This window comes from Vidua chalybeata, chromosome 1 (genome assembly GCF_026979565.1).
Source record: "Vidua chalybeata isolate OUT-0048 chromosome 1, bVidCha1 merged haplotype, whole genome shotgun sequence".
NCBI lineage: Eukaryota > Metazoa > Chordata > Aves > Passeriformes > Viduidae > Vidua > Vidua chalybeata.
The window spans coordinates 121,234,413-121,356,895 of NC_071530.1; the positions used below are offsets into that span (position 1 = coordinate 121,234,413).

The 122,483-nt window shown below is 40.4% G+C and overlaps 3 protein-coding genes across 5 annotated transcripts in view; 1 reads left to right on the top strand and 2 right to left on the bottom strand.

The window, feature by feature from the left end:
* Positions 1–12,197: 12,197 nt before the first annotated feature.
* RPL7 (ribosomal protein L7) lies at positions 12,198–19,419 on the bottom strand. The gene is made up of 7 exons (XM_053938121.1): positions 19,316–19,419; positions 18,098–18,200; positions 17,635–17,801; positions 16,856–16,993; positions 16,382–16,491; positions 15,065–15,275; positions 12,198–12,278 (listed from the first exon to the last, which is right to left on the bottom strand). The coding sequence occupies exons 1-6, from the start codon at positions 19,327–19,329 to the stop codon at positions 15,067–15,069; spliced, it is 741 nt and encodes a 246-aa protein (XP_053794096.1). The 5' UTR covers positions 19,330–19,419; the 3' UTR covers positions 12,198–12,278; positions 15,065–15,066.
* An 841-nt stretch (positions 19,420–20,260) lies between these two features.
* RDH10 (retinol dehydrogenase 10) lies at positions 20,261–47,403 on the top strand. Its single transcript, XM_053938108.1, has 6 exons — positions 20,261–22,391; positions 22,861–23,099; positions 42,099–42,197; positions 43,509–43,654; positions 43,961–44,092; positions 45,978–47,403. Exons 1-6 carry the CDS (start codon positions 22,100–22,102, stop codon positions 46,099–46,101), a joined length of 1,032 nt encoding a protein of 343 aa, XP_053794083.1. The 5' UTR covers positions 20,261–22,099; the 3' UTR covers positions 46,102–47,403.
* A 36,933-nt stretch (positions 47,404–84,336) lies between these two features.
* The window catches only part of STAU2 (staufen double-stranded RNA binding protein 2), a 170,080-nt gene continuing 131,933 nt past the window's right edge, over positions 84,337–122,483 (bottom strand). For all 3 annotated transcript variants that reach the window (XM_053948299.1, XM_053948308.1, XM_053948293.1), the window contains 2 exons: positions 86,296–86,384; positions 84,337–85,449 (listed from right to left, as the gene is read on the bottom strand). In XM_053948299.1, the coding sequence (XP_053804274.1) occupies positions 85,356–85,449; positions 86,296–86,384 (183 nt within the window). In that variant the 3' untranslated portion in view covers positions 84,337–85,355. The remainder of the gene's footprint in view (positions 85,450–86,295; positions 86,385–122,483) is intronic.

The following is a 122,483-nucleotide window of genomic DNA, read 5'->3' on the forward strand; positions in this document are numbered from 1 at the left end:
CTCAAGGCTTTTGCAAGTAATAGTCTGAGATGTTCAGGCAGGTACGTGGAAAATTAGGAAACAAGCAGTTGCAATCATTAAATGCAGTGGAATTCAATTCTTCATGGTAGTATGAACTGAGGCATTTTTTTCTCCCAGAATCCCTGTCTGTTACACACTGTCTTTAGATATCAGCAGTAAAACACAGGAATTCTGAAAGCAGTGGCCTTGCCTCCACAAACTCTGTTTGTGCCTAGAGACAAGAGCTACAAACAGATTAGAGGGCTGAGAAGACATGGGGAAAAGGAGCAGGAATGTCACAGTGCAGAATTCTGAGGTCCCTTTGACACACAATGGCAAGCCAATGCATGCAGTCGTGTTATAAGGACCAACACAATTCAAAACAGGAGGCAACAGAGCTATGGGTGTGAGGTGACTGTCTGCAGTCGTGTGCTTCACATGTTCCGGCACTGTCAGCTGCTGGAAGTCACGAGGTGAGCAAGAAGTTGAAGGAACAACAGAGGAGCTGAGCATACAGTAGCATCAGACAGGATGAACAGAAGATAGGACCTTTGTAAAGAGAGAAAAGATCCCAAGCCCCACATTGTGGATGGAGGAATAATAGGTCCAGTTGTCCTTGGGGTACTCAGCCCTCTGAGCAGGAAGACAGGAAAGGGGAGCAGAAAGATGCCTCCATAATCCAAGGGAAAATGGTCAGCAACCTGCTATATCACACACACAGGTCTATGGGGCTGAATGGGATCTGTGTAGGAAAGGCAGGTCCTGCTTGACCTCCTGCTGTGACCAAGCGGTGACCCACTTAGTGGGCGAAGAAAAGGATGAATGTTGTGTGTCTATTAAAAAGATGTGATTCCTGATGGACTGTTGTATTGTGTTTTTTCTATTTGTACCTATTCTGTAATAGTTTGCTCCTTTACCCCCATTTTTCCGATAATGGTTTTACCCTAAGTGTTCCCACCTTCTCCCTTGATGCCCATCACCCCAAAAGTGCTTAGTCATTCCCCTGTCCCCTCTCTGGTACCTTGTCCATCACTCGACTCCCCATCCCACCTATCCAGAACCTTCCACCAAGGGCATCGAGTGATTGGGCGAGGGCCAGGGGTCCCTCCTCCCTGCCCTCCCCACTGGGGACTGTGTCTGTCTGTCTCCCCACCTACCACTCCCCCAAATCCCCCTACTGGTTGGTGGGTGATCCCCTTTCCCCTCCCATGTTTATAACATGTTGCACAGCCCTGCTCGAGTGCTCTCGGCTGTTGGATTCCCTGAGGTGCAGAGCTCCCAGGAGCCCCGTAATAAACCTTGGACTGTTACCCCAGCCCTGAGTCGGCCTCTTCTTGTCCTCCACGGACGTCGCCTCTCCTCCGTCCCAGGGCGGGTGACCGTCCTAGCTGCTCCCCGAGCCTCCCCGAGGGACAGGGGAGTGTCCCCTGCAGTTGACAGTGCCAAAGCTGGTCGGGTGAAGTCAAGCAGACTTCAGGTGGGCACGGCAGCAATGGACGTGAGCCCCTGCAACAATGAAGGCTGACCGCACACTGGCCAGTATTAGTCAGAGCATGGCAAGTAGGCTGAAGGAAGAGGTTATTTCCCTTTACCTAGCACTGATGAAGCTACATCTGGAGTATACTGTGCCCAGTTTTGGACCTTACAGTAGATATGCCAGCACAAAAGGAAATCTAGAGGACTACTAAGGTAATTCAGGAAGCTGGAACATAGTATCATAGAAGCCTAGAATTACAGAATGGTTTGGACTCAAAAGAACCTTAAAGATCATCTAGTTCCAACCTGCATGCCATGGGCATAAATTACCAGACACTGAAGGAACAGGTCTGTTCAGCTCGTGGAAAACACTAAAGGGAAAAGAAAGATAATTGCACACTCAAGGTACTTAAAAAGAGCTTAGAGAATGGACACAGACTCCATAATCACAGCACAGCAAAGAAGAGGCAGCTGCCATATTGCAAGAGGGAAAATTAGTGATGTGAGAATAATTGGGTATCATGTAGAAGGGTTGTATCATTTCCATCCCAGGAGAATTTCAAAACTCAGTGCAGCTTGATCTAACTTTGAAGTTACTGTACTTTAAGCAGATGATTGACTTCAAGAGCTTCCTTCCAAACTATTTTTTTTCATTATTCATCTCTATTAGTTATCCAAGTTCTCATTTACTTTAAAGTTAGCTCCTTGTCACTACAGAGTACACTCTTCTGTTCACATAAATCACATTTCATTGTTGCTTTGAGATGAAAGTTCTACTCTTTGACGTTTCACTGTGAATGTTTATCTGGCTCTTAGTGCTTTACCAGGGATCATAGAGGAATGCCACTGTAGAAATAGAGTTGCCATATCACCTAGTATAGCTTCCATATTCAACAGCAGAAAATGGCAAAGCCACTCTCTGCATATGTTAACCAGATCTGCCTCATTCTCACTTTGCATGTCACTATGATAGGAATAAATCACTGCAACAGACTGTGGGTTTATTACCTTGACAAAGGTCCCATAATTTTGTGTCTAATGGACACTTTTCATCAGTGACACATTGAGTAAAGGCAGTTACTGCCCTGAAACTGAATCTGCAAAGAGATGGACATGCTTGCAGTTCTTCTAACAGTCAGTCCCATGATATGAGCAAAGATCCTCCACTATAAGGGGCAAAAAGTTTCTGGGTCACTCAGCATGTAATACTGTCTGAAAAGAGGAGTTATCTTGTGCAGTGAAGTCAGAAATAAAATGATGTGTGCAGGACTTTTGACTGAGCAACTAAGTGTTAGGTACTTGAATCTTCCAAGGATTAGTGCGAGATGGATTCCATGCAAGACAAAGCTCATGGTTCTGAATTTGCTTCTCTGGGTATTCTGCAGCACCTGTGAGCACAGTAACTGCTGGGATCTTATCTCTTTGCAAAGGAAGAAAGCAACAGTGAGTCTGCAATTATCTCATGAACCTAAGATCATGCAGCCTAAGCAGTTTTTCACAGACACTGCAAAAAGCTATATATTTAAGAGCTGGAGTTATCTCTTAATTTAATCTTCCATGTGGACCAAACTGACAATGTCCCATAGCTCAGCTACCTTTAGTTCCAGTGAGACAGCAGGATAGAGGAGGCTCTGTGCCACAAAGGACCTACCAAGCTGGTTTTAATTTGGTCAGTTTTAACATAAGTGCTTTCCTACCCTTCCACATACATCAGTTACCACTTTGAGCCTGTGAAATCACACATTTTTATGAAGTTGTATAAGGGAAAAATGAAAGGAAACACAACTGTAAAGAGTTTCTTTATTATTATATGGTCTACATTATGAAAATAGTCAAGAATAAAATACAAAACCAGCTAGGGGTTATTTTCCCTCAATGTTATATTTGCAGTCTGCAATTTCCTTTCTCAAGGAAAAGAGGGTTTTAAGCATTGTTCTGTCCTAACCTATCAATAGATACCACAGACAAGAACAGTGTTGAGATTCTTGAGCCTGCACATATAACAAAGCTGGTAAGTTCTTTTCTAAAACAGTGGGCTAGTAAATGACAGGCAAAACAGATGTCACACCATAAACACAGCACCAAAAGGGAATATGTGTGACTAGTGCTTATCAAATCTGACAATTCAGAAAATCATTAATGTGCAGGCAAATTTTACAGGATGCATCACAAGATTTTCCTACTGATTTTGTGTATGTAATGGATGCACAGGTGAAGACTGACTGTGAGATAAGGGATTCTGGCATTACATTAGCCATTAATATGTCGTAAAATGTACTGATATACAATTTTTTTACACTACTAGCACTGCAATTTGTTAGGCTTTAAGCCCTAAAAAAAAAAAATCAGTAACGAACTTCAGTAATTTACATGTGGATACAAAGATTTGGTATAGAATTGAATGCTTTCTCATAGCTGCAAAAACCTTCAGTAGAAAAAAATCATTTCTCTGTCTGCAACACTCAGGCATGAGATCTGTTTTGGCTCCATCTAGAGATTCATTTACAAACTGACTGTGGTACAGTCACCTGCCATGTCCCTACAGGCTTTGTGTAAGCGACACAAAGGTATGTGGTGTTGAGTACCTACAACTATTTTTAATGCTTAGGTTATTATTTTCTTCTAAATTATGTGCCCTGCCATTCCTAGAATGCAGACCCCACAAAAGAGCCATGTTTTTCCTAAGTGAGCTTTCAGAAAGTGACCAAACCTTTGTCAGAGGTTATAGCTTGACATGTGCTCTGATACTTCATATTCATCAGCACCCAAAACATGAATTGATTACAGGGTCTGTACTTCACTTGTGAAGCCTCCAGATGGATAATGGGCAGCTTTTGGGCTGGGGGCTATTTTCTCTTCCCAGCTGAGGCCTGCTCTGAATGCAATTCTAATGAAATTTCATGTAACAAATAGCAGTATTGTTGGACTCCAGTTTAAGCACAATTGCTTAAAACAAAACGGTTTCAACACACTAGAGCAATAGCCCTCAGCTATGTGTAACTTTGTACAAGGGTGTTACCAGGAGGAACATTTCCACAGCATGTTACTGCAGGAGCCTTTCTGTCTGATAGAGCTGTCACCACCGACAACTTTTGCATCTTGATAGGGTCCTGAAGGTCTTAAAGACCCAGAAACAACTCATAGCACTTCTGCACTACAAACACACAGGTTTAAGTTCAGCACTTCAAGAGCAGACATTGCAGATGTCTAAGTAACAGGAGTCCTTGGGGAAAATAATCCTTGGAGGGAGAATTTAATTATCCTGACTCCCAGACAGAGAAATGACCTACTTTTCTTCAGGGATACATGGACTTTGCCTACAAATTTCTGTCCATTTCCCATGTAGGACAACTGTTACCCACTCACCTTTATCTATACTGTCTAAAAAAATCACATGAAAAACAAGGAAGAAAAACTAAGTATATTTATTTGGTTTATTTCAGAAGTAACAGCTTACCATTAAAAAAATTATATATATTCACTTCAAAAGTTCAGCTTCTGAGCAAAAGTTAGGAGAAGTTCATTCCCATTGTAAAAATTTGGTTCAGGAAGACTCAGATTGAAAACATGAGTAGAAACTAAACACAAGAATCAAAATTTGCATTCCGAAAAAGTATAACTGAGGCAGAAATAGCCTATTTTGCTCAATCATGCATGCTTTGTGAAAGCAAAAAAGAAAGTGACAAGGGAGTGAACAAAACCAGTAGTAATCAAGGCATTTAGCAAAAAGGGGATTTAAATCTAACTGCATATCAATGTTTTTAATGTAACATGATTCACTATTTTAAAGATCACGTGTATGTGCTATCACTTGATTTACAAGTTCTGCTTATTTTAGTTTATAGATTCTTCAGTACAACAAGTCTTCCAGAAAGTGCTAGTACAGCATCCTGAACAAAAGCTCTGCAAATTTATCTTAGGTCTTTGCTTGTTACTCTGACAAAACAAATTGTTAATCTGTATTACTTGTATAGTGAAGAATCAATGGGGTTGGTTTAAAACAATATGTCAAGGGAAGAGATAGAAATTAAAGTGTTATTTCATTTTCATACCCTGTTTTTTTCATAGCTTTTCACAAAACACAAGGATAGAACCTGTAGGAAATTAAGCCAAATTAAGTTTAAAAAATCAGGTAGTGAGTGATGGTCAAAAGAGGCTCTTGTTCATTTGAACAAATGAAAAAGAGTAGAGCTAAGAGGGAGTAGTCCAGTAATATTTCCCATCTGCTGATTCAGACCAACTCTCAATCCAGCTGAAAACCCCTGGCTCTGACCTGGACACAACTCCCCTTGCAGATAGGTACCCAAACTCGTACTTAAAGTATTACTACAAGCTCAGTCCTGCAAGACTACAGAAGCCAAAATTGTCTCCTACAATTCTCTTACTGTGCCTGTCCAGAGTAAAGCACATTTTGGCAGGGCAAGGAATCTCTGTATTTAGATCAAGTCTAAATTTATTTAACATCCATGATAGATGTCTATAGACCAAAAGATACTCAAGCCAGTAGGATAATTCAAACCATATGTAATGCTGACTTCAAAAGAAAGCATACCCATTACTCAGAAAAAAACTCAATTTGTCAGAAGTGTGGGTAATTTTTGCTGAAGAATTATACGTGTGAATTTGAACCCATCTCAGTCACAGAAAATTATTGAATATACACAGACAACCTCACTGCAGTTACAACTCCCTCATGAGGGAGGAGGGGCAGACCCAAGGGAATGGCCTGAAACTGTGTCAGGGGAGGTTTAGGTTGGATATTAGAAAAGGTTCTTCATCCAGAGGGTGGTTGGACACTGGAAGAGGCTCCCCAGGGAAGTGGTCACAGCAGCAGCCTGGCAGAGTTCAGGAATGTTTGGGCAGTGCTCTCAGGCACATGGTGATTCTGGGGGATGGTGCTATGCAGGACTAGGAGTCAGACTTAGTGATCCTTGCTGTTCCCTTCCAATTCAGGATACTATTCTATGATTTGGTGATTATGCACTTTCAGTTCTGATGGCTGCTCCCACAAAGCATGTGTGTAAGTGTATATTAGGAGACCATTGGTATACAGAAAAGCCTCACCTACTGTATTTCAGAACTAGGAGGGAAAAAAGAGTTAAGATTAAAAAAGAAGTTCAGGTTAAAAAAATAGTACTTAAAATTAGAAAATTAGAATTGACACAAAAAAGGCCAGTATTACTAGTTAAACATGTTCTCTACAGTTCAGTTGTTAAATAATACCTAGCACAAGAAGATAAAGTCTATCTGTTTTTCAAACTTAAACCAAGTATGCCTAGAGCCTTCCTTGAATCCCATTTTCCTACTTGTCTTGCTTCATTGTTTCTTATTTCTTTTTATCTTGGAGGCCTTGTTATAATGACATGTGAAATACAGTATTAGTAACAAAAAATTAAACAAGCATAGTGCTGAAATGATGAGGTACTACTGTGTTATTCTATTCATGAGATACTTGGAATGATCAGGACTTGAAATCTTCAACTGGATTTTATAGTGCAATAAAGAGCATAATATTGTGGATAACAGCTGCCATCAGATATGTCAGTGAGGTAATCCTTGCACAGCTCCTAACAAAGTGCAGAAAGAGGGGAAATGTGCCATGGGTAGAGCTCCATGGCAGCACTGCAGGGCCTGGGCAGCACACACTCATCAGGAGACATCCAACACCCCAGGCAGACTCCAAGGAGTGGTTAAGTTGTACAACATGCCTCTGACTGCCAGAGCAACTCAGGATAGGAAGCATGTAAAGCATGTGGCATGTTGGCTAGTTAAACTGGATTTACAGCCCCTCTGGACTGCCAAAACAGTGCTAAACAAGTGAAGAGTTACACTGCTGCTTACACCTCCCTCTGCTCCCTTTTCCTCCTCTACCATAGACTTAACTTTATGTGACTTCCTCCCCATATACACCCCATGGCCCTATGATTGCACATGCCCTTATTTTTCATTGTTTTCCTCCAAGTACCTACTTATTTCATTGTGAAAGATTTTCTGCAATTAATATTTTATATGAAGAAATACTTAGCAGTATTCAAACTGCAAAAACATGCAAAAGCAGATTTTTTTATCTTTAGAAAAATAAATCAGGGAATATTGTTTACAGCTCGGGACTTCAAAAATTTGCTCTTATTTGCAAGATGGCCAAGATCACAAGTACTTAGTATTCACCACTTAGGCTAGAAATGGCTGGTGTGATCATCTACAGACTGACTAAAAAACTACATGTAGAAAATTGTTTCTGAACATCCTAGTTCTTAGCACTTGCACTTCATGAGCTCAGTACTTTTTCAGGCTTTTCACTCATGAAGAACTGCAACATGTAAAAACTTACTTACATCTAAACCTGCTTGTTTTAGGGATCTAAAATGCCTGGAATGGTCTGGTGTAGTACAAATGCTTTTAGAAAGAATCAAGTATGCCAAGAATGGGAACATTATAGAAGAGACCTGGACATAATCATACAAAAGATCCAGGAAGACAAAGAAATTCTCACTACAATTTAGACCTGACAAAACTAGTTAAGCAGAACATTTTGCCTGGGATTTGGGAGATTAAGATTTTGTTCCATTCTAAACTTGACTGTTTTCAGATCCATACCTGTCTGCTCTGCAGTTTCCTAATCTAAACTAAAATTTTGGTCTTCTGCCTGCCTTAGATTTTTGGTGCAGCTTCAATAAGGAGCAACATGCTGAGATTTTCTCACCTACAGTTCTGTGGAAAGGACAATCTTCTGGAAGATGGGACATGGGAGGAATGGTTTGAACAAACCCATTGCTTAAGTATAAGCAAACCAGCAAACCTGTTGGATGAAGCAGGAACACCATTCTGCTTGCTGAGGACTCAACATGGACAGTAAGCGCTACTCAATTCTCAAAACAGTGCATGGGTTCCAGTTCTTAGGAGAGAGCTGTCAGATCTGGATTCCAAACAGACAGAAGCAGCAAAGCCCATAGAGGTATATAAGTCCTACCATCTCTCTCCTGCGCCCTGCTTATGCTGAGGTTTAGGTGATTCACCCCTTTGTGCACTACGCTTGGACTATGTAGTCCAAGTTCCCTTATGAAGCATGTAACACTCACCATCACCATTCTGAATGTCACTCTGGGTGGCCAGACACCTTAAAACAAGGCTCTAACTTGTATCTCTCAAGTACCCAAAGGGCCTGCATTTAGTAACTTCTGCTGAGCAAGAGGCACCAGGACTGCCCTCAACAAATCTCTTAGAAATATAGCATATGCTTTAACGAAAGAAAAACTGAAAGCTTCTATTTAGAAATGACCACTGGCAAAGAATCTGGCACACCACTGGTTAAGTGTTCCAGTGTCTAATTATGTTCCATTAAAATTGTTTGCTTAAAGCCCAACATTTATCTGGATTCAATTTCAAGACATTTCATCCTATTATAGCTTTGTTAGATCAAAGAATTCTCTATTATCAAACTACTTTTCTTCATGGAGGCAATTATAGGTAGATACTCATTTTGTAACCATGTCTGCCTTTAAAGTAAGGGCTGCGAGTATTACAAGGCATGTGCTTGATTTTTGGCACAAGAACTGGAGACTGCATTTGGCACTAGTGTAAGCACTACTGGAACAAAAGTAGAATTGCCTCCCCCATACCATTTGATATTCTCTTTCTAATGCATCCAAGAATTGCATTTGGCCAAGTGGGGGCTTACGTCCAGCTGACTATCCATCATGTCTCCAAACTTTCTCTCGAAACACTGATCCTTGGGATGGGCTCCCATTCCGTTTCCAGATGTATGACTTTACACTTGGTGATAGTGAAAACAGGCTGTATGAGCTGGACACCAGCAAAGAAAGGCGTATCAATTAACTGTAAAGCGTATAAACCTTAGCATGCCTGAAAAATTTGTGACTTGTTAGCATTTCAGTCTCCTGTTGCTTCTCCAATAGCTATTAGGTAAAGCTTCTGGCTTCAGTTCTGAGGAACTAACAGGAAGATGTTGGTCATTCTGAAAGGGGAGAGGAGTCCACAGAAACTTTATTTCAGAACGTGTCAGCAGCTGGCAGTTATGGACAGTGAACGAGTAACAATGTGTTTCCAAGAACCTGAACTTTATCATAGAATGTTGACAAAGAATCTGAATTAATTTTTGTTTAGGGATTGTCTTTGTCTGCTACATTTTAAACTTAAATTGCCTCATAAATGCTCCAAAATGTATGCATTAAGTAGACTGTACCACATTTCTAGTGCAAATTCTGACCTTAGCTATCAGATTGTGAGCTGTTTCTGTAAACACCTACTATGAAACATGCCTGAAAACCAGCACCAAAAATCCTGAAAGCTATCCCATAAAAGGTGACCAATTACACCAAATTACTGCCTCAAACACAGCTACACTTTAGTATTAATTTCCACACTATGTACTAATGTTTTGCAGCTGTTACCTGAAAGAGGATTTCAGAGGCAGGCAAGAAAAATGAGTTGCTTAAGTACCCTGAAAACCAAATTAACTTTCTCCTCACTAATGCTTTACAATGTACTCCTTTAAACAAAATCTGGGACCTATAGGGCACTCTTATCAGACAAGCAAGGTCCTACAGAACTGATTAATTTAATGAGCTCATATTTTCTGCTCTATACCTATCATACAATGTCTGTGATCCATTTGTATGGCTTTATTATGCTTGCAAAATGTGCAAAATGAGTTAAGAAACTAGAACGCGTGTGTGAGTCAGAGGAAAATAAGTGAAAATGCCGTAGGGAAGTAGTGAACACACTACCAACTGAAACAAATGAACAGGGATACCAAGGTCAACTGACTTTTCTTGGGTACATCCCTCCCAACACGCAAAATTCATTGCTTGTTGGTGCAATTCTAAACTGAAGACTGTACTCTTACAAAATCAATTCCATTAATTATGCAATGTGATTATTGTAATTTTCACCATAATATTTTCCCTTCATCCAGCAACTTTACAAAAATGCTTTTCTTCCTTGTAAAACAGCTTATCACTCACTTTATGAAAATGCCTAATGAAATACTTTTAGGGTTTCCAACTCATTGACTCATTAAACCTCTTCAAGCATGTAGTCCCATTACTTGCACTGAATAGCTGTAATGAAATGCTTAATTTTTCTGATTTAGTGCAGTTAGCTTAAATGGACTAAGGTGTTGGTACTTTTGTATTTAGACACACAAGCAGCTGCGTTACTACATTTGGGAGCTTGGCTCACAATGGGGGAATTATTAGTTCTGGTTTTAGAACTCTCTTGTTCAAGTAGCAGGAAACACTGACCCAGTGACTGACACTCAGCTCTTTTGCCAATGTCCAAATGAATTCACAAACAAAAGCACCCAACTATTTTTAGTTAAGCTGCCATCATAAATTTCCATGCTATTTAAAAACTAGCTTCTGAGAAACTTTAATAAACTACCATTGTTAAGTTTACTTTAAACTGAAATGCAGAAATAAGCTCTTGCAGAAATTGTCACAAAAATCAATGTCAATGAATTTTATATGGAGTTCCTTCACTGGCAGTTTTAATATAGCTTGCCTGTACCTGACCTGAAAAAAGTATGTCAGAGCAGACACAACTTGTTGATCTGTTGCACCAAATGCCTCAGCAAGCTAAGACTCCTCCAGTAAAGTGCTTGCAAGATGAGAAATCAGTCTGAATGCAGTTACGTGTTTTACCACTGGCTTTCTAATCTGTTCTCTACTACACCTACACATTTATCAGCAACTCATCATATGCTCATGAATACTGTGCTCTTCCACTTTATAGTATCTGCAGTCTAACACTGCAAACACATTATGTCATTAAACTGAGTGATTACATTGAATGTGAAAAAAAAATATTATTTTGTTAAGTATTTTATGCTTCCTTGGTAAAAAATACCTGAAGATGTTTCAAAGCTGGAATTATCCAGCTCAGAGGTCCCCAGCACTGCAAGGACATCAACCAATTGAACAAAGTACAGAGGAGGGTCATTAGGAAGACTAGGGGGATGGAGCACCTCTCCCATGAGGACAGGCTGAAAGAATCAGAATTATTCAGCCTGGGCAAGAGAAGACTTCAGGGCGACCTAATTGTGGCCTTCCAGTACCTGAAGGGAGCCTACAATAAAGATGGAGAGGGACGTTTTAACCAGGGTGTGTAGGGACAGGACAAGGGGCAATGGCTTCAAATTGAGAGTAGATTTTAGGAAGAAATTCTTTACTGTGAGGATGGTGAGGCACTGGAACAGGTCAGCCAGAGAAGCTGTGGATGCCCCATTCCTGAAAGTGCTCAAGGCCAGGTTGGATGGAGCTCTGAACAACCTGGTTTAGTGAAAGGTGTTCATGGTAGGGGGATTGAAATTAATTTTTTCTTCAAGATCCCTTCCAACATAGGCCACTGTATGATTCTCTGATCTTAAGATGTTAAGAACAGATTTACACTTGCTGCTTCTTTACATAAAAAGATTTTCACACAGCTCTCTGGTGCACTACAACTAAGCAGGAACCCTGCCCACTCAACAACAGCACACAGATCAGTTTGCCATCTATTGTTGCAACTCAAAACCTCATCTGTTACCTGCACAAATCTGTCCAAATTTTCCTCCTCCAAATGAAGGTTAAGCAGTATCTACATACATACATCTACTGCTAATTCAAACTATGGCTCTTTGAAACACATGACTCCAAACTGAATCTGACAAACGCTGCCACTTCAGAAGAGGATCATAAGAGACCAATTGAGACAACAGACTGTTTTGTGCAAGATTGTTTTATTAATAGACCAGACCTTGATATATTGCAGATGGGCATCTTTGAAATATTGCAGCTGGGCACCTGCAAGGCAAAGAAGAAAAAGGTATCATTAGGCACGTGTAGATCTGAAACAACTCTAGCCACATGAAAAAGTAATACATTATTTAAGACTGCAGTAGTCTCACACACAGTAACTAATTTCTACATTAACAACTCTTCACTGAAAATAGATTTTGAATACCAGACCTAACAGGATAAACATTTCTGCCTTGAACCAATAATACGTATACTTGATATTTAAAGACATGCCAAGACATTGTGCATATTCTAACTTTTGCTTCACTTTTTGGCACATTTCAGAGACTGTTCACATACAAAAATGAAAGCAAAAAAGCTGACTTGGGTCCAGTTTCTGTAAAGTTTGCTTGAAAAACTGATGAAATTCAGTATGTTGCCAAGACTGATTGTCAACATTTGCTTTCAAGTACTATGCTCTTTCCTCCCAGTCTGTATGAATAAATCAGTACTGGAAGTCTATTTTTTTCATTCACTTGAGACTATCACTTAAGAAATAAGTGACAAATAGAATAAGAAATAAAGACAAACAGCAGGAAACTAACTACTTGTAGGAAAGAGGAATACTCTTCTTTAGATACACAGCCTTTCATAATGACATTACCCAGAGAGTACTGTCAGTATGGCACCTGAACCTACTACTCTAGTTTGCCTTCAGCAGAATCTACAACCTCAGCAGAAACTACAACATTCTTCTATTTTCTACATCTAGGCTACTTGCATTTTAAACATGTGCTCTATTCACAGCAGCAAAAAATTGAAGAGACAAGAACAATCAGTTATCTTAGATTTCGTTTACAGGAAAACCATAACAACTGCTTATAAGCATAAAATAAGAAACTGCAAGGTCATTTTCTAAATTAAAAGATGAAGTAAAGCTCTAATGTATGCCACTTATATGGGATGCTGAGCTACAAGTCCAGTGAAACACATGAGCAATTAGATGAATGAATATCCCTTGTTTCTGCCAGTACACCAACCCTCCCAGGCATTTACAGCAACTGCAATAGTGAACTAGAAGCTTCCCATCTCTAGGAAGGCTCCTGAAAACAACACTACCAGTATACATCTGTCTTTCCTTTACCAGGGAAGATAGAGGAGAAAGGATCTACACTGACAGAAAAGCTGCAGTGTTTCCATTAAAAACAGAATCATGCTCAGAAATCAAGACAGGAGCACACAGTCCTCCTCAGCCTTGGCTATGCACCAACTTCAAGGACACATTTGCCAGTACTGAACTTCAAGTTTCTGCTACCAGCAGCAAAATTTCTACAAGAATAGTACTGGGAGTAACTTAGCATCACCCCAGGCACCAAACGTTACAGCAATTCTGCTCCTCAGTTACCAACATCTTTCCATAGTTGAGCTAAAAGGCTTTTCAAGAACACTGTCCCTGTAAGGAACTATTTTCCTGAAGTTGCAATTTCCACATGCCATGTCAGTGGTGCTTTAAAACTCTGCTGACTTCACACAGGGGAGATAACAGCACAACATGCAAGGAGCTTTAACTGAGGAAATCAGCAGCCTACAAAAAAGCTTCAAGAATTAACACTGTCAATCAAATGGAAAGTATCTCCTAGATCTCCTTTAGCTCCTTGGACAGAAAGCAGACTCCAATGAGCTCAATTTGCTGTAAAAGTATTTTTAAAAGACTTGAGGGAAAAACAAAACAAAACAACATAAAATTTCCTTCCCTTCAGAAACTTTAATTTCTGAATTTTAGCAAATTTCTGAATCATCCAAATGCAACTGCACCTGTTTTAAACTGTAAAGTTACAACACTACCCATTTTTATGAACCAATCCTCTGAAGCTAGAAATTCGTAAGTAAACTGCATATCTGATCTAAAAGAAAAACCAGAACCTTACAAAAAACAACCAAACAAAAACCCTAAGCCAAACAAATCCCAACAAACCAAGCAAAATAACCATTTTGACTTTGGAGGAATAAGTTTGGGGAAAATTAGGTTTTTGTTTGATATCCTTTCCAAATATCCTAAGACAATGAAATTTTCTTAAATTCCAGCATACCTGTCAAACCAAAAAGATAATTGATGGAAACTAAGATATGGGCAACACTTAGTGTTAGTAGTTTAGTGTCTAAAAAGCAAAGCGAAGTACAAGAACTCTGCAAAAGTGTTGGCTTTGAATGGCAGAGACTTCTCACCAAAGCAGGAACAGCAGAGTGACAACAACAAATAAGACATTGTTTGGAGTAGGTCTTACCTTTAGGACACAGCTGTCACTGTTAAATCACTCTAAGTGTTAATAAACCTTCTCATTTTTAAAGGACAGACTACTCAAATGGGCAAATCATTCTTTCAAAATTACTAACTCGGTCACTATACATGAAAGCTTTAAATGAATAATTGTGAAGCTTGAACAAGCTGAAATTTTAGACCACTCCTAATCAGGCTTTTCTAGAAAACCTGAAAAAAACATGGTACTTGCAATCACAAGGCTTCAATACTATTAACAGATTATTAATGAGGCTTGAAAGTTTTAGCCAAGATCTCAAGGCTTCCCAACACAAAACCAAACAAGGCTTTAAAACAAGTTATTGGTAATGTTTGTATTTCCTAAACATATCAGTGACACTGACAATTTAACTTCCCAAACAATTAAGCTTTAGTAGGACTTCCAAAATAAAACCAGAACACTATGTTGTGCAAGTAGCTTTATACTGTAGGTACCACCCAAGAATGAGCGAGCATCTATTAAATGTGAATGTCTGACAAATAATGACAGCAGCCTGCAGAGCTGAACAGTTGATTGCCTTGGGCAGTATCTCACCATTAGTTCATTCTCCTTATGAGTCTGTTGATCTGGTCTTCTCTGTTACCAGCATCCCCACCTTCCACAAAGTGGATTGTTTTCTTCTTCATTCCACCCCGAGGAGAGGATAACTTGAAGGGCCAAAGGAAGTTGTTCACAACTTTGAAGTTCTTGCCAACAGTGTAAATTTCATGGATCACATCTTCCATGCAGATGATGCCAAGCTTTCCTAAAATTCAGACACAGTTTTCAGAAAGACTTCAGAGGCACTGGTCAATAACAAACTAAAAATTATCACATTGTTACTGTCGTGCCTACTTATTTTGATAAACTTCAGGAAGTCAGAAACCACTCACTTTGTTGTGAAACTGAATGACTGACTTTTCCAATTAAAATGGATTAGCTGCAGCCAAGTCAACATTTAGATGGCATACTTGGCAAGAGGCATCAGTTTCAACTGTTAAATATTTGCTGCCAGCAGTGAGAAACAATAAAAAACAACCCGCACTTACTGAATCTTAGGAAAACTGTTCTTTGGAGAAAAGCTAGATTAAATACACCTAAACCACTGCAATGTGTAACTCAGGGAAACTCACTAGCTATTAAATTAGAATGCTGAATAAATGCTACAGCATGTTTCCTTAATGCTTTTCCAGAGTCTTCAGCAGTATGTTACAAGTTAACTCTTGTAAAACACAGTGCTAAAAAGAGATTACAGCAGAATACATGTATCTTTAAGATATTTATCCACAGCACAGGAAAAGAAATACCCAGGACACAGCCTAATCTGAAGGAAAATGCAAATCAAGTGCCAAAAAATGGGAGAGACTTGAGTGGTCACTTTCACTCATTCTGGCATAACTGCAAGAGAAGGGATCTTCCCAGAGCAGCCTATATCCCAACTGTTCATCATGCTTTGCTCTTACTGAATACACTGATCACTACGTAGTTCTTTCAACAAGTTTAAAAAGTCTGTTTACCAGATCACAAAAGTCAAAAACAAAATATCTAATATTAAAGTCTGAAAGTTCAAAGCTGTGATGACTTTTTCATGCCACAGCACCTTTTCTTTACTCAAAGACATACTGACCCCACAAAGGTCAAAGAGGTTACATTTAACATTAAAAAGGCTAAAATTTGATTCTTTACACCTGTTTTCAATACTTTATGATGGAAGTTGCTTCCAGTTCACTTTGTATTAAACAACTTGGACAGAAGTAGAGATCCTAACTAAACACCAGTGTACTCCAGTGACATGTAAGGACAGTTGCCCAGCTCAGCACTGATCACCCCAAGGGGAGCAGCTGGCTTCCCGTTTTGCTCAGTAGAATTTACCAAGGCGTTTCTGGATCAGGCGGTTGTCTGTCAGAGCAATGCGCTGCTTGTTGATCTTGCCGTAACCTCGCTTGTAGATCAGCTCATGCACAGACTTCAGGTTGGGGTAACTGAAACAAAACAGTCACGTTCAAAAAAAGAATTTTAAGTCTTTGCCAGCTACATTTCAGGGCAATGTTAACATCCCTGATCTGGACTTCCACACCAAACAACTAAAGATCATTTCAGCATGTAAACACAAAAGCAAGAGAGAAGCAGATCTCACACCAACTTCCCAAGAACACCAGTATGAGAGTGCAATCATACCTAGCAGCCATTACCTTTAAAGCACTGCCTTAACCATGTTTTCAATTCAAAGACAGGCAAGCACACAAAAGATAAAAAAACCCTGCAAGTCCAGAATAGCAAAATGCAAAACCTGCTCAACACTTGCACCCTGATTAGGTACAACTGGGCCTTGGGCCTTTCACTCACCCCCAGGCAATGTAGGGTTCAACAATCCGCAACATGTTGATAGAGGCTTTGTTGAGTTTTACAAAGGTGCCGTTAAAAATCTGCCGCAGGCGAAGAAGCTGCAGAACCTTGCGAACCTTAGGGCTGACACCATTGGTACTGGAGAAGAAAGTGAAACAGTCTGAATTATCAACATCCCAGGTAGCTACGTATCAGGTTAAAAAACAACCCCTAAACACAAAAGCACTGTTCCCATACGAAAACACATTTCATGAATTACACAAAGCAAGCTTAGTAAATTAACTTACTACTGCTATACATTTCAGTATGAAGTTAAAACATCCATTTCCATGAAAATAACTAAGTATTATACTGAAACAATTTAGAACTAGCCTTGCGCTACCCTGAACATAATTCTTCCAGTCACACCTATTTTTTAGTTTTCTGTAACACTTTACCAGAGTAGAACAAAACAAACACTTGAAGAACAGCTCAGCAGAATGTTTGGGAATAGAGCATGTAATTTTACCAAGTTAAAGGTGAGAAAGAATAATTGTCTGCATGTATTTTCAGCATTGTCTTCTTAAAAATCAGGGATTCCTGAGAACAGTAGGCAGCAAAATGATTTAGCCCTTAAACACTCCTCAAGGGCATGTACAGTATCTACCAACAACTTCTCAAGCCACTGGTAGAAAGCTTATCTTGTTGATGTATTTAAGTCCTCAAAACAGAGAGGCAACACGAAAGCCAACTTCAGTACTTTTGAACATAAAATTGCCTATATCTGTACACAACCTTACCCTCTTATCCTGATCACAAATGCCAGTTTTGGCTCAGCTGGGACGTAGTAATTGCCAGCTTTCCGGGCCATCCTGGCCATACGGATCTCCTGCCTGTACATGTGCCTGTACTCCTTGTGGTAAGCCTGGGCTCTTGCATAGATGAGCTTCCTTTGTGCCTTGCGGTACTGCAATAAATTGGAAATGGCTTAAAGTTACAAAATGCCTTTTAACACATGAAAATCACCTTCAAGTAACATGCCACGTTCTAGAACTTCCCCCAAGTAATGCAGATCAGTATCATACAACTCAGAACAACCCTCAGTGATGCCCAGAACTTTGTTATCACCCACTAAAAGCCAATTTTAGTACAAAACTTAAAGAAAATATCAACATACTGTGAATTTCTGTACTGCATCAGAGTAGCAGCAGCTGCTACTGCAGCATATAAGCAATCTAGGTCAAGGGATCAGAGGACAGTCACCTTTTTTATAGCCAAAATCTTCTTCTGACGTTTGGCTTTCATGACCGCGTAGGCCTGCCGCTTCTTCAGCAGGCTCTCGGGCACAGAGGGCACCTTCTTTACTCTAAATGAAAATAGAAATAAAAGCTTTTAGCTGGTAGAAAGAAACTCAGTGACAGTACATATGACAAATATCAAAGCTCTCAAACATAACATGTGTGCAGGCCTTGCTACCTTGAGCCATTTCACTGCATCTTCCTCATCCTCACTGTTCCCAGGCCTGGAAGAGCATCCCAGGACAGCTCCCTGGGACTGAACTGGGTGATTTTCTGGTTCAGAACTTAGACCATTCACATTTTGTACCAGACAAGAAACCCTGACAGACCAACCAGAGCTGCACACAACTGTAACTACAAAGACTGTCCTCCCTTGCTACAACTGCTAAGAAAACAAAGTCATTTCAAGATAACTTCTCTCTGATCGATATACATTTCAACAGGTGCTTGAACAGGAAAAGCTTATTTGGAAGTACTGTGGAATTTATTTGACAGGACCCTCAACTTGCTCAGACTATGACAGAGTGGGTGATGTTGGAAGGGACCATAGTGGGTCATCTGGTCCCAGCTCCCTGCTCAAGCAGGATCGTCCCAGAGCACATGGCACAGGTTGCATCCGGACGGTTCTGAGCACCCCCAGCGAGGGAGACTCCATAACCCCTCTGGACAACCTGTTCCAGTGCGTGGTCACCCGTACGGAAAAGAAGCTCCTCCTCAACTTCAGGCAGAGCTTCCTAAACATCACTCTGTGCCCCATTCCCTCTTCTCCCGGAGACTTTAAACTCTTAGACACGACAAAACTTGTCAGAGCAGCGTTTATAGAGCCACAATCACCCTGACGAGCGCCTACACCGGCCCGACGGACAATCGCTCCCAGCTCCAGGCCCAACACAGCCCTGCCCGCTCGCCCACTCGAGAGGAACTCGCCGCCCCGGCCCCACATTCCCCGGCCACGACGGCGCTCGGGGCCCGCTCTCCCTCCCCACTCCGCCAAGGGCCGGCGGCCGCAGCCGCCGCCTGCGGAAGGGCCGGGCCGGCTCCATCTCCGCCGCGCCGGTCCCTCCCCTCCCACCGCTCCCAGCCCCGGCGGAGGCGCGGCGGCCCCGGGGGCGGCGCGGGCAGGGCTCGGGCGGCGCGGCGGCCGCGGATGGCGGCGGATGACGGCGGGCGGGACGGGACTCACTCCTTGTCCGCCATGGTCAGCGCCGGAAGAGAGGGGCGTGCGCATGCGCGGCGCGCTCTTAGCTCATTCGCCCGCGCAAGCGAGGCCCTGCCCGCCGGCAGGACCCCGGGTTTGGACGTCCGCCGTTGTGCCTGACCGCCGTGCGAGCGCCGGGGTGTCCGGCGATTGCCTGAGGTAAAAGTGTCTGGGAACTGCTTCCGCCCAGCAGGGCTGGAGCCGGCTGCGTCCCGGGATCGGCTGTATCCCGGGATCGGCTGTATCCCGGGCACGGGCTGTGTCCCGGGATCCGGCTGTGTCCCGGGATCGGGCTGTGTCCCGGGCACGGGCTGTGTCCCGGGATCGGCTGCGTCCCGGGATCGGCTGTGTCCCGGGATCGGCTGTGTCCCGGGATCGGTCTGTGTCCCGGGATCTGGCTGCGTCCCGGGATCGGCTGCGTCCCGGGATCGGTCTGTGTCCCGGGATCGGCTGTGTCCCGGGATCGGCTGTGTCCCGGGCACGGGCTGTGTCCCGGGATCCGGCTGTGTCCCGGGATCGGTCTGTGTCCCGGGATCGGCTGTGTCACGGGCATGGGCTGTGTCCTGGGATCCGGCTGTGTCCCGGGATCGGTCTGTGTCCCGGGATCGGCTGTGTCACGGGCATGGGCTGTGTCCCTGGCACGGGCTGTGTCCCGGGATCGGCGGTGTCCCGGGAGCGGCTGTTTTTCGAGCACCGGCAGTGTCCCGAGCACGGGCTGTGTCCTAAACACTGACTGTGTCCCGAGCACCGGCTGTGTCCCGGATCGGCTGTGTCCCGAGCACGGGCTGCATCCGCTCCGCCACCAGACCCGGCCTTCCCTGCAGGAGGCTGAGAACGAGCTCCGGGTGGTGGGGCTGCCAGCCGTCTTGTATGAGGCCGGATTTCCCCTATGTCAGCCTTAAACCGCGTCCCTAATGCCTGCGCGACGCCACCTCCCGCCCGCGCTCAGTACGGCGGCGGGAATGGAGGCTGAGGGCGGAATGCTGCCCGCAGGATCGTTCACCGGGACGCACGGGCAAACGGGAACCACGGGCTCGCTCCGTTTCTGCCGGGATGGGTTTTCGTCAGGCTGGACATCTTTTCGGTTCGCCATAGGGAATCAATAACTGCACTGTGGAGAAGGGAGGACGGCCCGGGAAGCAACGCTGCCCAGCACGGCAGCTTGGAAGGCTGCTTAAGGTTGTGGCTCGTAAGTCTCATCCTGTGCGCGCCTACCCGTGCGCCTAAAATCACCCAGCGAGACACCGGCACATCATTACACACACACGGGAAGAAGAGAAATTAGTGGAACTCTTAGCAGCAAAGGACTGTCCGGTGTAAAAAAAAAAAAAAACCATGTAGACAGCAGGGCGGGGGATAAGGAATGCCGAGCTCTGCGTTTACTGACTTTATTTGTTGCCAATTAACAGCACGCAGAGCTGTCGCACAGTACTAACGCCTGATAACGTTATTGAGAGTGCTTTGGATCCTAGTTACAGGTGTATCATTTTTTTACTACATGTTCATTTTTTTACTACAGTGTTATTTTGTGCTAATACAGACGTTTGTATCACTTGATCTTATTAGCAATAGTATAAGGGAGGGGTTAAAATCAGCACGCAAAACCACCTGCAATATTTACTGAAGAAAGAAGTTGTCTGCACTTTCTTCTGAAACTTTTGAACTCGAATTTCTGCTCAATCCGAGAGGCAGAGTTCGCAAAGTTCCAACAACTTTTCTGACAACTGGCGGCTACACAGCGAAGAAAGCGCAGCGTCGTGCACTTAAGGGACACGGGTGCAGGCGAGCAGAGGCAGTGGGATGAGTCCTGCACACCCAAGGGCACGGTCTGGTCCTCATCCTCTGGAACTGGCAAATGGAGGAGCGGGATGATGCTCCGGCGCCGGGTGGCCGCAGGGTGCCCACATACACGGAGCGGCCGCTGTTATCGCACAGAAGAAAATACTTTCCGTGTGCTGGCACCTGTGAGCTCCTATTTCAGTCAGTGGCGGGTGAGAGATCAGTGACCTCTGTACTTGGCTGACGGACCAAGAAGTCATGGGGGTTTTCCTCAGCGGTTTCTCACAGCTCAGCAGAGGATCCCCAGGCTCGCGGGCATCGTGCATCCTGCGGTGACCCAGTGATTCCTGTGGGCTTCCAGCTTCCCTGTGTCTCTAGCCCCGAGCACGAACCTTTAGCGCCCGTGCGCGTTCCTCTAACTCGCACTGCGGCACCGCACCCGAGATGGCGCTCCGGCGGGGCGCGGCGCGGCGCACCCCGGGACTTGTAGTCCGGGGGCGGGCTGGGGCGGGCTGGAGCCGCCGGGACGGCCGCCCCCAGCAGCGCAAAGCACCGGCTGTCCCGTCCCCATTCCCGTCGGGGACCTCCCCCGGCGGCGGGGCGGAGCGGGACGGGGGCGGGGGGTCCCGGGAATGCGGGGCGGGATGGGCCGGCCCGGGGGAGGGGCTCGGCCTCCCTGTCCGCCCTATATAGAGGGGCCGAGCGAGCAAGATGTTCACTGCCAGTAGCGGGGCCGCGAGCTGGACGGGGCAGGATAGGCAGGCGGAGGGCAGGCAGACAGCGCCGTGTCCGGGCTCCGTCCTCGGCGTGTGTGACTGAGGCGGGGCGTGGGGCCGCGAGCGGCACGGAGCGGGGGAGCTCGGCGGCGGGACCCCCGTGAGCGGAGCCTCCCTCGGTGCCCGCGGCGGGCGGTCCCGGGCAGCGGCGGCTGCAGGTCGGGAAGCCGGGCGGTGAGGAGGCTCCGTGCCGCCGGCCCCGTGGTCCGGCAGCATGAACATCCTGCTGGAGTTCTTCGTGGTGACTTTCCGAGTGCTGTGGGCGTTCGTGCTGGCCGCGGCCAAGTGGCTGGTGCGGCCCAAAGAGAAAAGTGTGGCGGGGCAGGTGTGCCTGATCACCGGGGCGGGCAGCGGCCTGGGCCGCCTCTTCGCCCTGGAGTTCGCCCGGCGCCGGGCGCTTTTGGTGCTGTGGGACATCAACACGCAGAGCAACGAGGAGACGGCGGGCATGGTGCGGCACATCTACCGGGAGATGGCCGAGGAGGCGGCCGCCGCCGCCGCCGGAGGTAAGCGGCGGGGCTCCCCCATCTGTCCCCGCCGCTCACCTGCCCGGCCCGGGGCAGAGGGAGCCGGGGCTGCGCGCCCGGCGGGTGCAGCCCGGAGCAGCGCTCACCTGCGGTGGGCCCTGAGAACGGCTCTGGGCTGGCGACCGCCGGGCGCAGAGTATCAGACGCCCCGACGGTGCTTTTGCCAGCCAGAGCCGGCCCTGTGCCGGCAGCGGTGAGCGCAGACCTGCTTCGCGGAGTCTCGGACTCCAGCAGCGGCTTAAAAACCTGCAGCTTTTCCTAAAACACGTAGCAGCGATAGTAAATAGCTGAGTCCTGGTGTACTGCAATGACACCAAAGTAAATAGAAGTTTTGGTGGTTTGAAATTGTGTTTGCTATTTCTGCTTGAACTACTTCTTTGAATGTCAAAATATGAGCAAGAACCTTATTGCCCCCCACCCCTTCTGTTCTTTTGTCTGTGTTCTTTAGTGGCTGGAGATGGAGAGAAAGATGTGCTGCCCCATTGCAACTTGCAGGTTTACACGTACACTTGTGATGTGGGCAAAAGAGAGAATGTCTACTTGACAGCTGAGAGGGTCCGTAAGGAGGTTGGCGAGGTGTCTGTCCTGGTTAACAATGCTGGTGTGGTCTCCGGGCACCATCTTCTGGAGTGTCCTGATGAGCTTATTGAAAGGACCATGATGGTTAACTGTCACGCACACTTCTGGGTAACTATAAACTTCTTTCTGCTGCCCTTGTTGGTAATTAATTTTGGGAAATGAACTGCTGTTGCAGAACTCCTGTCTCCTTGAGGTTTGTACTTGTTCTTTTTCGCTTGTAGGATCACTGCTTTGGGTATTTCTTGTTTTGAGTTGACTGTTCTGTTTAACAGGAATGCTGGTATTTAGATTGTTAACAAATAGTTTTTAATCAGCTGTATCCTCCTAGAATCCAGAGTTCTAAGTCTTGTGGCCATTTCTGTAGCTTTGGATATTAAATCCTTTACAAACAATCTCTGAATCTGTTTAAAGGTTGTTACTGTTAATGAATGGCTTCTTTTCTCACATACTCTTCTGCCAGCACATTAGCAGCTTTACTATACTGTTTTAATGATTATTACAATAGCAAACTTGCACATTTCTGGAAATCTTTAAAACCCCTGCTGAAAATGTTGTTTGAATTGCCTTGGAGGCAAATTGTTCCTTTTGAAGGCTTGGAGGAAAGGCAAAAAAGATTTCTCAAGAAATCAAGCCAGGAACACTTTTTCAGGAACCCTGTCTATTTATCCTCATGGCTTTCTCTGGAGGCTGCCTGTAGAAGTAAGAAAATCTTAACAATGGTTTCTGGGATGGTATTGTCTCCACAACTAGCAGGTGCCAATTAAGGAGAACAAGTATGTGGTCTTACTCTTTTTGTCCATCTAAACCTTGTTTTCCCGTGTGGTTTATTTTTAGACCCATAGTGGTGTGGAGTTACATAAATTGGAGTGTTGAAGGAGGGCATGATGCACACTTGGGTTAGCCGTAGCTGTCAGACTGAGACCATTGTTAGTATTAGAACTGTTCTTTGATTCCTCAAGTAAGCTTATGAAATATACTTGCATAACAATGAAAAGATTAAGCAATCTGAAATATACTTCAACTTAAACCTTCTTTGACTGATCTTACCTTTTCATAATACAATTTTATAAGGTGCCTCATCTTCTGAACTTAGAAGGCCCTCCCAAGCCAACTTTTTAACATGGAAATGAAATGCTGTTTCATAACCCTAAAGGAGCCCCTTCAAATCTGCACTGTGAAACACTTAATGGCAGAGCAGTCTCTTTCCAATGTATTGTAAAGCTTGCAGAGAGTACACAGGAGATAGTATGTTTAGGAGTTCTTTTAAAGTCTCAAAGTACATATTTTAAAGTAATCTGAGAGGTTCTGAGAATGCTTATTGACTTCTTATAATTAGGAGTTATGTGTTCCCCTTAATAAAAGCTAAACTGGTGCTTAAGCCAGTAGAGATGTGTAGTAGATTTAGTGACTGTTATTGATGTGGCTTAAATGTTGAATTGACAGTTTCCAAGAACTCTAAATTATGACATCACCATGAGTTAAAATATGGGAGGATCCTAAATTCTCCAGCTGTTCTTCCTTCAGGCCTAAGTCATACACTTATTTATAACAGTTTCAGAGACCTTTTTAAAGCACTCTGTGTGTTCTGAGTCTCTTACAGTAATAGTAAACTAAACTAAGAGTCTAGTATTGCTATGATTGGGTTTCCATAACAATTCCATTCATCTATCTCTAAACATTAGTGTGAAGTGGCTTTAAAAAAAAAAAAATTACTCCAAGAAGGTATAACTGTGTCTGGACCATGGAACTTGAGATTTTGGCTTAAGTTTTAAAGGAGTAGTCAACACCCTTTAGATTTAATGGAGGATCTGTTCATATGTAAACTTCCTGTAGATTCTGTGTCCTGCTTTGCTTTTCCTTTTATTTTTTTTTTTTTTTTTTTTTTTTTTTTTTTTTTTTTTTTTTTGCTGTTGGCACAGCTCTTTTCCTTGTGTTCCCCTTCATGGTCCCAGAAAAGATTGGCTTGACCAATAGTGGGTGGACTTCTGTTGAAAGTAATACTACTTAATTCATAAGATATCATCTGAATCAGCTGATTTGAAGCCAACTTTTTTGATGCAAGTCAATGCTGACTTAAATAGAACAATGTGTCTAGATGTGTGAAGTTTTATACAGCTAGTCTTTTCCGTGTCAGCTAAACTGGTGGTCCAAAAGCAAAGCTAATACTCTGGAGCATTATGTAGGCTTTTAAGTATTCTTGGAGGGCGTTTAGTCCAAAAAACTGTAAATGGATTTTGTAAAGACATGGATGTTACATGTAATACTGCTTCGGTAGTTAAGTGTCTGTACTTTCTGGGGTTTTGGTGTGTTTTTTAATGTGGTTCGGGGGAAATTATTTTTTATCCCTTAATCATTAATCAAGCCTTGATGTGTTTCTATATAAAATCTAAAAATAAGGCTCCAGTACTGTCCTTTGAAACATTTGACATCATATTAGTTGCCTGTTCTCCATGCAGAATGAAGGTGATCTGATCTTGCTTTTATGTTAGCAGCTAACATCGGAAGGCTGCCCAACTTCTGCAGTAGGCAGTGACATGAAAATCTGTCACCATTTTGCTGTTGTGACTGCAACTGGGCTGTATACCATATCACAAACTGGGAGTCAAGAGCGCCTTAGCAGCATGCAACAACCTAAACAGATGCTTTCCATTTTGCTGACATGCATGATTTGTGTAATCCTTCCTATGAGCGTTCTATATAAAAATGTCACCACTGCATCATGTAGCAATTTCCACAGCGTAAAATCCACTGCAGTATTAAAAACCTGTTATTTCATGCTGTGATAACTTGAATGCTTCTGATATTGAAAAGATAGGGACAAAATCCATTCCTGGTTTGAAATAAGCCAGTTCTGGTTTACTATAATTTGCAGATGCATAAAATTATAGCAGGGGTGTAACACTATCTTTCCTGCCAGCCTGTTGCAAGAAAAATTACTTACTTGGCTGCACTTGTCAATTATTAGAACTGAATTTCTACAGACTAGGAAATTTTCTATGATGTGTCAGGACTCAAATTTCAAAAATGTTGTCATAATATAACTTAAAGCTGTTGCTAAATCAGATTTTAGTAAATACAGGAATTGGAGTTTTTCTTGTAGCTTTACAATAAAGCTTAAGTATCAAAATACTGTGATTTAGAAAATGGCACCATATTGAATAGAACTACAAACTCTTAATTTTGGGACAATTTCAGAATCTTGTACCTACTCTAGCACTTTCTTGAAGAATAGTCTATTGGTGAATAAGTAGATATTAATATTGGACATTGCTATAATACCTGAGCAATCCTTCTTTTTTGGCTGCTGGGGAAGGGGCCAGGACAGGGCGATGAGCAGGTTCTGAAATTCTGTGACATGAAGATCCTTCTGTACAACAGGTCTTCAGTATTCAGCTCTAAGAGATCAGTGATCTGTTTTTCCTTCTCATGTGGATACTCCAAATATTTTGTCTTAAAGCTTTCCTCCTAGAGTTCTCTTCAACTTACCATAAGGGGGAAGCAAAAGCATTCTGCTCCAGCTCTGTCATATTAAAAAAAAAAAATCCATATAGAGAGAGACTAGGACCCAGAGTTTAAAAATTTGTGTACTGCTTTCTTAGCCTGGGTAGGTTTTTTTTTTATTTATTTACAGCTGCTTGATTTTTTTTAAGATATGCTGGCATCTCTGTAGGAATTGAAGTAATTTTTAGATGGCCTGACATTGGTAGGGGGGAGATAAATACTGATTGGAGAGAGAAACAGTACTCAGTTACTTAGGGCATTCATGAAAACCTCTAAAATTTAAATATACCTTGGGAAAATGGTTAATACAGAGTTACTAAATGAAATACCCATTGATGCAGCTGCTGTACTTATCAGTCTCATTAGACTGACAGGATTGCTAAAGCCTTGGAGGGGCTATAGTTAGCTAAAATGTATCAGTATTTATGTATTGTTTTCTCTTTCAGCTCCCTGGTGTTAAATAAAGCTCACTTATGCCTATAGTTTGTTTAGTTCAAATACAGAAGTATTACGCAGAGTGTGCACATGGAATCTTCTATGGAAGAAAATGCAGCTTATGAGATTTGAAACTATACCCTGCTAAGTCTTTTAGCCTGTTGGCATAATTTTCAATTTTTTAATCAAATTTAGGATTATAGCATCGATAATCAAATATAGACACAATAGTCTATTAACAGGCCACCCAGCTATATTAGTATTTCAGATGAGTGAAGTTAGCTTTGTTTTTTTTCTTTTCTTCTTTATAATTTCATGATGATGTACCTCAAGATGCACAAGTTCACTTACAAAGTTTAATCTATGTGTTCTTGACTTGTTTCTTTGAAAAATTAGTCGGATCAAGTTCAAGCAAAACATTTGTATGTGATCCAAAATATATCATCAAAACTAGCTCTTGCCTTGCTCAATTATTCCAACTCCATGCCACCAGTAAATTACCCTGGACAGCACATGTGTTTCAAATACTGCGGTAGCATGCTGGGTAGTGAGTATGAAGGAAAAAGCAATCATACTGCTAGCTATGGAAATAGTCATATTAGTCATACTTAAAACTTATAAGTAAGCTTTGGTATGGTTCTGCTGTTCATATGTTTCTGGGTTCATTTCTCAAAAAAACAGAGGGAATCTATCAAATGAGAAAATACTACTTTCCAGATGCATGCCCTAGAAAACTGCACTTCCCCATTTTATAAAGCAGTGTACTTAGCACAAGTTTTGGAAAATAAAGGGGTGGATATATATTTCTGGGGTTAAAATGGGCACAATGCTACTGGTTCAGAGCTTTCCTCATGGGTTTACTTTATGGTCTATGAGGAGTAGCATTGTGTCAAGCACAGTTATCAGTCATGCAGTCTTTAATTTTATAGCTTGTATCTTGCAATTTGTGTATATCTGTATCTTAGCTTTGTAATAATGTTTTAGTTATAGTGATAATTTAAAAAACATTCTTTTTTTTTTTTAAGTTTTTCTTTTTTGATGCTGACACCAGCCCAGACCCTTTAATTAGGTGCCTGTATGTCTGAGCTTTGACCATAGCACCAATCTTACAGCAGTTTCAGAATGGCAATGGAAGATGATAAAAATGAATCTTTTGGCAATGTACTCATTGTGTTGACATGCATAACTGAGCGTGAAGGGATGGGGTGCTAGGTAGGTCTTAGTCTTATGCAAAACGCCTCTTCATTTGCCTTGTGTGGGAATCATGAGTTTGAGCATCTATAATTGGGATTCCACAGTGCTGCCCACCAAACTGTAGTTGTTCCACGTGTTTCTCAGCTCTAGCCCCTAAGGGCTATTGAGTCTGTTCTGTCCTGGTTCTTCATTGTCTGCTGTATCTTGATGATAAAAAGTAGTTACATATCAAAGAGTGTGAGCAGAATAAATTACAGCACTCTTGACTAGTTAGCAACACTCAAGGCTGTGGGAAAATCATATTGAAGATTCTTTGAATGTGTTACAACACCAGCCTTCCTACATATACGTTCTGTTCTAGAGCATCTTCCTTGCATGATGAAGAATGCTGACTTTTGTTCAAATGACAGCTGAATTTGTGCATTTCCCTTCCCTCTCACTGATGATGTAAAGTATTTGATTATCATTCCAGTCAGTTAACAGCTCTAAAATGACTTTCCATAATGTTTTCCTTGAACTGCTTCAGTTACACCTAAGCCTTTGTGACAGCTTCTCTCAGACATGCTTTGGGATTTAATTTGCCACACCATTTGAAAGGTGCATGGATCTTAGAGTCTAAAGGAACAGAAAACAGAGATTTGCAGATTGTGACTCATAGATCATTTGTTGCCTGTAGACTGGTGTCCAAGGTGGTAGCACAAGGTGTGATCAGCCATTTACTCCCACTCACTAAACTGTATTAAGCTTGAAGAATTTAGGTGAAAACCATAATGTTTCACAGAAAAGCATTGTGAAAGTTCACTTAAGGAAAGGGAAAATGGTCCTGAAGAGATCATGCCAAGACTATTTCAAACATATCTGAAGTATTAATTAAGTGGCTTGGAATTCGACATCCATCTAAAATGAAGCTGGAGTCGCAGTATAGCTTACAGAGGTAAGGCACTTGGGGTAATCTCACTCTTTAGTCTCCTGTGACTTTTTCTGAGGCTTGGAGACTTGTCAGCAAACTGTCTGAATGTTTTCAGGATTGTTGATCTTATTTGAAGGCATGGTCCTGGATGAGTGATCAGTGTGATGGTTATATTCCTCCTCCTTATGGAACGCAGTAGGTCAGCTGAATAAGAAAAACGTCTGACCTGGCTTTGGTCTGCAATTATGCAGTTACTTGTGAAGGATGTGGGGGGACAGGAAAACCTTGAATGTGACGACGGTCTTTGCCAGCACGGTGCCTAACCTTGCTACAGGTGGAGAGAGCAGCTCTTCAATGTTTCAATGAAATACTCATCTAAAAGAGCATGTGTATGCCTTTCTTGTCCTGTCGCGGTTAGAAGGGCAATGGATTTTAAAGTTCTAGATTCTTCCATCTACAGGTAACATCCACCTTTATTTTATGAAAACTAGGTTAATGTTACTTCATTATGTTCTTAACTTTCTGTAATAACCAAGTGACTGTAGCAGAATTGGAGAAGACAGCTGTGTTCGTGTGCTCAGTGGTGGAGAAAAGCAATCCTAATTATGATGCAGCCAAGTGTCCTGCTAACCCAGTGTTTGCAACACTGCCTAAGACCTTTCTTAACTGATCTGTGTGGGTAAGCAATCCTTTTTCATAGCTCTCAGTGTCATCAATTACTCTCACTAGACAGGCTGAGGAAAGATGAATGTTATGTTTTGTAGCACCATCTCTGTCATTTTAGCACTGCACTTCTTAAATCTTTTCTACTTTTATCCTTATCAGCTGTGAACTATTATTCTCTCCCAATGCTTCTCATGCTTTGATTCCTCTTCCTGGGTTTTTCTGTGGGGAGGAAAGGATTTTGTTATGTACTCTAGTACTAAATCTTTCCACAAATCTCTGTACGTAAAAGCCAGTGCATCACTCACTTGATAAGCCTTGCTCCCTTTGACCTTTGAGGTTTCTGGCTATTGACACTGATGGTAATACTGAGTTACTGATACCTCTCCGTCTTTTGTGAAAAATGGCAGATGTCTTTCTGCAAAAGCAAACTGAAGCTGATTTGCATGTGATGTTGTGTGTTTTTACCTGTGATCTTAGACTTCTTCATCTGCTAAAAATCAGAGTCTTTCAGTCTTTCAAAATGCAGTTACAATATAGGTGAGTAGGCATAGACTTTGAGATTAATAGAATCTTGGGGGTTGAGGGTTTAGTTTGAAAGCAGATATGTCACAAATGGGGGGAGATTTACATCTGTGCTTACACTTTTGAATGAACACTGTTCTTGTAAATAATTATATTAGTAAAATGATTTATATGTCAGTCAAATTAACACTTGACATGAGTGAGTTATCACAACTGGGATGGGAGCGCATGGTAGGCCAAGAAATGCTGGAACAGCTGCAGAGCTGAGGTGGCTGACTTAGTGTGAGCCTTTTGAAATTCAAGTTTGTTTGGCTGTTGAATTCTGCACCTAAATGTGCCCTGGTGCTTGTTGCTTCTGCCATCTGTTTGAACTTGTGTGACAGCTTCTTGAGTACTCCTCTTTTCAGTGTTTTTTTGAAAAAGCTCACGAGTGTTTGTTTAAAAGTAACTTGTCCAAAATGCCTGTTGATCTAGGATGAAACTACAAGGCAGATTAGTGGTGGCAGTCGGTCTTGTGGGACCATCCCTTGAATGTGTATCTTACCTTGCACTAGTTTTTATATTCAGCTGATGTTAGGGTGAGCTAGTTCAGCTCGCTAACTTGTCTGCAGGGCAGGGAGGAAAGCTGCTAATTTTCTTGCCCAAGTTGATTCATTTTTCTGTTTGGAGGCTAGAATCACCACATCAGCATTTCAGATTTGATGTACCCAATGTGTGGGGGAAAAGGTGAAGAGGAGTAGGATAAAACCACAAAGCTGAACAGGGCCTCTATGATTATCCTAGTGAAACCTCATTCTTGGGCCTTTGTTTTTATTGAGTAGGATTTATGTCCTCTAAATAATTAAGTAGTCATAAATGATTCCAGGCCATAACAAATCCTCCACTGGCATAACAGTCTGAATATAACAACTTAACTTCAAAAGAGATGGCAGTATTTTAATTACAACTGTTAAAAACCCTTAGATAAAGGTAAGCTAGTTTTCTGTACACATCAAGTAATGTTGTTTTACAGCTTTAGCTTATTTACCTTGAATCAATACTATGATTGCTGTGATCTCTGTGCCTACTGCACTGTTTGACTTCTCTGGAAATCAGTTTTACTAATGCAGAATGTGGAAAAAAAACCAGGCTGGAGCCATGTTTGAGCTTGTGGGAAATAAGCATAGTTTCCACAGACAAATAAAGGAAGTATTACTCTCTCTGACAACTCACCCCCTAAGAAAGTGAGGAGTTTGCTGATGTTTGTTTAAAATGCCTGTGCAAGCAGAATCTTTGAAAATTGCATTAGTTGCTGGTTTAGTCACTGTGTTAGCTGGAGTCTTTTGATAATTTTATCCTTTGTTGGCTTATGAAGCAAAAAATTACCTGCTAAGACTATTTATTTTCTGTACACCCTTTGTGGAAGGGTGAGAAGTATGGAACATAAACACCTGGGTTTTTAAAAACCTAAAAGCTTCATGCATTTTAAAAATGTTACTTCTCATTCAGTGAGTTACTTCACAGGAAGTCATAGTCTTTTAGGGTCTTACTGTTTGCTAAAGAAATACTGAAGTTAAATCTCTATTCAGCTGTATCATCTTCCCTAGATTTCTGCTTCCATAAGTAAGACTGCTATGTGGAAAGGGAAGCTTCCCTTCTAGTCTTGTTCCTCTTGTGAGATACTCAGTTGTAGCATAATCACTTTCCTTGTTATGAAGGAAATGATTCAAAACAATGACTTGGGAACAGAGTTGGGCAGGATGAGTAAAGTGACTCAGCTCTCATCTGCCTGCAAGTACTCTAGGAATTGCATTGTTCAGAGGTACTGGCCTTAAGGTATCTATAAAATATGGCAGTCACTTTCTGTTTAGCTACTTCTTAAAAAGCCTGCTACATAAATCATAAAACATCAATAATGACTTCATATTTTCTGTAAGTGGTTCTGACAGTACTGTTCTCTAGTAATGTTTTGGAAACCTGTAGACTAAAATACCAAGTTTTACTAAATAGTCCAGAAGATGACTAAGCTTATGGCAAGCTGAAGAAAAACGTGTATTTAAAAGTTGGATTCTGTTCTTGGTCACTGAAAAAATATTCTGAGCTCTTATCTAATAGTTTTTTCTTAAATGAATTTGTTATGTGGATTTTTTTGTAGATTCATAGAGGCATGTTTTCATTTTTGTCAAAATTATCAAATAGCTGGTAATAAATAACTGCTCTCCAAATGGTTGGACATTTGCTGCAAACTTGTGCTAATGAAGGTGAGGGACTAATGTGTTACTTACAGTAATGTCAACATAGCTCTGAAACGCTACAAATCCTTTGACGCAGCCATTTGTCAGTATATAAACAAAGTAGAATTTCTAGTCACTTGACTTCAGCAGGGCTTAAACCACCTTTTGTGGAATGGAGTAGGCAAGTGTTAACTTCCTGTTTTACTTGAGTAGAAAACTCTAAAGTAATTTCAAATTTGACATTTGAATAGACCTATTTTTAGGTCATCTTTACTGATAGATTTGCCTGTTGAAGAATACAAGGTTGGTGTTGCTACCTATTTAGAGTGTCATTTAAATTCCTGAATTTGCAGGAGTATATCTGTGCTGTCACAGCCACATTGGAGCTCTGTTAGTCGTGGCTATATAGAAAGCTCAAATACTGACCTGGTAGATATGAGTGGAAGATTAATTTTCTAAGATACATCTTACTTTTCAGTGGCTGCCAACTGTGTAATACTTCATTTAAGTGAATAGTAATTGTGTTTGGATAGCTATGATAGTCTGGGAGTAGAATGAGATTGATATTTACAGAGAATAAATATTAGCTTGTCTAATAAAATGCCTTTGACCAGGAGGGAAGAGGTCAGCTTTTTGCAAGCAAGTACTTTGGAACCTTTGGTTTTCTTGCTTAGATATGTACTAAATTTGTGCTGTCTGGAGAACTCTGCAGGTATACCTTTGTTTCGCTTTGGTCTAGACTTGCTTGTTTTATGTGTAAGGCGGATTAAACACATAGCTGGGCCTCCAACAGCCCTCTTACTATGCTATCTTACCTCTGTTATTCAGTCTCATCTTTTAGATTGCTTTGGCATTTACAACAAATATCATAGGCAATCTATCTTATGCACTTTTATATGACTTTAGGCAGAGATACTCTTTTTCCCTGTTCATTGCTAGCTGTCAAGAATCCAGTATGTTCGGATTGCTCTGACCAAGCTTTAAAACCATTACAATTCAAAGTGTGAAAAATTGTTTGTGAGGGCTTAGAATGTCCTAAAGAAGCTGGCACAGTACTGTAGTTACTGGAGGTCTTCTGATAGCCAGGGGGACATAGTTTTTGAAAACAGTATGGTACATGTATGTGCTGAACTTGGCTGAAAATATGTTAATTCCACAAGAAATTCATCTGGGTGCTCTGCACTGCTTCATTGGGCCCTCCTTCCAGCAGAAGGGGCTTGAGGTCAAAGGAGAAGGAGAAATGGAAGTAGAACAGACACTGTTTCAGAGCAGGATAATTTATTGCAGGCAAGAGCTCCTGTCAGAGAGATACAGGAGAGATGTAGCAGAGGAGTTGGCATCCTTTCCAGTTAGTTAAGATTCTGTGTTGATAAACTTGCAGTTTACACAGTGATGAAGACTGCAAGGTCTCAGCTGGCTTATGAACTTCTTCCTCTGTGAGAGGAAGAGGGACTGGGCTGTTGAGCAGGGAATTGGTGTACTTAAGTGGAGAATCACAGAATGGCTGAGGTGGGAAGTGGCCTTTGAGGGTCATCATGTCCACCTCCATTTGCTGGTATAGTGATAACAAGGGTAGTTCAGCTCAAATACCTGAATTTCTTCATGCCCAGAAACTTTATATAGTAGTGACTCCTAAACAGAAGTGAAAAGTGTTCTTTAGGAGAAATCAGGGCTACCATTGCCTGTGTTCTGTGTATCTAAACCCCTGCTCTAGGTTATGGTGCACACAAAATCTAGTTTGATACAGTAGTGGGGGATGCAGAAGAGCTTTACTGAAGAGACCTTGAAGTCTGATTAGCTGTAGAGTGCTACTTTTCCACCTTGATGCTCAAGAGGCAAGTTTCTGAAGTCAGAATTGTATTACTTAGGTAGTGTTCTTGAGTACTTAACCTACACTTTAGATGAGAGGGAGAGCAAAGCTGTTTTCTGCCCCAGTGTAGAGAAAGATCACAGGAAATTAAGTCCTTATAAGGAAGGAGGGGGAGACAATGTAGTGATGTGATAAGGCAACAGTAATAAAAGTTTCTGTTGCCATGTCCTTTCGTAAGCATTTTTCATATCCCTCACTCTGTAAACACAGCCTTTTTCAACTAAGCCTTATTAACAAACTATACAAAAGGCAATTTAGTCAGGCAATGTTCAGTTGCCCTAGGCATAGCATAATTAGTTGCAGTAGTTAAGAGTGGAAATCAATGATTAATGTTTGAAAGATAACTAGTGGTATTGGTTTCCTGTGTGCTTTTTTTTGTTGTTTAATAGCATTACTTATCTTATCTTTACTGTCTACCCATTGTAAACAGCTTTGTGGCACTAAGTTAAGTTAATTAATTCAGTTTCAGCTTTTGTCTGAAAAACTCAACATGAGTTTTTCATGTAAAAGAGGAACCACTATGATAACTAAACTCTTCATAGGAAAAGTGGTGACTATTGGGTTTGAAAACTGGAGAAATTCTGGAACTGAACCTTAAACAATACAAATACCAAACAATGTAGTAATGTAAATGTGGGCTGTAGCATACATGTTCTTCAGCAAATGGTGTGACAGATGCTTATTGCTACCAGCAAACCCACTTACAAATAAATAGGATATAGCCTTGTAGGATATAACTTCCATAAATAGGATTTAGCCTTGTTTTGTACAACTTTGGTGCTTCTCAGCTGATTTGATATGTCTGTTGAGAAGCGGGGGATTTTATGTATGTACATTGGTCATGAGGGTAGAGAAAATTACTTCCATAAATTAATAATAAATTTTAAACCAAGTGAATCATATAATAGCTTATGTTTTTACTAATCTAAGGCTTCATGTACTTCAATGCAGTATTTCATGCGGAGTTGGGAGAGAAAAAAAGTATGCCTATGTATTAAATTAAATACAGTTTAAAATTAACTGATGTTTCTTTTCATTTGTTACTTAACATCTTGAGAAATTCTGGAACTGAACCTTAAACAAGGTATTGGGGAGTGTATGTGGCTTTGCTTCTGTGTTACTCATCATCATTATAGAATTTTGTTTAAGTCTGTCATGTTCTTTCATGGGCTCCTGGTTGCATGGCGGTTGTAGCATTATTAACTGTGCATGCATGTTAAGCATTAACTGCTGGTGCAGTTCAATATTAAAAGAATCCCTGTAGCCCCAAAACAGTGGGGTTTTACGTGAAGGACAAATAAACCTTCAGTGGGAACTTAATGGTTGCGTTGCCTACCAGGAGATAAATAACAAAGGGACTTCTTTTGAGATGAAATTTTGGAAGGTCTGTCTTTTTTTGTTCTGAATGCAGGGCCTGTGCAAGGCACACTTGAGGAGAATCTGTTAATAGTTTCCTATATTGCTTTAACACAAAACTCCTAATCCTTTTTGCTTCAAAAGGGTCTGGGTAGTTCTATTTAAAAATTTCAGAAAAATGTGACTTTATTTTTTAATTAATTACTCTAGAAAGACTGTGTAATTCTGACCTAAAGTTCATTATCATTTCTTGAGAATAGAAACGAAAGATCAAAAATAGTTCTAATTTCCACAGCTATTCAAATATTTACTTAGACAGTGGCTAATTATCCAGAAGGGGCCCAGCAGTACTTGAAAACAGTCAGTAGAGACATCTGAGGTCCTTTAAAGTACAGCTTTGGTCCCTTGTGTTAGCAAGGTCAACAGTAGTTGTAGACTTCTGTCTGCCTGCTGTATTCAGCCTGTTACTGTCAGAGCCACATCCTTTGTATTGTGTAGTCTCCCCAGTCTTCAACTTAGTACTTGGTATTTTCATGTAGTCATAGTGCAGTTAATGTTCCCACCTTAAGGTAACATTTCAGAGATACTTGTAGAAGGGAGTTCAGGAAGAATGTGGAGGCTATATGGGAAAAGTAATTGAAATGATTGTTCAAATGGCAAGTAATTATTCTCAGTTCTCTTTGGAACCAAATAAAAAAGCTAGAAGGAAAGTAAATGCTTAAATGCAGGCTGGCAGCTTCATACTTTGGTGGGTGAGAAGGCATTTTGGATATTACATTGCCTAACTTGGATAAATCCTCCTGTGAAAGAGTTCTAGGGAGTATTTTCAAGGCCTTTTCTTAAATCATTTGGTGATGATTTCCTCTGTAATCCTGTAAGTGAGGTTTTAACCTGTGTTTATAAGCTGTATGTAAAGTGTCTGTCTTTTGCATTAAGTTGGGCTATATGACTGTAGCTGAAAATAACTTCAGTGTGTTTACTGATAAGCTTGCCATAGGGGTTTTCTGCCTCTCAGGCACCTTCCTTTCCCTTTCAACATCTATAGTGGTGCATTAGTGCAATACCACATAGTTTGGACAAACCTACTACAAGTAAGACTGCAGAAAAGTTAGGGGTGCTCTTTTGTCAGATCTTGGTGCATTTCTTCTCAATTACTGGAATGGAGCAAGAAACTGGGACATGTGGAACTCTGGTTCTGTGGTGGAGTGGCCGCATGCTGTTCTGCACAGGAGTAAGAGAACTTGCAGTGTGCTGTGCTGTAGGCTGTGAAGAAGAATGGGAAGAAGAGTGTATGTCCATGCTAAAGGAGAAGGAGGATATAGCATGTATTTTAGATTCAAAACTTTTCTTGTCACTGTTAAACTAACAAATTAGCAAATGTGTGGCAGCAGGCTGCTATGGTCTCTGGTACCTTAGCTCCCAGAGATGTCTGGATGTGAGTCCTTGCCTAACCACACCAATTTTGCTGCTTGGATTTGCGTGAATAGTTTTTAACACAAAGATGAAGCAATACATTTACCCAAAAGTGCACTCCTTTGTGCTGTTAGGCAGTTGCTCTGGCCGTCAGGAATAGCTGTTGCTTGGAAGAAAATGTTTTTTGCTATACCAGTACACCACTGTTGTGTATAACAAGTAATGTAAAAACTCATCTCTTTTGATAAAAAAATAACCATGCTCCTTACCTGAAGGAGCTGTATGGAAAATGAGCTTTGGCATATACTTTGGCATAAAGGTACTTCAGCCTTACAGTAATACTGTAATATTACTTATACTTAATACTTATTTAAGCCATTAAAATAGTTTAGAACGGCTGTTGACAGAAGGGAGAAAGTATGAAGAAATTTATTGTATTGAAAAAGAGGAACTTAAAGGACCTTATGTGTTGGTACCTGTTTATTTCTTTCTTTGCTATAAAGGCAACTCTCTAAACATGAGGTAGCACATACTTTTCTACTTCGGTGTGTTTTCTGCATTCAGTATCCATTGTTTTGAGCTGCATACAGCTAACATTGTTTTCCATGGATGCTTGCTTTCTTCTTTAAAAATAATTAATCTAAAATTTAATTTAAAAAATCACTTTCCCAAACACAGTATTTCTTCATATTCTCATTTGCTGTATTTAGACTAATTTGTCTTGACATTGCAGCTGTGCTGCTCTTTGTGTTGCACAATCTTTGGAGTTTTGTTTCATTAAGAATGGAACTAAAGAATTTGGGGAAGGGGAGGGAAGAAGTGCTAGACTGTTAGAAGTTAATTTGCCGTAAACCAAAATGTTGAGAACAGATTATGAAAGCTATGAAGTGACATGTAAATGCTTGTTCAGTTTCACACTTGTGAGAAATAAGTCATTTAAGCTGTGTGCACATGAAATAGAAGTTTGGTTACAGCTACTGGGAATAGTTTGGCCTTATTGGTATATTCGAAAGGATAGAGGGAAATGCTCAGATTAAAAATTGATCTGTAGGTTCCAAAAAACTTAAAGGATGAACTAGTTTGAAAAACTAGCTCTATTCTATTCACAACAGCTTTATATGTTCTGTCTCTCCTACCTAATTTCTATCTATCTAAAGTATACTGCAGGTTATGTTCTTACTATGCTTTTGGGGTTTGCTTTTTGATTTTGGCTTTTGTTGTTTTTTTTTTTCCTTTAAAAAAAGAAAAAGAGCTCATTTTGGGTGAAGAAGATGCTTAACTTGCATTTCTTGATGTTGAAAACTGCATAACTTCCCTGACTGCCATGATGCATCACAATTCCTTTTATCCTCTATATTCTACTTACTGGTTTCTTCTCAGTGTGGAAAACCGTGGTGTGTTTGTCATGAATAAATTACCCAGCTCTGACTTTAAATACTTCTATGTTTTGGTTAAATGTCTTCCTGTGCAGCTGTGAGAGGTAAAACTGAAGCTTCAAGGATCAAACCAGAAGGCAAATAGTTCAATTAAACCACTTGACTAGATTTGAATTATTTTGGGGGCCTGGTTCATGACCTCTAATGCCATGGACAAAACCCATCTTTTGCTTGGTGTCTTCTAATTTTTTGTTTTTTAAATGGAGGATTAGCATGTCCATGCATCACCTCAGAAGACTAATGTGGTCTGTGTACCTGTTCAGACAAACTGCAGATGGGAAGGCCACCCAGGAGGCATCTTGCCTCAAACCAGTCAAACTCTTAACTAGTTTGTCAGCAGCACAACAAGCACACAGAAGACTTCAGGTCTGGTAGGCAGATGTAGTTGAAGCTGAAAGAAACTAGAAACAAGAAACTAGGTTGATCTGGTTTATGTAACGGGTAGAAAAACTGAGAACCAGAGTATGGAGGAAGCTGCTTTGATCAAGGACGTGTGCGGTGCCAGAAGCTCAGTAAGAACACTGATTTATTTGGGGATTGCTTATGCCACGAAAGAATAACTTCACTTTGGGATTGTTTTTCCCAGCGAGAGGAGGCTGGGAGGAGCAGTGGGCAAGCATTTACTCTGAGCCTGGAAATGCATCCCCCGGTAGGGTGTGTCTGCCTCTGACAGTGCTTGTTTTCAAGTGCTGACTCCCAGCTGCTGCAGATGGCTGGAGGATGGCAGCAATCAAGATGACTTTCTTTGACATCCATTTAGTGGAGATGTTGATAACTGACTGCTAGGTTTTCTACATATGATTGTTATGCTATCTTTATAGGCTACCTCAGCTTCAGATTTTAAGTGGATTTTTGGGGTAATGTGCCATGACAGAGTATAGAGGCTTGCTCTGAACAGGCTGTCTTGGAATACTGAGGTCTCGTGCAAAAATTTCCATGAATTTCTAATTGTCTTTAAAGTAGAGGAGCTGTGGTTTTTTTTTTTTTTTTTCCAATTTAGCCATAAATGGCTTTTAAGAGATGACTTACATGAAATGACTGTAGTTCTGCTGCTGGGAGTTGTTAAAGTCTGCCCTTGAGATGCTGAAGACGTCACCCAAAAGTGTCCTCAACAAGCTGTATTTGTCATGTGCCAATTTCATCTGGTTGAAAATGGGTAACTTTAGCCACAAGCTCTGAAAACTCAGTTTTTATAATCTTTATGCTTTGAAATAGTATAGCATAGTTGAATGGGCTTTCTGAAATTTACTAGTCTGGTTATGTTGCATATATATATAGGACTTTGAAAATTCTCTTCCTTGGCTGAGCTAAACATAGCCACTTATAGACACATAGTTATAGTTCACCATATTAAAAAAAAAAAAACAAAAGAGGAAAAAAAGCAGTGTCATAGCAAAGATAATAGCTCGGTGCACTTGCCTGTTCATCTCTTGGAAGACAATACTGACTCATGCCTTGAAAGTGGTAGGAAAAAAATCTGTCACTACTTCTTTCCCTTCTTTCTCTCTGCCAAGACAAACGTCAAGGCTCCTTTCATTGTAGTTGCTGTGGTTTGCAGCCAGAGCTTCAGTCTGCATTATCAAGCTTTCTGGCAATGTGAGGTGGCAATCAGTCATTCCAATGTGATGTGGACAGATAGCTGAGATGTAAGTGGAAACTGCTGATGGAGCTGACAAATGTTCGGGAGTGGAGTAAATCGTTTAGCAGGACAGAGTTGGGAGCAAGGATGTCATACAGGGATAGCACGAAGGATCAGGGTTAGCATACACGCCATTGGTGTTGCAGTGCTGCAAATAAAGAACACTCTGTAAAACTTCAGTGCTGTCCAAGCGAAGCCTCTTTTTCGGGTGGCTGTGCCCGATGATGACTGGGCTTTGTTGCCATGCAACATGGGAAGAGAGGCTGAAACTTTGTGTGCCTGGCACAGATTAGTTTAACAGTAAAATGAATTCTTGTCTGAGGCTCTGTGTAAGAGGTTTAGAGATCCCTGCCATGAGGAAAGAAACAACTGCAAGGCAGCTTGCTCTCAGATTATCTTTTATAATTAGCTTTGTTACATAGTTATGACAGAATCTAGGAGTTGTATGAATTAACAGTAGAAAAGGCAAGGAGTCAGGAGGTCTGTTAATCTTCTATCATCTGCCAGCTGTCCAGTGAAAACACTCTTTTGTGTGGTGTTAGGAGGTCTGGATTAGTCATTTAACACCTGCAGGCAAAAATGTTGTACAAGAACATGTGAAAATCATTAGAGTAAAACTGTCCTGACGTCTGTGATTGGAAAATGCAGACAGCATAAGAATGGAATTAGATGGATTCAGCTGTAGTTTGCATGTCTTTTTAAGAATGCAGCTGACAAGACTCAGACCAACAATTAAGCAAGTAGAAAATATTTAAGGGGCATTTGCATGCTCAGAGTTTGGATACAAATTACATGGAAAGAGTAGGTTTTTGGGAGGATAAAGCATTCATGGTACTGAGTGAGTTGGAATAGATTAGTAGTTCTGTCACTAATAGATTAACATATTGACTAGGCATGTTTGTCATTAAAACACATTGTCTGAAGTTCTTGGGCAATTTAGAAGTGATCTCATATAGTACAATGACAACCTAAAAGCTGAAGTACATCATAACTACACATACCATTTTAAAACTTCATTGATTTGTGTTGTAAATATGGTGCTCTGCTTAATACTTATTTAAAAATGGGGAAGTCTTAAGTCAGCTTCAGAAGAGAGATGACAAAGATAGGTATTCTGGTAGGGGTGATCTTCTAGCAAGTTCCTTCATTGTGTGTTGCTTAATTTTTTAAAGTTTTTTAAATGGAAACAAACTTTGTTATAATGAAAACATAAACATTGGAGGTTAAAATTAAAGTTTCATCTTGAGACTTGCTTTGAGTTTATTTTGTTTTATTTTTAAACTTGTAGGGAATTAGGAACAGAAATGTATATCATGTCTTTTTAGCTGTAGCAGTGCTATGGATTGATGGGAAGTAATTTAAACTAGCAGATGTTGGCTCTATTGTAGGTAAAAAGTAACAACAGCAAAAACTCCACCTGTAGTATTTCTTTTAATATAAAATTCTTAAGGCGATAAGTTACTTGGATAAAATTAGCAATATCTAACTTAAAAAACGCTGTCAATAATTAGAACTGTTCATTTGTACTGATCTCAACAGAGATGTGCTGGATGGTGTAATTAAACACTTTGCATTTTGTTTTCTATCTTTAAAAAATGTGACTTCCATTTTAAGGTCAAATTATCTCCTGATAACTAGTCTCTTCTGGAAAAATAAACATGTCTGAGCTCAACTGATCCTTTAACCTTAGGATTTCTGCAGATATAATCCTTGCTGCCTTGCTATCTGGATTCACAAACAAGCTGTAGGTTTTCTGTTAGCATTTTTGACAAACTCAAGTTCAAAACCTGTAAAATGATTGTATTTCTATATTCTTGTTAATAAACTAAGAGGTTGTGAGAACTCATTACAATTGTAACTTGTTCATGAAGTGATTTTTTTGTTTATGTTGCTTACGTGTACTTTGTTGTTTTTTTGGTTTTTTGTTTGTTTTTTTTTTTTTTACTTTGTAGACCACTAAAGCATTCCTTCCCAAGATGCTGGAAATGAACCATGGACACATTGTGACAGTTGCAAGTTCCCTGGGGTTATTCAGTACTGCTGGAGTGGAGGTTTGTTAGACTATAATGAACAAAAAATTTATCACTTTTTGCCAAAGATAAGGTGTTTTTAATATTATCAGCTAGAGGAAATAAGGTCAAATCTTCAAAGATATTTGGAGGTTATGGTGTTGAGTACAATATCAACACATGGCTCCCTGTGAGTGGGAGCCACAGGACTTGGGCAGGCATTGCATTCATTTACTTGGATGGTGGAGCTGGCACTTAGAGCAAAAACTGAGGATGGCTGGGGTTTTCAGAATGCCAGGTGATCTTTGAGTTGCCTGATAAATTTAGGAACTTGAAAGGTGCTATTCAGCCTATTTCTGTCAAGATCTTCAGTGCTAAGCTTGAAGCCAAAGCAAGGGCTTTCAAAAGTAATGTTTCTTGTTTCTATGAAGAACTGGCTGCAAACCTTCTAGAATATATGGCTTGTCTGCTTCATTTGCAGCTGTTTGAGAACTCCAGTTTGTGAGACTTGTCTGGTGCATAAAAATATGTTAGGATTAGAGCTTGTTGTTTCTTGAGTAACTAATACAAATGCAAGTGTGAACAAAAAACATTCAGTTAGTGGAAATTAATTAAGGTGTCTAAAATAATAATGGTCATATTACCCCACAAGCAGAGGCTTCTTTGTGTATAGGTAAGGCTCAATCCAGGGCCTTAAACTGCAGTGTTTCATAACATAAATGAATGAAGATGGTGTAACTTAGGGCTTTTTAGGGTGTTTACTGTCTTGAGAAAGCTACAAGGAATTTCTTAGACTGGGTGTGACCACCAACAGAGACGTATACATCCAACTGAAAGCACACTAAATTCAGCACCAATAAAAAGTAATTGCATAGACAGTAGTAGTGTTTGAGTTATTTGTGCATCTCTTAGAAGAACTCAAATCTTGGTTGTGTCTTCTGTTGAAACTAACCTTAAAAATAACACTTTTAAGATTTTTACACCTATGCCCTGCCAACTCTTCAAGGTTTTTCAAATCTGATCCAAGGTAGTATTAGGTATCTCAGTCCTTTGTTGCACCATTTATTATAAGCAAACTGGTAATTGGAGTAACTTGTCATGTGAGCCTGCCTGATTCAAAGACTTGAATCCAAGGTAATATCCTCCTACATTCAGCTTTCCTGCTTTCATGATTCTGTGCTAATTACCTCAAAAGTGAAGTGATAAATGAGTTGATGTGATGCTCTATTCAGTGGGCGTCTTTTGTTGTTGCTTTGAAAATCTGTGCAGAATCACCTCAGGTATGCTGGCTTTGAACATCATTTGTATCTGTCCCTTTTTTCTTTTTTTCTGCTTCGTTCATTGCCAACACAGGATTATTGTGCCAGCAAATTTGGAGCTGTAGGCTTCCATGAGTCTCTGAGCCATGAATTGAAGGCTGCTGAAAAGGATGGAATCAAAACTACTTTAGTCTGCCCTTACCTTGTAGATACAGGAATGTTTAGAGGGTGCAGGATCAGGTGAGTAGAATTCTCCTTCTCCTCAGTGCTTGTAGTGTCATAAAAGTATTTAAAGGTAACTCAAGTGTTACCATAAAAATATTAAATATATGCTTTAGTATATGTTAGTGTTAGACTCAAAAAGAGACTTCCTGAATTCACAGTCTTCTGTCCTTTTGTACACAGGCAATGCAAGTTTTGAGCTATAGTCTTTGTAACTTAACAGTGAATATAGAAAAGTTCCAAAGAAATTGAGTTAATGAACTGTTCACTGGGGTCTCTGGTCCTTTGGGTATCATATTAATCTGTCTTAATCAAATGTTCCAGAAAAGAAATTGAGCCTTTCCTTCCACCCTTAAAACCTGAATACTGTGTGAAACAGGCTATGAGAGCCATCCTTACAGACCAGCCAATGATCTGCACACCTCGCCTCATGTATATGGTCACCTTCATGAAAAGGTAAGAACTGAAGTGCCAGTTATTTGGCAATGCAATCCCCAAAATACATGAGCATCTCCAGTTTCTGGATACAAACACCCTCCCCCTCACACAGGCTATAGGTGCCATTTTGCTAGAGTTCCCAAGTCTCTTGGCTTGCGTGCTTGTCGGTTGCTTGCTTGAGAAGCTTAATTTTAACTGAGGTCCTGTGTATCTATGCATCTTTGTTTTAACCTTCTTGTATCTTCTATTCACCTTGGATTCCTATTTTCTTTTTAACAGTTATCAGCAGAGGGATCTCTAGCTGATTGTTTCTAGAACAAGTGTGTGAGAAGGCCCTTCCTACGTGCAGATTCTTCAGAACTTGCACAGATATGATAGATAAACTGAAAATTGGTACTTTCACAACTAATTTTTAGAGTCTAAGATTGGCAAAATGTCTATTTAAAGGAATTACTTCTTTCATTCTAACACACTGCAGTTTTAGAATGAAAAGTTTTAATCTGTAACCAGGCTGACATCTCAGTGATGCAGGATAATGTGGGAGCTGCTTTAATTCCTGTGATATAACATCACTTGAATTCTAGTTTATGGAGAAGCTTCACAGGCACCTGTGTTTTGTTTTAAATCTGTTGTGTGTAGGAGGAACTTATAAAATATAGCATTGTATTATTTTCTTTCTGCAAGGTATGGTTGAAATTGAGCACCTTGGTGTTTTTTATTCCACTCACAAGGTTGTTATTCTCCTCTGGCTCAAGTGTCTCTTGGTGGACAGGCTCACCAAAAAATAGAGGTATATTTATGCTCACCTCTTTCCTGGAAGAGAGATGTGTCTATTCTGACACCAAATGAAGGCTACTGTCAGTATATTTAAGAACTAACTCCTTCACCCAGAAGCTCAGAGGGTGCTTCAGCGCTTCCTGCACAAGCGGTGCCTTACGCAGCAAAAGCCACATCAAAAGCCCTTTGGGTTTTCTTGGTTCAACACTTCAGCTTCCAACAGGGAGATCAAAGCTTCTGCATAATCTGTGCCCCAGGCAGCAGCCTTTAGATCAAAGGCCCTCCAGTCACTGCACAAGCAGTACTACTGGCACAGGAGACACCTGTACCAGTGACATCTACTTCTTGGTGCTTCAGTTGTCATTACTCCTAAGGGCTGGAATTGTACTGCTTGCCACTGAACAAGTGCCTGCTGCTATTCCCAGCGCTGAGGAATCCCATTTTATTCCTTCACTAGAGCTCCTGAGTATTACACTTGAAATAAAAAAAATATTTTGTTCCTGTGAGAGCAAGAGGAGGATCTGTAGCCAGGTATCCATCACGTAATCACCTCTTGGAATTTTATCTGGAGAGGGGGAAGGAAATTGCTGTCTTTACTTTGGACCTTTCTTCTTGAGGATGCATGATTGAGTTTAGAATATAAATCAAGGTTGTTAAGACATCTGGTGATCAAAGAATGGCATTAACTAACACTAATCCCACATTAAAGAATATCTGAAATGTCTGATGACCTCTGCTGATGTGGCTTTTAGCAGATGCTTTGCTTTTACTAGGCCTTCTGTGATGCCCTTGCCCCCCATCCCCCCTGCCCCTCTTCTTTAAAACAGGCTATCATACTGCTTGTGAAAAACAGAAAATCTGGTCTAAGATGGAAGCATGTGAATAAACAGCTTGTTTCTCCTTTCTGCTTTTTTCCTTTCTGCTTGCCTGTATGGTTGGGACTCTAGAATTTCAATTCTCTGAAAGTAGCCCTGTGAAATAAAAATCCCTTAAGTCTTTTAAGAAGACTCTACAATAGGTATTATATTGTTTTTAAGGAGATCAAGTACATGTACTTACAAGTGCATGTAAGCAGAATTTTTGTTTTATGCTGTCTTCTAACAAATCTATAACCTCTTTTTCCCAGTATTCTGCCATTTGAAGCAGTGGTATGCATGTATCGATTTTTGGGAGCGGACAAGTGTATGTATCCTTTCATCGCTCAACGGAAACAGGCTACAAACAACAATGAAGCAAAAAATGGAATTTAACAGTTTTGGATGGACTAACATTTATATGTGAATGCAATAATGTTACATGACTGAATTGCAAAGTGCACTTGCATCTAACAGATGCAAATGTCGATATCTTACTGTGGCATTCTCTTGGGTCCTAAACCTGTGTATTGAACGCTAAAAATCAATGGATTTTTATATACTGTAAATAAAACTGACTAGAGTACTTGGGAAATGTGATAGGTAACTCAAATGAATTTACAATGTAGCTGCCACCATTGTCCTTTAGAATATCACTGTATGTACAGTAAATTAGTCATACTACTTGTTGTAGGGATGCACTGTGTGATCTCTCTTCCTTAGTCTGCTAAGGCTTCTAAGAGCTGTCTCCAAACAGAAGATGGAATGTTTCAGAAATGGTTTGACTCTCCTTACATTACTTAGGAAGGGAGGGAAATCTTGCAATTTAAGCTACTGCTCATGATCTTATAGCAAATTCAAGGACAGTTTCTGAATGCATCTCTTTACTCGTTCACCCAAGTTCTCTAAAGGACACATGGCCAAATTGTGGTGTAATTCTCTTTTGTTGCAACTGTGTGTGTTCTATTTAAACAAAGATGAAAAGAAATTTGTAAATCTCTGCCAATTCAAAGGCAAGTGAATGTCTTACATACTGTCAAAGCAAACTTGTAGTGGGCATCTGTTTTTTTTTTTTTAGGAATGCAGTCAGTGATTTAATTTGACTTTTTTTCCAAGTTTGACTTGATTTGAAATATCCTCTGTTCCATTTCCCTCTATATGTCAGAGTCCAATTTACTATTATGGACTACATGTTTCATTTCTTCTTCCTCATTCTTACTTCTGACAGAGTTCTCCCACCCCCCCCCTGCCCCCCCCAGGAAACTGTTTAATTCTGTCTCGAATTCTCCAACTGGACTTGTGCCTAAAAGACAAAGCAACTCAGCTGAGATACAAACTGTTTATGTAAGTGCTGGTCATATGCCAATTATTAGCAAAGGAAAAATAGAATAATGCCTGATGCAACTCTACATTCAGAATATGAAAGGGTGTAAAGATTTTTTTTTGAGTTGTACTCACATTGTAGGACAGCAAATGAAATTTTTACAGTATTTTTTGTAAAGAGAACAATTTTGTGCCTTGAATTTGGTAATTTGTATTAGTGAAGCATTGTAAAAGTGAAATTCTACCTCTGTATCTTAATGTATACCATCCACTTGTAAACTACTATCAGAAAAATTGTGATTACTTTTTTAGAATGTCTTGTTAAATAGTGACCAATGCCTGTGGTTATTAAAGTGAGCCACCTTTTCATTAAAATGGTGATTGGAATATTTCCTTTAAAGGCTGAACTAACACAAACTACTTGTTCCACAACTCTTTGGTGTCAACACAGATCAAATATTTATGGCTCAACTCCTGTGTCCACTTTGTCAGCTACATGGTTTACAGTGTAATCTCTGAAGGATATCAGTAGGTACTGTGAAATTGGGTTTTAGAAGCTTACAGTTTTGTCTTCTAAACTCACTAATGAAGTAGGTGGTCAGAGAGGTTATGAAGAGTATTAATTTTGGTGTTCTATAAAGCTGCATTCAGGTCTTTGAAAAAATGTTCTGGTGTGGATGCAGTTTCAGTGAGTTAAAAAGTAAATGTAGTTTCAGTACAGTTGTAGTTATTACTGCATATACATAGCACACATATAAAATAAAAATTTGGTATCTGTGTCAAGAACAGTGCTGTTAACTAACTCTGTTTAGAAACTAATTGAAAGTAGAAGAAAATGTTTACATTAATCCTTACTCCAAATTCCATGCTCTTTAGAAAAAAGTCATTAGAAGATTTCCCCAGGGCCAAATTACCTCCCATGTTCTTACAGCAAAGTCACTAAAAGCAAGTACAACAAATTTATTCTACTGCATAGCATCATTGTATTGCACTCTTGTTTTCTAAGATGTCTCAACCTCTGCTGCTGTGTCAGACTAAGAAGCAACTCTTAAAGTCTGATGTATTGATACTTGACACTAACTAGCCTGTCAGAAAAGGAAGAAGCTGACCACCAATACCAAGATATTCTATAAAGCATTCTGCCAATTTACAATGCTTACTTAAAAAAACAAGTTTCAAGGCTTGCAGAGTTTTAGTTTATTATTGGATATGTGATCATCCTGGTTTCTCTAAATTTATTACCTTTTCTCAGTTCTTCAGCTGTGTGGCTGGGGGATGGCTTGTGGTTGTTGCACTCTGTGAGCATGTTTCTAAAACTCATTCTCTTAACTTTTCATCTTCTATTCAAAAGTCACTGATACACATAGAGAAAGGGAATACCAGATGCCTTGTAGATCTAATGAGAGTTGCTTGGGGGAAGGTTCTTTGAGGCTGCACAGTGCTTGTCTTCCAGAATGGGTGACTGAGCCTAGATTCAATTCAAGCCTCCAAAAGAATTCAGCTTGTTAGTATTTCTGATACACATGAGCTATTTTGGAAACAATCCCAAAACTCCTGTCACCTCTAGTCACACCTTTTTAAAAAAATAAAGAAGTCAATCTCACCTTTCCATTAAGGTTTTCTGTTGACTGCATGACTTCCCAGTTGCATGGGTGATTCCTATTCAGCAGGAAGAGATTTGTGACAGGATGGAGTGGGAAACAGGGTATCCCTTGTTTCTATTGCCCTAAATTGCTGCAAATACCATGTGATGGCAAGAGTTTTCCTTTAATGCTACTATCAAAAACTATGAGAATTGTGTCTCTTTATGTCTTTGACTGGTAGACTGTGCTAATTCACATAAAGCCAGCTTAGTTTAAGTGGCTCATGTAAAAGTTTTAGTTTAATACTTTAGAGTAGTAGCTTAATGTAGGAACACTTTCCTTCATTCTGTAGGACAATGCCATGAAAGTTTATTGTTAAACCCAGATGAGCTGACTTGGGTGCACTTCTTGGTATTTTTTGTCTTGCTGTAACAACCTGATGGGATATGCAGCTGATGAGAGTTTTCTCAGAGAGCTCCTATCATAATAGTGCTAAGCTTATAGCCATGTAAACAAGGTGTTTGAAGATCATTCTGCAGCAGACTAATTCCCAGTGAGCAGAACAATTTGCATCACTGGTTCATCTGTAGGAGGCTTCTAGGGCTTCTCCTCTATTTCCTAGTCTTTAAAAAGAATCTGGGGTTGCCAGATCTTTAAACTTGGTGTACCCACTGAGTCACTGGAATGAGATAGACAAGTTTAGGCTTCAAGTATCCTTACTTTTGGTGTCACTAGCTTCCTGTATCATGTGCTAGTAGGTTATTTTATGTAGTTGCAGCCTGGAGCACATAATCTGGATGCCCATTGTTGTACAAATTGTTCTTCCCCCCACCCCGTTAGGCCTGTCTGTGTATGTAGAGTTGGTAACACATGATAAATGTATATTTACCTTACATCATAAGGACTTGTGCAGAAGCCCTAAGTGAGTTGAGCTAATCAGGAACAATACCCTTTAGCTTTATAATGAATAAATAATTCAGTAGCAACCATTATTCTTAACATTCAAACACCATCATAATCTGTCCTAACTTTTGTGTATAGACAAACCCTTATGAGTCTTGTCTTCAGGAGCAACTTGGGAAAATTCAGAGGGCTGTGTAATGAATGCACATAAAGGAGTAAGTTATGGGCCACTGTGGTTCTGAAAGTGTGTGGCTGCTCAAGAATTTGATGCATATAAAATCATTAACATAACTTCTGAATTCGATTCCTAATTTTTTGGTGTCTCTGGGTAGATAAGTTCTCTGTTCAACAAAAGGTGATAATCATAATGCAAATCATAATTGGGTAAGTATTTAACCTCAGGAGTTTGTTTCTTTCCATTAAAACACAGGTTTTCCAAGTACAGAAGCTTTGAGGCTCTGCTCAATTTTCCATTGCAGCCAAGTTCATAGCCCACAAACAGGAAATAAAACTATCACTGAGATGAAGTTTTCTAACAGTCCCCGAAACAGCAGATCAGGCAGAATGGTTGATGAGGGCACCTATTTAAGTGTTACTTTGTTCTGAGGTTCCTAAGCCTAAATTCCAGGTGTTTAGTCACACACCTTGCAAAAAAAGGCTGGAGAGTCTGAGGACAATACCCAACAAAGTCAAAAATGTAATTACAGAAACCTCAGCCTCCTGGTATTCTACTTAGCCTGACATGGTTTTTCCCTGACCATTAAATGCTGATGTATCTAGTGACAGAAAGTGTGGCTTTATAATAGCTTCAGTGAAATGAAGAAATTCATTGTAGCTTTATTTAAACATAGCTTAAGTAGACAACCCAAATATTTAAAATAACTTTAGAAATAACATTCCAGCTTACATACTTATCTATCTGCTTAGTGCTGACAATACACAAACAATTAATTTCTTTCACAAAATTTAAAAAAAAAAAGCTTTTGAGCTAAATGATGGATGTTCAGAAGTCAGGATCAAGTGTTTGTGTGTGTTTGTGCCTAAGTTAAATTAGCAGGATGTTTGGTTCCCTCTTCCTAAGCAGGGCAATTGTAGCACTTAGTTAAAGGAGCCACAATGTATTTGGAAAAAAATCAAACCTTTAAACACATCCCTGTCTGTAGAGGCTGACCAAACTGCCTTTAAAATGTTATCTCTTCTGATTGAAAACATTTTGGCAAACAATGTGCCTGGGCCAGTGCCTATGGCACTGGGATGACTGGAACTTTTCTCTCCTAATCCAATTATCAATAAAAGCTGCTGTGGCTGTAAGATATGGGGAATAGCTAATGCTGAAACATTTGGAAAGCTAGTAGCTGTAAGCAGGGACAGGTTCTTAGTGGGAAAGGAAGAATGGGGTGCTAAGATGGCTCTAGGGATTTCCCCTTTGTACCTGCTGTAGCAGCTCCTGTTGCAGGGTGTGTGCATGCACAGTGTCTGCTCCTGCTGACATCCGGCCCTCCCTTCCCATGGCAGCTGCAGGCAGCCACAGTCCTGAGTTCATCCACAACGCTGTTCTACACACAGCCCTGCACAGGGGTTATTCTGAAATAGCTGCACTGTGTGTGTGTGCTACTTTTATATTTTGCAGTAATCATAAACTGTTTCAGCCCAACTTAAACAAGGATACTCTGGAGTAAGAAGTTCTGCACTCTGGGATTTGGGACTAGCCAGGGCCTTTAGAATGCCTGTCACATTCCCATTTCCATCAACCATCACATCAAAACAAGCCCTTAGAAGATAATTACAAACTTTCATTCAGATGCAACCACTTAAGATACAGATAAGCAAAGTTAGCTTAAACTTGTTCTATTTTCTTAACAGGCAAGTGCATTTGGATCCATGTTTAGAACAAATGTTAATACAAGTTTGGTCTCTACACAGATGAGTAGTTAATGAGCAAATGGAAGCATCCCACAGTGATTAAGGATGTTAAGTTATCCTGCCATGCTGAGAGCCAGGAATATTGACCTCTGCACTATTTTAAAAGAGCTTCTGCCTAGTTAAACCTTCGGCATGTAAGTTAAGGAGTTACATGACAACAGTAGGATTGGAGCAGAGAGTGGAATTAAGGTCTCCCAAATATCTCCATATTTAGCTAGTGTCAGTGCTCTTCATTTTATTGGTGTCTTCAGAGGACTCACCACCAGGTCTTGTCTCATGGCTCCTATTCATTCACTATGGTAGCAGCAGTGGGAGCCCTCATGCAGATACAGCTCCAAGGGCCCATTGTCTCCTCAAGACAGGGCTTGCCTGTGAGTTGCAGGGCTTGAAATGCTGAGGGTTGCCAGCTTCTTGTCAAGCAAGTCCTCACTGTGGTGGAGAATAAGCATGAGGCAGATGGGACCAAGGCTTCCATTGGAGACATCATGAACTAGAATAGTCTAGCAAAAGTATTGACATGTGGATTTCCTCATCTCTTGTATCCACAACCCAAACAATCTGATTAAAAATGCCAGCTTTTCTCTGCTTGCAGTGACTCTAAACAAAAATAATTTAAACAATTGTCTTCTGTATTTTATTTTTGAATTACAGAAGTGATCACTTGTTCAGTTCTTTAAAAATTTTGACATTTGAAACTAACATATGACTCACGTAATACATCATCTGTTAGCATGTACAAAATAAGGCACTCCATTAGTTCTAGGACTAACCTGGGAATTTTGAAGGAATACTAGAGTGGTTCTGAAAATCCAGGTTGTTCAAGCAGTCATTCAGTCTCCTTTACATCTTTATTTTGTGTAGCAAATTAGAAAAAATGAATCAATTTGAAGATGTGTAATTGTTCTTACTAGATGGGAAAACAAGCTAAGTAACAACAGGCCTATGAAAAGCTTATAAGCTTTGGGGGTATGTTTTAAAAATAATTTTAACTATATTTTAATATGGAATCCTTATTTATAGGCAGAGCATTTCTGAGCCACAGCTGTTGGAAGATGGTGTTTTCTCAAGGAAATAATTCATTTCTCCTTTGCTTGAAGGGAACAGTAGTAACTTTCACCAAGCCATAGTCCAGGCCAGGTTTGGGCTGGGACTGAGACGGGGACAAGGACAGAAGATAATTTGTCCCCAAGTTCTTCATACCGGGAAAAGATGCTAACTTTTAGCTGAAATAAGTGGCTACAATAGACTTGGAGGTAATTGTTCCCAGAGTCTCCAACAAGCAGCTTTTACCTTTCTCTGTCTTTTTGGTATTATAAATATTTGCTGTCCCCTGTGGAAGTTGTCCTCTGAAGACCTAGAGCACCTAATAAGAGCAGTCAGGTCAGCCAAGGTAACCCCTTTTTACTTAAGGGACAAAACTGCACATGAAATTCCAAAACCCTTGAGCTTGTGGGACCCAAGTTTCTTGTTTTCTAAAAAAAAACTGTATATTTTAATTTTTTTTCCTTCCCCCGATGCTTGAATGATCAGATGTGGAGATCCTATCGGTGTTCCTGGGATTCACCTTGGGAAGTTAAGCCTTTGTTACTAAATATTTGGAAACTGACCTAAAATTATACTCTCACTGGGGACTCATAACACAATCTGCTGCCTTGAAAATTCTTACACGAAACAGCTTGTGGGACTGGGATGGCTGGGAAGCGGAGAAACTAATACGGCACTCTGGGCCAGAGGGAGCAAGGCAGAGCAAAAGCTAAAGCCCCACTGGGAAATTCATTAACCGCAGCTCCTACAGCTGCTGTAACTTCCTGCTCTGTCACTGTCTGGAGCTTTTCCTTGAGTCTCACTCCCTGAAGACAATTCCAGTGTCATGGTCAGGATTCTGAGCTTTCTCACCTGCCGAGGTGCTGCATCCTGGCCTCCTCTTCCTGCCGGGGCTGCCAGGTCTGGTCCCAGGGGAAACAGGAACCCAATTGCATGGGCAGTGCGAGCTCCCCATCTGTCATGTAATTTTCACAAGGGGAAAGGGGAAGTTTTTTACCATCATCTTTGTGATTTTGCTTCTCTCCCAGCCTACACTGGGAAGTTTCAAATGCCTTCAACAAAGCAGGAGAGAGAGCTACCACTTGCAGTCTAGTCCATGCATGGAGGTGATTTTTTGGGCCCAGCCTTCTAAACTAGGGAAGTTGTCCCTCAAGCTTCTGTGTTGCACTGGCCACCTACAGCCCTATGAAAATATCTTTAGTTCTGGAAAAGTCAAACGTGAGGACATAGGCAAAGAGCACATATCTGCAGGGAGCTCCAGTGCCCATGGGCAATCATTTTCTGTCAAGCACATTTGACTTCTTCCCAGGGAGGAGCTTGTTGCAATTCATCTCTATCAAACAGAAAGGAACTACACATGGGAGAATCTCACCCATTAAAGAGGACCAAGCAATGCATTAGTTGCTGAAACTTGGTAACAAGTCCTTCCTAGCTTCACCAGTACCCTGGTCTGTGAATGGCATGTCATGCCCAGTTGTGCCATCAGCCATGTGAGGTGGTACCCTTGAGGAATGGTTCCAGATCAAATTGAGTCTTTCCACACAGGAAGTGTGGTTGAACTGCTTTCACCCATCAAGGCTATTAGGCTAGAACTGGCATTTGAAGCCATCCAGGCAGGGTCCCATTAAAATCAGCAGGACTCACTGGAGCTGGACACTTTCTCTGATGAAGCAGCCACTGCTTGTGTGCCAGCAGCAGAACTAACTGGAAGGATTTCTCTTGTGCTCTATAAATATCCATCTTCTCATTAAGCAGCCTGGCATCTGTCTGGACTAGATAAATTGTTGACTTTCCACCTGGTGTCCTGTGAAGGGTTCCTACTGCTGTAGTGTCATATAGCTTTGACTCTCCTGTGCCAGTGCTGAATTCCCTGACTCATGGAAACCCAGCCATGAGTACTGGCTGCAGCTCCCCAGCTGAGCAGGAGAGCTGGTGAAGGACAACTAAGATGCAGAGGGAAGAAAAGCATAAAGGCTTGTAGGAGACTCTCCTCAAACAGAGCTGTGTAGTAGCAGTACTGTGACATTAAATCACTGTCTACTGTTCCTTTGAGTGTTCCACTGGTTTGTTCCAGCTACAGATTCCTGGCAAAATTTCTTATTTGTTTTCACACAATACTTAAAAAATTATTTGCATCTTAACTACATCATCATCTTTTTTTTGTGTGTGTGTGCAAATCCTTGTTGCATGAGTACCTCTGCCCTCTTCCTTAGACAGTCATACTGGGTTAGGTCAAACCACAGATTTTCAAACCAATCTGTCTTTGAGTTTGTAGCTTGACTCACTTGGACACTCCATTTAACTTTTAAATCTGCTTCACATGATTCTGTGTATCTCTAAGCAGTGAGTGTGCTTGCAAAGAGCAGTGATTATTAGCAAGCATACACGCAAAGCAAGCTAGCATTTGAAAACAAAGCTTGAGCACAGAGAAACAGAATTTTATAGCTGTCTACAATGCATGAAAAGCAGATCCAGCAAACAAATATCCCCCTAGTTCTTAAATCTGTATTTTGAACTGACTTTCAACCAGGTGTTTCCACTTTAATTTGATCCCAGGCATTCCTAGAGGTGATGTAAGATCCAGATCCACAAAGTAATAATGAAGTCAAGAGTTGAAAAATTATCAAGGCCTAATCTGGCAATTTAGTCCATTGTAAATCATTGTGGTTAGTTATTGCAGAGCCCTTCTTACCAACCAAGTTCTCTTGAGAGTTTGCGTTAACTTCACCACCTGTTTGACTGTCAAAGAGATAAATTTCCTTGAAGGGAATCTTCCACTCCTGACTTTATTTATGTCAGGAGTGGGGGGGAGAGGATAGATTGACTGGGAAACTTCAGCGACAAGGGTCTACATGTGCTGAATCAGGGACTGATGCAATTCACTTACTCTGATATTAACATAAGGTCCCAAAATGAAACGTAGAATTAAGAAGTTCATCTGGCCTCTTTGCTGGACGAAAAACTCTAATGAAATATAGACAATTGATGCTTTTTCTTATTTTTCTCTTTTTTTTTTTTTTTTTAACAATCAGATGCAAAAGCCAAAAGATCACATGAGTTATTCTGTAACCCAATACTTCATGTTTTTCAGAGCACCTGTGCATTCAGCATCTCAGTAGCTAATACCCAAAAAGTCCATCAATGAGTTTGGAAAAGATCTGCTGGGAAATAAACAAAAAAACAGGATAATAAAAATAGATCAGTGGGATGGAACCTTCAGCTAACTCTCTGGGTTGCTGGAGCAAACCATGAGTTAACTTGTAATCTCTGACATGTGTTAATGAACTGAGTAGCCTGTGTCTCGAATCAAAGATAAAGCAAAATACTTTCACGAGTTCAAGCTAGAGACTGTTACATAAAGTATAAGCTCAAATTGCTGCTTAGGCTTTTTTTTTTTTTCCTTCTTTTAAGAAAGTCCTTTGAAACAACTGAAACTTGAGTGGACTAGAAATAAAGAATGAAAAAGATATTTTAGGTTTTAAATCTGTTATTTCCTCACAGAGCGGTTGCTTATGGCTGTATTTTCTAGTTTCATCTGTTTGAAATGGTACAGCTTCTAGTTTGGGCTTTGTAGTGAGGGGTTTTGGGTATGGACACACACACATCTGTGCCATGGCTCTCATCTTTGCCTCCTGTCTTTCAGCACCCCCAGTCTGCATCCAGAATCCATGGCTTATTCTGTGTAAAATCTGCCCAGTGGCAAGCAGTTTGCTACTGATCACAGCAGTTTTCCATACATGTCTCATAAGTTCATAAGTGACACTGTATTAAACCCAGTCTATTGAGGCTGCCTCTGCTGAACAGCAAGAAAACAACTTCCACTCCTTCCCTACCCATCAGCGTTCCCAACCACACAAAGCAAGTAGTGTGAAAAAGCCTTTTACCTGAATTTAGACAGTGTCACATTTCCTTGGCTCTTTAGGGGTGGTTTTGGTTTTTTTTTTTTTTGGTTTTTTTTTTTTTTTTTTTTTTGTTTTGTTTTGTTTTGTTTTGTTTTGTTTTGTTTTTTTGTTATTCTGTACTCTTGGAGACTGCTGGCAGCAGTGGAACGGAGGCTGTACCTCCACTGGCATGAGGGTGGAGAGCTCCTTGTTCCTCCAGGCTGGTTTACCTGCCAAGGCAGTGAGAGCAACCAACAAGCTGCTCTTTATCAACAGGGCTTTTCAAAGATTTATGAGAATATGTAGGGTTGGGAGGGGGTAGAGGGACATCCTTTCAGCCACAGACAAGATCTGTATTGAGAGATGTAAACTAAGGAACTGCTCAATGGAGGTAAACCTACAGGGCTCTGGAAGATGCCATGAATAAAGCTGGGAATAAAAATGCATCTTAGGAAACTAGAAAAAGTAAGTAAAATGGTATAGAGTTTAGGGAATACTCAGGATATGATTCAGAGATTTTTTTTTTTCCCCAGAGTGAGAATCCTATATGTTCTTTATGATCAGCTGTATAGTGAGCAATGCCAGGACTGTGGTCTTCAGCACTCTTTGTCCTGTTCTCCCCAGGGGAGAGGGACAGAGCCAGAACTGAAACCCTAAAACACAACTTTTGAGGGCACTGGAAATGTCTCCATGTGGATAAAAGCCTTTCTAGCTCACTGGGAACATAGTGTCAATTAAGCTGTCATTGAAGGTATCCTAAATGCCCACTGGCATTTTTGGAAAAGACTGACAAGTTTTAGGTCCCAAATCCCAACAGTCCACAGCCCAAAAGACCTTGGGCTGTATACAAATCATTCACTGAGTTAAATCCATTACATTACTTTGATTATATTAATGTTACCCTTTTTTTTGACCCAAACTTTAGCCAAGTATGTGGAGCTGCAGGTGTTGCATGGGAAACAGAAGATGGAGTCAGCTGTCTCTCTGAGACAATCCTGTTTACTTACAAAGAAATTCAGAAACTATCCTTTCTCTGGAGGTCTCAAGCTGCAGGTGACAGTCCTTTTGCTCCCTGTTTCACATTGCTGTCAGCCAGTACTCCATTTGGGATACTGCCTCTCCCCAGGCTTTTCTGAGAATCACATGTCTGGACAAATTTAGCAATGCAGGAACCACCCAGGCAACATAGGAAGTGGTATGACACTTAGCCTGTTTTTGGGGAGTCTCGGAAATGCATTTTTTAAACTGTCTTGTCACTGAGTTAAAAATGAAAATATTGAATAAACAACCAAAATTCAGCTGCTTTCCAGGCAAGTCCCAGAACATTCAGCTGTGGGGCCATGGTCCAGTCCATGCTGCCTCATTTGCTTTTGGTTCAGCTTCAGCTAAGGGAGGTTCTGAGGAGCTATGTGGTGGGAAAGGTCCTATTGCAGACAGGGGTGGCACAGCTTTGGCTAGTGCTTCCTTCTTCACTCAGAACATTTCAGGTTTGTTTCCTAGAAGAAAGACCTATTCTTTGTCAGGGATTCCCAGTTTTCTTCTTTCTGTTTCTGGCCTAAGGGCCAAATGAACATTCAAAGCAAGCTGAGATGGGACATTTTTATGCCCAAGGAAAAAAGTGGGTGGATAGAAGGGTTTGCAGTTTTGATTTCTTGTTCTTTGCAAAAGTCAGACCTGTAAGCCTTTTCTTTTGTGTGACTAGAGATCTTCCAATTTCCAAATGTAGGGCAGCTCAGGCAACCAGATGTGCACAACTCCCTGACAAATTGCTGACTGCAGCAGCAGTTAAACAGTCAGGTCTGTGTGGTCATAGGTTGTCCTGTGTCCAGGCTGCTTAGCTCAAGCAAATGTGGGTTGGCTTTAAACTCTCATCTTTAAACTCTCATCCTGTCTTTAGTCCCTACATCCTTCCTTTGCCTTCATCAGCAAACTGGAATTAGCTGTATCCTCTACTGACTTGGGCAGGTGGCAGGTGAAGTGTGTGGGAGACTTGTTGATAGACGGTGTATTTGTGTGTGTGAAAAATAATCACCTGATCTACAGCCAATTTCTCTCCACTGTGATGTGCCAGCTTTCAGTGAGAGCCACACTTTCAGCAGGAAGCTGGGAGATTACTCTGGCTTTTGTGGGCCAAGGGCTTAGGAGACACCTGGAAAAACAGGTAAGATGGATGAGAGGCTGGGATGTGATGATCACTTTGGATGACTGGCCTGACTGCCAAGGTGACAATGACCCAGGAAGACACAGCGGACAGAGGGATATGATAAGGGCAAGTGCCAGAGTGAATGTGCACTGACCCTAAGTGGAAGCCATCTCCTTGGACCTAAGTGTAAGAAAAGTGAACAGACTTGTGCAAGCAATTTTACTCTGGCATTTCTTAACTGTTGAGTCCTTGGATCATTTCTATCACTGTATAGATAAGAACATATAAAATATACACATGCTTAAGATATATTAAAATGAAAAAAAATACCCCAGTACTTCAAAAATAACTTATAGAAAACTAATTAATATTTTCCCAATCCCTCTTTCTAACTGTCATCTTTCTGAAAAATGATCAAGAAACTCTGTAAAAGATAAAGCTGAAAAAGAAAGAGCCAATGTAATCAGAGTTGCACAGAAATTTGGGGTTAAGTCCCACTGGCTATTTTTAAAATATAACCCTATAGGGAGAAGATTTTGTGTGTTCAAAGGTATGAATTAAGACCATGTGAGACCAAACTCTGAATTTCCTGGCTCATGTCAGCCTAACCCATTATAAAAAAGTATGTATAGAGGTGTGGGCACTTACGATTCATGCCTTTCGGCTATCTGGGATACGCTTTTGTTTTATTCATATATGAAATTTAACAAAGAACTTGGAAGAATAAAGCCTGAAGCCGTAAATCTTCAATTATAATTTGAATACACACACTTAGTTATGAGAAAACAGCCAAATCAACCAGTAATTTTCCAAACATGTGAGTTTAAGATGATTTACTGGCACTTGGGTGTGCGCACATGTACACACACACAGAGTTACTTGCATCCAGCTGTACAAGAAATCTCGGAAAATATCCCAGTCTGCTTTACAGAATTACGGTAAGAAGAATGTGACACCCTTTGCCATTATGTTTGCTGCCAGTGATTCAGGCGGGGGTGGAGGGGGAAGGGGAAAGCTTTTGGCAGAACAGCTCAGGGTCCCCCTACACTTGAACTTTGAATAAGCAGTGACTGTATCTTCAGGAGAACTGTGGGTGTTAGAGCAGGACAGTGAGATAGAGGGAGAGTAAAAATACCTCAGCAGGGGTTTTCCTTCTGCTTTATGGAAAATGATGCAAACCCATTCGTGAGTTCCTTGTAATGGGAGTGAAAAGGGACACAGGATTATTTTTTTTTGATTAAGGCAGACAGTGGTCATCATTCTTAGTCACAGCTATCTCACAGCGGCTGAGCAGCTCTTCTGTCTTCACCTGGCTTCATTGCTCATCCAGTGTTCTGGGAGACTACTCCCAACCAGATTTGAGAGGGCTGTTTGGATGAGAGGAGCTTTGAAAAACAAAGTCTACTTCCTTGTGATTAATCCCTTTCTGATTTCTGGAGCCATCTCCAGCCAAAAGTGTGGCTGATTCTGCATCTACTGATACTGCATCCATCTATCTATCTATCTATCTGTCTATCTGTCTATCTATCATCTATCTATCTATCTATCTATCTATCTGTCTATCATCCATCTATCTATCTATCTATCTATCTTGCTGATTTGTCTTTGCCCTAGAGGAACAGCTCAAGAAATGTCTGAGAGAGTTGGAGCCTTTCCCATCATCTTCACATATGCAGGACTAACTGAAAGTGAGGGTTAAAGGGCAGCACTGTCCCAGTACAATTTCAGGATCCCAACCTTTGCTGAATCTGTGGGGCTGAGAGACTAAACCCAGCCCTCCTGGGGCTTTGCTGGGGCAGAGCTTCCTGCCCATCCCCACAGTGAGGGGCTTCACTGCAGCTGGGCTCCTCAGCAGTGTTTTCCCCCAAACAGGCTCCTGGGAGGAGGTGCTGAGCAGCAGAACCCCATCCTGCACTGGCATCATACTTGCCTCCATATGTGCTTGGGTCACTGAGAACACCCTGCTATTGCAGTCCCTGGAGTGTTTGAAATGAGGGTTGATGAACCCCTGTGTAAAAGAAGAAACATTCAGATCTTAAAAAAAAAAAACAACTGCTTCACAGACTACAGCCTGTGAGAAATGAAGGTTGCCTAGTGCAAAAACAAATGCATTTACCCGGGCACTCCCAAGGACTCCTTGTTTAGACAATCAGCACCCACTGGGTTTTTCTGTTCTTCCTGAATTTAACTCAAAATATAAACTTATTTTCCACATAGACTTTGTTAAAGATATGGGCAATTCAGGTGTATCTATCTCATGTTTTATGACTAAAATTCACATTAGATCAGCTCATATAGCCAGTTGAAGTTTTTCCTCTGCCTTTACTGGTTGAGACCCACAGTTAGTATCTAAGAGCTTCCTGACTGTTTATAATTAAACTGTATCCCTGAAAATATTACTAAATCCTATCAAATTCTTCTCATATTTCCTTCCAAATCAACTCTACCCTTATGAGCTGAGAATTACGTATTATGCCTCATGGCAGGTTTTCAAATAACATACCAGAACTGTGTTTGCCACTTGCTAGCCCTAGTAAATTTGATATTTACTCTGTCATCAGCTAAAGTGTGTTTGGCTCCTGTTGTGTGACTTTGGGGATTTGCTGGGTTTTCTATAAAACACAGGCCAGCTGCAACAGTGAAGGCAGTTCACTTTAATAAGCTAATAAATACATTTAATGACCCTCATTATGTCTCACAGTGATATCTGGTATTAAAGTGCAAGTGTTAGCCCGAGAAGAATGTAAAATAGAAAGTCCCCTGCTGAAATGGTGAAGTCTGTGTGTGTGCATGTGTGTATACATAAACACACACACATATGCATATAAACCCATTGGAAGGTTCCTAGGGAAGATTGCTATGGCATTTCTTTTTCATTAATTCTTGAGAGATTTCAACTGTCTTTGCAGATCGAAAGAAGAAAATATTTTAAGCTCTAGGAGAGCATGGTAGATTGGAGTCTTAGGATAGACCTGCCCTAACAGGAAGGTAAGTGTTTGCTTGCTGGCCAGCAGGCACACTGCACCCAGGCTGTGCCACTGGTGGGTAGCCAAAATAATTCCCCATGGGGCATTCTGTGCTTTCTACTAGATTGGGGGAGGAGGGTCTGAAATCCCCACAACTTTGAACTGCAGTGGTAAAATTGGTCACCAAGTCTGCGCTGGGTGTGTGCACCAAAAGACTCCTTTTGGGGCTGACATATTGGAAAATAAACCAGTTACCTTAATTTACACTAGTTGGAGATAACACCAGCAGCGCAGGCATCGAGTTTCCTCCACCCTGTGGAGCTGTTGGCTTTCTGGGCACTCTCCTAAAAGGATGCCACAGATAATCCTCCAGGCCAACATCCTGGGGTGATCCTCCAACCACCTGTGAGACTGTTGTGCCTTGATATGAGGGAGGGGGACACCCTAAGGAGCACAGAGAAACTGGAGGTCCATGTATCCTCTTTCTTAGTCAAACGTACCTGCAGCAAGAAGAAGCCAAGGAGGAGCTATGACTGTGAAGAAGGGCAAAAGCCTGTGTGTGCCTGCACATTGTATGGTGATCACACGGAGGACACAGCATCAGCAGGTACCCAAGACAGCTGCAATGAATCTCCTCCAGGGCTGGAACTGGCCAGGTCAAAACAGCACAGCCTCAGGAGGGACACCATTATCCCCAAGGGATGTCTCCCCTGCTCAGACTGCTACGGACTCAAGCACAGCACCAAGACTGCTGTTGGAAGGGCAGGGAGGTTTGGCACTTCAGGCTAAGTGGAGGCTATAAGAGGTTTTAAAAAATCCACTCCCTGATCAGGTTTGTGAGATTGGATGGACAAAATGAAAGGGAGATGCTATATGGGGAAAACATTTGAAGTAATTAAATCAAAAAAGAACAAATTTTTATTTCAAAACAAATCTTCTGGTAATGTATTCAGCATTGGGTTGATGAATCAAAATATGCCAATCACTAGATCATATGTGCCCAAATGTCAACATGTGCTCTAGGCATAGACATATCTTTTTTATGTACAGTATAAACTCATGAATTAACAGGCTAGAATGAATTGGAGTGCCACAGAAAGCAGAGGAGAAAGGCTTGAGCTTTTTCTATTGTCACCAGAAAAGCAAGATTATCTTAGAATTCCAAATATGTCCAATCTTTATTTTTAGTTAATATGATAATCCGCTTAACAAAGTCTCCCTCTCTTGAAATGCCCCTCTGCTTTCCTGCTTGTGGGAGAGAAAATGATCTTGATTATGAAAGAATCCACTCAGGCCTTGTTTTTGGTCATTTTTCCATAAACACAGAAACTTTTCTGTGTTAGTCAGGCAATGTACTTGCACTGTGATTTTCCAAGGCGGGCCACATTCTTGCACACTGTAAGTGGATGGGAGGGAGCTCTAAGTGTGTGCCCATATGCACTCTCTGCTCTGGGCCCTTTGCAGAGGGTCCAGAAATGCCACAGTGAGCTCTGTGTTCCTTCTCTCTCCATGCACAACCAGTGTTTTCACCCCTTAGGGGCCCCAGATAACCGTCTAGCCTCAGCCAAGCCTTCTTCTGGGGCAGTGTGCATCTAATCATGATTACAATTTGCCTGGCTGCTGAGAAAATGGGTGCTCACATCAGATACACCTTGTGGGATTCTCTGATAGTGGCAAGTACAACGAGCCACATTTTTGCTTTGATCAACGACTCTCATCAGGAACAAACTGATGAATGATAGCTTTTGGAAGGAGATTTTGTAGCAGGTCAGGAAGATGTTGGACAGGCTGTAAAGCACTGGACCACAGGGTTTCAGGGACAAAGGAAGTGTTTGGACAACAGGCTGCAAGCAGGGAGAGCCAGAGATGAGGCTGGGACCTGCAAAACAAGCTGGTCACCCAGCAGCAGAAAGATTGTTCTTCTCAGAGTTCACTAACACTGTTAGTCACCAAGAAAATACTGAAAATGTAAACTATGAACTTCTCATGGACCAGAAAGCTAAGCTGACTCCCAGAGCATCCCCTCTGAACAGGCGACAGGAACAGTATACAACTGCTCTGGAGTCAGCCACCCATGTTCAGTGACATGGCCTGAGTTTTTATGTCCTCAGGCAGAGTCGGGGGGTTAGAGGTGACTATCTCTAACCAGCACTGCTGTGTTTTCCTTTGCATGGCCACATGTTGTGACTCATCCTAGGAGATTCCATACTCTTTTTCCTAGAAGCCTTGCCTCAAGAGAAGCTGTGAGAAGCACAAGCTGTGGAGGACCACAGCCCCCAAAGGCACAAAGGAAGAGACCAGTCTTATGATAATAGTTTAAATCTCAGGTTTGTGGGCTTTGAAGTGAGATTTTGTGAGCCTCACAATGGCAGTAAGCTCACCAGCCCTGTTGCTTGCTCCCATAGTGCACTCTTCTTTAGATGGACATGGATATTACAGCTATTTTCTCATTTGCAAATGTGTGTACGCCCTCGCAGCAAGGCTGGTACAGAGGCTGCTCTTTGGCAGGCTGTCGGGTGACATGCCAGGACACAAACCTTGGAAACAAGGGCAGCCAGGGCGCCACACCTCCCAGGTAGATTTTTCCTGTCACGTGTTACCAGGTAATGTTCCAAAAGCTTGCAGACTGCACAACAATACTGTCAATTCCCAACTGATTTAGAGACTTCTACACCACAAATCAGGAGAGCCTTGGAGACTTCTAGAGCCCCAGGGGCCACATGCAGCAAAATGATAAGAGCTGGCCATGTCTGCTGGATGTGACAGGATCAATGCAGGGCATTTCCTTTGTGCACCACAAGAGCTTCACTTGCATTTTCCTGCAGGGAAATGTGCTCCTAGGGAGTGTCTGGGGGAATGCAACTTGCCTCCAAAGGAGAGGGCTGCATTTAAAGAGATCTGGGTGATCTGCACTGCACAAGGGCACTGGCACAGCCTGTTGCATCCTGAGAAGGAGCAGCCATGTGCTGTTGAACCCACCTGGGCTGGGATGGCCTGCAAGTGCCTTTTGGTAAGAGGCTCACAAGCAGGCCTCGTATACCACAGAAACCTGGAGGGCTTTCTACTATACTGTGAGTTCATGGGAAACTGTAATACCATTTTTAAAAAAAAATAAATTTTCTTGTTTCAGATTGTGATGATGTCAGTCCAGAAGTTTGAATCTCTGCCTGGCTCCTGCAGTCCTCATTAGCTTTGCTTTGGCAATAGCTGTACATTTGCTTTAACAAAAACAGACAACTCTTGCTGTGGCACTTCCTAGCGTTTTGGAACCAAAAGGTGCTTTTACAAGCACTTTGCAAGACAGAAGTCCTGCACCTGCCAAGGGAGCTAGAAGGGAGCTGAGCAGGCACCTGGCCGAGCAGGCAGGCAGGACCGGAAGCAGAAATGGTGCATTTCCATTTAGCATTTCAGAATTTTCAACACCAGTTGGTTTCCACATATCATGTTTTCATCAGAAAGAGAAAAACAGTTCTCTAGAAAACCTTTAGCTATCTGTGGTGGCAGGGATGGTGCCATATCTGGGCCATAGGAAAACCATAGGGAATCTTTCCCTTGTCCTCAATCAGCTCTGAAAGAAGCTCTTGTAGATCATCAGGAAGAGGCCTTGCAGCTCCATTCACAGTTCCTAAATTGCTCTTCTCATTGTACTACATATTGCACCATTGGTACTGGTTTGGCCTGAATTGTTAAAATTATTGTCTGGTATTTCTGTTGACTAAGAACAGAAGAAGAAAAGAGCTTTTCATTTCCTCTGCTCACAGTGCCTTCCCCAGTTTTTATTCATCTTGATAACCTCAGGTGTTCTCTGCTCCCAGTTTGAGTCTGGTTGAAAGCACACCTTTTCCCACACAAAGGGCTCCACCACATCCTTGTGGTGACAAGAATGTTCAGATTTGGGGTACATCAAGAGATGGGAGCCTATCCTTTTAATTAGAAAGAAAGAGTTATTTATTGGTATTCCTTTAAAAATGCCCACTGAGGTGACACAGGCACAAAGCAGACTCCGCCTACACAGCCCTGAATGACAAGCCCCCACGTGAGATAGATAGTGAAAACTTCCTGCTCAGTGAAACCCAGATTATTTCACAGAACCACCTCCAGGAAAAAAAAAAAAAAAACAAAAACTGAATGTTGTGCCAGACAGGAAAATCAAGGTATGTGATTTATCTGTGTCTGGCCTGCCTCTCCCGTGCTCTTACCCCACCTTTATTCTTCCTTGTATGCTTTCTGTTTTAGGCTTGTAAGCTCAAGGTGTTGAGGGAGGAGAAGGCTGGCTGAACTTTCATTTCCTGCAAGGGTTTCCTGTATGATGTAACAATGAAAGTGGGAGCAGCAAACAGCTCCTCAAGCATTAACTGTGTCAGGATGTTTGAGATTGTGTGGTGCAAACGGTACTCAGAGGCTCGAAGCAAACTTTTTCTCCATCGGTAAGTTTAATCATTAGGGGATTTCTTTTTTTTAAGTTTTCCTTCTCCTCAGCTCTCGTTGGAATTTGAAAGTTAAGAAGGGTCACAACAAGCTGAAAGGAAGTGTCCCCTCTCTTCAAGTTTATTATTGAAAGTGGCCAGATGTCATTTGTTTGTGACTAGAAAAGGGAAGTTATATTACAGAATGTGACACTTCAAACCCCATGGTAAAAACAAAAGCAAAATGGAAAAGCATTCAGCTGCTCTCATTTACATTTGTGATCCACAGCCTGGGGCCATTTGACATGGATATAAGAACTGAATTTTATCAGTCTTATGTACACTGTGAGTGTTGTCTGTCCTGTATAATTGATTGGGAATGTATGAGATTAATCCAGAGTCATCTGGGCTGGTGAGTGGTACTCTAGTGGAGGACATGGACTACATGAACTGGCTTCAAGTAATATAACATTAAGGGTTTTTCCTTTCCCAGCCCCAGTTGGAATACCCTCTTGTACTTGGACTAAGACCTGTGAGTTGTAGGATATGAGATCTGCTAAGAAAATCATTGTAAAGTTCTTCAGCAATGAACTAATTATTCTGGCACTTGATTTGAAGCAATAATGGGAGTGGAGGAGGTAGAAACACCCTAGCTTGTAGCTATCCTACTAACTTTGATGAAGAGTAACCAGACAAAACATTTGTTACCATCCATTCTTGGATGCATATGAGCATTAAGGATCTTCTGCCATGGTCAAAGAATAAGATGGTTTATACTACCCTGTAGCGCTTACAGCAGCAAGGCTTCAACATGCCCACTTGAAATAACTTGGGCTGCTTTTGTTTTTCAAGGAACATGAAAGAGATAAACTCACTAGTGAATTTATTTACTAGTGAATTTTTAACCCATAATTATACAGATGGCATGAGATCAGATTCAGGTTCCCTACACCCAACCAGTTGTTATGAACTTCTCCACTGAGAGAATATCCTGGAATAAAAGACACATTTACTCTACAAGTATGATTCACCCTACCTTCTCCATAAGTCTGCACAACAGCCAAAAAATTTCTATGCCATGAATAGCCAAAGAATATGAACAAGAGGTAAGACAGGAATTCCTGTCCCATTGACTTCCAAGCATGAGCAGAATGTTCCAGCCATATCACCAAGTTCTGACATGCCCTGAAAAACAAATAAAAATCTCTGTGCTGTCACTCAGATTCTCTGCAAAATGCTCTCCAGGAAGATTTCTTTTACCAGCCAGGAATTACTATCCTTAAGTAATTAGATCTTGGATCTAGGAAATATTCAACTGGAAAGCAGTTAAAAAGTGCTCAAGTTTGGTTTTGAGCAATATAATGGAAAAAATAAAACAATAGTACCAAGAAGTGTTCCCAGGCACCAAAAATGTGTTTATGTTGCTCAATTGTTGCTAGGGTTCCTGGCATATTTCTAGCTAATGCTAAGTAAAATTCTCCCAAAATTTTCCCTGCCTGTGTCAGGAGATGGTATAAGCCATGGGGTTAGATCCATAGGTAGAATGAATCCACCTGTCCCATTCTTTAGTGGGCAAGAAAGCTCAGGAATATGGATGTAGCTAGAACATGCCTCTCTGCATTTCATGGTTGGCAGAGTTTGAGATACCAGCATAGATACAGCTACTGGGACAGAAAAAGTGAAAATACTTTTGCTCATCCATTCCTACTTCATTAGTCAAACCCCCAACGTGTTTTGGAAGACTACAGGACACATACAAGGAAACTACTGGAGACAAATTTCACACTTTTCTGGGAGAAAAAACAACAAGTAAGGAGGTCAAAGAACATGCCCAAGTACTCAACAGAGAAAGTAGCTTGTCTCCCGTGGGTAAATTTTACTTTGTCTGAAGATCCTCAGGTGTGCTTTTTCAGGTGCCATCACAGAGAAGCTGCTAGCTGTGTTCCAGGCCACATGGAAGCAGAAGCATTCAGTTTGTATTTGTGTACCACCTGAAGATGTTTGGGTTTTGATTATTGCTAGTGACACCTGTGCCACCGGATAAGACCGCTCCTGCTGCAATTTAACTCTCCATAAAGAAAACTACCTGAAAGAAGAAGAAAGGAGGGCTTAGAAAGTCACCTAATGGCTACCTTTCTGGTCATGTTGTTATCAAGAAATCTTGTCAGGATCTTATGCGGATATCTGTGAAATCATCCTGGGTAACAAGATGCGAAAGGGTTGATAAGCCACTGGCAAAGGGATATACATCAGTATTTGCAAACTGAATAATGGGCTGTCCTTTCAGAAAGAATCAGTTGCTGATTCTCAATGACATCTGCAAAACAGTGGTGAAGGAACTGGGTGCTCATCTCAGGACAGGTGAAAATGCTGCCTGGGCTAAAGGAGCAAGACATACCCCTTACCATATCCATATGTGATTTTCCAGACACTGCAATGAGGATGAAGAGTCACACAAAGACCTGCACAAACTGATTACCTGTGTAATCAGTACTTACCTACTCACAGAAATCAGAGGTCTATGGACAATCAATATGGATGCCAACTACACTGTTTTTCATTAGACTTAAACTAGGGTGGAATCATGCAAAGCCTCTGGAACAACACACCACCTGTTAGTTACACTGAGGACTGTTACAGCCTCTGTGAGATACAACTATTGGCTCTGTCTTGTGTGTGTCAGCATTATCCAACCCAGCTGGTTGAAATATTCTGGATTGCTTCACAGATCTGGTACAGATAGCCTGTCTCTGAGTCAGTGAGCTGCCAGGTCACAGTGAAAACATGCTTTTCCTCTGTGCTGTCTTTCTTCACTGGTAATAGCCTAATTTCCTTGGAATTTGACATATACAGATTATGAGTGATTTTGTACATTTTAATCTGATCAGTTGCTCACAGTAATTGATCATTCCTCAAACTGAAAAAATTAAGGTATTTCAAAAGGGAAGTCAAATTCTTAAGTCTTCCCTTTAGGCTGCACAAGGTATAGGAACTGAACTCTTGCCCTAAATGTGCAATCACAAAACAAATATGAGTGGTGACCCTGACACAAATCAGAGCAGACTTGATTTAGTCTGAGCATTGAAAGAGTTCATGGTTTTTTTTTTTTTTTTCATTTGCCATGCAGCCTAAGGTCAGACTGTCCCAGCTGCAGATAATGCAGAACTCTAAGTGAGAGGTAAGGTCTCCATAAGCTCATTTGGTTTACTTTTCTATAATAGCAGTACCAAACAAGTGGCTGACACAGGACTCCACAGGGCATCGTGCAGCAGGCAATCTGCAGGACCACGTCCAATTGCAGTCCAGAGTTCAATGCCCCTTCCGAGGGTGATTCCTGCCTAGATGGAGCAAATCTTTGATATGCTGTGTGGAGCAGTCATCAGTCTTCTTAGCTGGCCAGGACAAAGCTGAAAGGAACGAGTGAGAGGAAGCCATTTCAATTGAAAAGAGGATCTCAGAGATTTGTGTTCCTGGCATATTCCTATACTCAGCGGGGCTTTCCAGCACAAATTAACAATGGACCAATTTATATGTGCTCAGTGGATTTGGGCTCACAGACCAAGCTCAGCCAGAGGATTCCAAGAACATTCCTTGCGGAGCAGTGTTTGCCCTGGAACTGGATGCTGTTCGTCCAGAAATACACCAGATGAAGAAGCAGCTGCTAGAAAGGAGAAGAAAGCTGGCTTCCATGAACCCTGTACATACTGCTCTGTGCTAATATCCATGAGGAAAGGGGGATTCTGATCTGGATCATGGATTAAGTAAACAGTAAGGACACATAATGAGTTTATGATGCAAAGTAAGGAAGACTGACATAAAATGGGTGAAATGTCAACCCTGGGGAAAAGAAAGGAGTGCTATGAGTACAAGGCTGGATATGGTAGAAGCAGCATCATTGGTGACTTCTATTATACTACATGAAAATGGAAATGAGGACCAAGTCTATCAGTGAAGAGCATTTGAGATTCAATCACAGAATACAGGAAAGGCATATGTCTGTGCTGATCCAGGTCAAACATAAGTAATGGTAAGATTATGGAACAGAAGGTCCAAACCTGGAGCAGCCTGTAAGCCTCATCTAACAGAACGAGTGATGAGGGAGTGTGGGCTCATCCACGCAGCAGTTTTGAAAATGGGACAAAGTGGCATCGTAGTGCAGTCAGTGCTTGGCTATTTGTGTAACAGGGCCGTGGGAGAGGAGCAGCACAAAGTGGATTCAGAAGGACTCCTGCAGTGATGCTTTGGTGGGTGCACAGAGCAAGCCCAACTCCTGTGTCAGTGCAATTCTGTCAATTGGGCCAGGGCCCACTTGAGCCTCTGTGTAGGGGTCTCCATGCTGTCATCTCCTTCAGCCTGGGGACACTTGGCCTAGCCCAGAAGGCAGACAGCTCAGGCTCAGCAGGATGTATCTGCTCAGGTTCCTTACTACCCAAAAACAGCTAAGCCATTTTCCAGCCCAGGCTGACTGTGACATCCACGGTGGTCTCCTGCTGTTGCTAATTTGCAATTGTCCATCAAAGATGGAGAAGACCCGAGTGAAGTGGTTCTTAGTACAGCTTGATGATTATGAGTAATGGCAACTGAATATATGCTTGTGTCCCAAAAGGTGATTGCACAAGAATTAAAGTGATTATTGCTTGGAGACCTCTACATGCCAGTTGTAAAGTCACTTGGGATTTAGAGCAGGTCTCACTCATGTTTAATTTCTTAAAGAGCATACAGCTATTAAGTTCAGGATACTGAAGCATCAGCCATGAATACATATATACCCGAGGAAGTTGTGGTGTAGCTGTGACAAGGGTGTATCCTGATGAACCTAAATATGTGCCATGTAGCTGCCAATCACAGCTGAGTCAGAGAGGTCCTGACTGCTGGAAGTGGCAGTTCAGGCTTGTCATGTCCCCTTTTCTAAAGCATAATGCAGCTTCTTCACTGGGTGGTGGATTAGTCTTGAAGACCTCCATTACCTCTGGGTTTTAGAAACAGGTTCTAGAGCCCACCGAGTCCTTATTCTCCTTAGCACATCTACAGCACATCAAACTATTACATTAAACATTTGTGGTGATAATCAGTTCATGGGAAGTTACTTCTAGTATTTGAACTTGTCATTCTCTAAATGTAAAATCACTTAGGGACAGTGATGTCCAGGAAGAAATTGTTGTTTCACAATGGTCAGAGCATGAAAAGGTACAAGATGGGTTTGCTTAGATAATTTTTAAATGAACATTCAGATGAGACAAGGTTGGGGAAACATGACCCATGATGATGAATTACATGTACAATTTATAATGCAAAATATGTTGCCTCTTTGACTTAAAAAGCTGAGTGCAGTGTTGAGAAACACTGAAGTACAGCTTCTTTGTGCTGAATGAGGTGAGACTCCAACTTCCCTGAAGTATTTTGGAAATCCCTATCCCTTCTTTTCATGGTCTTCAGTGCAGCATGTCTGCGGACTTGAAACACCTCCTAACACAGCCTTTCTGGCCTGTAGCTTAACTGAAGAGGTTTGACCATGCTGCTGAGCATGTGCTATCCTGGCTGGTTTAAAAAGCCAAGACACTGCTAATTTCTGACACTGTCAAACAACGCGTTGAATTTTCTTCAGTGGTCTTGAATCTCTATGATTACATCTTTAACACATCAATAACTTAGCCTCTGGTTAGCAAGGATTGCTGAAGCATGACTAATCAGCAGATGAAAGTGTCTTTGTGGGGATTAGCTTTAATGAAAAGAAAAGGGATAGTTATTTTGGTAGTTTGAAATCTTCCATAAATCAAAGCGAATACTGACAAAGCAGGTTCATACGGTAAGAATGAAGCTATTGTGAATAAAATTAAGGGAACAGCTACTTTTATATAAATCACAGGCCAGGACAGCATTTGTAAGAGAGTTCATGGGAACAAGATCATTTAACTTCTTCAGGTGTAAATAAGTGATATTTAGCTAATGTTAAAGCATCCCTAAAGAAAAACAGATGAATGAGGGTCCTTAGTAGGGAGTTTCTTTTTTGGTTTTAATTTTCTTTTATTTGCATGCAAATAATACCGAGCTAGTTTATCTTGACCACTTTATTCTGTGGAGGGACAAACATGCAACATATAACTTGGTCTTTACCACTGCCAGAGAGGAAGACATAGGAAGAGAAACTTAGTCTTGATCCCTGATAGCAGTTGTTTCTGTCTGGTGTAAATTAGAAAGTTTCTTCATCTTCTATAATGTGGCTTGGAGGAGCCCACAGGCACCATGGGGATAGTGGCAAATAGAAAGAAATGCAAACTCCACACCTTCTGGGGAGTATTCATGTTCAGATCCTGAACTTTAGACCTCCTATATAGTCCTGTGTGGTTAATGTGCTGTATAAATAATCACCTCTTGAGCTCCTCCAGGCAGTGACTCAGAGCACCCACGCTGAAAGCTTAACCCTCTCCGATGACTGTATGGGAAGGCTGGAGTTAGACTGTACATGTTGAGGTACCTTACAGCTCCCTTCCCTTTATGTTCCTCTCTTGGTTTATGCTGTGCCTTCTCCATTGCTTTATTGTGACTTTTACATTTATCACAGATAAATTATCACAGGTGTGTGACTGAAACCCAAACACATAATGTTCCAGTGGGTCTCTCTGCCCCTGAGCTAATGGAACATCCTTTCAGCTAGCCTGAGGCAAATGGAAAAACCGCTCAGATCCAGGTTCCCTTGCTTTCACCTGTGCTTTTGTACTGCTGTCATATGCGCTGTTTGGAAAAAAAAAAAAAGCTTATAAAACATTCGGTCTGCATGCTGCAGACACTGATGTAAGTGGTTCATTGGAAATCACAAATGCTTGCTCATCTCTCTAAAGAAATGTGGCATTAAAGGTAAGGCTCTACATAGAAATATTGGCTTAAAGTACGCTCAGTTACACTTTTGGAGAGCTTCCCATACTCTGGAATCTTTCAGTTTGGGTGCTTTTTGTTGTTTTTTTTCTTTTATGCTGTCTTTTCCTTGTGCTCTTACAGTACAAGCTTTTGTGAGTCTCCAGATCGAGTGACAGAGCTCTACTGAAGAGTTTGTGAACCAGGGCCTTACTCTAAGCTATTTAGAGCTCCGCTTGTTTTCCTACTTTTAGACAATTTCCACATAGCTGAGGCTAATGATTATATATTTAATATGCATCTCTTTTGTAACCAGTGCCAATTTTTCTTTCTCATGATACAAACATGCTCTGTATTCAGAGTCATTGGAAATGTGTGTGTGTGTGTGTGTGTGTGTGTGTGTGTATGTGTGGGTTCTAAAATCATAGTTTGATTATTTCAAGTTTTCTAGGGAAATTAGAGCAAATGACTGTGTGGTTACATAGTGACAAGAGTAGAATTTACTCTTATGGCAGAATTTACCATACTGCCTGTTATAATTTCTTTTCTATTAAGTAGTATTTTGGGTCACGGGGAAAAAATAAAAACCCCAGACCAACAAAAAACTCTGTAATTCATGATGTTTACATGATTCATAATTTATAATGGGAAGGAAAAGGAACATTATGTGAAAAAATGCTATGCACATTTTTGCACAACATTCTACTGGTATATGAATCATGCTTGTCTTGGTTAACTCAAGGGAAATAATCCCAGTAATGTATGTAAGGCAGTCATGCCCACATGTCTGGGGTTTTTTATATCCAGATTTCAGTGGAAAGAGAGATACTTTTTAAACAGATGGCAAACAAGCCCCTTTCCCCCCAACTACTTAGCAAATTTAATAACATAGCTAATTATAGGACTGTGTATGTTAATCCATTCATGTGTTTGCTCCATATATTTAATGTCACAAGTCAAAGAGATCTATGGAATTGCTGGGTAATGGCAGCTAAATTACATCCAGACCGTATTCCCTCTTTAGGCATACTTTTGAGACCGAATCTCTTGGGATTTCTGCTGGCAATTCAGTACAAAAGCTAATATAAAATTCTATAGCTGCAGCCTGGAAGTGATGTCAGGAGAAGCAGAAATGCACTCAGAGGCTTTATTTGCCTTGTCTAAGGTGATGTCCCATGTCACATTTATTCTCAAGGGTCAGAAGGAAGACGGTGAGGACAGTTGTTCCTGGTGAATTTTCCCCTTGCCTGCTGCTGTGTATTGGGGCTGAGATGCTCCCAGGGCTGGTGGCAGGAGCACCACAGCTATCTGATGAGTTTAAACAACCATTCCCTTCCTCACTCAGAGCTACTGCATCTTCTTTAATCTGTCTGGGCCCTCCTCTCCACTGTGGTGGACTGGTCACAACTCATGGAATACTAGACCAGGCCACCATCGGTTCCAGCACGTCAGGCACCTCCCGAGCCCTGCCTGTTGAGCAGCAGCGAGTACCAGGAACCACCTCGAGTCTGTGGAGCGTCAGCCCCATCTTTGACTGCAAGCTGGAGAGAGCTGCTTGGTGGTGCATCTCGTGCTATTCTGCATGTGTTACAGCTGAAGCATGTGTGATGCCACTCATGCTTTGAAAACATGCCTTTGTGAGGGGAGAGGTGAGCTGATCACCTCTGAGGACAATGGCTCGCTTCACTGTGACTGACAGCCCGGAGTACCTTGAACCAATAAAAGCCTGGTCTCAAGTGTCAGATGGTCTGAGTAAATATATATGGGGTTCTTACATCAAAAGCTGTCTGTACAGTAAGGAAAATGAGCTCAGAGCCAGACCATCTCCTGGCTAGTTTTGGATTTGTCATATGTAAAAGATTTTTCAGGCAGGAAGATCTGGCTGTTTATATCACTAGTTCTTTTTATGTAGAATTCAAAGCATATTACTAAGAAAGTATAAAAATTTAGGTTAAAAAATCTGAAACTTGTAAGAGAAAACAGTAATACTGTCTGGAACAGGTTAAATACTAAAAAGGGCAGACAAAATTAAGAGTATCTGAGTTCCATAATCTGTGGATCTGCCTACACGTATCTGTTTGCTTCAAGTGCCCTTTGTGATCTGTCAGAATTATTTAAAAACTTTAAAAAATGTATGGAAACGAATTTAGTCACGTATCACAGACTAACTCAGGAAAGAGAAGAGTCTCACAAATCACAGAGGGATTAAGGTGGGGGGGTGGGGATTCAGAAAAGTGAGGGTTGGTGACGTCTGTTTCTGTGCAAGTGCCATCCTCACCCTCCAAGTGTAGGGGCGAGGTGTCTCTCAGTTCATTTAACCATTGTGACACCCATTTGGTTCCCATAAAATGCAGAAAATTCAAAATATTCATGCTGCAGAAAGTGACTGAAAGCTAATCTCCTGTTTGAATTTCCCTGTTAATTCCTATTATTTTGTTAGTTTCATAATAATTTTTTTTTCTCCCAGATTTTAACTCTTGGAGCTGTTAGAGAAGCCAACCTGCAGTGAATTTACAGGTTCCTACACTACCCCTCAGAAATGCAGGGTTTTTCCCCAGCCACTTGGTCTGTCCTTAAAACTCTTGGTGGGGTGGAGGTTCTGATGTTCAGCCTGTTTCTGCTGCAGGCTTGTGCCTGAAGGGCAACAATCTCTGCAAAAGTCTTCACCTGAAAAAGCCTTCCAGGAAAGATTTCCACTGAGACCAGTCCAGCAACTCAGCCTTCTCTGCTACTGCTGGCTTTCTCTGGAGCCACATCCCGACCTGTGCATTCACTTGGAAGGCAGCATCCCTTCAATATTTATCTGAAATGCCTTGAAGTCCTAGAGCAACCCCTCCCCTGACCCCCATATCCCATATTCTTCCCAAAGTCTGTAGGTTCCTTTTAATAACAGAGCATGCCCTGTCTGCCTGTCTCACTGGGCAGAGGGCCTACTGCCTGTCATCCTTGATGTCTTTCTTACTACTTGTTTCAGCTGGTTGTTTTCTCAGTATTTAAAGGCTTTGTTATGTTCCACACTTTCAATTAAGGAGGAAAAATGCTCTCTGTGTTGTAAGAGTGAAACTGGCAGTTGTATACTTTGGTTTGTAGCATAAACAGTTGCACAAGGATTCATTGGCAACCTTCCCTTCACTAAGGAGGCTATCAGCTAAATGTCACAGATGTGCCTGGGACTTGCCAAGAGCTGGAAATGCACTGGGAAACTTCTGAAAATGCCCTCAATTAAAGAAAAAAAAAAGCTGTCAAGGATGAGTGAACACATGTTAGCTGCAGCAGAGATTGGAGATTCTCTGAGGGTATGGTCAACATCTCTTCTTGTGCTTCCCTCCTTACCTCTGGAGTCTTCTTCCTCATGTAGCAGGCTCTGTCTCTCCCTCTGCTCGAAGCCAGTCTTCTTCCTCTCATGAGGAAGAAATGAGCAGCTCATTTCTTCTGTGTGGCCTATAAAGCTGAGCTTTTCCTTCTCGGCAACAGGATCACAAATAACATAAAGCATTAAAAATGCCCCGGCCCCTTGACACCTTCATTATAACTAAAGCAACAGCATGATCTTGTTGCTGGAATGCTTGCCCTCCCTTCCCTCATCACCCATCATCACTTCATGGTTTAACTACAGCCTAATCCTGCAAACACTTCCTACCCAGCAGAGCACTTACCAGCGCCTAAGTAGCCCACTGACATCAGTGGATTATTCCAGGTAGTACGTCCTAGGAAAGCTAAAGAAGTGTTTGTACCACTGGGCCGTTCGGTTTGCAAGCTCTTGGGGGATATTTCCTTCTGTCTATAAAGAGGCCTGCACACGCACGGTGCTGTATAAATAATTAATAATAACAGAGCTCAGATTGAACTAGCACATATGGGAGTTTGTACCCCTGGCTTTCTTGGCTGCTAGAAGGAAAATCACAGAATTATGGAGTTTACAGAAAGCCTCCTGATAGCATATCTGGGTTTGTGGTGTTCCCCGCACTTTGAGAAAGTGTTATCTCTTCCTCTGCATGACAGGAAACATTGAAGGACCTTCACCTGCAAGAAATGCGCAGGAAACATATTTTAAGTTAATCCAAAATCTGATAAATATCTCCCAAAGGTAAATTAAAGCTCTTATCACCCTGTCTAACCTTTAATTGCACAACACAGGAGGTCTGGGTTTTATCAAACTATTGACTCTTTTTGTTTTAAGATTTCTTTGGCTTTCAGCAATTGCACAAATTATTCCTTGGTGAAGGCCTTAAGCAATAAAAGAAGCTGCTAATTTTATTTCCAATGGACTCACCCTTTTTGTCCTCAAATTTTGTTGAACATTTTTCTCTCTGCAATATGATGGAATGAATTTGAATAGATCGAAACTATCAAACAAAAATAAAAGATTAAACCAGGAAAAGCAAATATAGAAGTAAAAGAGGCCACAGAAGTTTGAAGCTCTATGTGATGTTACAACACAACTTCTGGAATAAGGAGAAAAGAGAAATACTCCCTTTATTAATATGATTAAGAAGGAAAACAAGCTGAAGTTCTTTGCTGGAACATAGTCTCCTCCTGACTGAATCCATGGAAATGAGCCTTTCTGTAAAGGCTCTATGTCATGGTCACACATTTCTCAGGCTTACATCATCTGTTGATCAGAGAGAAGTTTATCGCTCAAGTGCAGTAGTCATGAAGGAAGGTAGTTTCCTCCTCAGGAAGAAGACATTTCCTTGTGGGGAGGGTGATACACCTACCTCACATTCAGCTGCTCTGATTTCCACGTGCATTTGCAAGCCAGACTGAACTGTAAAGAACTGCACAGGGTAAGATTACTATGAATTTTTGCTGCATTGGCAATGTCTCTTAATAGCAGGTAGAATATAACTTTACACCTTCAAAGAATGCTTTAGCCACCAAAACATGGAAGTCACTGGGCTATATTTCATCTTCACAGAAAACATTCAATTTTTTACAGAATATTTTCATATTCAGTGGTTCAGAAAGTACAAAAGTGCACAAGTGACTGCCTCATCATCAGCTGATACTGATATTTCACTATTTTAAGGAAATAGCTTGGAACTCTAGACTTTTTATATCTTAGCTGGCAAGTACTCTAAGCACCAGGTAATAGGAATCATATTCCTGTCTTACTAATTTAGTAAATGTAGAGTAGATCTGTTCAAAGTGAGGAGGATGATCTGGAGAGGTGTATGACACCCTGTTTCAGCAGACACTACAGCCTGGTTGACCAAGGCATTCCTGAAGCGAGATGCAGAGGAAGAAGTTAGTCTTCAGTCTTAGCTACTGAGTAAAAAGCAGATTTTTGTTGGCAAGAGTTTCTCCTTCACCAGTATGTTGTATCTTGCCCAAAGCAGTAAAAATCTCTGGGATTCCTTGGGAGGAAGGGAGCATCAGAGTCCCAAAGTGACTGGAGGCGGAAATAGTTCATGTGGCTAAGATCAAAATGCTTCTGAACATGCCCAGAAATTGAGATTTACATGGGCAATCCTCTGCTTTGAGAAGTTGTCTGTCTGTGCACTTCAAGATTTTTTGTGTTAGATCTGGGATACACAAAGATTTTTCTGTATGTAGTTTGTCACCAAGTTAGGTGACCTAGTTTGGCACTTAAACATTTGTGTATTTAGATTATAGGTGCTTCTGTTTTCAGTTTGGCAGACAGATCATTTGTGTACATATATTCACATGTACATAGATACATGCACAAATGTGTGTAGTTTGAATCCATTCACACACACAAAAACACACAAGTGTATACGTAATATTTAAGTAAAGTGATTATATATAATTATTATATATATATATAGATATATATATTTATAAATAAGAAAATTTTAGGTCCATTTTAAAAAGCCAATACTGGTCCCTTTTTACAGATCTTGCAAAACTGCCATTTTGTCTTAATTCTTCATCTGAAAAAAAAAAAAGAAGGACTTCTGTTTGTAGAAACAAAGGGGTTTTTTGTTAACCAAAATTTAAAAGAAAATAGCAAAAAAAAAAATCCTGAAATCTATTAAGTCTCTAATTTCTCACAAACTCTTGTTCACAAAAATGTTTTCACAATATTTTTTAAATATGTGTGGAAACTTTTTATTCAGCTGTTGTGCAAACACGGCAGTTAGGAGTACAACTGATGGTAAGGGAAGAGACAAATCCTTAAGGCACAGAAGCTTTGCACTTATCCTTTGAGTACTTGCAAAATCTGCAGCAAAATTTTGTACATAAGGTTGTGAAGGCCTTGACAGTGTCCTTCCTCCTTAACAAGCACCTTACTTTTGTAAATATTTACAACAGACTGGTAGATCTGCTGGTATTTCAAAAGCAGTTTTCAAATGCCTCCAAAGGTGATATTCAAGATATAATTGTGACCAGTTGGGATCACATTTTCAGAAGACATCAGAAAAACCTCATCCTTGCTGGTATATTTTAACTAAGTCAGTGCTATTAACATTCTGGCCCTGGGTTGTTTTGTCTGTGAGTTAGAAGAAACATTGAAATAGTAGCAACATATTTCTCAGTGCTGTGTTGATCACATGCAACAAGTATTTCATAATAATAAGAGTATTTATGTTGAAGTGAGTGCATAAATTGACTGCCCAGCCATGGGCTGGGTGACTTTTCTTTTGCAAGGAACTATTGCATTTCTGTGCACATTTAATTGTTTACTCCTACCATGTATTGTACATGGGAGCTGTAGTCTCTGATTGCCAGACACTTAACTACAGCATTTCTAGTGCATCTTGTAAACAGTTCCCAATTTTACAAACTATCAGTGGGGTTGAACTTTCATCCACATGGTTAAAGTATAGCTGCTGTGCTGCACTGGATGGGAACTTCTTCCTTGACAAGAAAAAAGTTCTGCACCTTTTTTACTTTACATTTTGTCTCCATATAGGAGGAGGTCAAGTTTGGTTTGCAATAAATTGTCATTTTATAAAAATAGAAGGCAAGAAAGTTCAGCTGAAGTATTGGGTTACCACAGACACGTGTCACATTTTGATTTTTTTTCTCTCTCCTATTTAAACATGTCTTCTGTGTTTTGAACTACATATGAAGACCTCCTATCTTTAAATCTAAATAATGTTTAAAAATGCTCATCTATTTCCAGCCAGTTCAAATATAGTTAATTTGGGGTGGGGTGGGGTGCGGAAACAGACCATTTTAAAATAGGGAATTAGAGAACATTGACTTTACTGTTATTGTCCTTAAATATTTTTAACAATTACCAGTGGTTTGGGAAAAAGAAAAACTATGCTGCACATATAATCACAAACAAAAGTACATAAGCAGGTTTAAATGATCTGTTTAGATGCATAAATATATATTTAATATATTGTAGTGAGAACCATAAACTGTTTTATCAAGGGTGATTCTCATTTTTGTGTGTTTTTGGATAAAACTTCATAGGTATTCAGGCTCTCCTAGATCCTGGTTATCATAAATAAAGGAAAATTTGGGCCTTAAATAAGTTATATTTTTATGTTAGCAACCACTTTGTTTAGCTTTCCTTCTTCTCATAAATCAATTATTGAGGTTTACTTAATTAAGAACATATTAGAAACATTTTCATTCTTGTTTTTTATATTTCCTTTGTACTGAAGTGCTATGGAGTTAAAACACCAAACACAAAAGTGCACAGCCAACCACGACTAACTGCATAAAGCAAATAACAAGCTGTACGATCAAAAACAAAAGTCAGTGCTGCTCATGTGGAATAACAGAAATCACACCACCAAAACACTTCATACACGTCTCATCCACCGGTGTACGCACTTGCTCAGCTCATACCACGCCTCAGGAATGCGGTCACAAACAGCAAGGGACTGCAGCAGAGGTAAATACCCAGAGGGGAAGCAGCGTTTCCCTGTGCCTCATCTTGACAGTTCCTCACGCCTTTGGCTCGGGGATCCTCGGCCAGGAGGAGGGAAAGGCAGAGCAAGCTGTTACTCAGGACATGCTTCTCTCTTTGCAGCTCTTCTGGAGGTGTCCCTGGGGAGCTATGCCAAATATACACTATTGCCCAGGGCAGGTAACTTGCCATGTTTAAGCCAGAAGGCTGATGGAAGATAGCCATTATCCATTCTCACTGGTCACGGAACCATGTCCCCCCAAGGCACACAAAATCGTCATTCCAGGTTGTATTCAGGGCTCTGACAGAGTTCCTGTCTTTATTATCATTAAAAATCACCTCCCACCCTCTGCTCAGTTTTCTCAGGAGTTGCAAAGGCCGTTCTTATTTGAGCAAAGAAAATAATAAATACCTGTTTATAGGGTGCAACTGAGAGTGGGATATGCTGGATTTGACTGGGAGAGTCAAATAAGATTTTACCAAGCATATTTTTTTTTACTTAGTGTTTCAAAACAAACAAATAAAAACCCAGCCCTCTGCCTATTAACTGGAAAACAAATCCAACTTAAAATTTTTGCTCAACTCTTACTGCAGGAAATGGGAAACCTTCGGCTGTTTCATGGGGAATTAGAGCAGGCCAGAAAGATGAGAGCAATAACAAGCAGCCACCCACCAATAAAATGCATGTAGTAAAGCACTGTCAGAGAGATCAAGGGCTTTGCATACACTTTAGGAAGGATTAGATTTCATTGTCACTTCAGGCCAAGGAGGAGGAGATTCCATATTCCTGCAGTCATTCATCCCAGCTACTCCCATACTCCTAAGGTTCCTCTCTACTCTCATCCAAAGACCCTTTAAAAATGCTGCTGATAAGTACTAAATATTTTAAATCCTATGACTTCCATCAGAGGAAATTAAATGCCAGCTTAATTATCTCTTGAATTCAATGAGGACTCTAGCTGAAGGGTAAATTCAGCTCCACTGTGAATGGAAGGGGAATGCTGGGATGGCAGGGAACAGAAATCTGCACCCTGCTCTGCAGCTCTACAGTCCCAGTGCTGCTGTGTTTTGTATTTGTCAGAAGCAGCACGTCTGTCCCTTTGGAGACCAGTGCTACATGTGTCAGTGTGAGAACAGAAACTGCCAGAGCGTGCTGAGCTGTTGACAGAGCAGTGTTCTACTGAAGATGATAACTCAGATACAAGATTATCCATGTGTATTCCCATCCTTTGAGCCGTATCAGATACCTCATTCTGTCAGTGATGAACTTTTTCCTGTGCAGGTTCTTAGTTTGCTGACCCCCAGAAGGCGTTGAAAAGATTTTTGAGAGGATACCGAAGTGACCTGTTTTCTCTTTAGCATAATTCCTGCTGATTAATGAGTTCTATAGGTTCAAAACTAATGACAATTTTGTGTTCTGAGCCCTTAAAATAAGTGTTGAGAACACTGTAGTCTGCTAGACAGGCAAACAGGCTATCCTAGGCTTTATTCCTAAAGACCAGCTTGCACCTTAGATCCACTTCTGTAAAACATGGCATTTGCTCATCTTTGAAAGTGCTCTGAGACATAGGATGAGATGTGTGGTATGTGTGCACAGCAGGGAACTAAAACTGTACTTGGTGCTTTGCAAACAGAAGTTGGACAAAATATATACCTTAAAGAACATATAATCTAAAAAATAAAGTAAAAAATATCAGCTGCTGTCAGAAAAACAAACAACCCTTTTAGAACTAATAGTAACATTCAAACATATTGATGTTCTTTTAGTGTCCATCATCATTTACTTTTTAAACAAAACTAAATATAAAATCTGATCAGTTCCACGTGTACTTGTTTTAGAAAAAAAAAAAAAAAAAGAAAAAAGAAAAGAAAAAAAAAAGAAATATTGACAAATACTGACAGCTCAGGAACTAAGAGGAACAGCTGTGAACCAACCAGAACTAAAGATTGGAGACAAGTCCAATTGCAGTGGATGCTGCAATATCACTGATGCAAGAATTTTGCTTAAGTTCTTGGGAGGTTGCTAGTGATAATGCCAAACTAAAATGTGTTCTGTATATGTGTAAGAATACTGCAGGATATTCTTTAAGAAAATAAATGCTTCAGGTGGAACAGACTGAAATCTCTTTACTGGCACAGGAACCTTGGAATGCCTTAATGAACCAAAATGACACTGTGGTGTTCAGGTGCAGTATCTTGATGAGCTCCATAGAGGTCTTTGTGATGCTGTTGGTACCTGTAGGGAGCAGGAACTCTTTCTTCATATTTTTCCAGGAAAAGCTCTATCAGCCTTCACTGGGGCCTCTGTGATGCAGCTTTTAACCTGTGGTTTGGGAGGTGCTTTGAAACAGCCATCTGTGTGTACTTGACATAAGGCTGCAGACTTTCAAACTTGTGATTACAACAACCATTAGTCAGCCCTGCTTTTGGAAAATTGTTAGAACTTCTGCTACTGTATGACCCTCCTCCCCCAGCCTGCTCCATGTTTCTACAGTTTTGAGAAAAGGGAGTGAGTCCCCCAACTCAGTTATTTGCCTTGTTCTCTGTCAGAATCAGAATCGAGCATAGTTCTGACAAGCAAGAGAATCTGAAATAAGAGTTTCACAGAGATACTCTTTCTCTACTGTTGCCTTGATTGGAGAGGCTGAATGAGCTCTTTTGAGCCTAGATAGCTGGTTGCACACATTTGGTTGCAACTTGATCACTGAGAGTGAGCATCACTTTGCTGCACTCCACATGCACTGGAGCAAGTCTGGTGCTCAATGCAGAGCCCACCTGCAACAAAGCAACTAATCTAAAATTTACTGGGACAGGGAGCATACCACAGAGGTTCTGTTGATGCCAGGGAGACCATACTGCCAGTCTCCTTGTCACATTCTGCCCAGTAATCACAGCATCTCACCCTTAGGACAGAGGAATGGGTTTGCCTCTTCCTTTTGTTCTTGTTCTACATGAGTGGGGACAGTAATGCCATTTGTATCCTGCACACTGTTATGTACAGCTAAAGCACAGACTGAGGCTGTTTCTGAGCTCTCTGAGCTGTCTGATGAGCTGAAGGAGCAGAATTTCTGCTCCAGCTGCCAATTAGGCAGGTAACATATCCCTGAGAAAGGTGGTGTGTAAGAGCTAATTATTTTTGTATGGTGCTGCCTGAATAGCTTGAGTCTGCAGGTGCCAAACGCCCCTTGGAATCTGTGGGAACTGAAAGGCTCAGCTTGTTCCTGACTCTTTTATGGAGTCAGACCCTAGAAAACTTCAAACTTTTAGAACAAAGGCTCCTTATCTGCCGGGTTTGAGAGTGAATCATACCCATGAGAAACATGAAGTAGAAAAAAAAGACTCCAAGCACTGGTTCTGGGAGAGCAAGATGCCTGTTCCCCTGAAAGCCCGTCCCAGAGGTGAATCAATGCCACTGTACCTTGCACCATTTCCTCACATTGCTGCTCCTCTGCTTTTCTGCGTGAGTCACTGAGTTGTGATCTCTGGTTTTGGTGCTTCTACAATCTTGTGCAATGTTGTCATGGCTGTTATGCAGTTAAACTTTATCTGTTGCATTAAATCAAGTAATCTGTATTTTGGGCAGGTAAATGATCTAAATACCAGCATGTCTGGTCTAACACAGTAAGTTTGTAAAAATGGTGGCAGGGGGACAGCTTGGTTGAAACCTGGCTCTAGTGTGGTAACCAGTCATTTGTTAGTTTTTAATTGTTTTCTTTTCCTTTTTTTCTCGTAGTTGTCTTAACTGTGAGTGATAAAGAAAAGAGAAGACACTGTCATTGTACACATGAACTGATGTGGTTTTACTGCATTTGGCCACACACTTAAAAGAAATATGCTGGTACAGAGCAGCCACGGGTCTTATCTCCTCTGCCACTCCTTTCACAAAAGAACAATCTTTACATCAACAGTTTCCACCCTTGGCTTGATAACGTTGCAGTCCTCCCTTTTGCTCTTGGTCCGAATGCAGAGATTAAAAACACTCAGTTGATGCAAACGGTGGGTTGATACAACACACAGAATGGGGTGTAGATGTGCTTCACACAACAGAGAGCAGAATTGAAGAGGAAAATGTTGCTTGGAGGCAAGACGCCTCTTTAATTGATTATGGCAAGGAAAATCAAATACCATATTTGCTTTTTTCCTGGAGTATATCGAAAATGATCATAACTAACATCTGTTCATGTTAAGCAAATACTTGTCAAGATTTAAACTTCTGTTTGCATACAACTCTGAGTAGTGCATCTTAAAGTCATACATATTCATATAGAATGAAGAATGCATAATGTCTGCATAAAAAGATAAGCTGTATGACTATATATGAAGACAACAACTACAATTCTCACAGCACTGTCATTGGTTAATTTTAAAATATTCAAGCATTATTTAAAAAACAGTAAGCTGAACTTAAAACTACACTACAAAAATTGTATAACTGAACCAATGCTGACTTGTTTTCCTCAATATTAATCAATTGTAAAGTTTCTCCTTTTTTTCCCCCAACACTTTTTGTTAATTCATTGTTATTTTAACCTCCAGTAACACGATCAGACTTCTTCTGCCTCTGGGCAATTGAGTTATGCTCTGATCTCGAGTTCTAAGGGAAATGTTCAATTTTATTTTTTTCCACAGTTGAATAAACAGTACCATGTATACTATCTCTTGTGTTAAAATAGTGTTGTCTTCACATAAGACTCAAATAATGGTATTAGTCATTCATTTCCTTGTACACATACACCCTATTGCGTGTTGACAGGTTTATAAGGATGCAGTGGCAGCCGTGGGTGCTGGGAAGCTCCTAGACGACAGCCTTTGAATCCTTGCAGTCCTGAGCAATGGTGCCTGAGTTAGTCTGTTTATTGTCTGCTTTCTCTCCCAGATGCTTGACTTGTCTGAAAGATTAATACATTAACAAGAGTGGTAAGGTCCAGGGTTGCACATCTTTAAGACATGTTTATTACCAGATGGCACTTGAGATTCAAAGGTCACTGTGGAAGGTAACATTTTAAAGTGAAACAACAATATTTATGTTCAAATACTATGCTGATGAGATCATATGGAAAAATGTTTCTGATTAAATTAGTTTATAAATAGTTGCAATATATCTACTGAAAATTCCAAATGCCACTTTTAGTCTTACTTCTTTTATTCTATTACTTCCTAATTTATTTAGTAACACAAGACTACTTTCTTACATAAACAGACTAGCAGCTGGAAAAAAAATCTTTACTGGATGGACAATCCCACTTTCTTAAATAATTGAAAATCCAGTGTGAAACCCTGTTCTATTGTCTACTACTTAAAGCTAAATTCCATATCAGAGTTTTTTTAAGACCTGAAAGAAATTTCAACTTTTAAATTCTCTGAGGTAAAATTCAGCTTGCAGTCATAAAGACGTATTGGCAGATAGCTATGCTTATTTACAGGCAATATCATGTGCTACAACACATTTGACAAAAATCATGTTATGCTACTTACACAGAATCCATCCTATGGAAAGAAAATCCTTTTCTTTAGCATTTCCACAGGACTGACTATCTCATAGCTTATTAGTAAACATTATCAGTAACACTAAACCTGAAATCGTGTTTATCCTCTCAAATTGTCACAAACTGTATGTAAATTCCAGAGGAAATAGTTTTGCATAAGTTTAAAAGGGCAACTAAGCTCTTAATTAACATTTCTTATCTACCACACCACACAGGCATTAAAATGCAGAGGATTTAAATGGTACTTACTTTTCATGCGATCCGTTCTCAACTTTCATAGCTCCTTCCACTGGATCCAGTCCTTGTTCTGAAAACTGTTTCAAGGCACTTAACGCTGCCTAAAGAAAAAAATGAGTTGTCAAAAAACCCACTGGCACAATTATATTAGCACCAAATGAAGGAAGGTGTGTGTTTTGATATTCTAGATTCAGTTAATTTCCTGGGTATTGAAGCCATCTAGCCTCCAGAGCTAAGAGAGTGGGTGCACCACGGCTCCATGATAAACAGCTGTGCTTGTGCATGGATTGAGGAGATCTCTTTCTTCCTGGGCATATCAGTGACTCCCATTTGTGTCTATGCAAGCCTCATCACTTATATAAAGAATAGGACATACTTTTAGGATTCTTGGCTTTCTGGCTGTAAAGTGTCTCGAGCTTCCCCACATGCTTTCCTAGAGCCCACACTTTCCAGAGAGCCTATGGACAAACTTTTGAGTTGAAAATGGTTGCAGAAGGTGTGAGAAGTGGGAAGAGGGTCAGCAGGACACTACCAGCACTCCAGAGTCAGATCTGGAACAACGTTACAGCTTGATGTCTTACACACAGGTAGTGAAATGTACTTAATCAGGGGGAGCCTATATGGGGTGATTAGGGAGAATCAGGAATAGAAGAACAGTCAGTTTTTATCTAATATTTTCCATTACATTCTTCATTGACCAACTTCTGCCTTATCTGCTGTAAGTCCCTTCTTCTTCTCTTCCCTCTATCTGCTTTGGTAAAAAAAAAATTCTTCTTTGTAATTGATTCAGAAAAGGTTGATTATGAAATTCTCTGACACCACATGGCCGACTTTGAAGATAGAGCCAGCACAATAGAAAAGCTGAGGTCAGTTCTACTGAAAAGGTGAAATGTAAAGCAGAATCACAAAATGGATTTTGCTTTTTAATCACTTCCTCCTGAGATGCATTCAGAACTAATCACAGGGGAAAGAAAAGGTGACTCTTCCCATTGTGCCCTAAGATAATACCTCAAGCAGTGGAACTGACTGGAGGCCCTAAAGTGCTGTTCAAAGTGAAGCAACACTTGCTGCTCTCTTCTTATTTTTTGGGACAGAAAGAATCTGGGACTCTATCTTCCTTTCCCTCAGAGAGCAGGGACCCTGCCTGGAATAGGAGCTGCCATTGTAATGAAGCACTAGATTTGCCTTTGTACTAATTCTTTGCCTGGATTCTCTCAACAACTCCTTCGCTTGAAAGGTATGTTTATACAACTTAAATATTATTAGACAATGTGTACTTTGGTGAGATGAATAACAGCACAAAAATTGCCAGGCTGCCCCAAAGTAAAGGACCACGTGTCCCATATTTGTCTATATTTGTCTATAGTAATGACTAGCTGCTGAAGCCTCAGAAGGCTGTACAAGGCACTCCCACCCATCACACATGAAAGTAGAATCTTTCTAGTCTGTGAAATGTTATGGTTTGTGCCCTGATGGGAAAAAAAAAAAAAAAAAAAAAAAAAAAAAGCAATTAACATTTTATAAAGTCTCTTGGTAAACCTAAATTATCACTGTTACCTACAATCTACTCCACCTTTACCATGTGTTCTGAGCCCCCTGTATGAGATCCCATTACTGGATCTTTCACTTTTATCACTCACTGAGTTCCCCAGAGAGAATTTTCTCTTTCCTCATTTCTTCTGGTTTTCTTGATGTTTTGATATATTTCCATTCTTCATAAAAATTATTTGTCTAGCACCTCATAGTGTCCCTTCACAAGTTTCACATGTACATTCTCTACTCCTATAAGATCTAACCACCATCTATCTTTCCATCCTTGATCTTGATTGCACAGCAAAGTCACTGCTCATCGCAAATAATTCCTCCAATGGCAACGAGGGTTTTCAACTACACTCCTCTTAACTTTTCTGTTCCAGTAACCCGACACATTTCTTCATCCCAGTTTCTCTCTTCTCCTCTCCCTGAGGTCCTTTTCATGACAATGCAAGCACAACTCATCAGGTGAGGAAGGGGAGTGATTTGGCTCCTATGCTTCCTTGTACTTTAATTGGTCATGGGTTAGTAACTGTGAGAAATAATCCAATGGGTAGGGACTGGCACCCAAGAATCTCCCGTCTTCTCACATCCATTTTCTCCTGATGCATATTAGCAGAACTATCAGAATCTCCTTCCTTCTTATGTATGGTAAACCAAAGCCCATTACCAGGTAGCACTGCAAGGAGGGAAGGAAGCTGAGACATCGGCTCCTCCCACAGTTAAACTGCTACCTCACATGTTTCTCAACCCACTTTGTTTACTTTTTCATACCCACTCTTTGCTTCCTGGTCTGATGTGTGAATTGTAAACTTATTGTGGAAGAACTTTGTGTTCAGGTTATTTGTTTGTATAGTGACTTGGACGAAAATGCCCTGATCATAGTTTGTAAGTAGAGCCAAGTAAAGTTTCATTCAAGATTAAATCACAGATTGATCATATGATCTGCAGAACAGTCTGGTCTCAATTAGAGGTAACTGAAATCCTGAAATCATCAAGAGATTAATTAGACCAACACAAACATCCAAATTCTAGCATTGCTGAGTAGCTCTGTTAGTACTACTGTTTTACCCACAGAACTGACTATTTGCAAGGCATCCCACATAAATTACAGAGCAGCTTTCAGGGTTGTTTTCCAGGAAAACTGATTTGAAACTTTCTGGATGAACATTAGCCACTAGCTTAATAGGATCAGATCAAGAGAGCCCCTCTCCTCTTTTAACAGCAAGGGGAAAAGTACTGCAATATAAAATAATGAACATTTTGCATATAAACATGGATCACTGGGTGTCAATGGGAGCAAGGGAGCATATGGCTGTCAAAAAGTAAATATGGAACAATTAGAGAAAATACATGAAATTAAAATATGATTCAAGGTGTTCAATGATAAGCATGTTTAATACCAACACAATTCCGAAATACTAATGCTTGTAACATGCTGCAGTCTCATTTTGCCATCTCACCCTTCTTCAAGCCATGCCTTTCCCATACTGAAATATGACATAAAAGATAAAATCTCAGACCTATTGCATTTGTGAAACCAAATATCAGAGAGATCAATTGGCAGGGAAGCAGTCTGTGCCTGTATCCTTGATATGCTGGCTACAGGTATCAAGGTGTTTTTGTGAGCACTGTTGAAGTCTGCATTTTTCCAGCTCCTAAATGCGCTCCCACCCAGGACTTCAGCAGCTGTCAGGGCTAAGCTTTTCTTCCCCAGGTTCTCTCAACCTCCTACACCTCACAGTCCCTCTTAAACTTCCAGTTTCCTAATGTGTTCCAGGTTAATATGAGGTCTGATTTCTTTTTCATGGAGCCATGTCTTACTGTCCATAGGCTACCTGTGGGGGAAGCCTAATTACTTATATCCCAACATTTGCAACAAGATTTGAGTTTTGGGAAGGTTTATTTCCTTTTTCAAAGGTTCACTTGTGGGATGTGGCTGAAGGGGAGTAGAGGAATGGTAGAGAGAGCTCTGCAGTGTACCGAAAACTCCCCCTTTTCTTTCTCCCATAGCCTGCTTGTATTTGGAAGGATCAGCGAGCTAAGAGAAGCAGGTGAGTAAACAATACTTTGGATCTTAATTGATGCCTTTAATGTTTCTTCTCTCCCCATCATGCCCCTAGACAGACATGAAGATGCTGGATTCAGGAAGGAAGCTGGTAGCTTAGAGGCTGTGACCTGAATAGTCAGCAGAGTGACACAGAGCTCAAGTAATCTGCAGCGAAGAAGAGTTACAAGCAGACACCAGGGTAATTTAACCCATGATTCAATTCTATTAGTCCCAATAGATTTACACCACTTGGCTTAAATATAACTTATGAATGGCAGATAACTTAGGTTAAATGAAAAGGAAAGGAAAGAATGGAACATTTGACAGTGAATCTGGTGAACAATTTCCTCTTTCAAAGGCTCAACACTTCCTTCCATTGATATTTTTCTTACAATACAGCATCTGCACAGATACAGAGAAATTTTTCTCTCCCCCAGAAGATTTTACAACTGTTTTGTGAGTGAAGCCCCATAGGTTACAGAACAGATGTCCTTACACATTTCTTGTATCACTTGTTTTTTGTGTAGCTACAACAGTGCCAAAAATACGATGCCAACAGGATGCACCGCGCTGCTAGCTGTTTGTCTTGGCTGCCATTTCCATTATTAGTATGTGTGTGTATCAGGATGGGGATGGATGTTTCCAGTCATTTTTTAGCTTTCCTCAAGTCAATTGGCAATTAGTAAATAGCACTGAAACTTGTAAATATTCTTCCTGTTTCTCACTCTGGGGATTAAGTGTCTTATAATGACAATCTAGTAACATTAGATCATTCTGTAGCAAGAGCAGCAGACAGGCACTCCACTAGCCCATATGCATTTAAGATCACATCCTCACGATAAAATTTTCATGTTTGTTTTAACACAGTATGTGGTTTGTGTTTTTCCTCTTAAATCTATATTATATTTCAGCTTATTACGTGAAACTGAAAATTGTAAAAGTTTGTTGTTCTCTGTGGCTCTTCCAGTTGACTTTACCAAGGAGGTCTGAGACAATTCTAATAAAGACACTGTTTCATACTGTTAGTTCACTGGCAGTATGCCTCCTAACATCAACTTTCTAAATACATGAAAAAATATATTCAGCTTGGCCTTAATCAGTGTTTTCTGAAGACATAAAATTATGGGCAGAAACTGCAAGACTGATTTGTCAGGGTCTAGAGAAGTTCATGCAGGACAAGATTTTATTGTCTTTAGTAGCTGGGTCTTAGTTCAGGACCGACTTCACTGAGTCAAATGATTCATTGTGGTCATGTTTCTTGTAGTCACATGCCATATGCATCAGCAAGTCTCTATTGCTCAAGTTTAGACTTGAGAACATGTTTGCATACCAGGTTACCATCACAGACTCTAAACCTGGATTTTAGTTTCTAGCCAAAAGCCTAGACAACAGTAGAGCATGAGCAAAAAACTGGTAGTATTTACAAACAAATCAATGTTTATTTGTTTTATAAATCAAAACAAAAAATGTCCCTCTAATCAGTGAGTTTCTTTCCCTCTCCCTGACTACTGAGGCCTATAAAGGCAGAGTCAGCTGTGCAATAACATTGCAGCAAAGCTGTCTGCATCAGTAATGAGATGCACTTCATGAATTTTTAATATATGGATTTTAATTTCACATTTAAAGGCTATTGAAAAAAAACCCAACAATATTACAGCTAAAGAGGTGAGTTTGAAGGTTCAGTCCCCCAAAACTGAGCAACTATTTAAATTTGTATGTATTCAAATTATTGTTCTTGGTGATTGCTTTTAATTTCTCTAGATGAAGAAGTTTTTGACTAAGCTTCCACCTGGCTTTAACTTGCCCACACTCAGTACTTCATGCATAGAGAAATGCACAAAGAGAAGATATATTTCTTTGTGTAGACTTACATGCACACAGAGTAGCTAAAATTTGACTCCTTAACATCCCTATTTAATTCTCTTGAATTTGTCAGGTTGGCTACACGCAAGCTAGACACCAACTAAGTATTGCAAACAAATCCCTTTTTCCCACAGCTTCTGTTGTAAATGAATTTACTATATTGCAAGCAATAACTCCTGCTAGGAGTTTTCATTGCTTTCCTTTCAATGTGCTGTTCTCTCCAGCTGATTAGATTTCATGTGAACCAATGTTAAAATCTGTTTGAATATTAAGTTCAGAAAGGTTTTTCACAGCACACAGTGTAAACCTTAATTAAATGACTTTAAGGTCTTTCCTCATATGGTTTATGATATGCATGAAAAACACAGGGTTATAATCTGATTAACTCGTGTAGTTTACATGGAAATAGCATTTTCCAAACTGATTAATCTCTACACAAAGGTATAGTCACCTGATAGGCACTACACTTAAGGCTACTGATTGCACCTGTCAAGAGAAGGAGCTTGGAGGATAGGAGGAGTCCACTATTTTCAAACAAAGAATGATGATTCACAGATGTAGCTTAGAACAAGTCCCACGTTGTAGTTAATGCTGCCCCCAGGCAACTCATGCAGCCAGCATTTAAATGACACACAATCCATGTACAGCCTGACCTTGCCAGCTTTCTGGGGGTAATCCTAAAGTAAGGATTAACTGTTCTTGAACAATTTTTCCAACATATTAAACAGAGCTTCTATCAACAGCATGCATGTCACCTTCTTCCACCTAGTTTCATTGGACATGTACTCTTTCCTCCATGCCTCTTAATATGCTGAGAAGTGCATGGAGCGAAAGACACTATTCAACATGGAACTTTATTTCCATAGGTTTTGATCTTCAACCTAAATTCATCTACTTCATCTATTGAAGAGACTGCTTAACAGTAGAGAGAGTCAATTGGGCATGGCTTATTTTCCATGTGAACCACCACACTCAAAATCTGACTGCCATTCTTGTGACCATACGATAATTCCAGGAGTAAGGAATGGTGAAGCATTCTCTTAAAGCCCAAGAAAGAGCTGCATAATCATCTGGGTTGAGATTGTTTTAATAGTGATAGAATGCTTTCCAGTCACAAAGAGAGAAAAGCTGAAAAGCACCTATTTAAAAATTAGTAAAGGGTATGCTTTTCTATGAAGAGGATTTAATCAATGATACTTAAAGTCAAAAACATCTAATTTTACAGAACATAAGAGATTAATCCAGCATGGAGAGATTAGTCTAGTTGCCAAGTTTAGGTTGTGTTCTTATTTGCAGGTAGGAATTAGAGAAGAAGGGATTGCTAAAGGATCTGTATGGGACTCAGACTGTACAGGACTGTTCTTTAATCTGCATCTTCTCAGACTCCTCCCACACTCATATTCCCACTTGAAAGGGGCAATATACTCAAGTGCTACCAAGACATTTGCCTGCATGACAATTTATGCAGGAAACCAGTAAGTTGATGCTTCTTCATGAACATCTCAAAAGAGCTTTCAGGTTCAGTGCCAGTATCTACTGAGGTGTGTCTACATCCTCTAACAGTGAAGTGAGGTGTGAAAGTTGGGCCACAAGTACCAGCACTTAAAATACATCTTAAACAGTTAAAACAGAATTAAGAGTAAAGTAAATCTTCTATCAAATATTTTCAGTATCTTTTCAGTTTATCTGCTATAGTTTTTGTCTAGAATTCTGGAAGTTCTTTTAAAGTAAACTTATTCTAAGTTCAAGACTTCAAATGTTTTCTTCAGTTGCTGGAATTCCAAGAACAAATACATAAAGAATCATGCATCATCACAGCTTATTTATGAACATGAAAGAAAATATTTTAAAATTAAATTTCCAAATGTTTGCACTACATATATACAACAGAATTTTACTAGACAGCAATTAATCTTAAATTAATCTTGCTTCTAATTTTATATCCTTAGACAAAAGCTACTTAAATACTAACTTTCAAAAGGAAGTAGACATTTAAGTAATATAGGGGCTTTCAGTAATTAGAGATTTCCAAATGAGAGTATTTAGATGTCCAATTATTGGTAGGTAGAGGTTTAAATTATGCAACAAAGACAACACTCAAGCATGATTGAGGAGCTGCAGACAAAAATTATAGGAGATTTTAAGAAAGACAGCTTCAAATGTAAAGCTGAAAACAGCAGAATGCATATCCTCAGGCAAAATCCTGCACCAGCATTGAAAAAAGGCCATGAATCACTCTCTCATCACTGATGGCTGGAAAATATCCTTGTCAGCTGTGTTCTCAGAATGATTTGGTTTATTTATTTATTTATTTATAGGCATTTCTCCACATCACTGCAATAGAGTTGCAAGTCTGCTGCCATTAACCCTATATATATTGCAGAACATTTTGACCTCCTGATTTTAAATAAGTTGACTGAGATTCCTGATTGTGTAAGAGTTTACAGTGGCTTCTAAAATACGCTTGTTAATTCTAAACAATCCTCTTCCTTCATCTGACCTCCACAGCTCCATAATGGTTTTGACATCACTGCCACTGCCTTCACTGCATGGGTGTCAATACATAAATGACTGTGTTATTCCCCATGAGGGAATGGGCCCTGACCCACACAGTAATGTAGATATAGCTAGAATTCTTTTAACAAAATTGATGAGCTATAAACATTTATTCTGCTATATAAGTGGTTTTCTTAGGTAATTGCTCATACAGAGTGGTCAAAAAAATAGATATTAGAAGTTTTTTATGAATCCCCAAATATCCACACCAAAATCAGTATACAACAAGATTCAAGCTATCAAGTATTACTCAATACTTGCATCAACATGGTTACTCTTTCACTTAGTAAACTGATCTTGTAAAACACTCTCACTAGTGTTTAGGTACTTTTTGGCTCTCCTTGCAAATATCCTCTTTTTCATAAGACAAAGTGTCACTAAAGAACAGAGGTAGTTTAATTAATGCTGTTTTAAAAGAGAAGGAAACCAAAGAGAGAGAACATGAGCACAGAAAGGGCTGGCTCAAGGTCAGGCAATAAAAGTAAGAATCAGTTTTACTAGTTTACATGCATTTTGTCATAGGCCAAGATAGAAGGAGATTCTGAATAAAGGTATTTAATGATAGAAAATTTTGAAGTCTGCACTACAGCCATTTAATTCAAATGCCTCATTCCTTTCACTATCACTCATCAAGCTATCATCTTCCCAACAATGCAAAACATTTTCTATAGAGGAGGAAAAGTCACCCTTTTAGGAGAAGATGACTGGTGAGAGCCTCTCACAATTTTTTTTTGCTGAAATATTCTAAAGAGTACTTTGCTGCCCACAATGTTTAACGAAACTACCTATTTTTTTCTTTAAACGTAACATATTTTTATGTCTAAAGACCATACACTTTGCTTTAGACATGGGAGCAATTTCCTAAATATCAGATTCCTTGGTTTTAGCAATTTTAGAATGAAAGAATGTTTGTTCTCTCATACTGAGTCCATTACCTTAAATTTTAAGCTCTTGTCAATCTAAACATGGCTAGAAACTTCAGTTTGAAGACAAAAGCAATAGATTACACTTAATGCAAAGCATTGGCCATTGGTTTCTTCAAGGAGCAAATTGTAGCTGGAACAATGGGGGAGTCTAGGGCTGTAGATTCTTGCATTACAACATCTGTAATGAAGCTCACGTACTAAATTGTATCCTATCTCTGTTTCTGTGAAACTCTACTCCTGTGGCCGCCACACTGGCATTCAGAGAAGGATACTTCCACCCTCAGAGCCCTAATGACCAATCCCCCTCTTCATTCTCCAAGTCTCATTTTACAAGTGTGCATATATGTCCAACAAAGTACCAAATCTAGATTGACAGCTAAAAGCATTATATTTAGCATATATGGCATGTAATTAGAAATTTGAGTGTTTCCAAAAGGAAAAAGTTTTTTATTCTGATCTCAGAGTATTCTTTCACTGCATTAGCTGGTATTTTTTGCCTAATTGAAGTTGATTTAAGTGTGAGCAGAGTCAGACCCAAGAGCTGCAGGACAAACTTCTCATCTGAAGTAGTTTGTAATATAATTTTGTCTTTGCTAACTGTTGATGGCTCATCCTCATCCCATTTTAACCTACAAGCATCAGCTCCCTTAATGGAAGTGTCTATAAAGATCCTCTCTAAAATATGCTTTTCCAGCACACTTAATGTCTTTTAATGTCTTTCCAATTAAATCCAGATGTGAAAAGCTTAAGGAACAGTTCTCAGGACTGAAAAAGATGACATAAATCTTGCAGCTGACAGAGATCCCACTGAGCTCAGTTGGGGAAATTCACAGAGGACTTCTTGTGGGCCAGAAAAGCTGCTGGGTATAAAGACAGATGTGTATACTCCTATTAAAAAAATTTAAATAAAAACTGACTCCTACAATGAGGTATCCACAATTATCAGGGACATTACTAACTCAATCCCTCAATGTGCTGAGCACATCCTGTGTGCTAAATTTCCCTCATCTTTTCGGGAAGTTTATCAGAGTTGCAGGGCGTCACATCTGTTTGGGAAAGAGCCCCTCACCTTTCAGGATTGCACCTCTTAAACCACTGTAGGGGCTTTACTGGAAAACTCTATCTGCCTTGCTCTCTTACTGCTATCAACAGGGAGGTAACATACTCTGCAAAACAATACTGAATTTTGGTCCACTCTCCTCTATCTCTTCCATAATCAAGTTAGCTTATTATACTGTGGTTTTATTACAGAAGACTCTCCAAATGTGATATTAATTATAAATTCTTACCAGTATGATGGGAAACTGGGCATTCTTAGTAGCTGACTACCACTGCTGTGCAAGTGTTGTTTGTGCAGCTGTCAATTTGGGGTTTGTTTTGCTGTAATCACTTGCACACCCTTAGGATTTTTTAATTTAATTTTATTTTATTTTAACAACAGTACATCATCTTATTTTCCAAACACAAACTGTAAATGTAGGCTTAGATCAAGCCACATCTTTCACAGGGACAGGAAATATTAACACACATAGTTTGTATTAAAGAATGTCTCTAGAAAACTGCCCAATGCTAACAGCTTTCATAATTTCCTACCTTTCTGCTACTTAGTTACTTTTGAAATTAGTAAAGTATCCATACAAATCAATGATTTTTAAAGAGCTACATCCTTGTGAGACATCTGAAAAGAGAAGAATGTTCCAGGATAGAAGAAAACCCCATTTCTAACTGAAGCTTAAATTTGGGTCCATGTTCATTAGTGATGGGAACTTAGAGACATTTTGTATAGCATTACTTCATTTATTTGCATTTTTCTAATGTCCATACAAAGGTTTTAGCATGATTTGGTGTCATGAGTGAGTGTAGAGAAATATGAAACTAACTACCTGAATTAAAGGACAATCTTGCATTCTGAAGTACAAGTGATCCAACTTAGGGATCTGAACAGTAGTGCAAACCCAGCTCTGAAAGCAGCAGGCTCCTAAACACACACACACAAACTCTCTTGAAGACAAAATTCCTCTGGTTCACGGCTTGCTTTACTTTTCACAATGGCCAGCACTTTTCAGACTACCACTCCCTCAGGGCTGAAGGCTGGATCTGACTCCCACCAAAATCATTGCTTCATGACCATCACCCAGGAGTCACAAGGAATGGCCTTCCCTTGGAATGAGCTGCTGCTGCCATGAGGATCCCACTCTTGGCTAGCTCAGGGAATGAGCTCAAATCTTTTGCACTTTGCTGCCAGGGACCACCAGGCCAGCTCTGATTTATAGCTTTTTCTTTACAGTTTTATGATACAAGAATCTTCACTTGTAATTACAACAGCATTTTGTTGGCTCCCTGCCTTCACTTGGGTATGCACAACACCATATCCTTCATTCCAGCCTTTTTTATGTCAGGACCCCAAATTTGAGAAGAGGTACATCAACATTACAAGGATGCTGCAGATCTTGCTGCTCCTTAAAGCAGCAAGATCTTGTACATATTTTTCAGGGGGACACGTCAGCAGCTGCAGCTGACATTCAACTAGGAGCCTAGTGGAGAGCTGGTCAAAATTCTTCCTCAGAAAAATACTGAACTAAGAAAAAACTTTGTATGAGAATTTATGATTTCTGAGAAAAGGTTTTTAGGTCCAAGATAGACTCTTCAGTCAAAACATCAGAGACAAATGCCAAATATAACCACTGCACTAATGACTGTTTGGTTGCCACATACTTGTTGGCTTGTCGCTATGAGAAAAATTCAACAGGTCTCTAGTTTATTTAAAAGTGAATGGAAATACTTGTACACTTTATGTGTTTTGTGGGATAAAAAAAAATCTGTTTTATTCAAAAGAAGGTGACCCTTCTTTTCATTAAGCTGCTGTATCACCTTGAAGAAACACTTCAGCTCAATATTTTTCAGACATACACTTAGCTCCTGACTTTGAGATAATCAAGTGGTACATTTCCATCACTTGTGGTTTAAACTTGATTTTTGTCATTTTCAGTGGAGGCATAACCTCCTTCAGGGAAAATTCCAGGTATTTTAGATACCATTTAATAGTTAACTGTCAAGTAATTTCCAGGTCTTTTAAACAAAGAATACTTCTGTGCAAGCTTAATTTATAGAGCCATATATGTCCCATTTTAAGTGGATGTGATTAAGAAGAAACACTAAGCTTAGATTATTCTACTAAATGAGAAAAGTTTAAAGCCAATAAACTGTATCTAGGATTTTAGCTGGGAGATGAAATAAAAGGCACATTTGTTCCTGGTCACTGAATTTTTAACCTGCGTCTGTTGCTCCTGCTGTTAAGCTCCTATACATTCCTTACTAGCCCGTAGTGTCCAGCATTCCCAGCTCTCAGTGCTTGGAATTAGAGGTGAACTGCAAAATAAAACCAGGTTTTTTTGAGAGCTAGTGTGTGGAAAGCATCAAATATTCTGACAGAAGGAGGCAAGTGAAAATGCTAATTTTTAAAAAGAAGTCTTCTACAGATTCTTAAAAATTTAGATTACATGTATAAAAATTCCAACCTACCATTTAGGTCTGAGAATTCTGGCAGTATCTGAAAAATGGGAAGATGCTGCTGAATCTGGTGGATAAATGAAAGCTGTACACTATCTAGCCTCTTAGTAAAGAAAAGAAGTTGAGCCTTATGCTCGGACTCAGGTCTCTGTCTCAGGTGTGAGAATACTTTTCAAGTGCCCCAAAGTTTGCCTTTAATATACAACAAGCAGGAAGGAAAAAACCCTGGGTTTCTAGCAAAAAAAGCAAACCTATAGTGTTTCTGTCCCTCCTGTGCCTTTTCAAGCTTATATTCTTCATTTTTTTTTTTAAGTACAATATTTTGACCTGCCCTTTTGCAATACAGGAGCTAATAATTAAGTAATATGATTTCATTGCTTCTCTTTTTACGTCAAAATCCTGTGAGGGTATTTGGGTATTTCCTTAAGGTGAAATAAACTAATCTGCCTTCAGTGGCTCATCACTCTGGTGATGAAGTTAAATGACACCATTGCAGAAAAGCCTCATTATACATATTTTCCCCCTGCCTAGTCCAGTGCTGCTTTTTTACACACAAATTCAAGCATTTCTTAGCAAATGTGTCTTGAAGTGAAGGATTAGTCCTCACTTAAAATCAGTAGCAGCTACCTTGCTGTGCTTTTTTTAAAGTGGTAGATGTACTTTTTATTGCATTATTTTCTGTTTTCTACTGCTAACAGGTCTTCTTTTTAAAGGAAAGGCCAAATCTACCCTCAGATTCAGCTTCTGTTGCTGTTTGTGTGTTAAGTAGGAACTGGCCTTGTTCACTTGGATTTGCTTTAGTCATTAAGTCCTACTTCAGTCTGCTGCTGCACAGGTAGAAAGATAAAAAGAGTAGCAAGAGGCATCTTCAGTCATCTCCATGATTGCTGTCCTGTGTGGTTTTCTGATAAGAATGGTACATGTTGGGTACTGTGTACTTCAAAAAGTGCTTCAAGAGACACAGTAGGAACCAGATTTCCTCAAGAACTTACTAAATTCACGAACCTCTCCAACTGGTAGGTCACTAATGAACGTTAGACATTCCTTGTCTCTGATTAACTGAGCTCTGCATCTACGGACCTGCTTTTACTCCATTTACAGTTGCAGTCAAAAATATAGATATATGTCCAAAAACTTTACCAAACAGCTGGGGTTTAGTCTGGAAGATCTGCTAACGGCTATTTTATCATTTCATTCTAGCATCTCTTATTAAAATTCATTAACCACAGCTGTCAAAAAGAGCTAACTCAAAATCTTGCTAGTTACAAAATAGCCTGTCAGGATTAGATTCAATAAAAAATTCAGGTGCTTACAAATTAGGCGCTGTAAGAATGAAGTTTTAAACAGCACATCCCTGGAATAAAATCAAAGGTCTAAACTACTCAGTTTTTTTTACTCAGCCTTAAGATCAGAGACAGGTTTCTCTGAAGAATGAGCTGAGAAAGCTACATGGTGAGTCTGGAGCTACCTGCAGGCAATGAGGTACTCCAAGCCTAGGGGTGAGCTCCTGGTCCTCTCTGGAGTTCATCTGCAAAGCCAGGACCACAGGCAGAGGCCTGGCAGCTTGGTCAGCTGGTGGCTACAAATGTACAGTCCTCTCCTGAAGACAGCTGGCCCTTCAGCTCTCTGAGACTCCTGAGCAGAGCTTGCTGCTGTCATTGAGAAGGTGACCAGCAGAGAAGTGGGTGCAAGTGAGTCCTCCTTTTTGTCCTTCTGTCAATGGCACAGATGAGAGCACTGTTGTCCAGAGAATGAGACATACAGATTTCAGATTTCTTAGCTTTAGGTCAACAAACTACATATCCTGCCTCCTAGGTGATAATCTCACCTCCAGGATCAGTGATAGGGAAGATTCAGCTGTTGCAAAAAAAAAAAAAAAAATCAACATGGATCAACATGGAGTCATATATGGACCAAAGAAAGGGATGAGTCTGACTCCACAGGCTGATCACAGCAGTTACTAAGCTGTCCTGAGGATCACTCCATGCTCCCTAGATAATTTCTGTTCTTTATCTAATTGGTACTTTAGCAGTAAGTTCAGAAGTGATAAAAGCAGGAATTGCAATCCAGTACTTCTGCTTTTGGGGGCTTCTTTAAAAGGTAGGATACAATAATATTCCTTCTCATTCTTTCTCTGTGCAATCCTGAGTATTTTAAGGTTTTGTTATGTGAAGGCTCTGGTTATCTGGGAAGGTAGATAAATGGCTGCACATGCATTTAGACAGTCTCTTGTGACATGTAATTATTAATACCTGAAGGCTGTGGGAAGAGTTCATGTTTCCTGAGTAAGTCTGTGTTACTTTACACAATGTGTAAAGCATTGAAACCACTAGCAACTATCCAACCATAGCTAAGAAGAAAAGCCCTCAGGATGCTGTTTCATTTAACATTCTTCTTAATAAGGCATTTTAATGAATGTACAGCTCTATCTTAATAAAAGATTTTATTAAGATAAATAGTAATAATCCTTCACGATTCAAGCTCTCTTCATGCAAATGATCCAATAAGCCTTCACATGTAAGCAAACCCTTTTGAGAGGGTTTCCAGGATCAGGACACAAACAATTTTACTTTGCCATCACAGAGTACACTTAGGTTAGTTAAAGCCAACACACTCAGAATAAAAGCAAAAATAGTAATGTAAGTCAAATGATAATAGAGAGTAAAACTTTATGTCCAGTCTCAGTTAGTTCTAATAATTTAATAATTTTAGCTGTCACATAAACAATAAAATCAGAGCATGAAGGAAGCACTAGAGTTCTAAGGCTGCTACCAGAAGCAGAGAAAATGCATGCATAATGTTATGCATATTAGACAGTAATATTCCTCAAGCACAAATAAGACCTAACTGAAGCCAGGCATGAGATAACTGTCATGCTATCGAGTTACAGTAAAGTGGAGATCAGACTTATTCTTTCCTTCACAATGAAATCAGTATAAACAAATCATATAATGTTTGGACACCAAACTCCTGAAACAAAGAAAATCTCTTAAAACCACCCACAGACTCCCCATGCTGGTCTGTGATTATACAACTGGAGAAGATCATCCAAACTGTGATGTAAACCAATGTCAGTCTGCAAAGGATAGTACTGCAGTGGTTCTAACAAAAAATAAAGCAAGTCCCTGGAAGAGCCATCAGTAAGGAATACTTTCATACTTACCATCCATTTTCCCTGTAAATGAGGAAAAATTTTTTAAAGCTTAGAGAAAGAACTTAAGCCCTACACTAAGGATACAAGACCCAGACTCTCTTGTGTGTTTTTACTAGACTGCAAAACACATTCAGCTAAACAAAAGTGAGCCTGGGACCAACCATAAAGGAAAATACTTCTTAATGGACCCCACTGCTTTTTGTATTTCAACCTGCTCCTCTATGAAAATATTTTTGTCCTCCTTATTTGTTATGTGGTTACAGTCACCTTCATTTTTAGAAATACATATGCAAAACAGCGTATTTTTTTTCCTACAGACTACTCACCAAGAGAGACGATCCAGTGCTGCAAACCTTTCCATTTGACCAGTAAAATACAGTGTTCCTGTAGATGGCATTTCTACCTCAGGACTGTAGTTTTGCTCCTTGCCTATCATCTGGAAGCAAACTGTTCTAGACCAGAAAACAACATGTGCCTGTCTAGAAGAGATGTGAAGGGGTCCTGCTTTCTTTCTGTAGATATGGCCTAGAAAGTGTAAACCCTCTGTGCACCCTTAGGTGAGGCTTCAGGAGATCCAGGACACACAGCACTAAGGATGCTAAAGCAGTGGGCTAACCCAGCTGCCCTGAAGGTGGGGTGTATGGCATATCCATTTTCTGCCCTGTTTCTACTCAATTTAGATTCCACAGGGCTAAAAAAATGTTTTACTGAAATAAGGAGCTAATGATACAATGCAAGCCTATTTTCAAATATTCTGGCATTCCTTCTTTCTAGCTATGCCATAGAGGAATTTAATATTCAAATGTATTTAGTAAAGAAACTCACTTCATTAGAATCAGTCACCCCTGCAAATTGGTTGATAGTTTATATTTCTCTAACATTAATTTCATTCTTGTTTCTAAGCCACAATTGACTGAACTGTAACTTGGTATCAACAATGGGCATTAATTATACAAAAGAAAACAAAAGAAGCAGAAATGAACTGACAACGTTTGTTAGTCTTCTCCAGTAAGGGTGCAACAATTAGCAATACAGTGAATATCAATCATTCAAATGCTGCAAAAAAAGTCTGTATAAAGAGAAGAAATGAAAAATGGTAGCCAACAAAAATTCAACAATCTTGGAGAAAAAAATATCTAATAATTATTATACTTAACGGACTGTGAAAGAACACTTCATTAATAAGATGGCAAAATATTCTGTACTAATATTATTAATTCTCATTCTTAAGAAAGTATGTTCTGCAGAATTTACACAAAGTTTGTTCTTTCATATAGTTATATATGCTTATTATATATTGCTATCCTTCAATCTTTTTCAGTCTCGTTTACAATATCATGCCTGACTAAAAGCTGTTCTACTGGCATCAGTGTTACTAACAGCTGCATATTGAGTTATCAACACACTTGTACATGAGCAGTGTTTTTGATGAAACATAAGAAAAAAGATTCTAGATGTTCTTCATGATCACTAGCTCTCTTGTATTTTAACTACTCCAATGATTCCATCAAAACTCATCATATATGAAGAACTAAAGTCAAATAATTTCCTCCAATATTTTTACATGATTTTCCATATGCAATTTTAACTTACAATGTTTATAACTAAATATAAATTATTATGAATTCTAAAGACAAAATACCAAAGTCAAAAAATGTATTTTTTGAGTTACATGTTCAATCCAATATAACTCTCATCCTTCACTGGAGTAGGGACAGGAAGAAGTCTTCAATAAATTTCAGAATCATTTGTTGATATTTCCTATATCAGAGTTACAAATTTACAACATACATTGAATATTTTGATAAACAACATGCTTACTTGGCCAATAATTTCTAAAAAGAGCAAACCCCTCCTTATAACAGCTGCAGTGGCCCAGATGTCACAAAAGCAGAATGTCTTTGCTATGCAGGGGAGGGGCAGGGCCTTCCCTTTGCTTAGGCACGTGGAGGTCCCAGCCAGCGCAGGCACATCCATGCTTGATGGGGTAAACATGGAATGAATTTATTTGCTTCTGTACACATGGCAAAGGAGCTTCAGACCTGGAAAACAGCAGTTCCAGCCCCATGCATCAGTTTCCCTGCACTGCTACAGTACAACTGCCCAGTTTTTCTGATTTGGCAACAGAATCAAGATTTAGCCTTGAAAAATTGACTCTGTAGAGAATATGATCTGCACATGCTAAATAACCACTTACTGAGTAGTCAGAGCTGCTTGTTTCTGATGAACAGCAATATTTGGCAGGCAAAGTTGCTACCCATGCTGTTTGCTTTGTGCAAAGGTAACATTTTCTATTGTGGTCTCTTCAAAACTCCTTATACACTGTTAGACTAAGAGAGCAGGCAACAAAAGCTCTGATTTCTCCTGGAAAACAGCAAAGCTTTTCCCTTGTAAAGCATTGTGGGAGGTCCTACTTGGTACTGCTAGAAACTTCAGCCCACTGCTTTCCCTGGGAAGCAGCAGCACAGAGCTTCTAGTCTCCTCCCAAGTTTATCAGTCCCTAATTCATGCTTTTTACTGGTTCCCTCAGCAGCAAAACATCAGTCATTGGGCCCATTTCACTGCTGTGCTGCTTCAACCTGAAGGTTGCTTTGGCTGACAGGGTGGATCCTATCCCTGGACATTCAAAGAGCTAAATATAGTGTCTAAGGGGAATGGAAGAAGCAGGTTTCTGCCTCTAGCATCCTACAATTGGAAAAGGGTAAGCAGAGCATGAGGAGAAGCTTGAGATCAGACAGAATCTGTGATCCTCATCATGCAAATGAAGGACTTAGTCATGCAGTTTTCTGTTTGGAGAATGCTGCTAGTAAGGAGTAACTTGACAGCTGCACTCTCATAATAGCCAGTTTGGATTCCTCTATGCTCTTCAGTCATTGTTTTATTACTTTACATTTAGATGTAGAAAATTCCATGCACCTGCACTATGCAGCATTAAACCCCATATCTACTAAATCTGCCAACAAAGAAGCCAGTTCTGCTGATGGAATTATTTGATGTGGTCACTCACTACAAAGTGGGTTGAAAGCACAAACCTCTCTCAAGCCCACCCCTGTGGAAACAACTGCAGCATTTTACTGATGTGGGCAGGACCTAAGTGATCAAGGACAATTTGCAGCGCACTTAAAAAATAAGTTATTTTTGAAACAAAGAAACAAAGTTTCTTTGTTCAGCTTTAACACGTTTCTTGACTTGTATTACCCACTTCTCCCTTTCCCATTCCCAAGGAAGTTTCCATTAATCATCCCTCTAATGGAAACACTTGTGTCTGATCACTGAGCAGTGGACACAGGCATAGTCTGTGGGCATGCACTGAACAAGAAGCCCAAGGGAAGCCCAGCTGAAAAGTTTGGGAAAGCAAGGATGCCTTTTTAAAATAAACTTTGGAGAGGTCAGCGGGACAGCAAGGGGTCAGCACCAGGCAGCCATTGGGTGGATGGCACAGGAGAAAGACAACAACACTTGTCATTAATTATAACTGTTGGAATGCTACACATTTTCCCCCCCAAGTGGTAGTACTCCAGACATCCAAGCACAATCTCTCCCACGTCCCACTTGACCCCAGGCAGGGCACATGCCAAGAAGCTTTCATACACTAGAAGCCAAGAAGTAGCTAATATAAGTGGAGCTTTAAGACTTTAAATTGTTCCTTCACTTCAAAAATTTTTTTTTGCTTTAGTTCTAGGCCATACTCACAACTGTCTCCTTTACCAGTGAAACACATATTCTCTTAGAGCTAAATATGGCTAGATTTCTGTGCCCAGCCTCAAGCTAACAAAACTTTTAACTTTCATTGGAGAGGAATAACTACAGGGAACTGGACTACTCAGAACTCTACTCTTAAAATCGATCCTGCAAGATCCTTGTACAATGTACCATTTACCCAGGTCTAGAGGTATCTGATCTACAGAGGTGCTGTCTCATATAAACACTTTGCAAAATGTCTGCAAATGCCAGAATGAGTCACTACTGCCAGTGCTCTTGCAAAACTAAAGTTAAAAAACTATACCTATTTATAAAGCTAAAGTTTCATAAGCAGCAGTATCTTTTATTGTAATAAAAAACCCAATAAACTGTTGGTTGCATAAGAAATGGCAGGCTAGTAATTAATGGATGGACCCATCCTTACTTAACCCTGAATTCACCAAGCACATAGTCAAAGTTCATTGTTGTGTGCAGAAAGAGACAGAAAGAGTCTAGGTATCTCTAGAGTATGAATTATCCTCTCCTAAATAAACAGATGGGAGGAATGAGCCTTTGGAAATGCTTCTCTCTGTACTTCCACTACAGAAAAATTCATAAAATTAACCCAACCTAGAAGCATTGTAGGCATCTGAAAGGTATGCAAGATGCTTTAGTGACTATAGTTTATGAGGAAGCTTTGAGTATTATAACTCCAGCACAGTAGTTATAAATCATAGTAGTTGTAAATCACAGCAGTTATAAAATATGGAATTTAATTACCTGTACACGTGGTGAAAAAAATTCTGCTCATTCCTGCAGAGTGGCCAGAGATGTCTTAAAATCAGCCTGTGGGGTTCTTTGGTGTATGTGAAACAAAGAACCAGAATTGGGGCAGGGGAGAGTTGGGAGACCTTGCACACTGCAGAACCCTTTTTTGTTTTGTGCTAGTGGAGAGATAACAACACGAGCAAGATTGATCTGGATATGCTAAGCCTTGCTAATGGATTCTGATTATTAAGAGGGGAAGAAAAGTAATGCCTGCACTGGGGCAGGCTTCACTACAGGCTACACTATTCTGTGGCTTAAGGACAAATTCCTCTATGATACAAGCAAACTCCCTACCTTAAATCCTTATCTTGGGATTGCAGTAGAAAATAATATATCTTGCTGTAGAGAGCAAGGAGTCTTTTAGAAAGAGAGAATTCTTCCATCAGATAAAAAAAACCAGCCCGTTGTCTATGTTTTCACTTGAATGATGTATCCAACAGGAAGTATTTAAACTGTGTTACTGTCTGCCAGTTCAAGCTTCAGGATGGGCTTTGAACCCACAGCTTTGGAGCCCAAGTTAAGTCACCAAAGTTTTTTGAGAGCCCTCCTATAACTTTTCTCTGTAGTTTTCAAGCTTTTATCAAGTCATAAAACATGGGAAAAAATAGGCTCACTCTACCAACAGAGAAATATTGTGTAAGGAAATATATGCTGTGGTAAGTATCCATAGGAAAGTATTAATCATTTTTTTTACTAAAAGGACTAAAAAAAGGAAAAACCACCCAATGCTGAAAAAGTAGTAGCAATGTAAAAGTAACTTGTTAGATGGATAAAGAACTCCAGAGTGAACAACAGTGTTTGTCTTTCGGAAGTCTGTTCTTCAATCCCATTAGAATTGTGGGATTTAGCATTGAACAAGAGAGGCAAGAATAGGGCCTAAGTTACATATAATAGTTTTAAAAGCAACTTGTCCTGCTTTCCCCCAGAACACAGTAAATGAGCTAAATAATTAACCTGATTGCGTTGATTTAAACCATTTGCAAAACTGCACTTCTGAGTTGTGTTTGCATTAAGCAGAGCCAGATGCCAGGCTTCCTCTCTACTTTGAGAAATTCATCATAGCTAGAAACTGCAGGAGACAGAGAGACAGGCCCAAAACACCATGTAAGCACAGTGAATTCACTACTCAAAACCCAAAGAGAAGTGGAAAAGACATGAATCATCAATTACAAAAAGAAGCACTCACAGGTAGTAGAATTAATTCCTCAGATTTCACCTGAGACCTCACTATGAAAGCAAGTTGGCACCACACTCCTGTATGCTTCCTTCAGTTTAGCTCCGTGCTCTCTGTCACAATGTGCACTGATTTTCCTGGCCTGTGTGACTTGGTCTAGTGATGAAAGTTACAGGTTTGTGAGATTTCTATGCTCTTCTGGAGTTATAAAACACAAATGTTCATTAATTCATAAAGCCAGCAGGGAACTTGGGTTGGTCTAGTCTGTCCTCTTATGATACTGCTGTCCTTGAGTGTTGACCAAAGGAATCCCATCCTGTTAGGGACATTTAGAAGCTTTCACGGGTAAGCATTTTTCTGTTCAGAACAGAAAAATGTACTGTTTGTCATCTGAACTTGTGTACCTTCAGATTTTTGCTAATGGTTCTATTTATGTCCTTCTAATGTAGATTAAAGAGTCCCTTAGGAAAAACCAGATTTTTTTCTAAGTATTTTTCCTTAAAGAATCAAGCCAGTTTCCAGTTTTTTCCTTTAGACATTGCACCAAGTGAGCTTCCAAGTCTCTCACCAGAAGGTATTTTCCCCACTTCCTCAAGCAAATACTTTTTTGTGGCTGTTTTCTGAACTTACTTCAGTGTTTCCATATCCCTTCAAAAATGCTGACATCAGGACTAGAGGAATTCCTCCAGCATCAGCTTGACCAATGCCACATACAAGGATATATCTTGTAGCTCATAATTACTATTACTTTTTACATTCATGTTCAAGTGCTCAATGGGACTTCTTACTTAATTGCCAATCCTATATGACCCCCAATCAGCTAATTAGAAGCCAAAATTCTCTGTGCTGAGAGTATGGCTTTGATCCCTTGGTCCTTGATGAATAAGTGTGCAGTTAGCTGAGTCAGAATGTACTTTGTGGAGTCAGCAAGGCTTACTGCACTGTATTCTACAACTTATCACCATTTAACACTCTGTTGGCCTTCATGGTATCAGTAAACATTACCAAGAGATGATTTCATGCTTACTTCCAGACCACTGATGAACATACTGCCTTTAATGTTGAAATGTTTATTTCTGCATAGTGTAGAGAAAGAGCAATACAGTCTTGTGTACTAGAAGAGATTTCTCAAGGCAACTCAGGAAATGCTGTATATATAATAAAACGCCAGGTCACATTTTCTGCCCTAGTCTCCAGTTTTTGAATAACTTAATGATAGCATTGAAATGAAGACATGTATATATAGACACTGCAGGCCAAACTATCCAATTTCTGTGTAGATTAGGTACATGGACCCTCTGTTTTGATCCTAGTACGATGCCTTAAGTTTTAGCTTTCATATTTTTTAGACTCTGTGCTGCCTAGGTGTGTAGCTCTGAGCTTCACATTAAGTTCAGTAAGCTCTCTTCACAGAGTAGGTAGACAAAACAATCCTTTTCCAGCTTGAGACCAAGGACAAATTTCAGGCCCAAAAAGGAGTAAACAACGGTGGACTGAAGAGATAAAACAAGGATGGGACTTCATAACCTGAAGCTGTAATTGGACAATTAACCCCAATAAGCAAAGGGACCCAAACTTATAAAAGTGTAAAGCCTCATGACCCATTGTCCATTTTGTGACCATTTTTGGTCCATCTTGGGTGTAGCCCTTGGCCAGGCAGGGCCAGCTGTCTCAGCTGTGTCCCCTCCCAAACTCTTGCCCAGTCCAAACTGCTTACACTGGGGCAGATTGTGATAGAAAAGGCCTTGACTCTATGCAAGTACCACTGAGCTGTGGCTAAATAGTGGCGTGTTACCAACACTGGTTTTGTCACAAATCATAGCTGTAGCCTCCCACAGGATGCTAGGAAGAAAATTAACTCCATCCCAGCCAGACCCAGTATACTACTGGATAACAAAGGAGCAATAACAGGTGCTGAATTCAGATTATGAAAGTAAGTGATTGAGTTGTTTACAGCTCTGCTCTTGCCCAAGTAGGTGTGTATGTTATTTGGGTATATAGTATATAAAGTTGAAAACAACTTTATATCCTAAATTCAACAGCCTGAGACTGTAGATTGTTATAACTGACAAAGCAATGAATGCCCACCTCCTTTAAGCAATACTGTATTTCTTTCATGAAAATAAAAGCTACACATATTATATGATAGAGCTCTTTCCACCCAGGACAAAGGCTGTTTTAAAGATGAGCTGTGCTTCATTGAACTTAGTACTGCCTTTTTAAAATATAGATCTTTACACAAATCTGATTTGTCTTTATTGCCTTGCACTCTTAAGCTTCATGCTCTGCCTGCTTCAGTATTTGAAAACCAAATATTTCAAAGTATTAATGTTATGAAGAGTTGGTTGCACAGTTTACACTAAAAGAGATTGTTCAAAACATTCAAATTACTTGTGATTATTTAGAGTGACCTCATTTAGATGTAAAAACAATTACTATGCTTATATCTTACTCTTTTGTTAGCTTACCAGCTCATTTTAATTTTCAAAACTCATATACTTATATACTACTCACTGTATAGTAGCAGCCTGCACTGTCTCAGTGACAGGATATTAAATACCCTGCACTCTGTTTCCATTTAGTGTAGAAAGGAATCTAGGTCTGCTGCATCCAGAAATGGAATTAAGTTATCACAGAATATTGATTTCAACACTGAGAAATGATGTGTCTTTGATGAAAAATTTAAATTTGAAATAAAGTTAAAGTAAAAATAAGATAGAATGTTATCTGTTAATTTCAAAGAGTATTAGAAATATGAGACAAAATTAAGAACATTCAGGTTTCTGCATCATCCTCACTCAACTCTGATGTTATTACTTGCCAAAATAACTTGGGTTTGTTCCCATAGCTTAGCCAAAAGTTTATTTGTTGATATATGATCTCACAAAAATCTTTCTTTGAGTTGGGATGGGAAAACAGCTTAGACATTCAGCCCTTCCTCTGGAAAGGTTTTGAAAAGGCTCCATTGCTTTGGTCAGACTTTTGTGTCTGGGCTCATAATCTGGGAAGAGCAAAGCCATGAATCCCTCACAGTTATTATTTTATATAAAGTGACCTGTTCTCAGGCTGTTATTTCAACCAGGGATGTTGGCAAGAGAGATAAGGGTAATACCTGCCTATAGTATAATAGGCTCTTCCCACTAAACTCCTCAATGCTGAAACACTGTGGATTTTCTATCTTATAAATAGCCAGTTAAAGAAGAAAAAAGAATCAGATTATCCATGAATTTAAGTGATATTGGGATCCCATTACAAGCAGAAATTTTTTTACGTTCCATTGCCTGAAGCGTTTTCTTGAATTATTCTTGTAGAGTTCAGATTGTTGAACAATGGGATTTGAAGTTTGGAGGAGGAAGATTTGGATACAAAGGAATTATCTGAGATGTCAACATCAGCCAGGAGAACAACCACAGACTTTCAGCTCTCTTCAGGACCAGAACCAGCATATTTCACTCACCTTGGTGAGTCCTCCCTGGCCTACCTACAGGGACGATATCCCAGGAAAGTCAGGGTGCAAAGAAGGCAGGAAGGAAGGCTGCTGGGCACCTGCTTCTTGTCCCTGTAGGAAGCTAAGAGACAGACAGAGTACCAGGCTCAGGAGACCAAAAGTGATTTTCCAAATAGTGAACTCAAATATTTTTGCCAGTAGTTACATCAAATGGATCAGAAAGTTGGAGAAAGTAGGTTGGTGGATATTTTATTAATCTGACTCCACAGATTAAGAACTCCATTATTCTGAAGTTTGTTCTTTTCTAGACCTGCCGGAAACAGGATATTGTGAATCTAAGGTTTCCACACATGGAAGAAACGTCAAATCACATTACAAATATTCAGGGAAAGGAGCTCTGGTTTATGAAAAACCATAGTCAATTCTCATTATTAATTATCAACAGTGTCCATCCTCAGTGAAAAAATTCTAATTTCTACTGTGTAAAGCTTGAAGGAAGTACACAGGATGATTTTGAAAAGTGGATTTGTTTTCTTCCATTTAATATTAAATCTGGGTTTCTTTTTTTTTCCCCCTGAGGAAACGAACACCACTTTTTTAGCTTCTCTTGAAATATTTTTTTTCTCTCTAGTCTGATGAAACTTCACTACTTCTGATGAAGAAGGAAGTGGAGATGCCAACATTTGATGCTGATTCAGAGGCACCCACCACATGCTATAAAAGCTGCTGCCTGAAAGGGATTATGTGTTCCTTGAACTATTATACGCTTAAGGAGATATGAATAAACTTCCAAATTCCAAAATGATTGAAAAAATAGAAATACTCCCACAGAAAAGAAAAAAAAAAAAAAGAGAGAGAACCAAAAAGGAACTTGAAGAAATGGAATCAATTCATGACAAATTTTGCCAACACATTTCATATGAATAAGATATCAGATGTCCTGGAGTTATTTCTACAACTAGTCTACAAACAAGAACATTTTTTCAGTACAAGAAAAAATGGGTTGCATTTGCTTATTCTTTAGTTCTAGAATATTTACAAACCTGTAGCAAAGAATGATCCAAAAAGGCTCTTGTGTTCAGTAGATGGTACAATGAAGAATCAGAAGTCTAGCTTGCTCTGCTACAATTTAGAGCACTGCACAGATGATACATAAGTCCTTTGAACTCATCGTCAAGATCCTATGTCAGAGAGTGAAAAGCATCTAAAAAGGGACCAGTTTTTCAGAGCCTTCTTAGTCAGACATAATCTCTTACATAGGCATGATGGTCACTTTTCACTGAGGCTATTTTCATCGTCATTACTCTCAATCAGCTCCTTAAAATATATTAAAGATCTTCAGGTCACCATGCTGGTTTTGGTAAGTGCAAATTAATATCTACTTCTTGGTCTGAAAGTTCAGACAGGAGAAAAAGTTACACCCTTAATTTCACTAGTCCTTGGCATTTATCAGAGGATTTTTTTAATCAGCAGAGAATGATAGTGGGTTGAAAATCTGAATGCAACAATCCAGGAATTACTGAACCAAGCTATTTCATAATATATTGCAGTTCAGTTTCAGTATAACCCTAAGCTTTATTGCATTCTTTTCTTTAGAAGCAAATTTGCCTTAGGCATACTAGTTTTGACAGGCTAGAATACATCCTCCATAAACCTAAATTCATATGGTAGGTTCTTATTCTTAAATCCAATCTTATCATTATTTTTGGGAGAAAAACTAAAGATAAGGATCAGTTTCTACACTTGCCCTTAGCTGCTTCAGAAAAAGGAATGCAAACTGACAAAGCGCCTTTATTTCTACTTATTATTCCAATTACTTATCTGCAGTTTGGATCATGATTGCTTCTATTTATACTGGGAGCCTACACATTGCACTATTTCTGCATGACTGCTTGTCAAACAAACACCTCAAACAACGATAAACAGCTCCCTTTGATAATTAGAGATTCAGAATTTTTCAGGGGAAACAAGTGAATATTTTTTAAATAGAAGGTGACTGAGCTGCGAATTGAGGCTGTTTGTCTCAAATTTAGTAACTGAGACAGCTAGAAGTAAAACACTAAGTCCTAAAATAAAGATCAGGGCACACAGTACATAAAGCAAACTTTTAGTAATAAAACATATTTACACACATGAAATATTCAAAGTTTGTAACATGCTATGTAACATGTGGCTGCACTCTGTAGGCATACATGAAAAATACTTCAGGTGATCCCATTCTGACTAAAAAGTTGCTCAAAATTGGCATTAAATGAATGGGGTTTTTTATTAAGGGAGTACAAAAAATTGTATATAGGTAGCTCTGCCTCTGTTTTGAAAGGCTATAAGAAATGGAATTAATATGTAATACCAGTTTTCATTTGCTAAAAAGCCATTGTTTTAGGTCTTGTTATAAAGACTTTACACACGGCACAGACAAGAAAACAAAACCTGAACAATATTGTATGGTAGGAAACAATGTAATTAAGTCAAAGTGACAGTCATGTTTCTATCTGAAAATTAGGGCAGCTAATGGGGAGCATTGACACAAACCGGTTTTAGCCTTCTAAGAACCTGAGGTGGCAGTGACATGCCCTATGGGTCTGGCTCTCAGGACACTCTCCATGACAAATTTCCTCCTTCACGCACTGTGGAGCAAAGTAGCACTAAAGAATTACTTGAGAGAAAGTCTGTCAGCCCCTATAAATTTGGGCAGAAAGGCACAGGCGATTTTGAGGGAGCAGTACTTGATTTCCTTCCAAGGAAGTTAACATAATGCAGTCCACTTGTTAAGAGCCTGCTGTGGCAAGGTGTTGAGAGCTCTCTGGTTCAATGGGCCGTAGTCAGCGTGGGATGCTGAGCACATTTCAAGTTGCTCCCTGAATCATGCAGGCATCCAATATGCTCACAACTGTTCTAGCAGTCACCCTAAAGATTTGCACATAACCCACGGACACAAAAAAAAAAAAGAAAGTTGAAGCATATGGCAAGATTTTAAATTTCTCTGAAAGACATCAGAGAACTTTACATGCAATCACAAAATATTACACATTCAAATGCTTCAAAGCTGTTTGTAAAAGATAACTGTCATACTGTGGGATTGATTCTTCTGTTATTCTTCTTTTGCTTCAGTAAGCTCCCGCTGAGAATCTGAGAGTGCATTGGCTCCACAGGTCTTTACGCTGTAGCATTTATTGAAAGATACCAGCAAACAGAGAGCTCTAGTTACACTGATGCCAGCATAACTCTTTTAGATGCTAAGGTAGGTTTATGTATAGAAATCCAAACTTTTGCAGGTTCAGATTTGTCCTCTCATCTACCCAGGATGTTTGATCCAGCTGAGAAGTTTCAGAGGGGTGCCTATTCCCAGACAGGTGATATCCGCAAAATGCTGCTCTTCCTCTCAGCCCCTTGCTCCCCATTCATCTTGTGTAACCTACAAATGCTGACTATGCTATCTAATCCTTCTAAAACTAACTTACTGCCAGTTTTGGCCAGACAGCTGCTTTATCTTTCCCTATATTCAGGGCTCAGAGTCGCACCCCCTTTGACTGACAAGAAGCAAGTTGCCTTACCCTGCTAATCTTTGAGATTGTCACAACAATTCAGTGTGGCATGTTGACAATACAGCTAAACTCAGACCTTCTGCTCCAAATGTCAATGTCCCTTACACTTTAGATAAAGGAGAACCTTTGCTAAATCCTTACCACAGCCATGGTTATAGTGATATTTTTTTTTTGTGCCAATATTTGCTTAAGCAGTTCCTTGCTCCTTTTCTCTCCACTCCTCCATCACCACTCCAGCCTTTGTGTTGCCCCATTAATTATGCTGCTACAACTGTCTTTCAGGACATACCAATGACCAGTATACAAATAATTTGGCAGGAAAAATGAAATCATGCTTAATACTGGTCAGTTTTCCCACTTCATTCTTCCTACAGGTCTGAAGAGTGGTACCAAGAGAAGGGGTGGCATGTCAGGCATACACATCAGTTTCACCACAAACAGATGGTCTGTGCAGCCATGCCCAGTGAACTACATTAGAAACATGATTCACTGGGAAAGTTAACTTAGTTATACAGGCTGACTCACCACAGGTTTATTGTGGAATAGTGCAATTATGCTACCCTCTACAGAATACCAAGGCTAGTTTGGCAAGACAGCTAAGCTGACCTAAGACTGTGTCACTGCTAAAATTGGCTGTCCAGTCTCACCCCTCTCAGGCCATGAAGGTGCTGCTGCCCCAGACTTCCACCACCAAGGGCAGCTGATTGACCCCCAACAGGAGCTGTAATTCTATTAATGTATTTTTATAGGGTTCCTTTTTTTCTAAGTCTAGAACTCTAAACCGAGTCACCATGCAAAAGTGCCATGCAAAGGATACAGGGCAGTCATGGAGCTGGGAATGAGATGGTAGGAAAGGGATGAGAGTGGCTCTTTGGGTAGCAGTGAGCAATTAAGCTGGTTTAGCTCTAGAGTCAAACTACATAATGACTAAAGAAAACACAAAGAAGTACTACCTATCTGTCAGTCTCCAGTGAGCATAAAAGGGCAAGAAGGTTCATTTTCCTGGCTTAACATGGTGGCATGTGTTAGAACCAGGCAAAGAAAGTGGATTAATTTCTGCTGAAACAAGAGTTTTGGGAGGATAACAGGCATGGCTCATTAGCTCCACTAGGGGTAGGGGAGGGGAAGGTGGCTTTTCCCTTAAGGGCTTAGGTAAACACAGGAAAGTGCTTTAAGCAGCCAAGCTTGAGAGGAAATATCAGACTAATATTTGCATCTTAGCTGTTCTTTCAACTAACAGCAGAGATACACTATATGAAAATTACAAGATTAATTATGCTTATTTTCTATCCCATGCAGGTTGTCATTTTTAATAGCCTTTTACTGATTCTTTGGTAAAAGGTTTCTGAAAGGCAGCTTCTCTCAGCTGGTGATTTGACAATATGGAGACTTCAGCAGTAATGCCAACTGTGGAGTAAGAAGGGTTAGTTTGGCATCCCACTTGGCCTGAGATTTCCCACTTCCTATATATGCCTGTGCACTAAATGAGAGAAGCTAGGCTATACAGATGAAGAAGGTCTTGTTAGAAAAAATTATGATGCTTGGAAGTATGTTCTTCTACTCTGAATACCCGGATCTAGTGGAAGGTGTCCCTGCCCATGGCCCATGGTTCTATGAATACAGACACAGGAACAACAACAACAAAAAAGAATTATAGTAAATTGAGAAGATTATTTCTCTCTCTCTCCCTTTACCCAGAGCACAATGTCATCTGTGAGAAGGAAGAGCTGGATTTTATTTTCTACTCTTTATATTTGTTGTCTTTTTTTTAATCTGAAGTTTTATTTCATAAAAATATGAACAGTTATAGGTAATTTTAAGGTGTATTTGTAAATAAGCTACCATTCGTTAGTATGATAGAAGCTTATTGGTTATACGATGAACCACAGGCCCACAGCTCATGCATCTTACATTTAACCAGAACACTGGACATTTTTATTAGCACCTATTTTTAAGTAGTAAACTCTTTGACTGGTTGTAACACTAAATACATGTTTCAAGTCAAAAGATCCAATGAATTTAGCTCCAATCTTTGATGACTTCACAGAATATGGCAGCAACTTGGGCCATGGGTGACAGTCTGCACAGCCAGGGCTACCTTTATGGACATACACCACCAATCTTGATGAATATAACCCAAGAGGTCATCGAGAGCCTGAGCAGACCTCAGCATGACAGGTGAGCAATTTGTTTAGCTTTTGTGCCCTGAATAAAGGTTTAGCAATAAACTGACCAACCCAGTTAGCAGCTTACAGCACTGCAAGTGGACGTGAAGCCAAATGCTTCTTCACTGGTGGCATGTTTTCTCACAAACAAAGTCTGTCAAGCCAGTTTTCCTTTTAACTCTTTTAACTGAAGGTTTGGGGACAAGCTACTGCCATTTTAAAGGAGGTGAAACTGTGACTTCTCTGTTATGGAATCCAGCCCTTCAAAGTTCAGACAGAAATTCCAGGTTGTTTTGTTATCCAGTATTGCTTATTCACCTGTTACCAGCCCCACAATGTTTCCATTCAACAGAGAAAAAATTGCTTGATTCCTACCTCTCAACAAACAGAAATTAACTGACTTGCTTGCAACCATGCATGAAGACATTAGACCCAGCTGCTGTACATCTATAGCAGGCCTCGAGTTAAGATTAAAGCAGTGAACAGTGCCAAGTAAATTGACCTAACCAGCAGTTTTCTCTGGAAAGAATACTGAACAGCACTGTAATATACCTCCTCTAATTTTCTTGTGTCAGCACGAAAGATAACACTAGGTATTTGCTTCACATCATTTACAAGGAAAAAAAGCTTGCCTGGGAAAGTGTAGCCAGGAGGTGAAGTAGTATGGGAAAAAGCCTGGTGAAATGCAGGTTTGTGGGAAGGAATCTGGGACAGAAATAGGGAAGGGCATTAAAGCCTTCCCTTTGGCATTCGCTGTCTCCAGAGCTGCCCCACGCTGCAATGCTCAAGCTCAAAGAGAACTGCCTGCACAAAGCAACTCGGGACAGGTTCCTGCTTCACTTGAGCAACCTTACCCCAGCGAGAGTTTGTACGAGGTGCAGGTTTCACACTGTTTCCCCCTGCAGGCACAGCCCCGGCAGCAGAAAGCCCCCGGGTCTCACCCTGAGCCTGGGTTTCCACGCGGTCCCTGCAGCCGTCATGGCACCGCCGGCAGCGCTTACTAATTCTGGCAGCGTGGGACTGCAGCGCTGACACCTGCCTACCCAGCCCCAGACCTGCAGCTTCCTTCACAGGCCCTCCTGCAGACATCACATTGGAACAGCTGTCAATCACCCGTGCCCCAGGACAGATCCTTGCAGCTGACCTGCAAGTGAAATATTTCCCCCTACTAATCCCTGAGAGCCACCAAGGGCTCCCTTTAACAACTTAAGATGTCACTATGTCAAACAAAAATGGTACTAATTTCTGGTTATGAAGTGAAAGTTAAGTTTTGGTTCCTAGTAATTACTTATATCAAAGGAGAAGGAGACCGAATCAGTGACCTGTTCTTTGCTCTTGCTTTTCTTTGAGCCCACTGATGCTTGGAACAGCAACAGCCATAGGAATCACAGCTTCCTAGGGCCTGGCAGCTCTGCAGTCTAGCAAGTGTGTTGTGGTACTGAGCTTGAAGTTATGCCTTAGTGAACAAAGAGCAGCAAGAAAGCTGAGCAGTGACCAGCCAAAGGGACCAGGGATCAAAGGATACTTCATCTCCTGGCTTTGGTGAGGTGATAACAGGACAGGAAAATACGTCTGCTAAATATGGTCTGGAGATGGTATCAGCAGTGGGGACTTCTTAACCTACACTGAAGGCAGAAACCCAAACCAAGACATGAGCTTGGAAGTGTGTTAATGTTTAGCTATTCATAGCCCAGCTGATCTGGCAAGCCATGTACTTGTTCCCTCTGCCAATAAGATTATAAGGATCTAGATACTTGGGGTTACATATGAGAGAGAAATCTTAATGAATTCAATATGGCACCTTCATGTTGCTTATTTTATATGGCTACTCAAATACTTATATTTTTAAAATATAAATGTATTCCTTCTGTGGAGACACAAAAATATGGCTATTGGCCCTCAATTGAAAAACAGCTTATGTGGCAATTTTTAGCTAGATTTGGTTTAAAAATGAACTATGCACACATAAAAAAATATCTATTTTTCTAATGAGAGACTTTCAAAAAGCCTTTTGAAAATTAGCTATGCATTGGAGCCAAATATTTCACGAAAATAACTTGAAAACAATACACTGGCATTTTTTCTTGGATTACTTTCCAACGGAGGCTTCTGGCTAAAATAGTACGCAGCACTTGCATGATATGGACAATTGCCTTGGGACTGAGAAATCAATTCTGCAAAGCACTAAAAATGCTGACGATCAGCACTTTGTGGGATACCACCAATTCTTTCTGGGACTAGTTAGTTGCTGAGACACTCAAACTGACTTAGTGCTACTGATGTATTTCAAATGTTAAACATAATCTGTAGGTCTTAATACTACTTTAGCAAATGGTTTTTCCTTCAAGCATCTACAGATAAATCCTTTAAAGTCTCTTCTGCAAAAGAACGATATTTCTGTGTATATACTTCAAGGAAAGCTGTGGATTAACTCTGTAGGTCAAGGTATATGCAACATTCAAAACTATGTTTTACTGGAAATGGTTAAATATATTGCTTGGGGATGGATGAATTACTTTTAGAGAAAAAACACTTATGAAAAAAATAACCAGGTAGATATTTGTGGCTTAAGAAGATCTAATGGCAAATAGAGGATCTATTTTTTAAAGCATATATGGGCTACAGTAATTTTACAGTGTCTTGGATTGTTCAACTATTCAGAAAAAATTGACCATCAGTTTTTTCTATTCAGCTGCAACACTTCTGAAACAAGCTACTACTTACAGATTAAAGTGGTGTTCTAGATAAGTAACTGGAGTGCAAAAATTTTATGTTGAAGATTTAGAGAAGGATTAACATAAGTAGCTGTGCCAGTGCTGGTTGACTTTCAAATACCTACCCATATCTTGATTTTTCAGAAAATATTTGCTCAGCTCTTAAAAATCCATTTCTCTGATGATTTTTTCTAAAGTGAAGCATCTCTAATCACAAGTCACTTGAAAATTTATTCTTTCTTCCCACTAATGCATTTTGATAACTACACTTTTTACACTTCTAACTATCAGTAGTGAAAGAGTGAAGAGAGAGTTTCTAAAAGTGAATCTTGTCAGCAAATAAGTCATTAGTATGCCACCTAAATAGCTTCAGTCTTGGCATACTAAATAGTCATGCTCTGATAAGATTTTGGCATGACCCTTTAATTATTCTTGCAAAGAACACAAGTAATTAAATCATGAAGTACTCAGTTTTCTTCATTTGGTATAGGAGTTGGTATTGCTCCCAATCAAAGGCAATATACCTATGTGCAGAACATGACTATTACTATTACACTGTAAATAAGGCAGTAAGTCGCATAAAGAAATACAAAATAAATGACTAAAGCATATTAACTCTGCAAACATTATATGTTCAGCTGTCATTCTCTCAAAATAGGGAATCATGCAATCTGCTCTAAAATGCCTATATAAAGGCTGAAAAAGTAAGCTGCTTTCCTTACAGAGTTTCTCAAACTCTCTTCTATAGCACAATTGGCTTTGTGTGTGTTTGGGGAAAAGGTGTCCAAAAGCTTTGTGAATTATTCAAGAAATCTAAAAGTATTACACAGGACATGTCCCAGAACACTTTGTCCCTGGCTCAGGGCCTCTGCTCAGCAGCACACACTGAAGGAAAGCATAGTCTGAGGCCCTATAATTGATGCCTACTGGTGATTCTTTTCTTTGCACAGATCTTCAGCACCTGCTTGCTTTCTCCCCATAAGTGCCAGTGTGGATGCAGACACGCAATTGTCTCTGCACTCTTTCTATTTCACCATGCTTTCTTTTCATCCTGATCTCTCTGGATTAGGGGGCTAAGGATTTGGGCTTCAGGTCCCAAACCGTTTTAATCCTGCCTGTAAGTGAAATGCACACATGGAAAATGAATGGAAGTGACCACTTACCTGATGGTCCGATACAGAATCACAGGATTGCCAGGGTTTACCTAATCCAGCCATCATTCTACCACTACCATAATCACCCCTAAACCATATCCCCAAGTGCCACATCCAGATGCCATTTGAACATTTCCAGAGATGATGATTCCACCACCTCCTTGGGCAGAATATTCCAATGCCTAACCACTGTTTCAGTAAAAATTTTTCCCTAATATCAAAACTAAACCTCCCCTGATGCAACTTCAGGTCCTTTCCTCTCATCCTTTTATTTGAGACATGGCAAAAGAGACCAACTCCAGCCTCACAACAACCTCTTTTCAACCTCCTTCATACTAAAGAACCCCCAGTTCTCTCAGCTGTTCCTCAGAGGACTTGTGCTCCAGACCCTTCACCAGCTTCACTGCCCATCTCTGGACTTGCTCCAGCACCTCAATGTCCTTTTTGAAATGAAGGGCCCCAAACTAAAGACAGGATTCAAGGTCTGGCCGCACCAGTGCTGCGTACAGAGGGACAATCACTGCCCTGGTCCTGCTGGCCACATTATTGCTGATACAGGCCAGGATGCCATTGGTTTTCTTGGCCACCTGGGCACACTGCTGGCTCACATTCATCTGACTGTCAGCCAGCACTCCCTTCCTGCTGAGAAGCTCTCAAGTCACTCCTCCCCAAGCCTGTAGTGCAGCATGGCGTTGTATAAATGGTTATATACCATTGTATAAATTCTGGGGAGGGATGATGGTACAGAAACAGATATAAATGCTTAGTGTGACCACAGAGACAACTCCTGGCAGCTACTTTTGTAGTTACAAACTTACCCAAATTACGGGTCTGAGATAATCAGCACCACCTGCTGTTATGCCATCTATCTGCTGCCAATACAGCCACAGCCTGTGGAAAGGAACTGAGACTAACAACCTCACACACAAGTTTATTTATTTCATAGACCTCCAAGCACTTAGACATAGCCCATGAAGACTGAGAAGTGTGAAGACACTGACTATGAGATTGCCTATGTAGCCTTAGTGTGGTCCTTTGTGTGTGTGTAGTATGGCACAATCTTTACATACATGCTCATTCCATTCCTGTCTAATGCCACACACAAGATGGGCATATTCAAGAGTCACTCTTTTCCAAACATGTCCCATCACAAACCCAAAGTTTCACAATAAATAAAATGGCAGGTTGTAAGGATGACCTGGAAGGAAGAAGAACCCATGAAATAGAGCACTGAGACAGTGTTTGTACTTCCAGGTTTGCTAGCATCATTCCAGCAAGATGCTGAGCATCCTCATTCCTCATTTCTCCATTCATAACATATGCAGAATAATATCAGCTTTCTTGGTAAAGTATTTGAGATAGTTATACCAGTAAAAAAGGATATGCAATAGTCAGGTCTGTCTTTTGAGAGACAGGACACCTCACACACATCCTCCCTTCTCAGTGGAAAGACTGAAAAATCTCTACACCTTTCAGTTTAAAAACATTTAAACATTCCTAATCCTTGGATCACACCTGGAACTATTTATTACCAAGATCTGATCCTGTGATGGGATTAGTTCAGCCTCAGTGTTACAGTAACTCCACTGTGGTTTCACTCATAACAGGGAATAAAAATACATACGTCTGGAGTTATGTTTCATATTAGATGGTGAGCATATTTGTATGAGCCCTCATTTTCCCATTCAGCTTCAGAGGATCCCATTACAGAGTTTTGTATGGTTATTTTCTACTTCTGCATTGGGTCAAACTTTCCCCAGGGTACACTTCTAATTCATGGTCTTCTACGTTATTATTACCCTTTTGACCTAAATGATTAGCCAAAGTTTGAGGCCCTGAGGGCTGTTTCTATTAGGAGGAGAAAATTATGAAGTCAAGCATCTTTTAGGCATATCTAGT

Bases quoted from the DNA above. Each gene is read 5' to 3' on its own strand.
- RPL7 (XM_053938121.1), bottom strand. The intron at 16,994-17,634 runs GTAAGGTTGTGT...TTTCTTCTCCAG, and splicing joins TTTGTGATCAGGATAAGAGG to TACCAATGGTGTCAGCCCTA. The intron at 16,492-16,855 runs GTGAGTGAAAGG...GTTTTGTTTCAG, and splicing joins GAACCCTACATTGCCTGGGG to TTACCCCAACCTGAAGTCTG.
- RDH10 (XM_053938108.1), top strand. From the start codon at position 22,100: ATGAACATCCTGCTGGAGTTCTTCGTGGTGACTTTCCGAGTGCTGTGG. The intron at 22,392-22,860 runs GTAAGCGGCGGG...TGTGTTCTTTAG, and splicing joins GGCCGCCGCCGCCGCCGGAG to TGGCTGGAGATGGAGAGAAA. The intron at 42,198-43,508 runs GTTTGTTAGACT...TTGCCAACACAG, and splicing joins TCAGTACTGCTGGAGTGGAG to GATTATTGTGCCAGCAAATT.